This window comes from Triturus cristatus, chromosome 5_1 (assembly GCF_964204655.1).
Source record: "Triturus cristatus chromosome 5_1, aTriCri1.1, whole genome shotgun sequence".
In the NCBI taxonomy this organism is placed as follows: domain Eukaryota; kingdom Metazoa; phylum Chordata; class Amphibia; order Caudata; family Salamandridae; genus Triturus; species Triturus cristatus.
This window is the reverse complement of record NC_140587.1, coordinates 660,225,981-660,370,159: the sequence shown is the minus strand read 5'-3', so window position 1 is coordinate 660,370,159 and position 144,179 is coordinate 660,225,981.

The window sequence follows — 144,179 nt, the reverse complement described above, 5'->3', positions numbered from 1 at the left end:
ACAATGGTGCTACATTTTAAATTCTGAGTTTGTGCTTCTCCAGACCAAGCACTCTCAAACTACATTGCATACCAGTGTGGCTGACACCTTGTAGTCCTCTTGCTCATGTAACGTTTTCTATAAACTGATTTACACAGTATGATTGGTTGTGTAATAAGTGTAATAAGTGTGTGATGCAAAGTGCTCTTTGACCCTACTGAGGTATGAGTGGCGCTATACAACTCATTAAATGTATCTGAGAAAAAGTGATTGTGATTGTGAAGACTTGAGAGGTTCTGTCTCGAGCATGACGTGTAACTGACGTGTGAAAGGGTTGCTATGCAACCGGGGAGTCTGGAGTCTGAAAATGAGGCCTTCAGTGTCAGGGCGACCAGCACATCTTGTATTATCTGGTATCTAAAGTCTGGAGCAGGGACTGATACGTGACATAGGTTGCCCATCACCAAGGGCCAATGTGGTATTTATTTCTTCGTTTACTGCTGAAGTCTCACATGGGGGCTATGGGTTTTTCACTGACGTGAGCTTTGTAATCGCACAAAAAGAGACAGAAAGGCTAGGCTTTCTCCTTTGCAGATGGGTCATGTTTATCCCTCCTTCTCCAGGCAGGAATGTGGTTTCGGTAGGAGTAAGCAGATAACCGTGCTCAATACTGTCTCGGCACCTCGGTCGGGGCCCCTTTGGCTGAGGCCCAAATGTGCAAGGCCAAGGAGACGCAGCTGCAGCTTTCAGAACGTTCTGAGGCCTGAAACCTCTTTTCGGCTCTGGCTGGGCCATAATAATGGGAATGCGGGAAAACATGATGCAAAACGTGTAGGCCTCAGAGCAGATTTGTCGTTTCTCTCATGGGAGACTGTATTATGGCAGGCCACGTTATAGCATAAGCATCATGATAGACAGGCCATAGAGGGGAAATACATAGATGACATGTATGTGCACATGAGTGTGGGGGAACATACGGGGACACATAGGCCTCATGATATTTTATTTTCCTCAGCATGATGATTTCATGCTCAGGACCTTGGTGACAGTTGAGTTTGGACTTTGCTGCCGGGACAGCTCGCTACAACTTGTACTAAATAAACTACGTATGTTCATACCCGAAGTATCCATTTCTCCTCATTACTACAACTTCTTATTAATTTTCTTCTAGATTCTGAGTGCCCTTTGTGCGTGTGATACACAGGCGTGCAACGCCCATTGGGCTCAAAGGGCTTCAGCCACTCCTGTCATGTGTGGCAGCCCGGGCTGAGACAGCTTCCTGGCACACACACAGCCGCACCCGAGCACTTCACAGGTCTTTAAAAGACCATTTACTTATTAATGAGCTTTGTCGTTTTTTCACCCCTTCTTAGAGCCCCTGCATCTCCACTTTGCCTACTGCTGTAAGAATTAGCTCCCCCCCCCCGAAATTTGGCTCTAGTTGCACCTTTGATGATACACAATACTAGTCTCCTAGTGCTTCACTGCAACTGTATTTGGAATTGCATTCAAGTCTAAGTAACGGCACACATTCTACTAAAAAGACCCGATTCTGTCTTTGTGGTCATTATTTGCTAAACAGTTCACGCTATTAATTGTTCAAAGTAACTTTTATATTTCGGCACTGAGTTATTTTCATCACTCGTGATTCCAAGGGGCATATTATCAACAGGCAGCGATAATAATCGCTAAGCGCGCTGAGCGCGATTTTTAATATCGGCGGCTATCGCTGGATTACATCGCCGAGTTAGGGAATTATCATCAACGCTTAACTCCAAAGCGATAAAAAATCCAGCGATAGCGGTGAAATGCCTGAATATCGCTGGAAATCCAGCGATAAAAAAGCAGCGATAGGGAAATCGTTGATAATAAGCCATGGTGGACTTATCCTGACAATCCACCTCCCATTGACGAGATGGCTAAGTCAGGTTTCAATCAGGCGTTCAAAAACTAGCGATATTCGGGGTTAACGCTACTTTTATTATCGCTATGCGGTCCGGAGCCGGATTGATAAGAGAGGGAAGTTGTGTTAGCAACAGTTTTCATGTTATTTTAGTGAGGAACGCTTACTTTGCATATCATTAGCGATAAATATTACTGACATGCAAAGCGGCAGGATAAACGGCAGCTATCTCAAGGATACTAGCGCTAACGCATGTTACCGAGTCCTTGGTGATAGTGCGATAGGAAAATCGCCGCTTTCCCGGCGATATGTGCCGTAAAAGCGGCAAAACTTTCCTTGGTAATATGCCCCTAAGTTTTGAAAAGCACTTCAAGATGGAGTATGCGCCTCGTGCAGTTTCCGTAATGGCGGCATGTACATTTTTTTACGGCAGGAAGAGTACTCATCGCATCAGATTAGACAATAGTAAATGCTGCGCGGAAATAATGTTCACTATTTAAAACGACAAGCATTTTTTGCTACTGAACAACATATGATATGTGCTTGATAAATAGCCTTCAACTGCATATTTTTAAAAGCTATTATTTCATCGCAAAGCTCGTATTACATTGATAATTTGAGAGCAGTATTTTGCTTGCTCTGCAAAACCTGAAAAGTCAAATCCGTGTATTTTGCATTTATTAACATAAAACTGATAGGGACTTTCTTTGTTAAAATATATTGCCGGCCATGCTCTGAACAATGTTTTAGCAATTTTTCTGCTGCTTTACGATTCGAATGACAGTTGCATAAATACAGGCAACTGCTGACTGGGTACATTTAGAAATTGAAAAATGCAACAGCTCACGCAGGCCTAATTGAGTTTTCGTTATGACTTTTATTCATTGTTGTCCGACCATGGCGGCTGCTGCTGTTGTAACTGCACATTAACCCGATTTTCGCAGAGAAGCTCTGATGCACCCATTTTAACTTTATCTTCTGTATAATTTTTTCAAAGATGCCTGTCAGAAGAGTTGAGGTTGATTAACGAGATTCTATTTTTCTGACATCTTTCCCAGTATCTTAGGACATTAAAAAAGGAGAAATCTATGACCTCATTTACAAGCCCATGGCACCACCAGTGCATCACCTTTTTGACCCACGGTGGCTGCACAGTGTGCCTGCCCATATTTACAAGGCCAGGTAAAGTTACTCCGCGTGACCTTTCATAACCTTGTAACCATGGGCCCCCTTCACGCAGTGCTGGGTGATGCTGTGGGTGTTCCCACACAACATCAATGGAACCAAACGCATTCTCAGATTTACAAAGTGTCCCAAACCTGGGAATGCGCAAGGAGGAGAAATACTTTTATTTTTCCTTGTTTTTTGCTCTTTTTATGGGTCTCATTTCCTATATGTGAGCAACTACAGCACAGCAAGTGTTCCTGCTCTCTGCCATGCGTCAATATAAAAGGACAGGAATGCACTGTATCTACAAGATACAAGCATTCCTGTCCTCCTCCACTGCGCCGGAGCACAAACAGCAGCTGTGCGCCAATGCTGACACCATTGTGCCATGGTGCAACGGTGCCTGTGTTGCAGGGATAATTGTTTATGTGCAGGAAGGAACACCTCCCTGCACATAAACAATCATTAAAGGGGATGATTTGCGCTTTCAACATAGAAAGAACAAAAAACGATTATATAAAAAATGTATTTCTCCATGTTGCGCCACTCATATGCCTCCCCTGGGGAGGAATAGGAATCTGATGCATTCCCAGGTTTACAACTCTTTGTAAATCTGGGAATGTGTCTGGTTCAATGGATTTTGCATGGTAACACCCACAGCAATACCCATGAAATGCCCCTTTTACACAGAGTAATGCGTAAAAGGGGCCCATATGTGTGGTGTCCGAAGGGTGTTGGGGGATATTTGCCGAATCTGCAGGATCGCAGCTGGAAGCCTAGACTGTTTCTGACCTCCTGATCAGGAGGACAACAGTGCCTGACATTGCAGCCTCTGCCCGAGGTTGCCGTTTCCCTCTCCATGGACCCAAGCCACGAGGTACCTTGTGTGCACCCAGGGCGGGCTGCCTGGAGCAGATGCAGTTCACATTTCGCCTAAAGGGAAACATTTCTCTAATTTGTAAGTGCACCAGCTTCTAGTGTCACAGTCTTTTGCCTACGGGGCAATAGTGATCCCACACTTGTAAATATGCTGGGTGCCTGAAGGCCTAATATGGAGGGACAAAACCAAGTAACTGGTTCTCTCCACATTAGGTGGTCCCGACAATCTAATCAAAGTGTCTCCAGTGGGTGCAACATGTATCATTGGTTGGTGTAGTTTGAGTGGATGAAGGGCTGGGTCACGAGGCAGAGTCAAAACCTGTAATATTGACCATTACAACTGTATGAGGTATGCAATATTGGGAATGTTGCATTTTATGCTAATGTGTTAGTGGGAAAGTGGAATGTCTCTGAACAGCCTGCACATATGCTTCTGTCACTTTTGATGTGGGAGGGACTGCTTGGATCATGAACAACTCAGGGAAGTATGCATATGGGTATATGTTGCTTATGAGGTGATAACGAGGCAGGTGAATACTTTTGACTAGTACTTATATGTTCATGCAATTCTGCTGCTAATGGGAAAGTTCAACAATTGCATATAACTGTACAGCATATAGCCAATGTGTATATTATTTTGATTTCAATGTGTGTGTAATACAAAGACCAGCGTTTTATACATACAGTGAGGTGTCTTTTTGTAGTGCACTCAGTGTGTTGCAAGGGTGGTGTTGTGTTAATACTTTACATTAACCCTGAGGATAAGCCTGACAGCTCTGTGCCAAGTAATTTTTTTTCTGTGGGCTGTCATTGTAGTTGGAAACCTATACGTAGCCCAGCTCAAGCATTTCTTCAGAGACCTGAAATGTTCTTTTGAATGCTGCCAGATAAAGAGGGAGCTGCAAAAGTAATTGAGGGCCTAGCTGGATGCCAGGAGTGCCATTGGGTATTCAGAGGAGAGTAAGGCTGTGGATAATGAGGGACAGGGTCTGCCTCTTGATGCTGTCCAAGTGACCACCTGGGCAGGAAGCAGTGTTGCCTCTAGGTGTTGATCCTCCAAGGAACTGGGGAAAGGTGGGGAGAAAGGGGGATCTAGGTGGAGCCCGGTAAATTCCAATGGGAACATAGAACGGCAAGGGCAGAGAGAAGGCATGCTATAAGGGTCAATAAATAGATGTTGCCTCCAGGATTGAGTGCAGCAAAGGCTGACTCACAAGCCAAGGGAGCTAGGTCTTGCCCAGGTGGTGGCAGCATGTCAACTTGGTCCCGTGCTGTGGCTGGGCAGGCACAAGGGAAGGAACCTAATGAGAGTGGCTCAGGTGGTCCCTTACCAAGAGTGACTGAGGTACAGATAAGCGTGGGTAATTTCCAGTGGTTTTGGGGGTTCCCTATCCATCCTCAGTGGAGAAGGGACAGTAGGGGTGGACATAGGTCCAGGATGCCTCATACTCAGCTCCAGCATATGGTGTATTCCCAGAGGGAGCACTAGGGGAAGAGTCAGCGCCTTACCAGGACATCATCAAATGAAGGGTCTTCCCTAGTGGAGAGAGAACGTGGGGAGTGGCTAACGCATGCAATCCTCCTGTTCAGGAATCGGTGGGTACCTCTCCTCAATGGAGTGTGCAGAATTTCCAAAGGGAGAGAAGGGGCAAAAGAACTTGCCCTTGTCCCTATCCAGCCTTATGGTCTGGACCCTGAGCTAAAGGTCCAGGCTCAGGATACCATCCCTGAGCTGGAGGTCCAGGCTCAAGATACCATCACTTAGCTGGTTAGAGGAGGAGCGTATAATGGGTGTGGTGCACCCAGGTTTATCAAGCCACACTCCAGGAAATGGGTGGACAGCTACCTGGTTCTGGACACTGACAGCTATCAGTGCCCTTTGCTGGGTTATATATGGGTGAAGTAGGGTTGCCCGGGGCGAGGACAGGAGTCAGACCCCCAAGGCCAACAGGGGCACTGGGTGGAGCATGAGGTGGGTTTCTAGGGGATTCTTGGTGGTCCCTAAGAGTAGGCGGAATGGATCCAATGAGGTTCTGAAGGACATAGGACTGGCACATTCCTCTGAGCGAGGTGGGCCATTGTCCAGGGTCAATCAACCGGCACAGGAAGGTTTATCTAGGCATTGATTAAACTACACTGGCTTTCGGCTGGGATGGGGTGGTGTTGGAAATGGCCCTTTTTAGGATGCTTTTTCCACTACTTTTTGCTTTTGTCTCTCCTGGTTTTTCGCTGATCTAGGTGCTAGCCTTAAGTCTTGGAAAGTGGAATACTTCACAACAGCCTGCATATAAGCTTCTGTCTCTTTTGATGTGGGAGGGATGTCATGGATCCTGAACATCTCGGGGAAGTACGCACATGCTTTTATGTGATTCACGAAGCTGAGGGGATAACAGGGCAGGTGAATACCTATAACTAGTACATATGTAATTTTGATTTCAATGTGTGTGTAATACAAAGACCACTGTTTTATACATACGGTGGAGAGTCTTTCTGTAGTGTACTAAGTGTGTTTCAAGGGTAGTGGTGTGCCAATACTTTACAATTTGAACATGAGGTAAGCATTACTGCTCTGTGCCAAGTTACCCAAGGGAGAGCATGGGTTATCGGACAAGTGTATCGCACTTATCCTTTCTAGGACAGTGGATTCTGTCTGGCTTCAATGTGTCCCAGCCAGCCAGAAACCTCTGAGTCTAACATGGTATTGATACATTGGAAAAAAAGGATTTTGCTGTCGCACACCCTGTGATTTTGCTGATCACAGAGTTTTAACCTCAAAATCCCTCAGTACATCTGGCCCAAATTCCTGCATTGCTAATTCAAATTTACCCTTTTTGACCCTTGGCAGGAAGATTAAGGCCCCAATTCTGAGGTTCAGGGGTGAAAACTGAATGGACAAGAGTGTGCACAGGAATCAAAATTCAAAATTTTGAGTTGTGAGATAATTTTCACATTTCATTGTTTCCCATGACAAACCATGCAAGGTAAAACCAGGACTAGATTATCCATAGTAAATGCCTTGCAAGAAGGACAAACAGGCATATTTTAGAAACAAAAGTATCACATCTTCATGTTGTGCCTCATTGTGAAGTGGGTAGCTCGGAAAAGGAGGTATTCACTACACCCAATAAAGGACACAACGCAGCAAATCATTGTTGACCATGTAATGAAGAGTTGGCCCATATATTCAAAAAGTGTTTCTGTCTTGATAGAAACAGGATGGAGGAATGCAGTGCTAAAGCATACTCATGTTTGGACAAACCAACTAAAGCAAAATGTTATTTTTGCATAGTGCAATTGTTGACACAAAATTACATTCGTACCACCACAATCTATGAAATATGGAAATACCACCAGTACAATCTATGTAATATAATCCAAAGTATTTATTTCTGTGCACAGCTCAATAGAAAACTGCTGGATTTGTATATGTCAGGAGAAAGAAAGGTGATATTTTAGGACAAAATACGAATCTTCATTTGTCTTGTAGGAACCATCAGTTATGTTTGAGATTCTCAGCATTTACATTATACTTGATAAACTCTTTAGAGTTGCCAAACATCTAAGGTAAAGTATAGTTCAGCTTTGATTGAAAGGGGTAGTCTTTTTAATATGTAACATATCTATATCAGTGATCTAGTGAGGTAAGTTCCATATTAGCATAATGCTCAACAATTGCATGACAAGTATGCAAACACCTTAGGCAGTTATTTAGATAAATGATTCACTATGAAGCAACACGAGAACGGATAAGGACAATCAGCACTTCAAAAACTCTGCAGGAAAACACCACCTATTCCTTAGTACCCAGATTAATGTCAGACCTGATTCTTACAACATTTAATATGCAAGCATTCCATTGAACCAATGGCATAGTGAACCCCACACTTAAACAGTTTAAGCTGGGGCTGCCACTAGGTCTGATGGGATATGACAGGGGCCCACTAAAACGTTACTCTGAGAAATTAGGTTATTGGTTGAGTAAGGTGGAAGCCCCAGTCAAGCAAAAACCACAATCCTTGTCAGGGTGAACAACAAAAGTCACTAAATTTACCTGTGTTTAGCCCTCTGGTAGCTTGGCACAAACACAGGCAGACTTAACTTAGAGAGAATGAGTAAAGTATTTTTGCAGTACACAAACAGTAATAAAGTGAAGAACAAAACACAAGAAAAATCCCAAACCAATTTAGAAAAATAAAATACGTTAAAATAAATAAAATAACACCAAAACAAATTTCATTTAAATGTAGAAGTAGAGTTGTGAATTTTTAAAGATTTTAGTGTAAAATAGTGCCTAAAAGATCATAGCACCAACCATGGTTGCATGAGACTGGGGCAAAGTTAAGGCTGACTGAGATGGAGAAGGGGTCAGATACACTCGGTGGATTGAGCCTGGTCTTGGCTTACCTTTGGACGCATAAAAGTTTCAGAAGAAAAGTCTAGGAAAAGGTAGAGTACAGTGGGCCAAGGCAGTAGACTGTGTCTGAGGAGACGTAGTCATTGTAGGGAAGTCACTAGACAAAGTCTTGGTGAAGCCGTCGATAATGGCGTTAAAAAGTTCCAAGCAGGAAAAGCTAGATTTCCAGGCCGAGGAGGTTGTTATCATTGATGGGAAGCCTGTCACTATCGAGCCTGGTTAAAATCCTTACCTTTGGACTTAGACAGCTTTTTGTGAGTTGAAAGCCTCCAGCAGGATGAAGCTTCATGCAGTAGCCAAAGGACTCTGGATACCGTCACTGAGAGATCCAACTGAACAGGATTCACTGCTGTGGAGAAAAACTTAATAGGACCTATCGCAAAGTCAAGCCACCTGCACCTTGAGCGGATCGGTTGGCAGGTAGGTCCCGGTCTTCTGTCAGATCTTATGGCACTTTTTTGGCCCAACTTTTAAGGTTAGGAAGGATCAGCACATCTAACACCACTTTCAAGGGTCCAGGACCTGGCAGGTACCACTGGGGGGCGGGGTTAGGAATTTCTCCAGCAGAGGCCAGGTGCAGGGTTTAAGGTCTCTGGATCTTGTGATGTCCCTGTAGCTCGCATAGGAGGCCAGTCAACTAGCCCTTGGAGTCACTTCTAGAGGTCCTAGGTTCAAGGATATGATCCTGTTCTCTTATCAAGCAGCAGGGCAGTCCTCTGGTAGCAGTAACAACAGACAGTCCTCTGGGGGCCAGACAGTCCTTCTGGGGTCTTCTACAGGTCCAGGAGTGTGCGGAAGTGGTGTTGCTGAGTGCACAATATTATTTTCTTGTGCCAGCCTTTCAAGTGCTGGGACATCCTAGGCAACTTCCACATCTGTTTCTGGAAAGTTATTTCCTTTTACTATCAAGGCTCAAAGATTTCTGGGGTGACACACGACTAGTGTCAGGTTCCTTTGTGTGTGTCAGAGGCAAGCCACTTTGAAAGGTAAGTGATGCAGGAAACAGCTCTGCCCCTAGCAATCCCATACTGCCAACACACAGCTATATTTCTCTCTAAAGCAGAGCCATTCACAGTCATGTGACCCAGCACACAGGCAACAGGCACCAAATGGTTAAGACAAGAAAATGACAACTTTCTAAAAGTGACCTTTTAAGAACTGTTACTTAAGATCTAATGTTACCATGAAAGAGGATTTTAAATTACAATTCATTTGAGTCTAAACATGAACCTGCTCCCAATCAAAAGTTAGCACTTATTATATGTAATGAGGTCCCTCCAATGGGAGTTTTTATCCAATTTTATTCAATCGTAGTAGTCAGTATTAGTAGTTGTGAAAACATAATTCAGGAGTTTTCACAACCAGGACATGTAAAATGTAAACCCACATGTTACTTTAACCCCGCCCAATGGGCCTTTACGGCCTACCTTAGGGGTGATTCATATGTGCTAAACAGGAAAGTTTATGCCTGGCAAAAGGTTTCTTTTGTCAGGGCGATATGTCAGTTGAAGAGCTGTGTTACAGGCGGCGATGGCAGGCCTGAGGTAAGTTTTAAAGTGCTACTTTAGAGCATGGCACAAAAAGTGCTGCAGGCCCATTACTAGGTTTTAAGTTGCAGACCCTGTTACATATAGTACCACTTTACTAGGGAATAACAAGTAAATTAAATGTGTCAATCAGGTGGAGACCAATTTTACCATGTTTTAGGGAGAGAGCACACGCACTTAATCACTGATTAGCAGTGGTAAAGTTCACAGAGTTCTAATGACAACAAAAACAGATTAAAAAAACAGGATGGTAGAAGGCAAAAGGTTTGAGGGAAAACCACCCCAAGGATACCAGGTCTAACAGTTAATTAGTTGGTTTTTAGGGCCTCTTTCATCTGCATGTCTGCAGACAAAATTATCATAATATTAGGGAATAACATGCCATTGGCTTATGGAAGGTGGGCTGACATGCACACCAAAGGAACACAGGAAAAGAAATAATGAAATGATGACAATAGGGAAAAACAGTGAGAGAGGGGCAATAGACAAAAGGTCAACATGAGAGAGGTTAGAAAGAAGATCTAATGATGACAGACAAATGATAGAGAAAAGAAAGGATGGAGGAGAAAGGAAAGGTGAAAGGAAGGAAAGAAACTTGTAAGAAAATAAGGATGAAAAGGTGAGAAGTAGAATTTAAGGGTGAAGGGAAGGATGAAAAAATGAATAAATGGAAGGGAGAAACAATAGATTGATGGAAGGGTGAAAAGATGGATAGAAGAATGCAAGGATCAATAGGTCAAAAATATATTTAAAAAAAGAAGCCAAGTAAGAAGACTTCATTTCTATCACCCAACAGCACCCTGCACTCCTCCAGCTTCCCAGGACCTACTTAACGGCAGCTTCCACATGGAAGTGTAGTGGGCGTGCCGCTGGTGTGCTAAAGGTGAGACCATCATCCCTATTCTATGTCTGGATGCTGCCCATTGCCTGGAAACCTTGTCCAATCACTGCTCAACAATACTCTGCAGACCCGAGATGCCATTCCCCAAATGGCTGTCTCGCCATGCTTCACACCACAGTAGGAGCTTTCACCTGCACCCACAGACAGTTCTCTAGCAGGCACTCACCCACACCCTCACACAAATACTCAAAATGTCTTCAACACCCTCTCCCAATATACAAGCACCAATAACACCTCTCTCCAACCCTACAACACACACCACAGCAAACCTGCACATCAGCACCCAGTTGCATGCATGCTTCTCAACACACTATCATTCAGCAAACACACAACAGAAATATGATACTTGTTGAGTAGCGTTGCCCCACAGATGCTCTTCATCACAGAGACCTGGCTCAACTCCTTACAGGCTCACGACATTGTCACGGCAATCCCAGCAGACTACAAGATTGCTATACAGGACTACCTTCATAAGCCATGAGGAAGACTCACTATCATCTTCAAGGAATCCATCAAATGCACAACATCCACAGAGAACTCCACCCCATTCATGGAACACCTGCACTTCAAGCTGCAAATGTCTGAAAACTTGACCCTATATGGAAAACTCACCTACTGACCACCCGGACCACGAGCCACGTTTACCAATCTCATTACCAACTTCACCGCTCTGCTCACCATTGTCTTCAGAGTCTACATTCTCTATGGGGACCTCAAATTTCAATTGGAAGACCAAAACAACCCCTACTCCATAGCAATCCTTAAAAGCTTGAGCAACATCGGACTCACCCAGCTTGTCCCAGAATCAGCACACACCACAGGACACACATATGTGGACTCCATATTCACCACAAGTGACAGCATCAAATATAAATCCTCCACACAACTCACATGGACTTTCATCTACATCATACACTTCCTAATCAACACACCTGAAGTCAACACCCCACCCAGGCTCAGCATTCCCAGTGTAGCTGGGGCAAAATCACAGAAGTAGACTGGCTCAGCGTACCCAGTACAGATCAACCTAGCCCCACAGACAACCTCAACAGGAAAATCAACAACCTCAACAACTGGATGAAGAATTGTGTGGACTTCCTCACTCCCATCAAACCAAACTAGAATAGTAGATCAAACAAGCAGGACAGCTGGTACACAGAAGACCTCCATGACACCAAACAACATTATAAACAGCTAAAAAGGAAATGGAGAGCCAACCATGACACCACAGACAGATCTACCAGCAAGGTTGCACTCAGACACTATCTCTATTAAAAAGAGGACACCAAGAAAAAGCACTACTGGACCACATTGAAGGAAACTCCAATAGCTGCAAGGATGATTTCACTTCACCTTAGCCACTGTAAATAACATCACTGCTTTCCAACCACTCTGTGACAACCTAATCAACCTCTTCCAACCCCAGAGAACTCGTTGCTAACCTACCCACCACTAACCAAGATGGCCACCTGATTAAATGGACAACCCCTCCAGAAACAACACAATTGCAATCATGCAGACCATCCTCTCAGGGTCCCCAATTGACCCATGCTCCCACTATATCTACTAACTGGGGAACATCAATCAGCACCACACTAAGCCACATCATCAACATCTCCATCATGTCTGCCACTTTTCTTGATGTATGGAAACTTGCAGAAATCAACGCTATCCTCAAGAGCTCACAGATGGCAAGAATCAACTGAGCAACATCTCTCTGCTCCCCTATCCAGCCAAAGCAATTGAGGAGGCCATCAACAAGCAACTCACAACCCTCCTCAAACTCTACCATCTTCTAGACAACACTCAATCAGGATTCAGAAAGAACCACAGCACAGAAACAATACTCATCATTGCCACTCACTACATTTGAATCATCCTGGACTGAGGAGACAAAGTGGCCCTCATTCTGATCGACCTCTCTGTGGCCTTCAACACTGTCTCCCATAACACCCCCATGATACTCCATGAAATTGACATACAAGAATCCGCTCTCAAATAGATCTATTCCTTCCTCACTGGAAGATCCCAAAGGGTCAGGCTGTTGCCCTTCACATCGGAGACCAAGAGATTGATTTGCTTAGTCCCACTTGCCAACATCATCCAATTCCAAGACATCACCATCATCTCCTGACGCTGATGACACCCAAATCACCCTCTCCCTGACAGACAAGACTAACACCAGCATGACCAACATCATCAACTGCGTGACCATGGAAGCAGACTGGATGCAAACTAACTGCCTTTAACTAAATTCTGACAAAACAGAAGTACTGGTCTTTGGCAACAAGCCCTTCCCATGGAACTCACCCTGGTGGCCTTTGGAACTAGGACCAACACCCAAACCCACAGACCACACAAGAAACCTTGGGATCATCCTAGACAACAAGCTCAACATGACAGCTTCACATTGGAGACCAAGAGATTGATCATGCACATATTAATTTCTCAATACAGTCAGTAACAGATCCAGTCATAGAAATATAGACACACTTACACACCCACTCATACACCCATACAGCTACTGACACAGTAAATAATCTAACCGCACACTTACTGACATACCTGCTCACTCACCCATAGCCAATCACAGCCACTAAGTCACCTATACAATTACTCACACAGCCACATACACACTACTACATACACTCACTTACCTATACAGTGACTGAGAGAACCACATAGTCTCCCATACAACCTCTCACACTCACTTATTCAACTATAAAATCACTCAAACACCCATTTGCTCACACATACAGCCACTCATACACCCACTCACTCATCCACACACCCACACACAGACCCATTGATGCACTGAGACAGCCACTCAAGTACCCTGTCACTCACCCATGCAGACACTTATGTATCTGCTCAAACACCCATGCAATCACTGATGCACCCTCTCCTTCGCAATTTACAACCACTGATACTTCAACTCAGTCAACTATACAGATAGTGACACAGCCACTCACTTCCTCATGCTAGCACTTACACAGCCACTTGCTCACATATACAATAACTCACACAGCCACTATCTCATGTATACAGTCTCTTGTACACCGAGGCACTCTTCTATACACCACTTACACATCCACTCACTTACGGATGCAAGCACTTCCTCAGCGAGTTACCTTTGAATATATGTTTAACAATCAGTAGCTTTTAGAAAACACTCACAATCACTGGATGATGTCATCAGATGTCATCAGTGATGTCACTGACCATGTCATGAGTGATGTAATAAGAGCGGTCATACACAATGCATTGCGGGGGCGTGAGTTATAGTTAGCTCAGGTAACCATAACTACTGAATTTTTTGGGTTTTGTACGAGTGAAATGTCAGCCCAACTATAACAGCAAAAAGGCAAAATAGAGATCAGAAACGAGCAGAAAGAGGCGAAATAAAGGTCAATAATGAGCAAAAATAGAGATCAGAAATTAGCAGAAAGAGGCAAAATAAAGGTCAGAAACTAGGAGAAAGAGCCAAAAAAGAGATCAGAAACAAGCAAAAAGAGGCCCCCAACGACCCTCAGCAGCCCCTAACCAATAGTGTGCCAGGAGGTTCGTTTGCAGACTGGTTGGGCTCACTACGCCACTGGAGTCAAGCTATCCTGGCTGAAGAGGGGTGAAACCTCGAAACCGGTCCTAGGATGCTTGATTCCGGTCCAGGGAAGACATGGCTTGGCAGTTCGGGCTGGACTGTTCCCATGAGGCACAGGGTCAAGACTGATTTGCATATGGCCATGTCTGAACTGGGGTGGCGTGGTGAGCAAAATATCGATGGATTAAACCCAGATCTGGGACTGGAGGTGAATGTTTTGCCAATGTGCAACATTCCGTCCATCATCTTGTGTGTTTTGCTGTTCGCCCTATGTGGGAAGGGTATGCCCAGACGTGGGTCCCGTGCTCACTACGCCACTGGAGTCAAGCTATCCTGGCTGAAGAGGGGTGAAACCCCGAAACCGGTCCTAGAATGCTTGATTCCGGTCCAGGGAAGACATGGTTTGGCAGTTCGGGCTAGACTGTTCCCATGAGGCACAGGGTGAAGACTGATTTGCATATGACCATGTCTGAACTGGGGTGGCGTGGTGAGCAAAATAACGATGGATTAAACCCAGATCTGTGACTGGGGGTGAATGTTTTGCCAATGTGCAACATTCCGTCCATCATCTTGTGTGTTTTGCTGTTTGGGAAAGGGGGCGGGGTCTCCAATGAGGTCTCAGCAATACCGCTGTGGGGTACTTAGTGGTGGCAATAATAGGGTTTTTTGGCCCCAAGGACCCTCCGCAGTCAAGGAGACTTCATCCCCCAACCATAAGTGCACCAGGAGACGTGTTTGCAGAGTGTTTGAGAAAGGGGTCAGGGTATCCAATGAGATCTTAGCAATCTCACTGTGGGAGCCATACTGGTGGCAACAATAGGGGTTCTTGGCCCCCAAGGGCCCTCTGCAGCCAAGGGGACTTTATCCCCCAAGCAGAGTGGTTGAGAAAGGGGGAGAAGACTCCGACGAGGTTTCAGCAATCCTGCTGTGGGGGACTTACAGGTAGTAACAGAAGGGGTACTTGGCCCCTAACTACTCTCACCATCCAAGGGGACTTATGTCATAAGCCATGTAATATATGAGGTTCAGTTCATTGTAGGGGCATATTTTATAGTTTGTTGCTGTAACCATAACTGCTGAATTTCTATGTTTTTGTGTGTAAATTCTCAACCTAACTATAACATACCTGTAACCTTAGTTCTTTTCAGTGAATTTCTAAGGTTGTTTAAATTTTATTTACTAACTATAACGCCCTTGTAACCTTTATTCTTTTTAGTGAATTTCTAAGGATTAAAACATTTTCTTTCCTAACTATAATATCTGTGTAACCTTTGTTTTTAAGGGAGTTTCTAAGGTTTTGTACATTTTATTTACTAACTATAATGTCCTAGTATCCTTTGTTTTTTTCGTGAATATATATTTATTTTGTATTTTTTTGTCATCAAGCCGTTCTGCCATCAGCTTATGTGAGAAATGCTAAGAGCGAATAAGCAGATGCACGGAGCCCCCTCCTACTCTCACACACCTGCATACACAGCATGGCCTACTGGATGCTAATAGGCGTTAATCATATATCTTTTAATTTCCGGGCTTTACTTTTGCTGTCATTGAAGCATTTCTCTCCCCTAGCTCCTCCATGTAAAACCACACAAACAGCTTCAAATGTCTTCAGCAACTTCCATCCACCTCGCTGCATTCTGCATGCACTGCTGGGCCTGCTGCGGCAATGTACTGTTCTTACATATATAGTTAGGCCAGCACTTCTAGATGTGTATGCCCCATCAAGTATGAGGCTGAGCCTACTTTCACAGACCTGCATACATTCTGCAAAATTGTGCATTTACAGATGGGCAGAAGTGGCCCTTCCCCCCACCCTCAACCATCAACTCGACTATGCATGCTAGGCATGTCACTGAAGTATGATACAGAAAAAAAATGGTCCTAGACCAATACCTCAAAAAAGGAATACTTTTTAAGCATTAATCACTCAACAATTTTGGAGAAAGGGAGTCGACACAGCGCTCTCAGCTAATTAACTTTGCCGTGGGTTGAACTGATTCTTCAGTCTCCACTACCCTGTGCACAAATTGAGCCTTGGAATTGAATATTTACTAGAATTGATGCCACTACTTATTGGAACCCTGGGGTGCCACACCACACTATCACATCGGGTGGGCAATAATCAGGCTTGAATTATACCTGCTACCTTATGAGGGTTGCCCCATTCCTGAGGAAGATCCGCGTGGCTGAGTTTGAAGTTTCCCTCTTGTGCCGTTAAGTAGGATCGAAACGTCGACGCCATCCCCCACCTAACCTGGACCATTCTGTTCCCTATTACCCCCCTTCCAATTCAAGGAGATATATCCCTTCGACTTCTGACAATTATGTGAACCAAAGTGTACCTATTTATATTGTGTTTGGCCAGGTTACTAAGACTGTTTATTTGTTATCAGTCCCATATAGAGATTTGTATTTCAAATGCCCCTTGATTCCTCTTTTGGGAATTCTTTCCCCTTTTTGATTTTCCTTTACACTATCGAGCACCCTATCTGTACGTTCCCTTGGAGCAACCCTTTCTTCCTCTTTCTGACCCTACCAGGTTTCTGAACCTATTTTCAGAACAAAATAAATATATATTGCTTTGAAGTAATTGTCTGTTGCAAATCATAATTTTTCAGATGGTAAAGGTTTCATGTAACTGTGAGCTGAATATTATAAGCTCAAAATTGTTGAGTGATTAATGCTTAAAAAGTATTCCTTGTTTGAGGTATTGGTCTAGGACCATTGTTCTTCTGTATCATTCGACTCGCAGGTCCAAGGACTTTTTGTTGGGTCACCCCATTGATTATAATGGATGTCACTGAAGTTAGCACCCACCAAGGTCAGCTCTGCGTGCAGCTTCAGATATCCCAGTCCACAGCTGACCAGAACTGTTCCTGGAGGTACCACTGAGGCTACTACTGAAGACATGCACATCCAATCCCTTCAGCAATGTACAGTGCTGAGCACTCTGCTAATGGCGAAGCTACTCTCTGACCCTCGGTGTCCAGTCGGCCTGCTACAATGATTGTGCACAGGCCTCACTGCTCCTGATGGGACTGCAGCACATTTGCAGGAGAGCTCCATTAGTGACACCCCACCTCCCCCGTTTACCACTGGACCAGCAAGACACATTTTTGACACCCTCCTCCATCCCAACTCCTGCTAAGACAGATGCTCTGGGGTGGTTTGCACTGCCCCATCCAAATCTCTCCAGGAGATAATGCGTATACTGTGCACCCCCACACCACAACATCCAAAAACGTACTGCTCAAAGTTTTCATGCAGTTATTCACCCCTGACATACAAACATGTATTGATCAGAATGCTCCTGAAGTTATGCACCCTACCGCCCGAACATCTAAATATGTAATATTTGACCTGCTACATTCCACTCATACTTCCAAACATGCAAACATGTAATGTTAAACCTACTGCTGCAGGACCAAACATGTAGTGCTGGACCTGCTTCTGCAGATTTATACACGTTTGGCCTACAGCTGCAGATATGCCCCCATCCACCCTGCCCCCCGCACCAACATGTCATGTTCTGTATTTTGCTGCCAATTTAATTGTATAATGTACAATTTGCTGCTTCAGATAAGCTCAACGCACTAACCTGTAATGCTATGCACTGCACCCGTCTGCTCCAATATATATCCCTCGCCCTGTGGTGTCACCTCTTCCTACCTATTCCAATATGTCTGCTGCAGCCATATCACCATTACCTGTGCAGGACTCCACTGGGGTTTATGGGCTACATCAAGGCCATAAGAGAACATGCAATGCTGGGTCTGACAAAGTAAGCATGCGGGCAGATTCTACAGATGGGTACTGTTCTATCGCCTTCACGTACTATTTGTTCAGTGTGCAGGATACAAAAGTGCACTGACACCTCCCACCCTTTCAGCTGTAGTGTGTGCTGCTGGGCCTGCCGTCGCAGCCACCCCTGGCCCACAACCCCCACTAACTCCTGCAAGCGTTGCCACTGCTGGGCCTGCAGTAGAGCTGCCTAGCTAGGTCCGCTGCCACAGATGTGCACACTCTCCAATGCCTAGGCCAGCTACTGAACGCACTGCTTGTACTACAGCAGATATGCACCACCCCGCACATACTCTACATGCACAGCTGGGCCCTCCTGACACACTCCTGACTGCCTAGGCCAGCTACCACAAGTACTGCTGGTTGAGATATGCAACACTCTAACATCTTCTACATGCATAGCTGGGCCTGCTGCTCCAGAAGTAAACACTCTCCACTCCTATTACAGGGATTCTGTTTAGAAACATAACTATGCCTGGGATCACAGAACTTCAGTATGTAGAGACTTTGGGGCTGATTAGGATGGTGGTCGGACTTTCGTCCGACTACCACCATTTTGAAAATGAGACCGCCCGACAGGCTGTCGGCAGTCCCGCCGGAGGCATTAGTATGCGACCACCACCACGGCGATCACAATGCCTATGTTTTGCATTGCGGACAGTGTTGCTGGCTGTAGCACATCCCGCAGTGCAAAAAGGGGACACTTAACATGTCCCTGCACTACGTGGCAGGCACCATGCGGTACCTGCCACATTGTGCAGGGATATGTGCCCTCTAAAACCCACAGCTGAGGGCCAGAGGGTAAGGGGTGCCCGCTACAGGCCCCAAAAGTCCCTTTCGACCTGCGTTTTCATGGCAAGTTAACCCCCATGAAAAGGCGGGCCGAAGGGACATTGTAATTGTAGGGAATACAACCCCCTCTGCCGCACCGGCATACTCAAGGAGCCCGTCTGATGTGTGGCGGTCGGTCTTCTTGTTTACAAGGAGTTTCTAGTGGCCTCTGAGTTAGCTGGTATAAATTAATTAAGTGGGGCATACTGACCTCAGTCCTAGGCCAAATCTATAGGGTATATTATTCCAATGCGCAGAGCCTATTAGGGAAATAGAAACTGCACTACATGGCGCCCAAACATTTGGTAAGGCACTAATGAACGCTAGATACTGAGTAAATCAGTCGTGCTTTTCTCAAAGACCCCTACTCACACACTTCATAAGACGTCTGGAGTGGGTAGGGTTAAGTATCCACCAAAGCTGAATAGGACAAAAATCCTATATGTTAACTGTTTGGTTTGTTCAATGCTGAAGCATACAGTTTTTCAAAAATATTATGCAACTTATCTTTTTATCCTTGAAACTTGTTCTACATTCTTCAAAAACAATGTCCCAGAACGGGGATAATGCTGATTGAGGGAGACATACCAAGAAAAGTGAAAGCACTCTTTTGGGAGAAACTTTCAAGAGGTTATGATATACTTCTAGCAGAACAGGACTGACCACCAAAATTTGTCAGGGAGTGCCCACATGGCGAGGACATCATTATGCCAGCCTTCTCCAACCGTATTCCGATTCACCTAAAATATACTTATGACAGAAAATGGGCAGTAGCCCAGGCCCCAGCTTTATACAAAAATCATGTAGGATGGGATGAGAACTCACCTCACCACAAAATACAGCTAAAAAATCAACCTACTGCACAAAGGCAGTACCCAATAAAGCAAGAAGCTAAAACACAGATCAGGGAGATCTTAGATCAACTTGAATACCAATGGGTGATTGAAACATGCACCTCCTCAATGAAAAATCCTTTGTTTCCTGTATCCAAACCAGACAATACATATCGTCTAGTTTTGGATTACAGACACTTGAACAATTGTTCCAAAACATTTGCAGTGCAAAATGCACATAGTACAGAGCTAATGAATAACATTGTGCGTAAAAAATATAAAACCACATTGGACATTTAAAATGGTTTCTTTTGTCAAAACATAGCACCTGAAAGCAGGTACTTTACAGCTTTCTCAATAATGGGAATCCAGAGTCAATTTTTTCGTCTCCCACAAGGGTTCAAGAACAGCCCAGGGTTGTTCTCAGCAAGAATAACAGTGTTACTACAAATTTATGAAGATGAGGCATTGTCATATGCCGATGACATCTATCTGACAGACAATTGTAATGATGAGAAGTACAGGATTACTTGAGTAAACTCTTTTATTAATGAGCAAGCAGATAGTACAACTCACAACTTAGACAGCTCTGCTCTTACTGTTACTGTGCTGCTATTCTAGAATCCTACTCCGTGGCATCACCCAGTAACTATGGTACTGGGTGCATGCACAGTAACTAGGATACCACATCTTCTCCCCTTACATTGAACAGTAACAATAATGAGATAATAAATAATTGCAATTATTAATCCTAATAAAAAGAGAACATGATAATCACTAATTACAATTAGAATGAAGAAAAACGAATTAAGAAGATTCAGACAATGTTTTGCTAACCCTACCTCCTATTTAACAAACTTATGATACTTAGGGCCTCATGTACGTAGCCGAATACCGGTCGGTAACGGCCGATTTTCGGTAATTATACCGTTACCGACCGGTATTTAGGCTTGTGACATGTAGGGGGCTCATTTCTGTATTCGGGAATTTACTGAATCGGTAAAATTACCGAATTGGTAATTTTACCGATTCGGTAAATTCCGAATACAGAAATGAGATGTAGGGGGAGTGTGTGTGTGTTGTTTGGAGTCGGTATTTACCACCAACTAATAGTTGGTGGCAAATAAAGTATGGATGTGTAAACGCATTTAATAGCGCTTAGAAGTGTGCAATGTGGCAGACATACATGCCCTTAGGGCATGTATGTGTGCCACATGTGCACACATGGCCGAATCAGGGGTGCAACAGGGTGTCAATGTGACACCCTGCCACCCTTGCATGTGCTCCCCCATTACCGAATCGGTATTTACCGATTCGGTAATGAGGCATACCTTCCCATCAATGGGAAGGTATGCTTCATTACCGAATCGGTAAATACCGATTCGGTAATTACCGACTCACTCCGATTCGGTAACATTTACCGAATTTTTACCTACATACACTTTACCGATTCTTAAATACCGAATCGGTATGATTCGGTATTTTAGAATCGGTAAAGTGTATGCCACCTACATGAGGCCCTTAGTGCTAAAAAAAATAAAAATAAAAAATAAAATGAATTACATTGCATAACTCATATATTTTGTAGGTACCATCACTGATCTGCCAGCACGTGTTACTCTGGAATTGCTGTGCTGCAAAAAGGTTGTTCTGTACATAATGCTCCCCTTGCAGCTGCATTTGTGATGCGTGAATGAGAGGAAGATTCTTTCCCTAAATCCATAACTTCATCCCACATCCAATCCATGGGTGAAGCTTCCTTAACTTCTTTGTTTGCAATATTATAATCCCCTTTGCATTTCGCAATTCTATTATGATGCCAAACCTTATTGTCACTTAATTTCGCAGACTTAGAATAAGTCTCTAACACTTGTAACGGTGCAGAGTATTTACTCTCTCCTTTTTTTATTTTAGTGCTTAACTTTATTTTCACCCAATCACCAATCAGAAGATCAGCTCCCTTGGTAGCATTTTTTTTGTCAAAATTATCAATGTACGATTCCTGTATTTTGCGTAATTTTGAGCGAACTATAGCAGGAGACCATTTTCCACATTCTTTTTTGTTATTCCACGCTACATTATCCTTATTGAAAGGTTCTCTCCCCTCAGAATTCTAAATGGACTATAACTAGTGCAAGTAGGAGTAATTCTGTACGCCCAAAGGGTGCTAAACAATTCTTTCTCCCATTTCTTCCCTGCTCTGATAGACGCTTGCATGCTCCCCATGATAACTCTGTTAAACCTCTCAACTATTCTATCCCCACCGGGTGGTAAACTGGGGTCTTCTTTTCACTAATGCCATTCCTTTTTAAGAACTGTAAAAAAATATCAGAAATGAATTGTGGCCCATTATCACTAAGAATATATTTGGGAATTCCTTCTCGTAGAAATACTTTTTCTAAAAATGTTACAACCTCCTTAGAGTCACACTTGTTTGTAATCTCAATTTCTGGCCACTTGAAATAATTGTCTATGACAACTAAGATATATTTCTTATAATCCTGATCATTTTAAATGGGTCCAAGCCAGTCTATGCTCAAATCCTCCCATGGGTGGTCTGAAATATGTCTACTACCTAGGGAAGGTTTAAATACTCATTGAGCCTTGTCAGCATTTGCACAAGTGGAACATTGCTGAACAAATCTCTTAATATCTCTATCTAACCCCGGCCACCAATAAAACATTTTCATCCTACACTTTAATTTAATTATACCTAGATGTCCCTAATGATTAATGTCTAATATTTTGGAATGTAAATTAGTGGGTACGACTACTCTTTCGCCTCTACATAAATGGTTACAATCATCAATGCTTAACTCATCTTTAATCTCCAAGAAGCATCTTAAATCGCCCTGTAAGCTTGACTTACTGGGCCAACCCATGACAACATGTCTGGCAACTTCACGTAAGGTTTTGTCATTCTTACATTCTGTTTCCCACTCTTCTTTTGAAATGTCATGTACAATGCCTTTTCCAAGTTCTTGAACACAAGCAACATTGAAATCATTACAATCAGTATAAAAATCATCCTGTATTGGTAAAGGGGATCTACTGAGATAGTCCGCAACCTGATTTCTCTTCCCCGGCAAGTATTCGACATCATATGTAAATTCTAAAAGTTTGAGACTCATCCTGGCTAACCTGGGGATGGCTTTGAGTATGCCTTCAGGTGTTAATTTTTTGAGAAGGGGCTTATGATCAGTGCGTAAGGTAAATCTAGTACCCCAAATGAACTGCCTAAATGTTTCCGTGGCCCAGACAGTGGCCAACATCTCCCTCTCTATTACAGACAACTTCTCTTCAGAAGAGGTTAGAGAATGAGATGCGAAACCAATTGTCCTTTCAGTCCCATCACCAAGTCCTTTCCCACTGGCATCAGTGGTGATGACACTGTGGGCCATATTGTCAAACACTGGCAATGGAAAGGCTGACACCAAATCGTGTCTTATTTTATCAAAGTCCCTTTGAAGTTTCTCATTCCAATGAAAATCTTGTTTGACTTTGAGGAGTTGCCTCAAATTGTAAGTTTTACTTGCAAAGTTTTGTACATATTTGGAGTAAAAGTCCCCCAGGCCAAGGAAAGACCTTAAGTCATCCTTTGATTTGGGAATGGGGGCGTTCTCAATTGCATTTATCAATTTCTACTTGGGAGGAATTCCATCAGCCCCAACTTCATGCCCTAAATACGTTACAGATTTCATACCAAATTTACATTTCTTAAGTTCTGCTTTCAAACCTTTCTTAGCAAGAATATTCAATACTTTAGTAAGTATATCATCGTGCTCTTCCTTGTTTCTACCCATAATCAAGATGTCGTCTTGAAAATATATAACTCCTTTTTGACCTTTAAACAACCTATGCATCAACTTTTGGAAAACTGCGGTGGCTAAAGCTAAAAAAGACATTCTGATAAAGCGATAGCAGCCAAAGTGTGTGATAAAAGCAGTTAAATTCTTGCTAGACTCATGTAGTGGTATCTGGTGGTAAGCAGACGTTAAGTCAATTGTCGAAAACCATTTAATATCTTTTGTTTTGGCCAAAAGTTTGTCTATTCTTGGTAAGGGAAATTTATCTATTATTAAAATGTTTTTATTTAGATCCCTCAAATCCACACATAGACGCAAACGGCCATCTGATTTTCATGCGACGACCAATGGGGCGAGCCACTCTGCACTCTCTATCGGTTCAATCACACCTTTTTTCTCCAATGCATCCAGTTCAGCCATGACTCCATCTCTCACACTAATAGGTATATTCCTTGCCTTATGACTAACAGGACGAGCGTTGTCTTTTAATACGATCTTGTGTGAAAAGCCAATTAATCTACCTACTTCCCCTGAAAAAAACAGTAGGAAACTGTTCAACAATGTGATCCATAAATTGCTTGTCGCCTTCATCTAAGATCATTACCTGGTCGTCATTTTTTGGATTGAGTACGATACCAAGTGCACCCTGGTCTACCCATCCTAGAACAGAGGGTCCTACTTCTGCCACATAAAGTTTCCCCAAAGCTTTCCTTCCTTTGAATTAAAATATCTCTTCTACTAATCCAACCATGGGAATCCTTTCACCAGTAAATGTAACAGGATGAATATCAGTGGGTTGTAATTCCTTATTTAAAATATTTGCAAACAATTAATTCCATATTCCCTGCTGAATAATTGTGTATGGGGATCCTGAATCTGGGACTATATGTATCTGTACACCACCAATTTGTATATCACAAGTAGGTTTCTTCTTTGATTTTTCACTAACATTAGAGACAAAATCATTTGACTGGTAGTCATCAATAATGCACAAAATATCTTCCTCACTGGAGGAATCAGAATTATTATTCCCCTCCGTGTTGTTATCATCAATACATCCAACTACTTTTTTATTCTTGTTTAATCTTATCCTACAAACTTTGGTAAAATGTCCTATTTTTCCACAATATGTGCATTTAGATGTTAATGCTGGACATTTGGTGTTGTTGGCATAATGCCCATTATACCCACATCTGTAGCAACATGAGACTTTATCCCCTTTAGGTTTGCTGACAATATTGCATTTTTTAGATGTATCAACCGAAGAACGTTTCTCATTTCTTTTTGTATGGCTAGAAACCTTACCAACAGTTAATCCCTCCTCATTACCTTTCAGGGCTACCTTAGCGCACCTCTTAGACATCTCAGCTTTTCTCACTATAGCAAAGATTTCATTTAGAGAAGCATCTCCACATGTTCACAATTTCTCTTGAATAGATGAATTGTTACAATGCATAACCAATTGATCCCTAATGACACTATCATGAAGAGTGCTAAATTCACAATTAATTGCTAATTTATTTAAAGAAGCAACGTAGTCCTCTGCAGACTCCGATTTGCCTTGCTATCTTTGAAAAAATTCATACCTGCTGATACCTACACACACAGGTGGGTGGTAATGTGAATCCAGATCTTCCAGAGCATCAAGAAACAGGTTACCATCAGAAGCTCTTACTTTCTTTTCCATCTGGTTGAAAACTCTGTTGCCTTCAGGGCCTAAACTATGAAGGAGCATTTTCTTTTTTCTAGATTGGGTGAATTCGTCATCACATTCTTCTTCAAGAGCAGCAACATAATTCAAGAAGTAGTCCTTTGAGTCTGACCATTTAATTAATGGTTCATCAGGACGTGGTAAAAATGGTACAGGAGGATTTAATCCACTTTTTGAAGCCATTGTAAGATAGTTTATTAATAACTAGAAAAAGTCTATATAATGAATTGATTAAAAATTAGTTTGTGCACACAATGTGGTCAAAAAATGAAAAAAAAAATAGATGTGGTTCAATTAAAACAAGGTGTGCACATCACCGTTGATATTTGATAGTTTTTGTAAGATATCCAAGTATCACCAATTTAAGAAACAACACTTTTTAAAACAAATAAATGAAAAGAATACCTTAAAATGCAAAAAAAAGAGTCTTGAAATTTAATGAAATGCAATGAAATTCGAAACAAGATATTATTAATCTTCTTAGAATAAGTAATCCCAAAAAACAGGTCGTTGTTGTTCCGATTCAACTTTTACTTCCACACGATCAGTTGCTTAGCAACTAACAACATTCAAGATGGCTGCCGTAAGGTCACGTAGCGTGACCTGATGACGTCTAATTGCTCCAGCGTAAGGCGTCTAACGTGTATCCTCCTCTCGAGACTGTAGGAAGAATGGGGATCACAGCGCGCTGTGCCTGAGTGCCTCGCTCCAAATAACGGGTACCGCCGCTCGAAAAATGCAGCTGCCAACTGCTATCGTAAGATGCCGTTAAGGTACAGTGCAGTGTCACTTTTCAATTCCCAACATTCACGTTCATGCAAAGTTAATACGGACGGGGCGGTTTTGCTTGCGAAGTATGTATCAATTAAACTTCAGCACGGTCCCTTCTCTCACACAATCCAAATCAAGTTACTTACAATTTGAATGTGAGACAGTTCATTGCCGTGTTTCCAATTGAAGACAAGTCCACTTCACTTTTGAAGATAAGTCCACTTCATTTGCTCAGCACGTCCACCGTATTTTGATAAAGGAATGAAGTTTCAAATAAATCCAAGTTGCAATCTACTTTTCAAGTTCACTAATTAAATGAAGATTCCTTTAAGGTAGAATCTGCATGGGTCCTTCCTCTGCTTGCAATCTACATCCCTCGTCGCCAAATTGTAATGATGAGAAGTACAGGATTACTTGAGTACACTCTTTTATTAAAGAGCAAGCAGATAGTACAACTCATAACTTGGACAGCTCTCCTCTTACTGTTACTGTCCTGCTATTCTAGAATCCTGCTCCGTGGCATCACCCAGTAACTATGGTACTGGGTGTATGCACCATAGCTAGGATACCACAACGATGACATAGATAGGCACTTGAACAGGGTGAATACCATTATACAGGGCTTCACCTATGAGGGCTATAAATTCAACTTTAAAAAATCCAGAATTGCCCATCTCAATGTCCTTTTCCTAGGATATGAGCTTTCAAGTGAAGGCAGGAGCCCGGCAGCCAACTTTTTAGAAAAGTGTGCGCTGCTCCAACCTCCAAAAACGCTGAAAAATTTGGAAGAACTTACATTCTAAATTACGCAGAAAGGGTTAAACCTCTCTACGAATTAATCAAACCTGATTTTTCAACAAAACATTGGACACAGGAACACACAGACGTCCTGTATTCACTCCAAGCTAACATGTTAGCAACAAATCACTTACAAATCCGCGTAAATAAACGCAATTTAGTGATCCGAATAAATTCGGGTCAATGCGGATTCACCTATTTAATATTTATTGAGGGTGAAAAAATACAAATAGCATACAAATCACATTTGTTTACACAAGCAGAAATGCGCTTCACTTCAACAGAAAAGATACTGACAGCTGTTCAAACCGCTGTAGCAAAAGAAAGAGCTCTAGCTCAGGGGAAACACATTATTGTCGTGACTCCAGTACCAGCCTTAGAGGTGGTTACAAAAGCGAGCATTCCAAATGCCAAAGCTTTACATCCTAGATGGATACAATGGGTTAATTCTCTTTCTGCAACAGATGTTGAATATGATTTTGATTCTGATTTAAAAACACAAGCGTTCCTGCAATATGAACAGGAATGTCCTCTGCCCACTGAAATTCTGCCTCTCGATCAGTACAAATTCATAATTTATACTGACGGATCAGCACAACCCGCTACAGGGAGTAAGCAAGCTTAAAGTGCAGCATGCGCAATCAATAAAGGTCTCATGCGCGATGGTAACTTCCGACCAATCGCCACTAAAACTCAATCTCTAGGAGATTGTACAGCTCAGCGAGCTGAACTACAAGCATTCAAACTGGCACTTGAGAATACAGATCGCGAATTCCCCACACTTATAGTGTGTGATTCCTTTTACTGTGTCCAGTCATATAATGAATATTTACAGAATTGGCTTCAAAACGGATTCAAAGATGCAAAAGGTGGCACAATAAAGCATAAACTTTGGAAACAAGTAGTTCAGTTGAGAAACGAACTACCAAAAGCTCACGTGATACACACACTGAGTCATCAACGTGATGGCATTCAAGTTGCAGGGAATTCATTGGCTGATGAAGCCGCAAAGGGGGCTGTTCAGACAGCTTCCGCAGCTGCGATCACTCGTTCAAAAACGAGAATAGACAGTGAGATATTGTTGGCTGTCAATGCTTCAAGCAAAGGCAGTGGTGCAGTGTTACCAAAGAAGTTTCCACTCAAGTAATCTTATGTAATTGATGCGAACAACGTTCCCTTTGCTCGTATCCCTGGAGTGGGGGAATAGAGTGATTCCAAACATGGAACATAGATTAAGACTGATCCTAGCAGCGCATGAAGGGATAGCCTCTGCCCATGCAGGTGTTTCTGCAACAGTATCTTTACTAAAGCAAAGATATTGGTGGCCTGGCATTAGGAAACAGACCTAAAACTATGCTTTGGAATGTGAAATATGCCAACAGATGAAAATCTCCACAGTGAAACGTCCTGTGCAGAAACCCCTGTTGATTTCAGACAAACCATTAGCTTTTATTTACCTGGACCACTGCGGTCCCTTGCAAAGGGACGGTAACTATAAATATATAATGTTCACAGTGGATTAGTGCTCAAGGTTCTAATGGATGTGGCCTCAGTGCTCGGCTGAAGCTCGAACTGTTATAAAAGATTTGCAAATCTTTATCGGCACATACGCAATTGGCACACTACATTCAGATCAGGGCCCTGCGTTTAGCTCTCGGGCTTACAAAGAATCCATAGCCAGTTTGGGCGTAACATTGCAGTACTCCTCTCCGTTTCATCCTGAGGGAAATTTTGTTTTGGAAAGGAAAAACCGGGACATAAAGCAGTCTATAACAGCTAGAGTATTAGGTTCGGGTGATGGGTGGGTCAAACTTTATGGGGTTCAACGCTCAATGAATAATTTGCCAAGAAGTTCTCAAGGGGGGGGGGGGTCACTCCATATGAGGTCCTATTTGGGACAGGAATGTGGGTTCCTGATCTCAAATGTAAAGGCACAGTGGTGGAAAATAAACCCTTTGATATCAAAGATCGTTTGGCTGTTTTACAGGATCTAAATGAACTAAGATCGAAACAAAGCAGTGAGTTCCTGAAGACAACCACCACTGGGGAAAATCCAGCCATCCCAGCAAGGCCTGTCTGGATCCCAAAAGTTGGGGATCTAGTCAGAGAGAAGATTGCAGACAAGAAGGAATGTGGTCCTTCTTACAGACAACCAGTCAGTACCTGTCCTAGCAGTCCACAGAACAAGAACAGTACTTCTGCCGTCCCTTGCTGGAAAAAAGGAGAAAAGATTGTGTTAATCGACCTCATCAAACCACACTATGTGGCCAATACTAAGCAGTAGGCCTTGTGGACTCCGACCATGTAGCTGACGCACTCCTCTCGCTACTATCCAAAAGGTTCAGACTGAAAGACTCATAACCATTGAGGATTCAATATGTAAGAAATGAAGGACTGAGCAAAAATGCTATGGAACTCATCCCTCTTGAAACTCAAGTAACAGTTCATCCTGATACACCTGTCTACACCAATGTAACACATGATCAACTGGGTCCAGCGATTTTGACGAATCCTGATGCAATTCCAACAATTGACCGAACTGCTTCTGGCTACTTCATTAACTTTGATACGTTTTCTGAGGATCCAAGTTAGCCTGAAACGACGCCAGCCCTAAAAACTTTCAAACAACAAGTGCAAGAATTTTTTCAATATCGGAAAGAGACTTATCTGGTTTCACCATGGATTGAACTATGGATTATTTCTGGAACATTTTTCTTTCTTCTTTGGCTAGCATTGATAATGACTCTTAGCGTGCTTCTGAATAGCAGATACATTTGTGTGAACTTACTTTTGAAACCACTCAAATCCTCCCATCGTGAAGCAAGGGACTTGTCAGCAGTGAACATCACAGCCGTTCCTATACAAGATGGTATAGTTTGGGACAAAACGGAGTATGATATATTGGGCCTGTCAGAACTTTTGAAGATTCAACACTTATTTCAAATTTCATTAAGTGACTTTATTACCTCCAGTATCTGTTCTGATGATTGGGACTTTGAGACTGTTAATAACATGATGTCTGATCTAGAAAGGTCTGCTGCATTCTCTAGCAATGAAAACTTGGAGAGTTCATCAGACTATGAACAGCTTTATTGTTACAACCACTATGGTCATCATTTCTTGCATAAAACTGCAACACATAGAAATGTATTTATGTATAAACAATGGGAACATTGTCCTACACCACCAAGGGGTAGTTCAAAAATGTTTGCAAATAAGTTTCCATATTTTTCAGGGTACAATACGTCCAATGCAGAATCCTTTTATTTTAAAAATATAAACACAACAGGAACGAAAAATATGCTAACTAATACAAAACAGATGTATTCTGCAGCCTTTATAGCCCAACTGTCTAGACAAGGGTTCAACTTTTGGAAAGACACGATTGACACAAAATCTGTCTGGGGTTCAAAAGATTGGCAAGTGCAGGGGATAGAAGCTTTTTTTTAGAGGCTGCATCATCCCACAACAAATAATGTTTTTGAATGACACTGTCCAACAACCAACCGTCTTGCCTTGGATTAGCCAAGATCAAAGACATGAACAAACCTTCTGTACCAAAACCTGCAAGTAATAACACTGCACAGGGAGGGGTCACAGTAGACACAATTCTACAAAACAACAGATCAGATCCTGAATGGTACAAATGGTTGCTCTGGCCCACAGACACAAACATCAGTCAAGAAAGATTCCTGAATAGAATACAGGGTTTTACTATCAATAGGCCAGACCCATGTTATGTTCAAAGACAGCATCCAGGGGTAGTAACAACAAACAGTGTAGGAAACTTATGCCTTGATTGGATACAAAAATCTACACTTGAGGATGTGAAACAACACTTATCTTTACTTAAGGAAGACCTTGGGATTTCTTGCTAGGTCCAAGAAAATCACGTCAAAAACGTTTCATATATGCCGGCATCTATGCTGCTTATAATGAGATATAGAAGCTTACACAAGCAGAGGCCGCAGAAAGAATACGTGAAATTGATCGTATTAATTTAGAGAAATCTCTCTCTGTGGTCAACAATGGGTTAACGACTATGTCATCCAGAATATATTCACTGGACAACATTGTATCCTCTGCTATAGACATACTGGAACAAGATTTGTCCATGCTGCAACAAGGCCAATTTCAATTACATTCTATTATGTTATTGGGCTGGACGCTGCAATCCTTGCATGCAGGCTATGTGCCTTGGCGTTTTATCAACACGTCGTCTCTGTTTTCAGAATACAATCTCACTGAAAAACAGATCAAACTGGCACAAAGGGAGCGAAGTATACAGTGCTGAGCATTGAAAAAACAGAAAAATTGCCATTTACGGTAGCAGAAAAACCAGCTACAGAATGGATCATTCATCGCAAAATAACTCTGCCTGTCACAACTTTCCATTTTCAAACAAACGCAAGCATTCAAATATGAAAGGTTGGGTAAAGAATACATTAAGACATCCTGGGATTTACCTTACACAGATGTTAGAGTGGGGGGCATGAAGTGTTTCTAAGCGGTACATACACTGTGAAAGTGCACTCAACGGTTCTCTCAAATTACGGGACATTTCTTTACACGGGGCTTGTAATGGTTCAGTGGAAAACTTGTCCTGCCACCTGCAAGGTTCACCAGCTGCTGTGATTAATCCAACATTTGGCCAACTTTAAAATGAGAGTTACCTCATGTTGAATGATCAGAGTTGTTGTGGCATGTTGCCAGGAATCTCATATCTGGTAACGGTTAGCTCCAGGTTTACTTCTTGTATGCAAGTATTGTTCCCCTCAAATAGATACAGTCTGGGAGTCGCCTCTATGGCCTTAATTGAATGTTTCTTTTATACGTTTTGATACTTTAAGCAGACTGAAAGCCATGCTTTTGAAACAAACCGTGCCTTTAACCTCGGCTAAAGAAACCTATGATCTACAAATTGCAAGGACTTCGGCTGAGATACAGGCTTTGTTACGTACAAACTGCCCTATACATTTCGCAGAAATTATGGGATGTATCTTAAACATGTCTAATAAGAGGGTTAACAAGTATTGAAGACCATATGTTCAGGACTGTTAACACCTTTTCAGGCAGTCCTCGGAATCATTCCAAACTTCGTGCATTCGGTGTTTGGTGGTCTGCCACTAGCACTCTTTGCAGGAATCCTGTTTTTATTCCTTTTACTACGCTTTGGCAAGCCTATCCACCGGCAGCATTCCTAGCAACTTGGAGAAAGCTCTTCTAGAACGGAAGTGCCGTGAGCGCATAGTGCAACTTTTGGGCTACCTCGTCTGCAAGAATTAAATACAACATGGTTTCTGTCATGCTGACCAATCTGGCAGGATTGCATCTTACCTGTTCTACGCTGCCTGGTTTGCGGTGAAGAATGCGTGCTAGACATCTGTCTAACACTCCCATCAGTCATGCCAACGGATATAGATACTTTGCTGGACCCGATAACGGCCCATGCTCTGTGTTGTCCCCAGAGGCTACCAATCCTTATGACGGCATTCATTGACATCTCACATGCAACAAACTACTGCTGAGGTACGAGATGGATCAACAGGCACACAGGTAACAACGGATGCAAACATTGCTGTAGCATCCAATGCTGAAGGAGATGCTTCACATCTATGTGCAGTTAATCTTCTAAACGAGGTAGTCCAACTATCACCGACATCGGTAGACGATCTTTTGTCTACAGGTATAGAGGATTCCATGTTTTCACCAGACCCATACATTGACTTTTGATTCGGCTCACAGTGTACCAGGAAAGCTATGAATTTGGCCTCCATATTTTAAAAACAAAAACAAACCTTGGAACTTTTCCTAAAATTGATGCGTTTTTTTTCTCTCTAAATTTGAATTCTCAGGGCAATTTAGTCTGCTTACAGTAGAACTATTCATATAGAACGGACGTCTTTGAATACTTCCAGGGACACCTTGTCACCTTTATTTACCACACTCTCATTTAAGTACCATGACATGAAATGGCTTTGAGTTTTGAATAATTGTGAACCATTTCATCATATGTATATATTTATGTTCATTCATTTAGCATTTACGGTCAAAATATGCTTAGAATGAAACACTGCTTTACTATGTACAGTACCTTTGCATTTCATGTCTAGCAGAAATAAAAATAAAAAAATCTTTTAGTATGCTTTTACAAATGTTTTTAGCAACATGTGGTACTCAGTTTTAAATGTTTCGCATTTTATTGTTTAGCATTTAGTACTATTGTTCATTCGTAAGTGGAGTGGGTGTTGTATTCCGCTTTAGGTGTCCATATATAGGTTTTCCTTATAAAGGCACAATTCACATTGCCCTTATATAGGCAAAAGATCCCAGTTCTTATTTAGGCATTAGCCATGCTATCCAAATACAGGCATGGTCACATACATCCGTTCACCCCAACGTCACAACGAGTTCTTAGAAAACAGACCCTTAAGCTGTTGGGAGATTTCCTAGCCCAGGATTATTGATTTCTCCAAGAACTCATTTATTATGCATGAACCGCTATTCCTTAAGGGTTCATTCATGACACCTTCCTCTGCCCCGACTTTACGTCAATGCAAACATTCCTAAGCACCTTCCAGGTAAAAATATACCTTCCCTTGCCATGGCAAGTACGGCAAGTACAGAGGAGACCTCGACTTTAGAGGAGCCCGTGTCCCGGCCTGACTCACTGACAAGAGACGCTGTCATCCCTGATCGCAGAGAATCCAGCTTCCAGTGTTCTGACTCCCTTCGCGGGGTGTTAGAGTTCGAGACCCTGAAAGAGATTCCCACCTCTCTCATTCTCAAGGTATGGAGCTGACTAGAACCTAGAGGGACTCTTGGTATACTATACTAAACTATAGAATAACATCCTATAAAATACAGCACCTACTTCTTACATAGTACTACAGTTAGGTTAGGTACACTGGGGTAAACTAGTTAGAGAAGTATCTCATGTTATCTATGTATATGAATATATGTGTCATAGCTAAAAGATAATGCTAGCGCAGTATTATTTCTTTCTACTGCTTACGCTGTACATAATATATCTCGCATACTGTCTTGTGATTGTAACAGCTCATATCTTTTACACGAGAAACAAGACTGTTCAATAAATCCTTTTATTGAAATGCCCATCTATTCTTTCTGTGTAACTCTGAAGAAACTAAGCATGCATGATTAGCTGAGTGAAACTGTTATCTGTTGTGTCCACGATTCTGAGAGTGTTCCGATTCTAAAGGGAAACAAAGTTGTCATGTTTATGCAGTTGCCAGAAACTACTCCCTTCTTGTTTACAAGGAGTTTCTAGTGGCCTCTGAGTTAGCTGGTACAAATTAATTAAGTTTAATATACTCGATAGGGGCATACTGACCTCAGTCCTATGCCAAATCTATAGGGTATATTATTCCAATGTGCAGAGCCTATTAGGGAATTAGGAACTACACTACGATCCCCCAAAGAGGAGTGCACCAGGAGTCGCGTGTGCAGAGTGGTTGTAAAAGGGGGTGGAGACTTTGGCGATTTGCTGTTTTTTTGTTTGTTTTTTATCAGGGTGGGGGGTCATGGTTTCCTTTCCCTGGGCTATTTTTGGCCCAGGGGACCCCATCCCCATTTAAAAAATGTTTTTATGACATGAAAGAGATGGGGGCTTAGCACCCCTGGGCCAATTTCGGCCCCAATCCTCGCATCCCACGGGACCCATCCTCAGTTGTTGGTGCCCTGGTCCCACCCAGGGCACCCACTCAGCAATGATTGAGACCGTGGGGCCCCGCGGTCCCTGCTAGCTCCCGGCCTCCTGCAGGACCCAGCATTGCTTTTACGAAGAGGGAGATGCTAACATGCATCTCCCTTTCTGTAAAAGCAATCGTGCTCTACTTTCAGCAAGGGAGAGCATTCTGTTAATGCTCTCCCTTGGTGAAAGTAGAGCACAGTTTGTTATGGCTTGGCGGGAGCGGTAAAGTTCTCACCAAGCCATAGCAAACATCTATGTCCCACGGGTTGGTACCCCTGGCATAGCAGGAGCCTGCCATGGGGGTGGCGGTCCTCAGTGCCATTAGTGGGTCCAGGAGCAGGCCACTTGGCCTCCTCCCTTCTTAAATTTTGCCCCAGGGAGGTGGTGGTCCCGGGGCTGCGGGAAGGCTGCGTGGCCCTGCTCATTACATTTTACAAAAGCCCTCGGAAGGTGTCGGTCCTCTGGGCAGTGGGGGATGCCATACAGGCCTCCCCCACTTTCATTTTAAAAGAAGCCCTTGGGAGGGAGGGGGGCCCGTGGGCCCCCACTCCATTATTAAAAAAATGCCCTCTGGACCTGGACCACCCAAGTGCCAATAATACACAAAGCGCGGGAGTCCGTGTTTCATTTTTAAAACATTTTTCGACAGGATCTGTGGATATAGGAGAAAATTGTAAAAAAAAAAGTTTCTGCCCCTGCGGAGTCTCTGTGGGCCCCCTCCAGAGGCTGGGTGGGCAACGTGTTTTTACTCTGCTCCATTTTCTTTTTTTAAATGTTTTTTCTGTAACTTAGTTCAAGCCGAGTCACAAGATTATTATTATTATTTGGGTGCTCAGACATGTGTGATAAAGAAACTACAGGTATTAAAAAATGCTGCGGCAAGATTTCTACTCGAAATCCCTAATTTTAACTCCATAGCTCAATCACTGCAGGATCTACATTGGCGTCCTGTGAAAAAAGAAACATTTTTAAGGTTATGTATCAGACAGGCCCTAAGTACTTTCAGGATCTGTTCTCCTCATACAGGTCAAGCAGGAATCTCAGATCCAGCTCCTCACGATGTTTCATCAGTCCCAGATCAAATAAAGCAAGATGGGGAAGTAGGGCTTCCCATAGGGGCAGGAAAATGTTGAAATTCATTACCTTTTAACCTGCGTTGTCAACCTTCTCTGATGCCATTTAGGAAGCAGCTGAGGACTTGGCTATTTACTGAAGCTGTTGATTAGTCTTGCTATTAGAGCATTGCAATAATCCGGCTTTGAGAACACAAGTGCTGTTATCACTGTTTTTTGCAGATCAATGGGAATAAACAGAAAAAAAAAATTCAGGGCCTTCAGCACAAAACAACCTGAAGAGGTGATTGAATTTGTTTGCTCAGAAAAGGATAATTTTAAGTCAAAAATAACCCCAAGATTTTTTTCTTTCTGGACCGTCACATTGAACGTGCCTAGGCTCGCTGGCCACCACGAGTCAAACTCCAGAAGTTGGTCTCTTTACCAAAAAGTATCACCTCGGTTTTATCCGAATTCAGTTTCAGACAATTGTTTTGCATCCATAGTCCAACTTGGGACATGCAGTTACAGAAATTTCTTGCTTCTTTGTTTACGTCTGTTGAAATAGCTACCACTATCTGAGTATCATCAGCATAGAAAAATACAGCCAAGCCAAAGCTACGAATAAAATTAACATGGGGGCTAACATAGATATTGAACAGTGTGGGGCTAAGGGAGGACCCCTGTGGAACACAACTGGGTATAGAGAATGGCATGGAGATGGCATTCCCCATCTCCACCCGCTGTTGTCTGTTACCCAAAAATTAGCTCAACAGGGCCAGAGCCGAGTTTCTAAAGCCTCATTATGACGAGTGAATGGTGAACTGTATCAAAAGTGGCAGATCCAATAGAATCAGTGCCGCTTCTCCCCCCTTGTCAACTGCCATTCTTACTTCTACCAAGGCCGATTCCGTGCCATGATTTGCACTGAATCCATACTGTGAGGAATCAAGCAGCAAGATAGCATCCAAAAAGGGTAGCATCTCCTCGTCCATTGCTTTCGCCAGTATTTTTGCAGGGAAAGGTAGGTGAGATATGGGTCTATAGTTTTCCACCTTTGTTGGATCCAGGGTGGGTTATTTCATCAATAGGAAGATAGATGCCTTCTACAAATCTCTGGGAAATGCCCTGTACTCAATATTTCATTTATTAGTTCCATAAGTGGATCGGCAACTACACTGGCTAACTTCTTAATAACTAGTGGTGGGAAGTGATCCAAAGGAGCCCCTAATTTGATAAGGTTGATAAAACTGATTCTTCTAGCCTTAGTAAAAGGAGAAAAACTTACGAATAGTGGATTAGTTAAGGAGCAGGAGGTTTGCTGTACATCCAGTTTCTTAGCAAAGGTTAAGACTTCACCTGTAATTAGTATGTTTAAAGGTGGTGAAAATGTTTGAAAAATGTAATTGACTTTCGACAGAAAAACATTGCAAACTTGTTACACAATGATTGGTCTGGATTAAAAGAGCTCTGATTATTCCATTTTGATTGGGATTGTGTAGCCTAATTCACATTAACAATCAACCATAGATGTATGGGAGACTCCCATTGCACATGGTGTTTAGGAAAGATTCTCAACGTCTGTTACAAAATGAATACCCTACTACAGACAGCTCTTATCTGTATCAAACCACTCACAGTCACTGACCCTACTTTGAAAAGTACACCCCAGACTTAAAAAAAAGTATCTACTCAGAACAGTGTACACTCTTTACAAAACATGTCCAAAGAGAGATTTTCCATTTAATATAAGGCTTGAAGCTTCTAATGATCATACTACATGCAGTCTTCATTCTGCGGTGAACACTGTACAGACAGCCCATCGTCTCAAGCAAAAGAAATAGCAAGTTGGACAGGATAGTCAACAAGGTGAACACTAAAGCACCTTTCCTGGGCACAATGGATGACATCAGGAACAGGTACTATGATGTGCAAAGGAGGGTCAAGACACTTCTGGCCAGGGATCACGCCCAAAGGCAGCAGACTGGCGGTGGCCCTCCGGCACAACCTGTGCACTTCACTGCCTGGGGGGAGAAGGTGCATGCCATCAATCCGCCAGGGAGCGCCCATGGACTCACAGAAGCACCAGAGTCTGGTAAGTACCTTATCCACATTGCAATAAAGCTACCAATTACACCCCTAGAGACATCACTGTAAAGGATACAGTTAAACAAATGACTGTTTATCATATGAAAAATACTAGAGTCAATGAGCATGTGATGTGTGTGTCATATTGATGACAAATATAGCGGCAATGAAAATGCACCAAACTATTACCATGTACATACTTCTCACAAGGCTTTGTGCTCCAAACACCAGACACCAGTGTCAGCAATCTTGCCAGTTCATTTCCACTCACTCACAGGAAAGCTGGGACACAGGTAGGCTGTCTGGGATGGCTGGGAAGGTGGGCGTGGACACAGGCCTGATGGAAGTTGTAGTCACAGCAAATACTCTTCCTCACACATAGCCCAACAAGCACACCTGGAACTAAGATTCCCTCAAAATGAGTGGAAATGTACTAGCAAGATGTCTGACACTGCTGCATCATGTCTGGAGAACAAGGCCTTCATGAGAGTTGTACTCAAGTCAAACAACCAAATTCACCAGTGTCAGGCATCATGATAGTACACTTCCCCTCATTCTCTGAATACCACTCACCCTGATGGGGCTGGGTGGGAGAAGGAGTGTTTGCATTGACTATATCTTCTATCAGACTCTCCTACACACACCTTCCCACCCAGCCCAACCAGGCAACCAGGAAGAGTGGTGTCCTGACAATGAGGGGAAATGTACTGGCAAGATGTGTGACACTTGTGCCTGGTGTAAGAGTTGACCACAACTCCCATCATGGCCTGGTGCTCCCCACACCACTCTACAGTGTCAGGATCCTCAGGAGCATTCAACAGCAGCATGCAGCCCACTATGAAAAAATAGACATGTACATGAGCAAAATTGAAGACATGACTGAGGTGCATAGGGACATGGTCACCTGCCTCTGCCAGATTGCCACCAACACGTCCACACCTCCCTGTGTGCCCACAACGTCTGTTGCATCAACATCTGCACCAGCCTCAGAGTGGGATGTGAATTCCGGTGGAGAAATACCTGCACCTTCGCTGCCTGCACCTGAGGGCCCCCCTGCAAAACGTGGGAAGGGTCGCCCAAAGAAGATTCCTTGAGAGACAGATGGCTACGCATCACCCCCAGGAAGAGACAACCTGCTCCTGATAGCCTCCATTGTGAGCCAAGCTTTAACTTTGTTGACTGTCATTGAACTGTCCCACATTGGCTGGAGGGTCTAAGTTGGACTATAGACTCAAATAACTGTGAATCTACTTTGGAATACCTCATCTACAAACACTATCAACTCCTATCTGCACTTTGTTTTGTAGTTTTTAGTTGAACACTCCACCATGGTGTGTAATGATTTCATCACGTCATGCACAAAAATAAATCATTTCGCACAAAATACTAGCTCATGTTGTGACTTTGAATCCCAAATGTACAATTTGAATTGACGAAATCACAAAGAAGAAAGTGTAAACAACATTGGTAACAAATCACTTCATAAATGTTAATTACTGGCTTGTGATTAAATGTACCTTGTCGCAGCATGATAGATAGACACAGCCAGGTTATCATGCAACCCGTAGGACATGGTGCTGATGCAATTGAAGTCTATTGCCTAAAAACTAGCACCATTTGCAAGCACAATTAACAATCATTGTCAGCAAACCAGATAAGGCATTTTTTGCTTGCTCGCTACCCTCAACGTCAAGTTGGCGACCGCGAATGAGCAAAATAACATCCCGGTGTGACTTATTCCTCGCTCGCGATCAGCACCATCAAGTTGCCGATCATGAGCGTGGAAAATAAACCTCCCGGCGAGATTCTCAACGCGGGGAGGTCAGGTTTCTCATTGCGAGTGGTCGCGTATGCTCGCGACCGCTCGCGATGAGAAACTACCAGTCCGCGTTGAGAAAGCTACCGCTCGAGTACAAATCTACTCGAGCGGCAGAAAACGACCGCTTGCACTGTGCAAGATGCCGTTTGCAATGATTGCCCAGTGCGGACACTGTGCAATCAGTGCAAACAGCATTTTGCACAGTGCACTACACAGTTCATGTAGCTACGCGTAGCTTGCGGAGTGCATTTTGCATAGCTACGCGTAGCTAAGTGTAGCGCTACTATGTGAACTTCGCCCAGGGTCAGACTGAATATGGTTTGTGACATTCCACCAGATGTTGCCACTGTGTATTGGAAAGAACTGGTATCAAAGAAATGTAATGCTGCCATAACCTTCACTTTGGGTGTCAGTGCAGTTGGATATGTGCGACCAGGCTGCAGATGAGGTGCCAACTGCTCAGACAACTGTTCAATTATTGGCATGGTGAATTGGTACTTCCTGATCGTATCACGTTCTTCCATGGTCTGTAGGTCTGGAAAGAATCTGTTGACTGGAGGTCATTTGTGATACCTAATTTTAGAGTTCAAACACAGTTGGTGCCAGGTCACAATGTACAAAGCAACATGCATTGAGACAAACAGAACATTAAATGTGAACACAACTGAAGCTACAGAACATTTTAAATATATATATTTCAATTTAAAAAGATGACCTTTGATACCTATCACAGCATCAATACCCTTCCCAGACATGTTACCAAGGTATGGTGAAACAGCAATTAGAGTGTTGTAGTGTAAAAATCTCTAGTGTCTGTGATTACTTATGTGATAAAGCATCACATAATCCACAATTCCACATAAAATAATCAAACATTTATGTTTTTGTGAACAATTACATGGATAAAAGGTACACAGAATCAGATAATGTAATGCCAGAGACACCTGATACGCACAGCCTCTCACAAAGATAATCATGCCCACCAATGTCACAGGGTGGACATTGTCATGTTGTCATGTCTACATTATACATACAGGCACATACACAAACTATGTACAGTGTTGAAGTTGCAAACATATGCAACGACACCATCCACTGAAGTCTGGGACACTCAGATAGAGTAGTAATTCACATTACAAAAACAAGCTGATGAGGCTGAATAATGTCACTGTCTACTCAATCAATGGTAAAAGCTTTATCCATAACTTACACATCAACCATCTACAGTCTGAAATTACAATTGCACAATGGGTCACACAGTCACAAAATGCAGTGAATATGTAAAAAATGCACTTGTACATCCCCAAAAATTCATTGGCACTGTGATCAAGCCTAGGCGGGTAAATGAATTACTCCTGCATCATGCTGGTATTAGCCTCTGAATCAGTGTGTCATGTGCCCCTCAAGGTTAGCTCCTCATGGGGTGTGTCTTATTCATTTGAAGGTCCATTTCATTTTGAAAATAATGCATCCACACATGGAATGCATAGAAATACAATAATCACAGAAGTGTCTGTCCTGCCGACCAATTATTCAAAGGACGCATTAGCTGCATCCGAAACGATTAGAAAACAGCCATTGGCTTCTAGTTTTTATGACGAGAGACGTGGGTGAGTATTCAAAGGATGTGTTGGCCGCATCCGAACCGATTGGGACACAGCCATTGGCTTCTAGCTGTTATGGAGGCAGACGTGGGTGAGTATTCAAAGGACAATTTAGCTGCATCCGAACCAATTCGGCACAGTTATTGGTTGTGAGTTGTTATGGTAAGAGACATGCGTTTCAGATCGGAGTCTCATCGTGTGGAAACCGACTTGGTACTCCCCCATCACCAATGTATCAAAGTCACTTGCAGTCCGATGATGAGTATTTAAATGACACGGTAGGCGTGTAATTTTTAAGCTACGTAATGCATTGGACAGATTCTGAAAATGCGCAGATGCAGACTTATCACTTTGGCTGCATGGATTTAAGACTGCCTCTGCTGTTTGGATATAAGCCTGTCTGTTTCCTAGAGACTTCACTTGCCTGCCCTACCTGCATCATTCGTGCCCCTCCCCATCTCTCTGCTGCTGTTACCACATCCTCTGGGAGCTACAATGGCTTGTACAGTGCCCAGGGCCACAGCTTTTACTGGAGGAGAGGAGAACCAGCCGCTGCTGGATACACTCCTGTCACTGTACAGCCAGCAATATGGCAAACGAGAGGAGCAGGTTAGTGATAATTACACAGCATTTTCATTGGACATGTGCAATTTCCATGCACAACTAACATTAGGAATCTGATTGGCAGGCATATAAATTGTGTTTCTGTAAGTTTAATAGTGTGTAGGGAACTGTTCTGGGCAGGTACACTGCTGTAGAAGTGTGTGTACTCGGTAAACATATCATCTCTCTTCTCATGGGATGGAGTCGTCTTTCAACACAGGACAACTGCACATCATGCCATATGCCTACCCCTTAGACATTGTTGCCAATCTGACCATGATCGATGTGTAGAAGTGTCTGACTCAGAAACATGCTGCATGTGAACTAAGGTTCTGTCACCAAGTCATCCTTACAGGCCAACCCCCATGAAAAGGCCTAGATGTGGAGGACCATCGCCTGGAAGGTACGCAACGTGGGGTTGTACACTCAGTGTGTCCATCATTGCCGCAAGAGATGGCAGGATCTTCGTTGCTGGACCAAGAAGATCGCTGAAGTCTAGCTGGGCCTGTCACTTCCAGGCAAGAGAGGTGGGTAACAAACCCTGACCCCCCACATGCTCTGCATCCTAGCGGTGGTCTTCCTTTTACAGGTCGTAAGCCAGTCAAACCCACTGTAAATTTTTAAAAGATGCATATGCAGCAGGATCATTAGATGCCTTGTTATACCCCTTTCCTCAGGGACATGTGAGTAAGTTATGTTCAAAGCAGTGACAGTAGTGCCATGCTCATGTGATCAGCACAGATTACAACAACATGGAGCATGGAGATAACCTTCAGCAGTAATGCGATAACTCGACATGTGTCTGCACATTGACTGAGGGGTGAGCCTGTTCTCAGTGTGGGTTTCACAAATCTGTGAAGTGTGTTGTTATTGGAGCACTCAAGTATGGAAAGCCCATGCTATACTTTCACGCAGAGTGTGTTGTCTATGTTGAGGCCTAGGTGAGCTTTGCTTTGTCAGTGTGCCAATGTTTGGTCCAAGCCGTGGTGCTCAGTGTAATCAAATGTATCCTATGGGACAATCACAGCTATGCTAACTCTGGCCACATGTCACACTGGCCTTACACATGATTATGTGGAATAATCAATTCTCCCCACACCCAACCATCCCTCCTGATGCCATCCCTCCCAAAACCCAACCCAGTCCTCCCTAGCTTTGTCCCTTTGGTGCCTGGCATGCCCCCTAGATGACCCTCCCAGGGGAGATGACCCCTTGCAATTTTAGTACAGGCAAGATTCGATGGGCAAGTTGTTTTTGCCCATTGGCCTTCTGTTATTTTACGTTTCTGCCTTTTCATGCAGAATAAAGCCTGTTCCAAGTTTTTTATTTCTGATTTTTGTGTCTCACAAATTGTTTTTTAGTTAACTGTAAATCATGTACAATTAGTAGTGTGAGTATATGATTATGTCAATATTGCAGGGATTGCATATGGTCCATGGAGTATGTTCCCTTTGACAGTATATTGTCAAGATTGTTGTGTCTACATTTTATATATGTCATCATCCACATCAGTTTGGGCTATGAGTGTGACAAGAAGTCACAAACCTTTGCTTTTTACATCACAATTGCACATATGTCATGCTTTCATATGTCAACAAAGTGTAAGTGTCTCTAAGAGCAACAGTTTAGAGAAGCATGCTGCATATGTTTGTGGTGTGCAGAAAGACACCTGACTTACAATACACCTGGATACATATTGAGTTTGACTACATGGCAGTGATTTTGGACACAACCATGTACACAAAGTGATGTTACAATACTTGTATGTGACTTGGTAGTGGTGGGGCCATGTCTATGTCTTCTTTTGATCTGGTAGACTAGTGGCAATGACAACCTTGCCACAGGTTGTTTACTCATCTGATGCATTTCCTGAGCCCAAGGTGAGTGTAAGGTGAGCAGTCTTCCGAACCTTTTGCCTCAAAAGGACTCCACTTTCTGCAGGGATTCTTGTTAGGCAAGGTGTGTGTTTTGTCTTGATAGTCCCTTGCTTTCTTATGTACATATATCAGTCATGCATCCTGCTTTTCTTTGGTGACATCATGTGCATGTTGTTTTTTGTCTGTCCAAGCTTGGATTTCATATTTACAACCACACACCAGTCGCAGTTGAACATATGAATTGTGTGTAGTTTGTCCTTTGTCGATGACTGCAACGGGGTCCTTTACAGCTATGATTGATGCTGTTCCAGGTCACAGAGAGCTGAACTATGAGTGCTGTGAAGTCTGTTGGATTTCCCAGTGCTACATGTGGTAAGCCAAGTGGACAGTGGGTGCACAGAAAAGATGTGTGTCCGTCTACTGTGCATATACTACAGGATCGAGTGTCACATCAATGCGCTTAGTTGCAACACGGGGAAGGATGTATTTTTGGGAATATGAAGGCTAGCTGCAGATGTATTATTAAAGGTTCATGTTGCATGTGCTGAGCTTGCTTAAACAAGGGTAAAGGTGAGAATGATTAGTCTTTCAAATTTTGTGATTGAGTGGAGATTCATACGTCATGGTGGCAGAATAAATTTAGTGATTGTCAGAGAGTGTAAGGTATGATTTGAGTTCATAGGCAGTTCTTGTGCAGAAGACATGAGGTATCCACATTCACCCAATGTGAATGTTCAAACATACCAGGCTGTGATTCAGAGTACGCAACTGGTTAAATCCTGTTCAAGGTATGGTATGAATAGGTACTTGTGATAGGGGTATAACCACTTTGACAAGGTTTGATTCTGGCAAGAGATGAGAGCTGTAGTCTGTGCCTCTACGGTGAGAGATGACTGTAACAGAGAAGTTTCAATGAGTTAGGATAGTTGTTAATATGTATACGTCAATGGTGGCATGGAGCATTGAAGTCATATGTGGGTGTGACAAGGCCACAATGAGACAAGGTAAAACTTGCCATTTAGGGTGGTGAACGGTGAAATGTGATGTGTTGTCCATTTGATGTATGTTGTGTTTGAAGCACTTGAGTATGGTGGGTGAGTGGTGATATGCGAATGACTGAAGATATATTCATTGAGCAATGTAAGTGTCTTGTTGAGAGATGTGGTGATATATTAAGTGAGCATGTTAGAGTGGGTTATGATACTGCATGTTGTGAAATGAGTGCAGTCCAAAACACTACTAAGGGTATAACTGGTTATGAGAGTGGTCCATTTGACATGTTACATTTGATGTTTGCGGATGAGGTGATGAGTACATTGCATTGTGTACATGTCATGTATGTGAGAGGTGTTGTGTATATAGTGATGAAGAGTGGTTTTGTGAATGTAGGTGTTGCTATAAGAAGAGCAGTGCAAGTGTGAAATTGGAAGAATCAGTTTTGAATAAGTCCAGGCGGTGAACTCTGCTCAGCTCGAGGAGTTTGCGGAGTTTTCCGCACTCAGCGTTACGCAGAGCTCGCCAGAGTTCCGAATAACTCAGCTCTGCTCACGCTTATCAACATCAAGTTGGCAAGCACGAGTGAGAAAAATAGACCTACCAGCGAGATTTGTCCTCATTCGTGCTTGTTAACGTCAAGTTGGCGAGTGTGAGCACGGGAAATCAACTGCCAGGCGAGATTTCTTAAGCGGCTGGTAGGACTTCTCAATGCGAGTGGCCCTGTATGCTTGCGACCACTCGCATTGAGAAAACATCTGTTCACGTTGAGAAAGCTGCCACAGAAAGGAATCAGTGGCCGCTTGCACTGTGCATGGTGCCGTTCGCAATAATTTCACAGCACGGACAAACACCCGGCAGTGAAAATTATCGTGAACTGCATTTTTACTAAACCACTCCGCCCCTTGCATAGCTCTGGGTAGCGCAGCAGAGGTTTTTTTTCACTTTGCGGAGTTCCGCTACTCTGCCCAGGTTTAGTTTTGAAGTATTTGAGTATAATGATAGAGCTTGTGGGGCAGACATACTTTTCTTTCTAGATGCACCGGTGTGTGCTTATGACAAGCTTATATGTGTATGATAGTTTTGAGAGATGAGCATGTACTTTGAGGTGGATGTGAGAGAGGCCATAGTCACATAAGTGGAGATCATGCAGGCCATCAGGTAATGTTAAAATTCACATATGTGTAGAGACTGTGTATGTAAGTAGGCATAACCAGTAACCAGATTAAATATGTCAATGTGTAATGTGTTTGCTGCAGCTTGTTGTCTGCCACTGGATGTTCATGACTGATTGTTGTACAGGCCACTCTGAGTACACTGGCATATGCAAAACTTATTGTCCTCACAGGACAATTTGCCCTCACCTAGCCTTGCCTTGTCTGATTTGTGTGTGGGAAGCTGTGTGGAGTTACCCTTTGTAGGTAGTTGTAGTCACTGATTGTTCATTCCTGCCCTTGCTTACTACCTTTTGATGGAGGTGGTGATTGCTTATATTCTAATGTCATGATGCTGGAACATTGGATGACTGTCCATTGCTTAGAGGGCTATAGCCCCCTCAAGTGAGAAGTCAATGATGTATGTTGTTTTTCCACTTGGTGTCAGACTACTCCAGACACGCATCCCCACACTTCACAGTAGACCACACACACATGGTTTTAATTGGCATTCTGACATTGAAAGTTCAGGGTATGGGGACACCAAGGGAGATGGACTCATTGTGATGATATATCTGCTTGTGCTTTGGAAAACAAATTGCACTGTATGCAAACACTCATGTGACACTGGCACATTACACTCAGTTCCAATGAGTGTTTGCCTTGTCAATGTCTTGGAAACTCTAGTCTGGTTTGGAAAGGGTAGCCCTTGGGTGTGTCCATGGGTGACCCATTTTGCACATTAAACACTACCTTAGAGCATGATAGCAATATGTCTTTGTGGAAGGTCTCCTTGACATGTTCATAGATTAGGAGACAGTGTTTCGGTGCCAAATGGGGACATAGCAAACTTAATTCTGCACATATCCCTCATCCTCACAAGATGTACCTATATCCCTGGCTTGAGGATGGCTATGTCGATTGTTATTGGGACCCACAGATTGAGCCAACCCCCCTGGCATCCTCACCAGTGCTGGCAGCTTATCTTGTACAATAGGCTGTGCACAAGTCCCTCCAACACTGTTGGTGGATCCTACTTCCTGAGACTGATGCGTACTGATACTACTCTTCAGGACACAATCTGAACATTAAACATGTGATTTGTTCTTGCGGAACACACTACAGCCTGAGTAGCTTGATACAGAATTGTTGTGAGTGACATTCTCCAAAGATGACCGTGTACACATACAGATTGGGAGTTGTGTGCAGCGCCCACATTCGACACCTGGTGACTGTATCCCACATTGTTGTTGTCCCATGCTTCTTCCAAAACCAAGATGGATTTTGTCTAAAAATAATTCAGGGACGAATGTGACACAACCACTTCTAGGTTGTTGTATGGGAGACACTGAAATCAGTACAGAATGGCTGTGTCTGTGGAGTTGTGTGTTGTTTGGGCCAATATCCTCTGGGCTTTAATGTACACAGAGGCATCACAATGTCATACTTTTGTGAGTACATTGGAGTTCAGTCACCCTGAAATGTTTCAGCATCTGTTGTGGTGGACTCTTGCATTAACTATGTGATACATTCATATGTGTGAATGTGGCAATTCCTGTTCCAACCTCAAAAGTGTGTTTCTAATATTATTTGGTGGGCTAAGTGTACCTACCTGATGATGGCATTCCTTCATTGGAGATGAACAACATGCTAGGGACCCAAAGTTGGATTGGATCAGAATCATGCTCTGGCACTCGTAAAGTAATTGGCACAAATTCTGTGATCATCTCTTTCATTGTAGCCTCTGTGCTTTTACCTGTCAAGGAAGGTTTCACAAAGGCACACTGCTGCTGATCAAGAGGGTGGTGTGTAGTTTAGACTGTCCAAATGGGGCTTGCCTTCCTTGAAGGCCCCTACTTACAACACAACCTCCCTGCACCTGCCATGACCTGAAAGTGATGGGTGTGTGGGGGAGATGACACTGCTTCTGTCTGCTTCTGTTCTTTTGCGTGCCACAAGGCAGTGTGCAAAGGGGAGAATCCTCCAAATGCTTCCCCCCAGCCTCACTTTACAGAACGGCTGGTGAGCGGACAAAATACTTGCAACACATTGCAGTGGCCTGGTGAGGACTGGTGAAGTAAAGTCAGTCTCTTGATGTGCTTTATAGAGGTGTAAAACCCGTGGCCCACAAGTGACCCTGGTGCACAGCCCACAGAACAATGTCAAATTTCAGCCATAGCCAATCCAAGACTATGCAAACCACTTTATGATGGATGTCAACACCCATGGGCTCTATGGGCTTCAGGCCCCTCCATCATGTGTGTCAGCCCAGGCTGAGACAGCTTCCCCACACACACTTACAGTCCTTGAGCTGCAGTGTGTGGCTGGTCTGTCATGTTTGTGCATCAGCACCTGAGTATTTCATAGGTTTTTTAGGGACCATTTACTAGATGATGATGCTTTATTTGTTTTTCAACAGTCCCTAGAGCACCAGCATCTCCCCTCTGCCCATTCCTCAAAGTTGCCAGTTACTTTTGCTGCCACAGTGTGGGAATGCAGTTCTTGCAAAATGACCATTGGGTTTGTTTTTAAAAAAATGCATGCAGCATTTACTTCACCTGTAGGTATTGAGGCCCTTTGCATGAGCACCAGTTACATTGTTCATGTACACATTGCTGGGGGTAGTAGTCCCCAACCCCATATTTACCTCTACATTGCTGGGGGTATTTCCCACCCCAACCCCCAAATTGGCACTACATTGCTAGGGGTATATTCCCCCAACCCACAATTGACCTCTACATTGTTGGGGGTATTTACCCCCAGCCCACAAATTGGCACTACATTGCTAGAAGTATTTGCCCCCAACCCACAATTGGCCTCTACATTTCTGGGGGTATTTTCCCCAAACCCCCAAATTGGCACTACATTGCTAGGGGTATTTGCCCCAACCCACAATTGGCCTCTACATTGCTAGGGGTATTTACCACCAAACCCTAAATTGGCACTACAATGCTAGGGGTGTTTGCTCCCCCACCGACACATTGGTTAAACACTGCTGGGGGTATTAGCTCCCCAACTCCAGATTTGCCTATACATTGCTGGGGGTTTATAAGCCCCAACCCCAGTATTCCTCTACATTGCTGGGAGTGTTAGAACGCCACCTCCCAATTTTACCTGGACATTGCTGGGAGTATTAGCCCCCCAGTCCCCCTTTGGGTGTGAATTACTGAAACTAATAGCCCCCCTGAATATTGCCTCTACATTGCTGCAAGTATTCCCCCCACCCCAAATGTAACTGTAGTTGCGCCCCTGCATTCTAGTATGTTGACTTTCTCGGGGTAGTAGTGTTATTGTGTAGTGGTAGGTGCCTGGCTTACCATCTGTGATGACTGCGTCAGTGAGTGTTGTAGTATTGCTCATAGATGTAGAGTATAGAGATGACATGGGATACATGGCTGCACAGTCTCAGTTGCAGGAATCGTGTAATGGCGCGATTTGGAATGGAAATACTCCCCTTCCGGATGCTCTGATGTGTTGGTTGTGGCAACCAATTTGGTTCATAAGAAGTACGAATTATACTTTGGCATTCGAATCGGACTGGGAAATGCCTCCGGACAACTCCTTTCTGGGATCCCAGAGGCTTCTCGTTAGGTAAATAAAGACTGAATCAGAGTGACCAAGTCGTTCGGTAAGTAAAGGGTTTTGGGCATCATACTGCGTCATTTGGTAGAACTGAATCGCAGTACGAGTAGTTTGGAAGGTCCGACCCAGGACGGCTCTGAGAAGGTCTTCCTGATGACATCGTAATTGGGCCCTATGTATTAGTAGGTATAGGCAGGAGTAAAGTTTTTATAAAGTGTATCATTCGCCCAAGAGGGTATCTTGGTACTGTAGTGCAAACCTAAACACTCACAAACCCTAGTGAATAGCCGGAGAGAACTCAACAGTAAGACCTAGGAAAAAGTCATGTCTTTAGAGCCCTTTTAAACATTTGCAAATTAGATTCCTGAGACAACAAAAGGGGCAAAGAACTACATTTAGTGTCAGCTATCATTGTAACGATCCATCCACCAAAAGACTTGGTGCAACCTAAGCACCTCCAAGAGATATTGATTCAGACATCTAAAATTGTGTGTAGGTGCTACCAATTAAATACCTGGCACAAAAGAAGTGGGTGAGATGCAAAAACAGCCTTGAGGAAAAGACGGAAAGATGTAAAATGGGTTTTCCTTTTGTCCGGGAACCAGTGCAAAGCAGCTGTGGTGATGGAGAGATGCTCACTAGCTTCCAGGCCCAAAAACAACCTAGCAGGAAAATATTGCACTTACTGTAGTTGTGTATAGTGCATTACAGTGGATAAAGGCACACTGAGTTGCAACAATTCAAATATGCTGAAATTAAACATTAAGAATCTGTACTTTATGCCGAAAGGAGAAGAACTGTAATAGTCACTTCAATATGCAAAGTGGGAAAAATCAGCAGCTGACCATAGAGCTTTCTTGATTTGCCAAGGAGAGCTCCAAGTCAATTGTGATACCAAGATTCTTCACCCAGAAAACTGGAGATAGTTCGGACCCAAATGACTTGTGTCAGACAGGTAACCCCAGAAAGGAAAGGGCCTTGCAAGGCATAGGGTCACTGCCTTAACTCCATTTAGCTTTAGATGGTTAAAACACATTAAAACATTGCCCTTGGACAAACAGTCATGCAGATGCAAGACAGAACTAAGATTAGCAAAATGATTTGGGTGTTGTCTGCATGCATGGAAAGGAAAGGTTGAAAAACTGGATTAATTGTGCTGAAGGAAAAATGTAAATAAGGGGAGATAACACTAAGCCTTGAGGCATTCCAAAGGTTACCACTCTGACCAATAAGGAAATAACTTATTGTGGACTTCGACTTGTTAAAAATACTGAAAAGCAAGAATTAGTAGCACCCTCTACTCATGCTCCACAAGTCTAGCAAGTAAGATTTGGTGGTCCATGGTATTAAAAGGTGCTGAGAGGTCTAGCAGAAGTAGATCAACAGGAATGTCATTAACTACACAGCGAAATGAATCCTTAATAGCAAACCCTGTAGATAAGGGTGTGTCCCCCGGGCACTGGTTTATGGGTGTGAACACCTTTTGAGTTTCAACAAAGTTGCACTGATTTCAATGAGGTAAAACGTTCGTTTTATTTCATCACGACGTTACATATTCGTCTTTTTACGAAGATGCAGTGATCAATAAGTTCCACGTTCATTACATATCCCAATGCATTTCGGGTTTAGTATGCAGATAAAACCCCTGACGAAGGCTATACTAAAGCTGAAATGCATTGGGATATGTAATGAACGTGGAACTTATTGATTACTGCATCTTCATAAAAAGACGAATATGTAACGTCGTGATGAAATACAACAAACGTTTTACCTCATTGACATCAGTGCAACTTTATTGAAACTCAAAAGGTGTTCACACCCATCAACCAGTGCCCGGGGGACACACCCTTATCTACAGGGTTTGCTATTAAGGATTCATTTCGATGCACTTTCATTCAGAGAAGTGACACCCAGGAGCACGGAATAAACTTCATAGATCATATAACTACGTTTCAACACATTCATAAAAGCTGTGCACGCGCTTAAATATTTGATTAACTACACAGCATCATAGTTCCTCCAAGATGTCAGCAGTTATCACTGTACAAAGGAAAAGATGGAATCAAATTTGCAAGGAGTGAAGAAAATGATCAGATTCTATAAACTAGGTGAACTATGCTGCTTTCTCCATGAATTGGGCAAGTATGAAATATGGGATATAGTGTGGTAATTGGGCAAAGTGTCAGGTTCCAAAATAGGCTTCTTCAAGAGAGGGGTCACAGAAGCAGACATCAAGTTTTGAGGAACACAGGCGGATAAAAGGGAGACAGTGAGAATGGCCAAGGAATGTGATTGGTTTAGTAATATGAGCTCTTTATGACTCTTGGGTGGCAGGACATCAGTCACAAACCCTACATGTTTACTGCCATGCACCAACTTAACAAAGTTAGCACTGACTGAAGAAAGTTAAGAGAGGTATTTGCTGGAACATAGCAATGGAATGATTGAGGGTGCAGAATGAAATAGGGTTTTGCTGTGCCTTAAAGTAGAGACAATAGCACCAAATCTGTTTTAAAAACAAATCTGCAATGAAATTGCATTTGAGCCCATAAAGAAAAGGGTCTGGCTTCCCAGGTGGATCCCTACATACCTGAACAAGACAAAAACCATATTCTTAATAGCTCTTTTGTAAATATAATTAAAAATTTGCTACTCCAACTAAGAGTAATAACATCACCAGCTTCATTCTAGACAATACAGAGAATGTTTAAGATTCGCGAGATCAGTTGAGTACGGAGCATGATTGACAAGCCTGTTTGAGAATTTCCTTTCTCACAGGAGCAAATTACTTCTGGGCCCTGACGATTTTAGCAGTATTGACATCAAAGTGCATCTGGAGCCATTAATCTGATGTGACCTCCTGACAGAGGCAAATTGCAACAGCAAGGTTTCTAAGTCTACCATGTGAACTGCTGCAGTGCCAGGAATTAGAAACACAAAAATGGTCTGACCAAGGGACCAGAAAAAATTATAAGACTGACAAAATGTTGTGTTTGAGAAAATCATTTCTAGCATGCATCCCTTAGATTGTGTAGTGATGGGGATATTCTGTTCCAAGCTGAACACAGATAGAAAATTAATACATTTTATGGAACCAGTAGGATTATCAAAGGGAACGTTAAGGTCCCCAAGAACAAGGAAGTGGAATGCATCTGAGTTGTTCTGCAATTAGTGGAGACATCTGGTTGCCGACAAATCAAATGTGAGATTACCTGATGGCCCCTGTGTGGGGTAATTCAAAGTTGAAATCAGAAGGGAATGAACTGAAATATAGGTAATGGATTAATGTGTTTTTTGGCTACTGAATGGGTGTACAAATCTATGAATGTGTGCTCTACCCACAGATTCAAAAGTGTACATGACCGTAGTCCTCCGGACATTTGACTCAATATGAAACTTAAGAATATTGCTGTTTCTTGTGGTAAAGAGATACATGAGGTAACTAAAACACAGAAAGATTAGGAAATAGAGCCTGCTAAGTTTTGTAAAAGATGATAGTTGGTTTTAAATGTTAGATTGGGGTGGGATGGGATTTTCGGTTGTCTTGATCAACAAATAAGGAAATTGCATTGCTCTACTAGCCAGTTGTTAAATTGATTATCTTTTGGTGGGGATTCTCTTTGGAGATGTGGAAAGGAATATATGGACCTTGTTTATCTAATAATGCAGTCTAATGCAGTTGGTATTAAAACCTAGAAGAGAAATCTGAAACTAAGCTATTATAAAAAAAAATATTAGAAACAATGATGGAAGAATTTGGCCAATATAGATGTATCTGTTTTTTTGAAAACCATAAAGTTTTGAAGAGGATACAGTTTTGAATGCTTGGTACATATTGCAGAATCTTTCAAAAGTTAATGAGTGCACTTAGGAAGTACATGAAAAAGAGGTTTATTCTACCTTGGCATAATACCCCTTACACAAAATATGACTTATGGGATTGCTGAATGGGAGCGGAAAGGAATCTATCAATTGGCTCATTTAGCATGTAAGCCACAGCTGTTTTTGTTAAAATAAAACATAGAGAATATATAGTTGAGAGGTTTATTTCAATATGTTCAGGTTAGGGGTTGATGTGGAACCTAAGTAGTCAAAGATGATAGTGTGGTACTTTTGCATTGAGTTTAAGATATTTTATTTATATATAAAGAGAAATAGAGAGACATACTCCTGTAGTTCTTCATAGTTAAATACATTTTATATATGCATACATTAATACAACTTTATTATACAAAACTGAGATAAAAAAGAAACATTCAAGAAAATGTGTAATACAAATAACAATAACCAATTTGAATAGGCAGAGAAGAACTAAAAAAATTCAAGAATTAAAACCAGATAATAAGAAAGAAGAAAGAGAAAAGAAAAACATGTAACAAAACAGAGGTGAGGAAGAAGAAGGACATTTAATAATAGTTCATAAGCAAAAGTGTACTCATTATAAAATCAAATTTGCAAATATAAAAACAAAAACCAAGGCCACTGTAATGAATAATAATAATAATATTAATAACTGAACAGTAATGCAAAACTGTAAAGACTTGAAGCCAAATTAAATTTGGAAACAAGGAACAAATTATCGAACCACAGCAAATTATGGACGTTTATGAACTGCAGCATATTTGACAACAAAATGAAAGATTTAGATAAGTAATTTGTCATGGGAAACCATTGCTAATGCCACAGAATTCAAATTATACCCAGCCAATCTGTGATTTTGAAATCCCAAATTCCCCAGCTTTTACCTGAAATATTATCAAATGACATCCAATTCAAGGTTAATATTTATCTTGCCACAGATAATAGAATGCCCATACTTTTATTCATCAAACAATGAAGAGGCCAAATATCATGAGCACAACTAGAAAGATGCTGGCAATTGTGGAGTGTTGAAACATTACATTTCTCATTGATTTGTCACCAAACATTTTCCAAAATTAATTCATGACAAAAGAAAATGTGCTCAAAAGTACCCATAGCTAGGCCACATAACCAACATATATCCAATTGTATGACTGTAATTTTATAAAGAGATTCTAGACCTTATAGTTTGGTGGACAGGATGCTCCATCACAAACCCTGCATATGTCCTGTCCACTGTATTACAAGTGGATTATGACTCATTGCATTTGTACTACAATAGGCAGGATATCTGCCAGCCTGTGATAGAGTATCCTGTCTGCTAAACTCCAAATAAAAGCCCTCTATCATAAAATAACAACAATATTTGCAAATTATTAACAGAGCAGGAGGTGGAGTGAATCTAAGGCCATACTTTATCTCAAATATATTTAAATCAAACACACTCCATGATAACATCCTACTTAAGGTAATTAGTTGCTTTTACTGTACTCCCCCCAAGGAAAAGTAAGATTTATATCTGCTTCCATTATTGCAATTGACCATATTATGAGATATTTATCCCCTCAGAAGTCTTCTGAGTAGTGAGTTCAACTTCACCAGAACACCCTTTGTATTACATTAAATAGGATTTTTTTAAACAGCTCTACAGGTGGTAAAACCTCTACAAAAAGGGGTTAGGTCAAGCAGACATAATGTATATCTATAGGAGGCAACCAGCATTTAGGGATTTGTGTCATGAAGAGGATTTCCCAATAACAAAATGGAGCAAAAATAGGTTGTTCCATCTTACTGCCAAATTGTATCACAATTAATAGAATAATTAGAGATAAGATCCCAAATCTGCCCAGACCAAAAAGAAAATGGTATTTGAAGAAACTAGGAAAATGCACACCCCCATTGGATTTAGGTTTTTACGTTTTTCCAGGAGAGCCTTCTCCCTGCTTTCACTGTACTCCCTCCTAGGAAAACTCAGATTTATATATGCAGGAGGCTTTGCTTCCATCAATGCAATTTACCACATTAGGAGATGTTATCCCCTCAGAAGTCTTCAGAGTCATAAGTCTGACTATGCCAGAACACAAAGAGCATTAAGTTAATCATATTGTCCTAAACAGTTCTTAGGAAGAGCATAATTTAGCATTAAGAAAGGAATAATATCTATATCTCGCACAAACTGTGACACAGGACAAATCCCTCTGCACTTACACTGCTTCCAAAAGAGAACTTCACCATCCAGTTAAACAGAAGACATGTTTAACCATCAGGGTTAGGTCAAGCAGAAGGAATGTTTAACCATCAATTTGGGTTTTATTATCATGAAGAGACGAAATGGAGCAAACATTGGTTGTTCCATACTCAAAATACATTACAATTAATAGAATTATTAGAGATAAGATTCCACATCTGCTTAACACCAAAAGCAGAATGGCATTTGATAAAACTAAGAAAATTCACCTCCCCATTGGATTTATGTTTTTAAGCTTCTCCAGGAGGTCCTCACCTTCTTTTTATTCCTCCAAAAACTAGAAACTAAACTATGTATTCCTGAGGAAAACACATGAATCATTTCAAAGGGTAACAAATTATTAATAAGAAAGACCATTATTTTAAATATATTTATTTAACCCTGCTAGGAGAGAAAAAGATGGGATCAACCTGCCTGCAATTGAACTTTAATATCACATTTACACACATTGAGTTCCAAAACCAAATCAAATTTTCGAAAAGTCTCATTGTAACAAAATGTATTTATGGCAAAATCCTCTGATTTCTATGCACTGAATTTGTAACTATAAACTCTCAGAACTTTGACAATTCGTAAAAAACAACTGGTTTGGACCTCCCTGGCTTGGACACAGAGAACAAAATAAAATTATCATAGGCTGTGAATTTAATCTCACATTCAAAAGAAATAAAGCCCGGAAAAGCTTCAGACCATCTTAATTATTCCAAAAATGGTTCATGTACCAAGACAAAAAGCAAATGAGAAAGAGGAGATCCTTGTATGGCACCCCTGCTGTGTTGAAAGGAATAGAAATGAGCACCATTAACAGAACTAATGTTTTGAGGAGGAATATAGTAAAGAGATATATTTTAAAATATTTGGAACAAATCCATGGCCCTCATGAGAATTCATAAAAAATTCCAAACCAACCCAATCAAAAGCTTTCTCAGCATCTACGTAATAGCTCCAATAGATTAGGGTGTGCCGGAGATGCAGTGTATGATGTTAAGGAAAGTTTTAGACATATAAAAAATTACTCAGCCGTTAAATAAATCAGGTTGTTCCAAAACTATCAGGTCAGGTAAAAATCAATTATTTCTCATTTGCATAATCTTAACAAAAATGTAATTATTTATTACATAAATGGGTCTATAGTTTTCACAAAAGGTATGAGCCTGCACATTTTCCGGAATAAGGCAAAGGATGGTTTCCGTGATTCTCAAATGGATTTGAAGAAAAATGTAAAGAACAGGAGGTTTAGGGATTAAAACATGGAAAATGAATGATTAATTTGACTGTGAAAGTTTCAGATCACAGAGCTTCCCTTTAGATAACTTGTCAAGAGCTGCATAAATCTCCTCCAACTCCAGATCTTTTTGTATAAGGTCATGCTGCTACTAATAAGCATGCAAATTAATAAAATACTCTTTCAGAATCCCTTCAGATGTTGAGATTCCAGGAGTATAATATACAGCAAATCAATTAGTAATATCATAAGCTCTAAAAACGTTTCTTATTTGTCATTGTTGATACAATCAACATTCTTTTTTAATCTTAAGATAATTGGCCAACAGAGATCTGGCTGCATTTTTGCTACCATAAAATCTGGTATTCACGTTTAACAGAAAACCAAAAGCATTCTCTGAAGATTTTTTACTAAACTCAATTTTTGCTGAAACTAAATTATCGAAGCACTTACTTTCGGAGGCATAAAAATATGCTTTAAGTATTTCATTCTGTTTAGTATGACCAAGTCTTACTTTTTGGTTGCTTTCTTCGTGAAAGAAAAATAACAGATAATAAAACCCAAAGAGGCAGCATTGGAAGAGTCCCAAATAGAAGAGGGCACTTATTAGTATTAACTCTAAAGAATTCCTCCATAGATTTCTCATAACACTAAAGTAGAAGCAATGAGTTATTCACTCATGGATCTGTCATCTGCATTTGATCGCATGAATAGAGCCAAACTTTGGCAGACCATGTTAGCCATCGAGTTAGATGGCAATATTGGGTTTTTTCTGGAGGATCTCCACAAAGCAACAAGGGCTCAGGTCAGATTTTCTCAAGACTTTAGGGTTTCTAGCCATTTTTAAATAAAAAGAGGAGTACTCCAAGGGTGTATTTTAGCACCTTTCTTGTTTAATTTGCATATTAATAATCTGGAAAAAGTTTTTGTGGCGTTCAAGGTAGATTACCCACATGTGGGTTGGTGTGGCCTGCCAGTTTTATTATATAAGGAAAGATGCGGCCCTTATGTAAAACAAGAAAAAAAAAGAAACAACAGTAAAAACAAAAAAAGAGTTATACAACTGTCTCTTTAGAGGCACTAAATGGTAACATATTTAAATCTATCGGAACAGAAATGGGATCTGAAGTCAAGATGGTATCAATCTCAGCATTATTTAGCATTATTTAATACTGAGTGAGGTATTGAAAAAAAATATATATAATTAATCCTGGATTGCGAATTGTGTGCCAGAGACTTGCATTCATCAGTGTTCTTTGAGTAAAATTCTCTTAAATGTTTTCTGTGAAGCAGTCAGTCCAAATCTAACTTTATAGTTCATGTATATACACTAATCAAGAAATCATTTGCAATCCTCATTACCTATATATTGTCATTTGGATACATTAACATCTTGAAATACATTCCCAAATGGAGGTATTCAGGTGATTTGGGCCATACACTTTCAATATACAAAAAGGAATATAATCAGCTGTAAAATCAGCTAAATCCTATCAACCCTCAGTATAATGATCCTGAGAAATAACATTCAGTTTCAGATTCTTATGGCACAAGACAGCATCTATACTGTTATGTAAAGCAGGAGAGCTCCAAGTTTCATGGTCTCAATACTTTTTCAATTTAATAGTCAAATGAGTCTCCTGCAAAAAAATACCCTTTTTTCACTGAATAAGTCAGAAATGTTTCTCGTTTATATGGATTATTCCATCCCATCTCCATCTAAGTAATAATACATAAATTAGACGTGAATTAAAATAAAAGAATAAAACACGTCTCATCACAGATAAATCGTAAGACAACATCATAAGCTAAAACCCGAAAGAGAAATAAAATAAGACTCAAATTAACAAATAAGAGCACAGAAAGAAAGAAACACAGAAAAAAGCTAAACTCATTCATAGACTGTAGGAAATCCATATTTTCAGTGCAGTCACTCCAGATTTTTCACCTTTTGCTGGACCGTTTATTTTTGCTAGCTGTAGAAGTGTGTGAACATTACCCCTGCTAATCAGTGATAAAGTGCTTATTCGCCGCCTTTCAACATGGTAACATATGGCTACTGCTTATTGGGGTTTTCAATTTGCCTATAGCTATACATCCCTAGTATATGGTACCACAGTGTGCCAGAGGCCTGTAAGTTAAATGTCACAAGTGAACTGCATCATCCATTGTACCAGCCACTATAGTAACTATTTAAAAATGACTGCATGCCTACACTCTGTACCTGGCTGTGCAGTTTGAAATTGCAAATTCAACCTGTCAAAATAATCAATTTTGACAGGTCCACACCTTCATTTTAAATAGCAGTGTCATTCCTAAATAGACCATGTAGGACATAAGGCAGTGTGCATGGTATTTAAAAGCAAGACATGTATACGTTTAATTTTATACATGTTTTTACAGTGAAAATGACCTAAACCGGGAAGTCCTGGCTGGGCAGTTCGGGCCCGGTCCCAGGATGCATGTTTCCGGTTCAGGAACGACCTGGCTTGGCAGTTTGGGCTGGACTGTTCCCGTGAGGCACAGGGTCAAGACTGATTTGTATATAGCTGGGTAAAGAACGATGATGGATTCAACCCAGATTTGTGATTGGGGGTGAGTGTCTGAGAAGTTTCAGCACTCCTTCCATCATCTCCTTGTGTTTGCAAATGTTAACTGATACCTGGGCAGGGAACATCTTTGTTCTTCAAGTATAGCAATGTCTAATCCTAGTGGGCCTCTTTTTGACATTACAGTATCAAAGCCTGTTTCACAGATCTGCTGGGTTTACATATGACACTTGGGGTGCACTTCAAAGGATGGTAACAGGATGCCAAAATATTTCTTGTTTATCCACAGCCTGGTTGATAAAAACCCCACGGTTTGTTCTGCCACACTTCTGTCATTGGGTTGATTGGGATTACCCCCAGCCCTCAGATCCCATGTTTAGTGTGACTGAAGACATTCACCATCTTGAAAACAATCAACATGGGTAGCACTGTAGGCTTTTAGAAATATAATCCTGTGGCGATCTATGTCAGAAGGTAAAATCTTTTTGCCAGGAGGAACCTTGTTTGCGTATCCAACCTGCTCTCCATCCTGGTCAACATCAAATTGCACCTAGGTCCTGGTCTACCGCGACCATTGACAATCAAGGGCAATTTATACTTCTTGGTGCTAATCCCACTTAAAACTTTAAAAATCCATATCTTTGTTTTCTTTATTGTATTTTTGTCATTTTGATGTCATTATGTTTATCACATTGTCCTCTATTTTTCTAATTCATTTGGGGATTTTTTGTTTTGAATTTTGACTCTTTTAGTACTGAAAAAATAGTTGACACACTGCTTCAATGTGTCTGTCTGCTACCTCTGTAGCATAGGTACCAGGGGTTTGAGTTCAGGTTTATTTGATCATTCTTTACAAGGACCAAAAACATAACAAATGAGCGTAAGACCACATTTGCGGAAGAACAAATAGATAAAATAAAACTCCTAGTTTAATAGAGGTTAGTAAATTTACTTAGTATGAAAATGAGCCTGCGGTGCTCCAACCTAAAAACTAAAAGATGGAAGCAGGACGAGAAACCTTGTGTTAAATTAGAGTATTGTAATAATACATCTCAAGACATAATATTATGTTAAAAGTGGGGAAGAAGCAAAGAAACTAACTTAGGAAGACATTTGGCAAAAGTGAACAAGGGCTGTAGCAAAGGTAATAACTCCATCAGACAAGAGAAGAACTCAAATGTCGGGTCACTATGAAATTCAATATATGGAAACCCCCCATGGAGATTAAAAAGAAGAGCCACTTTGGAAACCATATATTAGCAACGGTATAGATTATGCTACACAGTAAAAGCCAGGATAAAGAATAGGTGTGTGAAACACAGTAGAGGAATGTCAAGAACCACCACTCCTTCCTATCTTCATCTCCTAAACAATATTACAATGAATGATTCTTGACAGAATCTTCTAATATTGATTTTCATCTATCTACCAACTTAAAAATCCATGGGTGAAACAGTATCTATTATTAGAATCCATAACATTGGACTAAGATCTAGGAATTCCTTTCCCTTCTTAATGGAGACTCTCAAAACATCCTTAGAAAAAATATTTTATGCCTTGACCAAGCTAACCGTTTTTTCAGCTTATCAGCATAATGAAACAACATTCAATAAGTGAACTGCAGGAAAAAGATCACTGCACACTTTTTGGAGCCTAAAGTAGTATTGGAGGTTTTATTTCCAAGAAGATGAGTTTTTAAATGTTAACGGATCAAAACGGCTATCATGCCATCCCCTTCAGAACCACCCAGAATACCACTCAATCTCAAGTTGTTTCATCTGATTCTATTTTCCAAATGCTTTTGTTCTATTAACAAATCAATCTGCCTAAACATGGTCTTGACTTTTACCATAGCATCTTCAGTGTTACTTAGTTTCTGTTCATTTTCAATATGAGCAGGAAACCAGGACCTCGGTTTATTTCTGTGTACCAAAAAGGCTACCTCAGTACCCAGAACCCCAATCCGACTAGCATTAGTGTCTCATTCATTCTCCATACTACAGCGAAGCTACCAATGATTAGACAACCTAGAACATGCAACTTAGTAAACTCTCAGCAATAGTGAGAAACAAGAACACTCTTTCGTTCACACTCACACTTGTCCACAACGTGAGTAATCAGAGACACTGTATAGTTTAAAATGTTTATTTTTAACTAACATGCTCTAAGGTGCAGTACTCTAGCCAATACGAGCAGCATAATGCATAAAAACAATATAATTAGCATTGTTACAATTCCATAAATCACAAAAGAGGAAATCATATTATAATGACAGTGGAAACAGGACTATAGCTCCTTTTACCACCCTCCCCGTGCTCATGAGCTAGTTTAGAATAATTATAGAAGACATCTGGGCTTTGTCAGTGAGACCCCATACCTACGAGATCAGATGCAGTGATTTACATCCCAGGATCAGCACAGCTCTTCTATGTTGGAAAGGTTTTCTCCAAGTGCCTTCTCATGCATGTAATGCCTTATTAAAAGCACCCGAGTTTCAGTTGGACCGCTGTACTTCATGTTATGTCTATGTGCATGGTACTGACCAAAGTGAATCAACAACATACATTGTTATTCGACCTTGAACAGGCTGCAGAGACAGAGATCATGTTGCCCCGCTGGATATGTGAAAGGTAGACAGTTCTCATGTGAAGCAGCGCCAGCAAAGTATTTCACGGGAACAGAGCCATGTAGTGTCGTGTGCAAAAACGGCAGAATGGCAGCCAAGCATAAACTACTTATGCAAACTTAGCAATGTCTGTAGTTAACCCCATTTCCTCACTACAGTGTGACTACAAGAACCACTTTTTCTGATCCTCTGAAAGGTCTTATTTCTGGCTGTCATAAATGTTTTTCAAATATTAGTCTCCTCTAAAAATGTCCTCCAATGACAAGAGTGTAGACTGTGAAGGAGCAGTTGCACATTTTTAACTCTCTTGATCAGACCTACACCTTTTAGGTATTACTCCAGAAGCATCAGTGCAAACAGACCTCCAACGACTTTGCACTTTAGCCATCCATTTTGACAGACTTAGGGATATCAGTAGAAATGTCACAAATCCCCTGAGGGTCTTTCTTCAAAGGCACACTGCCTGAAGATTCTAAGCAAAAAGTTGATGTGATATTGATCAATTTTTCTTTTTTTGTTCTGCCCATCAATACACAATTAATTGGTTACTTGAGATACAGGGAAAGGAGACAAGTAGGTTGACGTTACTTCCATACAGCAGTGGCTTCAATTGAGGTAAAATGACTATAGAGTTGGTATATAGTACAATAAATCCACAACAACTTTTATTGACCATAAGTGCTCAAAATTATCAACTGTATCTTCACATATCAACAATATGTTTGCTGTAATGAACAAGTTACTGAATTAAAATGTAGAAAATAAATGTAGAGAATTCTCATGGTAATGGTGAGCAGACATTTTAGCAACCGGGTACTCTTGAAAAGAGAGTTGGGGTTAGCTGCAATATACCCTGCATGTAATTCAGACCAAGATTTGCACCACTGGAAAACCTAGCAACAAAACAACATAGAGAAAGGTGAATTAATTCTTGCTCACTCTAGATGTGTAGCTTCTTACTTCTTTGTAGATATTATTACCACAAAGAATATTATTTGCGGTAATGGAGGCTTCATGCCATGGAAGCCATTTGGGGGTAGTCAGTAGCCACAGCTGTGATCTTTAGCTCGCTCCCTGCTGCTCCTGTCACGTCCTTTGTGACAATAGACTTCAGAGGAGGCAAACATTTTGCCCCCTATGATGCCAGGGGTCACAAAGGAAGTGCCAGGATTAGCAGGTAGCAAGCTAGAAGTCACAGCTGTGGCTACTGACTACCCCCAAAAGGCTTCCATGGCATAAAGCCTCCATTACCGCAAATAATATTCTTTGTGGTAATAATATCTACAAAGAAGTAAGAAAATTATATTTTGTTAGCTTTTACAATAACTTCAACTAAGGTGATATTGCAATTCTAACCACCCTTAATCACATTTTTAAACAATTTGACTATTTCAGTTGAACCTAGATTTGCCTTGATAATGTATAATTGGTCATTTTACGCAAGAAAATTAGAATATAATTTGAGAACTTGCACCAAGTGGACAGAGTGTAACAGATTTCTAGGTCAATCAAGCACCTAACCAAAAGCTTCCAGCTCCACATCAGAAATAGGTATCAAACACAGACATTGAAGATTGAATAGTCACACCTATCCTGATTCATCACTTCTGACCTCGTTAGGAGTAAATGATCAAGATCAAGTAAGAACTGAGCAATGCCATTGTTTGTTCTAATAGTTATATGAAATATTAACCATGACAAAATAAGTGTTAATATTGCCTAGAACACATCACCTGAACTTGAGATTGCCATAAGTGAGGTTGTATGATCTAAATAATAAATTAATAGAAATAATGGTCCCTTCCTGACTAAACCTGGTAACAAACAACAAATACCAAGGAAGCTAAGGTTACTGCAGGTCGGGGTGGGGGGTTATACTAATAAATAACATATATAGAGTACATTTCTGCCTGATGTAGATTTTGGCTGGAGAAAATTCTGTTTATTTATAGCAATAGCAAAACTAGTGATAACATTAGTTATTTCAATAAGCTAAACGTATTTCATATTCAGCTAAGGACAGCTAAATGGTGTGCCTTTGGCGTGAATCACACACCTGTGAGTGACAGTGTCAAAGTTAACCTAATCATGTACAAAAGATACCAATTTTTACTGTCAGATAATAAATCAAATATTCATAATAGAGACCTTAGAAATTCAAAAGCTCTGTCTCCACAGCATGCTTTTTTAAATCATTACATTCACAACATCAGAACAGCGTACGAGCAGAATCTTGTTGTAACCTAGACAGTGAATAGATGAGAGAGAGGAAGGGAATCATTTGGTGAAAGCTCTCACTAATTGTTAAACAATCTCTAGGCTGATTAGTTGAGTTAGTGGGCTTGTGTTCAAATATAAAAAAATATCGGTGTTTTCAGCATATGAAAAGGACTCAGAACAGCTTTCCCCAAAGCGGAACTTAAATATCAAAATATTATGAATCTTGGGGATGAGGCCAGGGACATCACATCTCAATGCCATTTCAGATAACCAAAGGTGAGAGCGAAATAAATTCTGCATTATAAGCAAAGTGTTACACACTCTAAGCCTGCCTAGGAAAAGGGTGAATCAGGCTAGATTGATCAATCTGTGCAATTGTTATGGACAAGCAAAAGAATGGCAGACCAACCTTTCTCCTTGATCTCTTAGGATCTGCAGCTCGTCATCAAGGACAGCAACCAGAGCCAATTCTGCTAGGTGTTGATCCTCAAAACCTACTTAATATTCATCTCAAAGCATGCTGGACTCCAAGCAGTCAGCAAATGACTTGCAATATGCTTTTCACCATTTTGGAAAAGGCAGGGTGAAAGGGAATTGGATAGATGGTCATATGATGAGTATGATCAAGTCAAGATATTTCGATTAGCAGAGTAATCACACTACTCTTAAACTCTTCAGGGGCCATATTTGGGACAAAAGAGGTGTCGATGCTACTACATATCCTGCTGTCAAAAAATGTCACCAGGCTTTACAAAATGCAGATAGGCCATGAATGTTTAGAAGAACCCAATTTAAGATCCATTAGCCTTGATGAAGTTTCAATTACTGAATCACCAGAAAGATGGTTACTGTCTCAGAGTCTGTGGGGGGGGGCAGGGCAGTCTGGATAGAGACTACTGAATATGTAGGTTGAATTTCATTATAAATCGTGACGATCTTGGAAAATAAATTCAGCAGATAACCACAAATAGATTGATAGGGCATGATATGTGTAAAGGAGCTGTCAGGTTGCAGAACAAATTTACAAAAAGAAAGAGTTTGTGGAAGAAGTTAGAGGTAGATTAAGTCGGGAGACAATATATGGGAACCTAGCTGTGAAAGGAGTGGCTTTGCAGAATGTATGCTACTTTCTTAGTAGCACAAATATTTCCCTCAATGCAAAATGCCAAAGGTGCTCAACCTGTTGAACCTTTTTTGCTCTGAGATCTCCAATTGGCACAAGTTGTTCCATTATTTGCTTACAGTAGAGACAGAGTCAGAGTACCTAAAAGGAGCATAACAATTAATCAAAATCTGGGGTAAACTCTAGGGCTTCAATGTATTAAGGATAGCTCGATAAGCATCTCATTTCTGGGTGCAGCGTGAGAAAATAATTGAAAGTTGCTCCAATCTAAATTGTGCCATTTTCTGTAGAAATCAATAACAGGAATAGGTTGTGGAAGAGAACTAACATAAGGTAGTAAAATTATCTGAGAAGATGATCTGTCTGATTTAGAGTCTGGCAGATGGATTACCCATCACAAATGTGCCAAAAGTCAGCCCACCTTATGACAAGTGCTACTGAATGTAATGCACTTGTAATAAGGTAGATGGGATATTCATTAGACTTTTGTTGGTGTATCCATCCGTCAAAATCTAAATCAGGTCCTAAAGGTTGAACAGTTAGTTTGAATATGGTGGTGGAGAGGTAAAAAAATTATCAGATCAAGAATATGACCTTCCATCATGAGTAGGTTTATCAATTAATTGATTTATCAATAATCTTTCATTATAGCACTGCTAGATTAAAAAAATACTTAAAATTCATGTTTAATGTGCAATGTGGTCTAACACCTTAACAACTGTTTTAAAATGCTAGCATTGACTTTGGACCTAGATATCATATGATTTTGTTGAAAAACATATCCATGTACTACAATCTGTAGTGTACTATTGAGCAGTGTCCTGGCTGCATGTTCTCATCCACTTCTTCCTATCCCCATCACAAGCTGGTACGTGTTATGCTAACTAGCCTGGATTGCACTTCTTCTACAGAAAGAAAGTGGGCCACAAAACAAGTGCAATTTCTGTTTCTGCCCTACAAAAATATGCTCTTTAGACTCTGAGAAGGGAAATACAATAGTCTAATAGAATATAATTAATTTATTTATTAGCGTTTACTTATCTTGCAACAAATCATAGATATTCCAACACTTTTTGCAAATTACTTCAAATAGAATTCTTAAGGACCTAATTATGACTATGGCAGTCTGATGGTCTGTCGTAGCCATGGTGGCGATGCAGGCACTGCCACACCGGTGGTCCACCGGCCCTTTTACAAGTTGGGTGGTCGGACCGCTATGGGACCGCCACTACCACCATTGATCATAGATTCCTGGAGGAGTTGTGGCGGTCTAGCGGCTGTAATATGCTTAGAAGTGCTACTGTGGCACCGGCAAACATATTACACGTTTCCTTGTGCAGAAACTGCGTTTGGTGCTCCTATTTCCAGGCACCACCGTTGGACCGTCAAAGAAACGCCCACCAGACACAAGAAAGCTCATAATATGGTGGGTGGTGCTCACACAGCTTTGGTGTTGTGGGAGCTTGGCAGCGGCATGGTGGCCCCACTCCCACACCACCAAAGTCATATTCAAGCCCTAAGTCAGAGCCAGCAAATTATTTAATGTTCAACACAGAGCTGTAACCAAAAGGCAGCTCACACTTTTGAGTGATTTACACTTTTGAGGAAGTTTATGACTTTTGGCTTTTTACAAAATCTGAATGTAATTTAGTACTAAAAAAAATCAGTAGTAAGTTCAGCACAACTCATGGGCGATCATTGAAGCTAAAACAGAAAATAGTGTGCTTCCGGAGGAAATAATGTTAAAATACATTATTCTAAATAGTTAAAAGTATAAATAAATATTAATGTAAAAAAAATTGTTATAAGAATATTGCTGTATTAATTTTAACTAAATCTATACATCACTTTTAATAATTATCAATTCATAATAAAAGATCATTTGAAAATCAATTTACAAGAAAGGTCCGTAGACCTGTGTGATGCCTCCTGCATAGTGGTGCTTCCCACCGCAACCACCACGGCTCTGCCAGACCAAGCGTGGAGAAGTCACTTCATGCTATTTTAAAGATAACAAAAAAAAAGCAGAGGAAGAGAAAGAAGCTCACCCAAGAAGCAAAAGAAAAGAAAATTAAACTGTAGTATTTCTAGGCCGACTTCATAATCTTTGCTAGGGTCTTTCTATTTTCCTGTCTCCAAAATTTATCGTAGGAAATCTGTGCCTGTATTTCCAAGGAAAACACCCTTGTAGTTTCCTTGTGAATAACCTTGAGCCATGCCGGGCCCAGTAAAAACACCTCACACCCTAACTTTTGAAAAGGCATGATCAATTGCTGAAGCCTCCACCTTCTTTCCACAGTGGTGTGGCAGAAATCTGGCCTAACAAAGAAAGTGTGCCCTTCGGCAGATCGTCTTGCTTCGGGCCTCGCTTTATCAAATACCTCTTATCTCAGGAGGAAGTTCCCAAAAAATATTAAAATGGCTCTAGGCTTCTCATTGAAATCATTCTGCCCCTTCCTCTTTATAAGAATGAGTGGACAGCGGTGCACTCTCTGCACCTCTGTGTCCCAGTCCCAGTGTGCCATTTTGGGTAGAACCTCTTTCAGTAGACATAGCAGGAACCCTCTGATGTCCCCTCCTTCTGCATTTTCTGGTATACCGAAGAGTCTCAAGCTATTTCGCCGTTGGCAATTTTTGAAGTTCTCCAACTTCCACATTATGCCTGTCATCCTGGTCTTGTTTGCTGTGACTTGGTGTACAGAAGCCTCAGCTCCAGCCTCCAATGCTACCACTCGCTCTTCCAATGCCATTGTCTGCTCTGCATTTTCCGTGCATGTCTTGCTAACTTTCCAAATGGCTCCTTGTAACTTCTTTGTTGCCAAGTGGGCCCTCTTTTGTTCCTTTCTTGCTTCCACTTGCGTCTGTTTTAGTGCGGAGTATATGAGCCCCATTGAGGGAGGTGATTCTGCAGCTGTCTTTGATTCGGGAAATATCGTTATTGTCTCTTGCGGGGTATCTTCTCCTCCTGGCCCCCATCCTCAACCAAGAAATGAGTAGTTGAATAGTCCCATTTTAGTTGGCTATACCGGCTAGATCTGATTCTGATTGCCTAATCTCTGCTTCCTTTCCACCTTTGTTCCTCCTCCTCCTTGTTTGGGAGGAAAAACGCTTTTGGGCACTTGGGTTGGAGAACAAACTGTCAGAATCAATCTCTGAGTTATGTAGGTCTGAAACGTCATTATCACTGGTGTTGGACAGGTTGGAATCAACATTAAGAGAGAAAAAATGCCTCCCTCCCTCTGGGGTCCTCCCAGCCTTACATTGTGTCTGATTATGGTTATTTGCCGAGGCTCCCTTGGATCCCTCTCCTTGTTACTTTGCTTACCAGGCGTTCTAGCAATGTCAAACCCACTTGCTCCCCCTGAGCTAGTTCCCCTTGAACTGATATTGACAGTCCCATCCTCACAGTGTCCATTGAAGGGAGATTGCTACTGCCAGTAGCTATTCCAGGCATGGTCTTGCCAGCCGTAGCCTCCTTTCTTTCTTCAACCTTACCTTGTCCGGCAAAAATCCCAGGGATCACCCACTGTTTGGTGGTTTCCGCCTCCTCGCTGGGATTCTGATCTATTGGTTTCGATTTGCCCACCTTCTTACATCCAACCGAGGGAGTATCGTCTCCTGCCTTCCTTCTGATAGGCATCTTCCGGACTGTAAGGGTGTCACGCAGGTTTCCAACAGCTCCGGCAGCTCAACTTTCGACGTGGTCCCTGAGGTACTTGAGCTGCTTTGGCGGCATAATACTCCTTCGAAGCTGGCATCCACCTTCGCACCAGCCAGTTAGAATTCTGCACACGGCGCAGATCAGCAGGTAGGCAAGTTTACTAGGTCTCAATTGTATTCTTCCCTGCTTCGATCTCCAAGCACAGCTCTTTGACAAGGGATCATATAGTTTGCGTAGGCAACAGTCCCCATTAAACCAGACTATTCATATCATAATTTCCACAGAGCGGTAGATGAGGGGCTCTTGCAGCAGCTACACAGCCGCCATCTTGTCATACATATTGGGTGGCAGGGAGGAGGGGAGAAGGTGGGGTGGAAGGGAGCTACGTGGGCGTCTTGGTGAAGGGTTGGTCCATTTGGCTGAATTTGATGAGATGGCATTGTTAGTTATAAGAAATAGACATAAATTGTTAATGACCACAAAAGGCAATGGGTAAATTAAGAATTGCATCTATTAATATTTGTGGACTAAATAACCCCCTTAAAAACAAAAGATTAATTTGAAGGCAAACAGGAGACACATGTAGAAGCAGGTAGACAGAAGGTGGCAGAACTTGCAGGATGTCAGTTGGTTTCCATCACATCTCAGGGAACACGTACATGAGGGGTCGCTATTATGGCTCAAAAAGGCACAATTAGCTTCCCGCCTCCAAAGTCAGATCAAATGGGCAGGTGGGTCATTACTAAATGCTGTATTGACAGTAATTATTTTACGCTGTGCTCAGTGTACGGCTCTGTTTTGGATGACCCTGCCTTGTTTACTTGGTTAAACACAGAGCTAGTCAGCTGGCCACTTCCCTTAATAGTATGTGGGGATTTTAACATCAATATTAATTCCAGTAATATTAAGCTAAAGGAAAGTTCATATCAAGGCCGTAAACCCAAAGTCTTCAAATCCCTAGCTAACTTAAGTATGACACATGGGTTAACAGATGTACGGGCCACGCAAGAACCCCAGGATTCTGGATATAATTTATTTTCCGCCCCAAACCAGACGCACGCCAGGCTAGACATTTTTGGTTGTGTCCAGGGGGTAATGTCAACATGTCGTTTTTTCAAATTCCCTCGGTATATGTCTGAGCACAACCCACTAGTTTTGGAAATCTCAACACAAAAACCAAAGTACCCAATATCACACTGGACATTTGATAGAGCACTCCTTTATGACGAAGAATATGTTGAACATAAGAGGAACTGGATCCCAAGGTTTATAGCTGAGAATAGGGGAAGCGCGAGGTGGCTGGGCATCTCAGAGAAAGGAAAGCAACATATGCAGGCGCTGTATAGGAAGTTACTGGAAGCAGAAACACAATTGGTGGGGTAAATCACTAATAGGGGAGATATTGGTCAGGCACAAACAAAAGTGGCTCTAATAAAGTCAACAATATTGGATATCTCAGCGTAAAAATCGGCAGGAAAATATATGGCCTGGCAAACTAAGATGTACAAATGTAATGAGAGAGTTGGACACCTTCTTGTGCTGTGCACAAGACAGCGGGTAATTCAGGGGGGAAATGAGGAAATTGAGGATCCCTTGGTTGGCTTAGTTTATGAACCCTGATTTACGGGATGCATTTCAACGATTTTATCAGCATCTATATACTGAAGAAACCAACTATGGAGAAAGAGAAAGAGAGGATTACTTGGCGGGGTTACCAGGGGAGAACCTATCGCTAGAGAAAAGGGAAGTGCTAGAAGTACCTATCACGAAGGAAGAAGTAAGGGGCACGATCCAGTCCCTCATTACAGGGAAACTGGTAGGAACAGACTCAATTCCTGGGGAATTTTATAAGAAGCTTGCTCCCTCCCTACAGGAATTGATGAAGGAAGTTTTTTTAGAGACTCAAGCGGGTGAGGGGGCACAAGACTCTTGGAGATCGGCTAATATAGTCGTATTTCCCAAAAAGGACAAGCCGTTTAAGGAGCTGGGGTCCTATCGCCCAATCACGCTAATAAATAGCGATGTAAAGGTGTATGCTAAAATCTTAGCTAAGCGAATTGCAGTGGTAATAAAGAAACTGGTTTCCCCAGTTCAACACAGGTTTGGTCCCGGCCGCAGCACCATCAATCATGTTCAATGGGCTATTACGTGCTTTGATGCCTCAGGGATTGCCGGAGACCCTATGGCACTAATTCTGCTGGATGCAGAAAAAGCTTTTGATAGGGTCTCCTAGCTTTTTCTTTTCGCAATTTTAGAGAGCAGAGGGCTAGAAAAAGGATTTATTAATGCCATTGCAGGGATATATAATAATCCAGTGGCCAGACTAGCAATAAGGGTGGAGATGTCTGATCCAGTTTTGATTAGTCAGGGGACTTGCCATGGCTGTCCTTGTTCCCCCCTACTATTTGCTTTATACATTGACCTACTAATCAGAAAGATTGAGGTAATAATGATATTTTAGCAATGCACAGCAGCGGGGGGGATACAAAGATCTTGGCTTATGCCGACGATCTAGCGATTGTCACTCCTAGCCCTGAGGGCGCATTAGTAGATATTGAAAAGGAAGCTGACTTCTTTGGGCATATCTAGGCTACTGGCTTAAGCAAAGTAGGACCCAAATTGGGATCAGTAATGGGCTGATTGATTTGCGTGTGGTCCAGAAGGCGATGTATCTTGGGGTTGCACTCATGGCAGACACGACAAAAATTGTCGAAACAAATCTGGGCCTGCTACTCCCAAAATTTAAAACTGATTTTGCTTGGTTGGACAACCTGAAACCTACCCTGGTTGGGAAGACGAATATTTAAAAAGAAAACAATTTACATTATTATTTTGAAAAAAACATGTTAGTGAAAAAAACTTTTGATTGTATTTTTCTACATTCTTTATTATGCAGAGATCTCTGCTCTGACTGTGGAACCTCCCTATGATATAGCATGAAAATAATAAAAGCAAATATTTAACTAAAAAATATATATTTCTTTAATATTAAATAATCATCTATATTCAGTTTTATACTTAATTTAAAAGGTGAAACATATCTAAAATAAAATGCTACAGAACTTTATGCATAATTTGTAAATAAATATTGGCATCTTTAACTAATAGAACATTTTCAAATTGAACTAAAATTATGTTTGTAAAGTTTAAATAAAAATAATACATTCCAAAATAAAGAAATAAAATAGTTTTTTATTATACATTAATAATTATTAAAAGAGGTTGTTAAAGTAAATAAACTAAATAACAAATATATACCTATTTTATACATATATTTTTTAACATTAGATTTCATTATTTTATATTTCTAACTGTTTAAAATAATTAAATTTTATGTAACATTATTTCCTATTGGTTTTTATTTAAAGTACCTATCTACATTATTTTCAATGGGATGGTGTTCCAGTTCCTGTGGTTGACAAATAAGTGGTGTTAATCTTACCACTGTGTTTTAGATCCAGTAGATTTAGAAGTGTAGTTTGTGTATAGCAATAGACCTACTCTTTCAAGGGTGGGAGACGTCCCTACCTAACCTTCACTTTTATAGCACTTGGATAATTCATACTCAAACCCAAACCAAATGTGCATTCCAACCATCCAAAGACTCATTTCTGTCCTTCACTCTGATCATCCGAAACACACCCAGTATCATCCAGCTTATAAACATGTTAACCTTTAAACTCCCACAATAATAAAACTTACCTCTACCACTATCCACTCTCACATTAATTTACCCATATCTTTCACCTGCATTGCATAATGTCAAAACTGCAAATATTGTTGGCACATACCCATCTTTGACTTACTAAGCACCTAAGAGCCTTGGCTCAATACCCACTTTCCATGAATTATGGGCTCTTTAGTGGTGTGGGCATTGGTAATTCTCAGTCCACAAAGGCAGGTTAAACAAGGGGCCAGTATCACAATTTTAAATAGTTGCTTACTGCAAAATGATCCTGCCAATCTCAACTTACACATTCAAATGCCTCAAAGGAGACATATCATAATTACATTTTATAACTAACCATGTCCACATTGTCAACCCCCAACCCAAGCTCAATGTCAAGTCCACAGAACGTAAGTATTGCCTAAATGCTCTACTCAAACAAAATATACATTTTTGGGGCAGTTTTATATAGCATGAACTAGACCCAAAGGTATCAGAGCACTTTACGTGAGCACCAGTTGTGTTACAGATTTATACATTCATTTTGTGAGGACATTAAGGGCCCGATTACGATGTCAGGCAGACAGCAACCACCGACCGTAGGTTGTGTTCAAATCGATATCTGCACTTGCAGTCCTCCCGCTGCATTATGATGCAGCAGGTGGAGGCATCGGGCAGAGGGACCATCCGCTGCTGTTCTGAAGGGCTCAAGGAGCCGATTGGCCCAGCAGGCTGAATGTAATCCCTACAATAAGGGTGGGTACAGATCAGGCAAAGCCATAGGCATTACGATGGCCATTTTCCTCTACCTTTCTATGGCAGCCTCCACTATGAGGTCTGGGGGCCACCTGTGGTGCCCCCACAAACATCTATGCCCCGTGTGGTGCCTACCATATGGTGCAGTATAATTAACAAGGGGACCCGCTCAGGTAGCTTTGGACCTCGGGTGATTACTTATTTTAAAGAACAAAGGTCCTTAGCTTAAAGATAGATAATGAAAACATTTCAACATAGACTTCAATAAGAACTATGGATAGTCTTCCAATGTCCAGCCGGACAGAGGAACATTTATTTAGAGCAGATGCAAAAGGAATTAAACAAAGTGAAAGCAACAAAGAGGGTGAAACACGGGCACAATCCTGTACCGAGCTTACAAGAAGAAAAAATGAAAAATGAGAAGAAAACAAAGTAGCAGGCAAAAACTTTGGAGCAAGTGGTAGATTACAATACAGTACAATCTTAAGTAAGCTCTAACCAGCAGTTACCACAATACAATTTACACAGTGGATAAATTGCGGTACTGTTTGAAAAGTCGACGTTTCGATCCCTAGCTCCTAATGCAATGGGATCATCCTCAGGACTAAACAATAAACAATTGCCTGATTTGATTTAGACGCCTTATGAGTTGGCTTGTGGTGTGACAAGCCCAGGAAACATGGCACGTAGTGAGGTATTGGATCACCTTGGATTAGGGTATGTTGATCGTGGTCTGGGATGATACGATCACGTTCTGTGTGCCCAGCCGGGCACGGCGTTTACGGGAGCGACGTAGGATTCGAGGCAGCAAGCAATGGCTGCTGATATGAGAGGAGCTCAATGGAGTCTCTTAAAGACGGCGTCCGGTCTTCCGTTCCTTACAGCATGGTAGCTGGTTAGAGCTTACTTAAGATTGTACTTTCATAAATGAGGCCCCCAGTGTCTTCCGAGGTGAGCCACGGCTGATGGAAGTCCAGACAGGGTGGCAGAAGAAATAACCTCTGTTAGTCAGATGGATGTCAGCTGCTCACCGAATACTAAATCTTGCCATAAGCCTAAAAATGTGTTATCGATCAAGTAAAGGGATGTGTGTGGTTATTAGTTGATTTTTATGGGCAGTGTTTCTTGGATCTGTTGCCCTGTCTTTGCCATGATTTCTGTTCATAAGAGGCAGCTTAGTTAGCTCCAATTAGGTACCTCGTGTTGAGGGTGGGTAAAGGGGTTTTGACTCCATTTATTATATCAATCAATCAAACATCTTTATTTCAGCAAAACAGCCTAAAAGAACAGATGGATGAACTAAAGCAAAACAAATACTATAAAAAAATTGCATAAGTGCATCTTTAATACATGACAAAAATAACCTATTCGAATAATCAAGATTCAGAATCAGAATCAGAATCAGAAAATAGCTTTATTCGATTTAGTCAGAGAAATCACAAAAGCACAATTAAATATCATATCAACTGTTATAAAAAACTATTAAAAAAACAATCCATTAAAAACTTTAAAAAGGTTTCCGAATGGTCAACCAGATAAAATTTTCAGTTCATTGATAGTCTGCATCTAATTACACTTTTTAAAAACATGGCAACCAAATATGTTGACGTTTCATCTTCCAACATGCGTAATTTTAGCAGTGCCAATCTACATTGTCTCATTCCCCAACGTTTCAATAAAAATTTTAGATACTTGTTTCGTGGCAGTGTATAAAATTTACAAAACAAAGTGCAGTGTATCAATGATTGTTGGGAAATATCGTCACAGGGGCAGAGTATCATCTCTTTCGACCAATTATTCGGTTCCGGAAATGTAATCCATCTGAAAAAAGTGCGCCCCCTAAAACAGGTCAATAACATCCTAGAATAACAACTCTGGGTATTTACTAGATAATCCTGTAGCCCAGGTCTCTGTAAAATTAAATGATTTTCCATTACCGATACCTTCTTTCCTTCTACTTGCCACCGTTTTGTCTCTAAGGTAATGAGACAAATCTCTTTTAGTTTTTTTCGTGATATTGTTGTTAAGAGATCCGGGGAGTCAAAGAATTCAGGGTACCCAATCTCCTTAAAAAAATCTTTAACATAAGTGAGCCTCTTAATGTTTAATGCACCCTGTAACTTTAAACAATCTTGAAATATATTCCTATTTAATTCTGTCTCCTTAGTCGTCCACACCTTATGCCACAGTAAAATAGGACTCATTTTAATAAGATCTGTAACATAGGTCAGACCTAACTCCTTGTGGCAAACATACGTAGAGGTTGACTTTGGTACTGCTAACAGGTATCTGAGAAAAGTGTTCTCACAGAGTTGAATCTCTCGAGTGTCTGCTATCCCCCACATTACTGCCCCATAAGTTACTGTTGAAATACATTTTAATTTGTAGATTTCAAGTAAGATATGTACTGGCCTGCCTCCCACTTTATTGGCAAATTGTTGTATTGCCCCAATAGCACGAGAAAACGCTAGTTTTCTTGTGAGCGCGGCAGCGGACCAAGACCCATTTTGTTCAAACACTATTCCCAGATAAGAAAAGGTTTTGGTTTGTTCTATCCTTGATTTCCCTAAAAAGATCTTACATTGGGTATTCCTTTTATGTGAACAACACATAGTAAAGGTTTTCCCTATGTTAATTTTTAAGCCCCTATCACTCATGTAGTCAGAGAAAGAACAAAGTGTTTGCTGTAATCCCCTCTGGGTCCTTGCCATGATTACCGCGTCATCCGCATAAAGTAAGATGGGGGCTGAATTTCCTCCTATTTGAGGATAATCTTGACTTTCATTAACTAAATGGGTTGCCACGTTAATAATATAAAGGTTGAACAGAAATGGGGCTAAAATGCAACCCTGTCGTACTCCTTTTTTTATGGGGAATTTCCTTGAGCAATGGCCCTCTTTACCAAATTTTACTCTTGCTCCCGCCCCTCTATATAATTCCTTGACAAAAAGTAATATGTGGTGATCAATGCCTAATTCCATTAAGGTATCCCACATGATTTCGTGACTAAGGCAATCAAACGCCGAACTAAGATTGACGAAAGTTAAAAAGAGGTTGCCTTTTTTCGCCTCCACATATTTTCCTCTAATGATGGCTAAGTTCAACCCTTGTTCCTCAGTGCCCAATCCGGCTTTGAAGCTATATTGGAACCTTGAAAGGATCCCTGAGTCTTCTGCCCATGTTTGCAGCCTATTTAGTATTACTCTCCCTGCTATTTTCATAAAAGAGTCTAGCAACGAGATGGGCCTGTAGCATTTAGGGTCGTTTCGGTCCCCCTTCTTAAAAATTGGAACCACTATTGCCTCTTGCCATGTTTGTAGAAAACCTTGTTTATTGCAACTATTTAGGACATTAGTTAACAGGGGCGCCCATAAGTACATATTCATCTTATATATGTCCACAGGTACTCCGTCTGGACCGGGGGCCTTTCCTGCTGCACTGTCTATGATGGCTATTTCCACCTCAGCTACTGTAAAATAAATTTCCAAGGGAAACAGGCCATCTAAGCTCTCGCAATAATGGGCTGGTTCTTCCTCCTCTGCCTCTTGCGGAGCGTCTTTTTTATAAAGTTCTGTGAAATGGGCTACCCAGGTGTCTTCATCTATCGCCATTTCAATGGTATCTGTGTTTCTAGCTGCAAAAAAGGTGCATTTACCGCTTTCCAAAACCCTGTAGTATCTTTCGAGATACAGGCTTGATGTAGAGTATCCCACGCTTCTTTTTTAATTATCTTCTTCCGATTTTTCCTTGCAGCGTGGTAGGACACTCTCGCCTTTCTAATTTCAAAGGGATCTTTTGGTACTCTTTTGAGTGTTTGGATCAGGGCTGCATGTGTCTTCCTGCAATCTAAATCAAACCATCCCTTGTCCTTTTGTCTAGGATGCTTTTTAAGAGTGCCCGTGAGGGCCTTTTTTATTTCTGCAGAAATACCGCAGAAAGCAGAAATAATTTCACTACAGTCCCCATCTGCTGATAAACACAACATGAAGTCTTTGTAGTTATTTTTTATCAGGACTTCCAAGAAATCGACAGGGTCTACTTTGTTCCATTTTATTGAATAACCATTTAATTTGGCTAGAGTTAGTCTGTGTCTATAAAGATTTTCTGTGACATCATGATTTTTTCTGTTAGTAGTCAAAAGTTCTAAACGCAGGCTAATGGGGAAGTGATCACTAAGTGCAATATCGCCTATAGCAAGCTGTAAAATGTAACAGTGATAACTATTTGATACCAGTATAAAGTCAATCACTGAATTACAGCCCCTGCCATTAAAGGTAGGGTAAAAAGGCGTCTGTTGGTTGCAGACTTCATTCGCAAAACCCAGATCTAACTCAAAAAGTAAAGTATTAAAAAATGTCCCTTCAGTAGTGTGGGTAAAATGAGTACAAGGGTCTCCCACGAGGTTATTCAAACCACACACCCCTGTCTGACTATTAGTGCACAAATAACAATTAAAATCCCCTGCCCAAATCACACAAGACCCCTTTGTGTCGACATCACTGATATTTTTCACACAGTTTGTAAGGTCATCCATTTCTTTAACAAATTCATTTCCAGGGATGTTGTTATAAAAGTTAATCAAATTAATGTCATAATTTCCTCCTATACTAAGGAGGAAGAACTGGTAGTAACATGAATCCCTTATATCATTTTTGATCGTAATGTTTATCATATTTGATATATATGTACAGAGTCCCCCAGAATTTCTGCCCCTTGTTGTATGTTTCGCAGGTGTATGGAAAGTGCGATAGCCATTTATATGGATAGCTTCCCTTTCCCAGCACTCTTGTAAGCAAATGATAGAGAATTTATTTATGAAGGAGACAAACAAGGGGTCATTTATTTTACTAGCTATACCCGCCACATTCCAATAGAGAAGTGTTAGGGAGTCGCCCTTATCCCTACACTTAGTAGTAGTTCCCTCCCTCTCAGAGACATTGGTTTTCTGGATCAATCTTGATGGAACTTCATGCTCATTTCATATGGTGACTGTGACTTGGCCAACTATCTGATCTAGATCAACTAAATTACAGGAGGTGTCAGTCCTAAGCTTATCGTCTTCACAGATTTGTCCTTGGTCCGCTAAGTGTGCTGTAATGTGCTTATTTATTAAACCCTCCTGGGTGTCAAACTTCCTCTTACTTTTGGCATTCAAATGATTACCATTTGAGGAATTTCTTTGATCATACCCATAACTGGTTGTTCTGATTTCTCTACTTGAGGGTAGTCAGTCCACCAGGTCCAAGCAGCTAAATCTATTTTGGGTGGGTATCTCCTTCCAGTTAGTTATTGGTAGTTGACCTCTATTTTCCCATCCCTCATGCATTGATTTCTTCGCCCATATCCACTTGCCATCAGGCTCAATTAGATTAGTTTTGGGGTAGAAGTAAGAAAGCAGTCTAGTTTCTATAGATGAACCCGTGTGTTCATTTCCCCGTGAGCAGATATATTCAACTGTGCGGGGATCTTTAAAGTTTACCACCACACAGTCGCCCCGTATTGTTTTTGGGCTGTGCCCCACCCACGAAATTCTCCGCACCATCAATATTTCACTTGTGTTATATCGGGGGAGTGTTCGATTTATATTGAGCCAGTGTGTTACCTTATTTTTCAGGGACATATATGATTCATGGCTGGAGCTATCTAATTCTGGAACACCGGTCAATACGACCACATATGGGCCCGTTTCTGGTGGTAAGTTTAAACAGAGACCCGCCTGAGGCACCCCTACAATAGATGGTTCACTTAGTTCATTTTGGGGGGCACTAGCTGAGATGGGCTTTTCTAGGAGTTGTGAACAAGTTCTTATGGGAGTTACCGGGATTGTTGGTATAGGTGCAAGTGAGGTGTCAACAATCGGTATTAGGGCAGGTGGGATGATAATTTTTTTTCTTTTTGTAATGTTTTCCCCTGGGCATTGGCTGTGCGTTGATGATTTTCTTTAATTTCGTCTATTAGGCCCCTATTTGACTGTTCTAACTGCGAGAGCTGATTCTCAATCCGTGCCAGTCTTGATTCTAGGGGTTCTAAGGAAGCTTTTAGCAGAGCTCTCAGGTTTTGTAATAGGGGATTTTCTTCCGCCTCTGCCTCAATCCTATCCATATCTATTATGACATCGACACCCCCACTATTTAGGTCTTGGGGTGGATTTTCCAGGAGATGGATACTATGCCTGGTCAATGACTTCTTACTAATTTCATCTTTTGATTTGGATGTGGTATCACGCTTTCCTATGCCTTTGGCAGCCTTTGATTGCCTATTACTATTTTTTGCCCTAGTTATATTCTTTGTTTTTGGGATTGCACCCTCGCGCCTATCCCTTAGTTTTCTAGTATTACATATCTCCGGGGAGTTTTTTCCTGCTGACATTTGCACAACCTCCGTTGTTGTTATCAATTGTGTACTAATTGTAGGTACATTTACTCCAGTGTGTGGGTGGTAAATAGGGGCTTGAACATCTAAGGGATTACCATTCGAAATGCGTTCAGGTGTTCGTACGGTCGCAAAATGGCCCATTGAGGATCTTCTCGCCATGGCCAAATCTTGCGACACCCGTCGCTCCATGAGTATTATGCCTTGATCAATTACCGAGTTCGCTCTGACTATGAAATTGTCCAGGGTGCCAGTTAGCATTTTCGCCCTTATTGTGGTATTACTCGTATTTCCAAGGTCCGACATACTGTTTGGCTCAAAACGGTTAGATGGGACACAAGGTTCTTAAATATTCCACAAAAGTACCTTTATTTCACGGTAGATGACAGAGGGTGATACCGGTCCGGTCTCTCTCGTGCTCGAACGGGCTCAAACGGACCCGCCCTTGGTCCGGGCTTCATCCCTTTTCTGCGCCTCCGGGCGCGAGGAGAACGGGAGTTGACCGCTAGGCAACCTGGGAGCTGTAGTCTCCCCCTGCTCAGGCCGCGCGATGGTGTGGAGCGGCGGCAGGGGAGGCACACAGCGTCAGGACCCCAGGTGCGGCAAAATGGAGAGCGATATCAGGAGCAGGCAGCAGGTCCGATATATTTTCTGCAGGGTTGAGCTGAATCAAATGAATTCTCTTCAGATATAACAAAAACTAAACACAATAAAGGAGCTCTTAGTGGAAGAGCTGAAGATGCTCAAACAGCGCCGTCTTGTAATGTCAGAGGCACTTGTTTCCCCTTTTTAAGGCGGTCAGGTGCTTCATAAAACAAAAAGAAGGAATGTTAGCCTTCTGTGGATGGTAGCGCACTTACTGCGATTGTTGCTGAATCCAAGATTAATTAGAACAAACAGTTCCAGACAGTGGGAATTCCCCAGAGGCTTTTAGTGATGAACAAAAGTCTTTTCCAGGCTGTGCAGCTCTGAAGCGAAACAGTGTATCAAGGAAATGCTGTCCTTGAGCTGCTACGTGGACCGGCGCTGAAGAAAGCCCTCAACTCGAGCGGGAGTACAGCTGAAGGAGCAGCGAGGCAGCTAGCGTCAATCGTAGGGGCGTTGTAGCAGCAACTCCGGACGACCGCACTCACCCGAAGCTGGTTGTAAACCCAGGTTAGTGACAGTCGTTTTGCGCATACGTGCAGCACTCCGCTGTGGTGGCCAAGATTCAATAAAAGAAATTAAAACAGATGAAGTAAAAAATTAGCTGAGTTTATACCAAAACTTTAGTACCACTTACGTCAGTTAAAATTGTGCAAGCTTAGCCATGGTGTTGAATTATCCCCACCTCCAATGAGAGCAGTTTTTACTCCAACATGCATAAAGTGCAATATTTGTACCACGCTCTTAATGTGCAAAATTTGCTAAGTGGGGCGATTTAGAAAAAGAAGAAAAAGGGGGAAGTGTTGTCAGCATGGTGTCTAGTAATTGCTGATGAGTTAGCAGTTTGTTACCTCCATGACTGCCTCTTCCTCACCTAAGTTAGCTGGCCAGGAATCATGTTTACGCCTGATTCACCACATGCAATACAGAAACATTAGAGACTGCGATCACTACATGTTGACTTATGTCAATTTAGAAGATCCTATAAGCATCCAGATACTGCCTAACTCCTATATTGCAGTAAACTGGAATTAAACATTTAAGCCTAGCCTTCTTGTATGCTGGTAAAAGAAAAGAATGTGCGTCACAGAGTTAGTCGACACTCCACAGGGCAGACAAGCCCTCTCGGCAGTACGTGTGGCGCCAGCCCAACTGCTAGTGAAAGAGTGCAGCAGGAGTGTCCTGAGCCTAAATTGAATAAATAACTTCCTTGCCAGTGTGGGTTGTATATCATCAAGAAACTGCTCTGCTTTTATAATCATCCTTCAGCTGAAGGAAGGAGACAGTCAGGGAGCCCAACTTGTTCATAGATAGTAGATAGTAGAGTACTCAGTTTTAACTATGCATCATTTCACTTTAAGACTGCTTTTGAGGTGAGGGTGGATGCCCCCCTTGGGTCCTCCCACAGTCTTTCATTCCCCATTTTCCTTAATGTTTGTCCAACATACCTAATCCAGAGAAGCTTTTTAGACCCTGATCTACTGAGTATTTCTTCCAAACCTGGTTGGTAAGAATGCAATTCAGGGGTGGCCCAGATCCTTCTCCAGTATAAGATTGGTCTGATGCCAGCCCCATCAGAGATGGGTCTGAGCCCCACGTCCAACATAAGGGGGAGAAGAAAGGTACTAACCGGAAGGTGCAACAATTCTCTCAAAAATTGATTCTCTACAATCACAAGGGCGTTCACATCCTTGTGCCCCCACAACTCAGCTCCATAAAAATCAGCCCCCCCAGCATGATGTTTATAAACCTTGGATCACCAGGAGATACGTCTTGAGAGAGAAACCTGTTGCGCTTTTGACAGCCCCTCAATAAAATGTTCCAGTTTAAGTCTATACCTGGAAATATGGGTGGCCCACTCCACCTGTGCAGTGAGAGAGAACCCAAGGTATTCAATTGTTTACACCCGTTCAAGAGGAATGCCCTTCAGAGAAGGGCTGGATCTACTTGTCGAGCAAGGATTGAACACACGGCATTTGGTCTTTGCTACATTAATATCCAGACCCCTATGCCTGCAGAAGCTAATACATCTATCTAAAGTGAGCTGTAGTCCCATCAGTGATTTGGATAGAAGGAGCATATCATCTGCAAACATTAGGACTGGAGCCTTCATGATAGCTAACCTTGGGGCACCACTCTCATTTGTTTAAGTGGGTTACTAGATCATTTACATACATGGTTAAGAGGGTTGGGGCAAGGACGCAGCCCAGTCTCACTCCCCCCTGGATAGAAAATGGCTCTGTTACATTGCCCAACCTACCACATCTGACCTGGGCAAAGCTGCGCTCATGCAGCCTGATGATCATCATGAGGAGGTAATTAGGAATCCCCATGTTGGTTAACACTCATCACAACGTGTTCCTGGGCACCAGGTCAAGGGCAGATTGAAAGTCCACAAACAACATATAAAACCGTCCACCCTCGAGGGCCACCGTCTTCCAGAATAACAGTTGTAACCTGAACATCTGATCAATAGTGGAAGTACTATTGTGAAAGTCAGCTTGGAATGGGGTGAGTATCCACTCTAGTGATCTATCTAGAAAAATTCTACAAGGGCTGTGTGTTATTCTGTTTTTTGGGCAGGGTTTCTAGGATCTGTTGCCTTTTGCTTGCCAGGATTTCTGTTCATAGGAGGCAGCTTAGATCACTCCAATTAAGGTACATAATGTTGAGGACGGGTGAAGTGGTTCGGACTCAATTTATTATAGCAGTTACTTCATGTTTTATAAATTTCAGCCTGGAAACCTCTACACAAAGGTTATGAAGAAGGGTTTGTAATAACTCACATTGTGTGAGCAATTTCTTCTAACACTTTCACTATCTGCTCTCCTGCACAGGCTTTCATGTCTGTCATGGCTAAGCCAGATAAAATATCACAAGCAATCTATGATAATTTAATCCTATCATTAATGCTATTGTGGACACTACTGCAACTAAAAATCAGCACTTTAGAACAAACCAACATTTGTATGGCTAAGTAATTGTAAAACACAGACAACACATTTTCAACACAGAGAAAATGTGGCTAAATTCCAAACAACCGTTGTTGGTCGACTGCACTAGTAACACCTCCAACACCCACCGACCACGCACGCAACCTAGGGGTCATCCTCGACTCTACCCTTTCCATGACGAAGCAGGTCAACGCCATCTCTCCTCCTGCTTCAGCACCCTCCACAAGCTTCGCAGGATCTTCAAGTGGATCCCCACCGAAACTAGAAGGACGGTCACTCAGGCCCTCGTCAGACTGGACTACGGAAACGCACTCTACGCAGGAGCCCCGGCCAAACTCCTGAAACGGCTTTAATGCATCCAGAATGCCTTCGCACGCCTGATCCTCGACATCCCTCGCCGCAGCCACATCACACCCCACCTGAGAGACCCACACGGGCTCCCGGTCAACAAGAGGATAACTTTCAAACTTCTCACTCACGCCCACAAGGCAGTCCACAACACCGGACCAACGTACCTCAACAGCCGACTCAGCCTCTACACCCCCACCCACCAGCTCCGCTCTGCAGACAGTGCCCTCACCACCGTCCCCCACACCCGAAGAGTGACCGCCACCGGCAGATCATTCTCCCACCTCGCCGCCAAGACATGGCATGTGGCAGACCGAAGACCTTCTGACCTTCAGAAGACTTCTCAAGACCTGCCTCTTCGAACAGTAGCCGCTTCCCCTCTCCCCTCCTCCCCTAGCGCCATGAGACCCTCGCGGGTATGTAGTGCGCTTTACAAATGCCATGACTGATTGATTGATTGATTGATACAAGGATAGACTACAAATAAGCCATCTTCTCAGTAAAATAGGCTATTAACTAAGGGAAATAAAAAACGTCTACAATCCTCTGCAGTTGATGGAGCGGGTAGTACAACATTTTGTATACCCCCCCATTCTGCATGAATATACTAATTAGGAATAATCTATTAATTATAATATTATTGATGTGTTTGCATGAGATTTAATCAACATTACTAATATACGAAATACACGTGGGATTTCCTATTTGCATGGCTAAATAATTTTTTTAATTAAATATGCACGCATACTAACAGTAGACAATAGAATATTGCATGATATATGTTGCTTTTTTGATGTTTTCGTAATGTTGCACCAGATGACATCAATGGGTGAATATGAACGCTTTAAATGGCGCTATCTGCTAGATAAATACAAGCACATAGAGGGATTAGTAAGGGGTTAACATTTTATTCATTATATTATATGTATTAATTACTCTTTTGTGTTTATTTCACTTAAGTTGTCCTTTGGGCCTAGAGTAAAGATGGCCACCAAAGTAACACGATGTGATGGCCACCATTCCACGAGGTTTCGGGAGAAGTGCACCTGCACTATTGCATGTTCGTGTAGCCTCGACATGACCCTTGTCTCTCTCTGTACCCAAGCAAGGCCACGGTGGGATGCCTGCCAAGTATAATAACAAAGAACATTTACAAGAAACCGGAAACATCATGAACAGTGACATAACCTCTTGAACTGTGTGAAACCTCACCGGACGATCCCAACTGACCAATAGAAGAAGCCCAAAGTTTGCAAAATGTATCATCTTGACTTTACTTTTATTATAAAAATGACGGTAGAATAGAGAGGGTGTTGCGTGCTTTCATTTTGCTGAAAAAGACGACGGTGACGCTACGCGACGAGACTGCTGTGTTCCTGAATCTTTGACTGACTGAACGCTGCCCAATTTCTTGATGAACTAAGGACTTCATAAAATTTATGGGCACTGATCTATGCTTGCACATCTCTGGTCCTTGACCCAATCATTGGGACTGTAGCGTGCTGCATGAAGAACTTTTGAATTCCGATTGATTGACGGCTAAATTTGATGACTTAGAGGACGGCCAATAGCCAGATTAGGTAAATATGGTGTTCTGTGATTTATGTAAGGTTCAACAAACTTACTAGATGAATCTAAATTCTTGCATTAATTAGATACATTTATATTGATAAACAAGTAAATGCGTTTGTCGTTCATTGAGGGTGGATAGATCAAATCTTGTAAGTGTTTTAGCTGGTCTAAATCACCTTAACGATCCAACTAAATGATCCATCGATTACGTGGAAGGAGTATCTAGAAGTTGGAGAACCAAGATGTGTAGGTGTAAGGATTTGATGTATAATTATGTAATATAATAGTTTTTCTTATAGGTTATAAGATATTTCTTTCATGTCAGCGCTCAAACCGCTCACCCCTCCTGTATGTGCAGACCAGTGTAGACGAGATGTGTGAATGTTGGTGTTATGGGCCCCACCAATGACTGATGTGTGAATGTGTTGATATGATATCAGGTCTGTGACGAAGGGAGGATCTTTGGTACGGGGTTTTGTCCTGATCCCCGCTTCCCAGGTTTCTGCGCTGCAACAGTTTTTCTGATAGCAGGATGATGGTTTTTACTGTTTTGGTTTGGTGATTATTGCTTGTACATTGATTATTGATTGGTATTGGTTTATGTATTAACACTCTATGTTGAGTCGCGTTGAGTTCTATATTGTTTGCAAGGCTTCTGGGATGTAGGAAGTCGGAAGTTTGTAACGGTTCCGTAGTAGAGCACAGGTAAGCGCTGTTCTCAGGAAAGACGGGATTGTTGTTGCCCTGTAGGTACACGGGGAAAAACGTGTGTGACGATTGGAGTTGCACGACGCCTTGTCTGGGTTCGAATCGGTGACATCGTCGTGTGTTGCCATTAGAAATAGTTCTGTATGAAAGAAGCATATGGTAGCGAAGGTCACCTGTGAAATTTTGGTCTTAGGTACCAGGAGTCCAGAAGGTACTCTGATAACGCTTATCACTGGAAAGGTAATAGGTGTTCCCTTAGCTTGCCAGAAGGATAAAGTAGAGGGAAGTGCTACTTTGTTAACGAGTGTCATAATTCTGTAGTAGGACAGACTGTTCGCTGTTCTCGAGAAAGATAGAATTCTGTGTGAATGAACTACATTTTCCGTATGAAAGTGTGTGAATGAAAAGGCATTCACGTTAATTGCGAAACTCCGGTTTTATTTCTCAGGAGCATTGGGTCTCCAACTAGGTGTCTTAATTCTGGAGAAACAGGTAGCTAATGCTTGTTAGAAGGGTAACGTAGAGGGATGTGCTACTTTATCAATGGAAGTAACGATTCCGTAGTAGGGCAGAGGTAAGCGCTGCTATTGAGAAAGACGGAATTCTTGTGAGAAAGGTCATTAACTATCCTTGGTTAGCGAAACAGATAATGGTGGCATTTCTATGTCGTTACTAACAGATTTGTGAATTTGAGGAACGTAAAAAGCTTACCGAGAAAAGTTTTGTAAAGGAGGGGTCAACAGGAGCAGGAGTAAGAGCAGCAGCTGTTGAGGTCAGAAAGACCGCGCTGGGATTGGCCAGTCAGCTAGAAACGTAGACGCTCCTGATTGGTGTGTTAGTGTACGCCACGCTAGGAGTGGAGAATTACAGGGTGACGTAGACGCTCCGGATTGGTGCGTTAGTTTGAGTCGCGCTGGTATTCGAGAATTGCATGGGTGACATAGACGCTCCGGATTGGTGCGTTAGTGTGAGTCGCGCTACGATTGGTTAGAACAACAGAGTAGTCGTAGGAAAAATCTGGCAATAAACGGAAGACAAAATGATGTATTACGATCAACCAGAAAAAGAGAAAAAGTCCTGGTTTGGGAAAATCAAGAAGTGATTTAAAAAGGACAAACCGATTATGACTAGGGAAGGACAGTTACTTCCCCCACCAAAAACTCCTGCATCCTTTATGGTTGCGAAATATGGATATCATACTTGTATTTGGTTAGACAATTGGGTAAATTACACAAAGAATGACGGAGTTTAGGCATTTCCAGAGCATGGTTCGTTTAATTTAGCGGTTTTGAGAAATTTGAGAGAAAAAATGATGAATCTAGAACCAAGACCTAGACCAACACAGTTCGAAGCACTGACAGAATGGGAAGATGAAATGCATGACAGAGAAGATATAGATACATGTTTGGTAGATACGGGCATGAAAATCATGATGACAGAATGTGGAGGTGGCGGAATGCAAGTATGACTGAAGGTTTATTCCCTGTGAGAAATGCTGAAGAAGTCAGAGGTAGAAAATGTACGGAAAAAAGACATAATATAGAATCAGGAGGGAATTTGCTACCCACGGTGTGCGACCCACTTCGCATTTTGTATTTAAAGCTCCCTGAGCTATGGGTTGACGAGCCCGGATCCCGCACCTGCGCGCCGTGAGAGGTACTATACCTGATAATTTTTGGCAGTCTACAGCACCCCGCATACGTACCTGCTCCCTGCTGACGAGAGGCAATTACCTCGAAACACGTGTCCAGGGATGGCATTTTAAACTTTTTACTCGTGGCATAGGTGTACCCGCCGCTGTCACTACATCCTCCAGAATCCTATGGGGCTATTTGCTAGTATGACGAGCGGTGTGCGACCCACTTCGCATTTAGAATCAGGAGGGTATGGAGTGCATGAATCGGAGGATGATGTTCTTGATGACATGTTTTATAAAAATCCACCCCCGTTTCAGCCAGAATCTGAAATATTGACACCAAGTGCCCCAATGAGAGAAACTTTGCGAATCATTAAAACTGAACTGGTACCCCAAGAAATAGGGAAGAATAATTCTTCCAGAGAGATAGAGAGAAAATCAGATGATAAAGTAAGTGGTGAAAATTCGGCAGAATTAGCAAATACAACTTTAGAATTAACTGAAAAAATAAGAGAATTGACAAAAAATCTAGAAGCTGTGACTGTTCAAGTGACTATAGGCCCTGTTATGCCTATTTTCGATGAACAGAAAAATAGTGAAGACTGAGAGACCAAAACCAAGTATAGATGAAAATTCATGGAGACAAACAATGAGTATGATTGAGCCAAATGTCTCAAATAACCTGATTCTAGGTCCAAATATAGCAGAAAGACATACAATGACAGTGGAATCAATGTTAGAAACTCAAAGAGACTTAGAACGAAGTAATGTAGAGAAACCAGTAGGTCCTACTTCGGAAGAATTAAGTGAATGGTTGAGAACCCTGCAGGGAAAAGACAAAAAGTCCCAATCAATAGACGTGGCCAAGCTACGAATGGTACTGGAAGAATTAATAGTAGAAACTATTCCTACAGAGAAATTAAAAACTTATAAGGACGAGGAGTTACTATTTCTGTGTAAAAGTGTAACATAGAGAGCAAAAAATCTGCATGAAAGATTAGAAGAAGTAGCAAATGAAATGGGTATAGATATTGAAAAGGTGAAGGCTCTACAAAAACCATATCGAATAGATTTTACTGAAAAAGATATTGAAAATTTGAATACCACAGGACGAATATGTCAGATTAAGGAGATAATTATCTTGTTGAGGAAATGGGGAGATGTGGATAAATGGAGAAGCAGGTGGTACCGAAAAAAAGATGATGCCTCAGATAAAACATTTGCAGCGTTCCCTGTAAGAGAAAAAGAAAAGGTAGTAACAGAATGCCCCATGAGAGAAATTCCAGGAGGAGGATATGTACATGTTCCATGGACTAGACAAGATATTTTGTAATTTACTAATGATTTCCCTCGACTACGTGAAAAGCCCGTTGAATGGTATAGGCAAGTGGACAGATTTGTGAAATTATCTAAAGTATTATGGATTGATCTAAACAGTCTATTTGACATAATAGTACCAGCAGATTTATGGACAGAGTGTAAATTGATGATTAATTGGCCTACACAGGAATACCCTAGGGATCCAAAGACAGGAGACCCTGACCTCGAGGTTATGAAGAAATATGAACAGGTTATTGCCTTTCTGAAAAATAAAGTACCTCCCAAAGAGACTGATTGGGTGAAAATTGACTGAACTCATCAGGAAAGTAAGGAGACAGTACATGCATATTACGAGAGACTTATCCTGTCTTTTAAACAGTTTAGTGGTGATGAAAATTTGAGTGAAAAGGATTTAAGTCATTTTGTATACAGATTTGTATATGGTCTACGTCCAGAAATTAGTGAAATGATCAAACAACATACTGTTGATTGGCAAAACAAGAAAACAGATGAAGTATTGAGACATGCAAAATATTTCAGTGATGAGACTGAAGCCAAACAGTGTAAATTAAAAGAAAAAGCTATGCGGACACAAGTAAAGGTGGCAGAAAGACAGGAAGCTCAGTTGGCGGAACAAGCAAGTAACACAGGACCCAGATCAAAATTCACTCCTGGGAAAGGTAAAGGAAATTTTAATATAGAAGAAGCTAAAAAGAAATTCCCATGTCATAATTGTGGTAGGATAGGGCATTGGAAATCCGAGTGTAAATTTCCCCCAAGTACTAATAATGAAAATGCATCATTGAATCCACAGGTGCAGAATGAGGTGAGTGGTCAACCGCAGCGACAGCAGCAGGTTGTTACCCAACAAAATCAGGAGCCAAAACCGCCTTTTCCATAAAGCAAAAATTCACAGAATTACAGTAATGAGACAGGATTCTACAACGAAGAACAGGTAAATACTCTGCCGCGCGCTAGCGCCGTTTCGCAGTATTGGCTACAACGCGATGAGAGCGTGTCAGAAGAAGTTATTGACGGTGCCGAAGGGAGGAAGAAGAGTGCGTACTTGGCGCAACTCTAGAAGTAGACCAGACAGGCCCATTTGTGGATGGAAAAATAAATAATGACAATATCACTTTCCTAGTCGATACTGGTGCTACTCGATCAACTGTTAGGTCAGCTGATGTAAAGAATCTTCCTCTCTCGGATGAAACGATCCAAGTAGTTGGTGTATCCAACAGACAGATTAAAACTTATCTAACAGAACCAGTGAAAGTTAGCATAGGGAAATTCTCCGAAATGCACCGCTTCGTTGAGTGCGATACAAGTCCTGTGAATTTGTTAGGTAGGGATTTGTAGTGCAAAATCAATTGCACTATTTTCTGTACCCCTGATGGTAAAGCATTTGAGACCCCTGATGAAGATGTGCTGTATAAAATGACTATAGCAAACAGGGAAACTGAGGTTACTGAAGCCTATGCTGTATTTAACCCTGATGAACTACCTAAAGGATTTAAACAAACTGTAAAGGCAGAAGACTGGGATTTCACAGGAGAAGATGTGGGACTTATGAGAAATGCGGAAACAGTAAAAATAACCGTGAAGGAAGGAACAAGTTATCCAAATGTCCCTCAATATAAATTGACACCTGAGATAATTGAAGGAGTTACTCCAATAATTGAGAAAATGATAAAACAAGGTATTTTGAGAGAAATAATGAGTAGTCCATGTAATTTCCCGATTATGGGACTGAAAAAGCCTAATGGAAAGTTCAGGATAGTACAAGATTTGAGAAAGATAAACAAAATCGTTGTGTCATGTTGTCCCATTGTACCAAATCCATCTGTGATTTTGTATCAGATCCCTCATGATGCAGAATCGTACACTGTGATTGACTTATGCCATGCTTTCTTTTCTATTCCATTGCAACATGACAGCCAGCAAATTTTTTGCTTTTCGTTTTGGCAAGCGTATTTTGCCTTGGTGCCGAATCCCACAGGGGTATACAGAAAGCCCCTCGATATTTAATTAGATAGTGAAGAAATCCTTAGAAAGTCTAGAGATGCCCGAGAATTCAGTACTAGTACAATATATCGACGACCTTCTTGTGGCGTCGAAGACTCGTGAAGCTTGTGTAATGGACACTATAGCCTTGCTGAATCACCTGGCAGATGGATCAAAGTTACAATTTTGCCAAAAGGAAGTACATTACTTAGGCCATAAAATTGAAAAGGGACTGAGAAAAATAACATCAGACAGAATCAGGATCCTAAAAGGAATGAGGGCCCCTGTGACACAAAGAGAGGTGAGAATGTTTCTAGGAATGGTTGGATATTGTCGTCAGTAGATAAGCAATTTCTCCCTGATTGCAAAGCCCTTGGTACGCTTGACAAGAAGTGATGTGCGAGACCCCATTGATCTGAATAAAGAGGAATTGGCAGCTTTTAAACAATTGAGAGATGGATTGTGTGAAGCGCCAGCATTAGGAATGCCTGATTATGAGAAGGAGTTTGAGTTGTATTGCAGTGAAAGGAATGAATGTGCACTTTCTGTATTAATACAGAAACATGGAAAACTGAGAAGACCAATTGCATACTTTTTATCTATGCTAGACCCAGTAGCTGTAGCCTTACCTGGGTGCTTGAAAGCAGTGGCTGCTACCTGTAGGAGTTTGGAACAGAGTGAAGGAATTGTGATGGGATATCCTGTGAAAGTGTTTGTACCTCATGATGTGGCAATCCTTTTGACAAGGAGTCGCACTCAGTTTATGACACATAGTCGGCTGACTAAATATGAGAAAGTCATATTAGGTGCAACGAATGTGAGTCTTGTGAGATGTTTGAACGTGAATCCTTCAACATTATTGCCTAATGCTGAGAATGTGCAAGTCAGAGATTAAGCGGATCACGATTGTCTGGATGTACTCGATTTCTGTACCAAACCACGTCCTGACATAAAAGATATACCATTGCCAGAAAGTGATTTCGTGATGTTTGTAGATGCGTCATGCTTGAGAACAGATGATGGTATGTTGAGTGCAGCATATGCAGTATGCACGGTTGCAGCAGTAATGGAAGCATCCTACCTGAAAGGAGTAAGATCAGCCCAAGTAGCTGAACTTGTTGCTTTGACTAGAGCATGCAAGATTGGAAAGAATGTGGGAGTAACTGTGATAACTGACAGCCAGTATGGTTTTGGTGTGGTGCATGACTTTGGCCAAATATGGCTACAGAGAGAATTTTTGACATCAAGTGAAACTCCCATCAAGAATGCTGAAGTAGTTGGGAAATTGCTTGAGGCGATACAGCTGCCTAAGCAATTGGCCGATGTGAAGTGTGCTGCACACAGTAAGTCTGACGATTATACGACCATTGGAAACAGATACGCCAATGATATGGCTCAATACTGTGCACGTAATCAGAATTCAATAAATCCGGCGAAGGAGAGAGACATGACTTCTTGCACCTTAATGTTTACTAACCTGGTGGGTACCTGAGAGGAAGTGAGGCAATTGCAGGAAGAAGCAGGAGAGGAGGAAATGAAGCAGTGGGTAAAAGCAGGATGTGCACCAAGAGAAAAGGATCATGTGTGGGTCTATCAGGATGGAAGACCAGTTATGCCTGATAGCATGGTGTCTGCCATGGCACGGATATATCATGGACAGGGACACATGGGGATAGATACGATGATAAGGCCCTTTAGACAAACCTGGTACAATGCAAAGTTTAGACTTGTTGCAGAAAGTCTTTGTCAGAGATACCTTATATGTCAACAATACAACCCAGGAAGGAAAACAGTGGTGAGTCTAGGAACAGTAGGTCGAGAAGGAGGGCCTTTCACCAGAATGCAAGTAGATTTCATTGAGATGCCTCCCTGCAACGGGTTGAGGTATGTTTTAGTGATGATCTGCTTGTTTTCTAGATGGGTAGAAGCATACCCAACAAGAAGAAATGATGGAATGACAGTGGCAAGATTGCTTCTGAGGGAATGTATTCCTAGGTTTGGGTTCCCAGTAACAATTGAGTCCGACAGAGGAAAACATTTTCTTAATGAGATCATGAAATTGATTTGTGAAGCATTGAATGTACAACAAAAACTACATTGTGCCTATCGCCCGGAGGCTTCTGGTGTGGTAGAACAAATGAACGGTACTATCAAAAACAGAATAGGGAAAATGTGTTTAACCACGGGTATGAAAGGGCTGGATGTCTTGCCTCTAGTACTCATGACTATTAGATCAATTCCAGACAGAACTACAGGGTTGAGTCCCCATGAAATGATCATGGGTAGAGCAATGCGTCATGTGTTCATACCAGTCAACAAGTTGTTGCCTATAACAGATGACATGGTGTTGGATTACTGTAAAAGCCTGGCTGACGCAGTCCATTCTGTGTTTCATCAGGTTGGAGCGGATGCCACCACCCTTGAAAAGAAGCAAGCTCATGATCTGAGCCCAGGGGACTGGGTAAGAATAAAAGAACACACAAGAAAGAACTGCTTGGTTCTAAGGTGGGGAAAACCGCAACAAGTGATCTTGACCACAACAACAGCTGTAAAGTGTGCTGGAATCAAGAACTGGATTTATGCGAGTCATACATTGAGGATTCCAAATCCAGTGGATAATACAGAGAGGGAATATTTTGATGAATCAGAATCAAGTTCTGAATCGGATGATGAAGAAACAAGAACAAGGGAAAACCCTGAAAGGGCGGAATCAGAGTCAGATCTAACTGTTGTCCCAAGAAGTATACCATTGAGAAGAAGGTTACAGAGTTCTGATACCAGCTCAGACTCAGAGACTGAACAAGTAACTTCACATTCGAGAGAAGGAAAAGACAGCGAAAGGACAATTAAAGAAATTGTTGATAAAGAAGTTCCAGATGAAAAATTGAGAGAAATTCCACCTGAAATAACAAATTTAGATGGACAGGTGCCAGATACAGAAAGAGAGGGAAAGATTCTTGCAGAAGACCCCCGAGGAGGCGTAGGGAACTCCAACATCCAGTTAGAAGAAGGGACAGGTAGTCAGCAGGAAGATTGCGTGCCGGAGATTCGAGGAGGGACAGAAGTAGGGAAAAACAAAAGAAGTGGTGGAAAGAACAGCTGTTGAAAGTCAAAAGCAAGTTGAAACAGAATCGGAAGAAAGTGAAGACGAAGTACCAGAAGGTCGAGTCCTAAGGAAAAGAGCATAGAGAACTGAAAAGAATGATAAAGGAAAGAAACTGAAAAGATCAGCAAGAGATGAAGTTTGGCCAAATAAAATAATATCGACTGGCACGAGTCAATTCACCAAGAGCTGAACAGGTGAATGAAATAACAAGTCAAGAGAAACCAAAAGATGAAGAAATAATTGTAATAGAGGAAAGTAAAAGAACGAGGAAACCCAAGCAGAAGTATAAGTCGCCGGAATGGACGTATGTGGCCCTGCCTGAAATAAAAGAAGAGGCGGATAGCCAAGGCAATCCAGGGGTGACTGTACCGGAAGTAGTTGAGGAAGACGAGGAATCAGAAATCCTGGGAGTTATCTTGTCCGGAGAAAAAGCGGACGTTCAGGAAAGTCTGTATTCAGATCACGAAGGAAAAGTGAAAGACGATGAAATGCCAAACTGAATTAGACAAGAATGTTGCTAATGGAAAGACAATAAAATACGAGAAAAGACAAAAACTGGTAGAACCAAGTAGGTGCCTAGAGCCTTGGGTTAGAAAAAGTAGTTGTGAAGTAGAAGAGGCAAAGTCAAAAGACTCTGTTCATTTTTTTCACAAAAAAAAAATGGCAAACACAGACAGTAGAAAAGATAGATGTATATTTTTGAAACGATGGTGTAAAATGTGTTGTTGTTGTACAGGATTATTAATGTGGAGTATACTAGCTCTGATGATCCCATTTAAGGTTACCATAGATACAATAGAAGGACATAGTGAAAATAAAACTAATATAGAAAAGATTCAAAAGGTCTTTCCGACTAAAATAGATAGAAATTATTTGCATAAAGACAGGTCTATAACTGATTTTTCTAACAACGTCTTCTCAAAATTACTGTATGAATACGTAAAGACAATGGACGTAAGGGACTGCTACGTTTGTATGCAGTTACCTGCATCTGTATCGGAGGAAGTGACTTATCACCACCTTCCAGTAACTTATGGAATAACATGTAGTGTAATAGCTAGTTTATTTTACCAGACAGGAAAGTTAGAATATTATTTCTCAGATGTAGATAACATATTTTCACAAGTACCATCAATAAACAAGTTAAACAAGGTAAAACCTGTGAAGGTATTAGGTGAATTTTTCTTAGAGACTAAAGAACTAACATTGGAATCTATTTTTAGAAATAATTTGACTTGCAGTTTAAAGAAAGAAGAAAAGACGTTTTTGGATATGGTTGAAGAGAGGAGATTGAAAATGCAAAGGAAAGCATCTGAGGGAAAATTAGAAAAGATAGTTTGGGATGTCGAAATGGAAAAACACCTGAAGGGAGAAGCTAGTCCAACTATGGCTTTAGATTGGCCTCAGAAAGGAAAATTGTGTATTAGAAGGAATCAAACTGCATATGATAATTACTTTTTAGGTATCAGTGAGTGCCATGATACATACCGAATCATGGGTGGATGGGGATTAAAAGGAGGAAGAGATCCAGTTTTTCCTGGCTTATATTTTATCTGTGTGAACAAGGCATATTATCGTTTGCCAGACCATTGGTATGGCACATGTTATGTAGGTCTGGTTTTCCCAAAGACTTTTCACATGGAAAGAGGAGAAGATGGTGTACATAAGTTGGGTAGTTATTTAGCACATAGGAAAAGAGAATCTTGGTCCGAAATTGTAGGTGACATATTTGGAGCATTGATAGCAGCAGTGGGAATATCTCTGAATGCAAACAAAATTAGAAGACTGTCAACAGTAGTGGATCGCTTGTCAACAAGCACCGCTGGAGGATTTTTATTGGTAAATACTGAAATGGTTGCCATGCGTGCCATGGTAATGCAAAATCGACTTGCCCTTGATATATTATTGGCAAAAGAGGGTGGAGTCTGTGGAATGCTGAAAGTTCAACATTGTTGCACTTGCATTCCAGACAAAAGTAAAGATCTGAAAATTTATATTAAAAATATAACTGATCTGCACGATGAAATTGCACCACTGGAGGTTGAAAATGTTTGGGGAAAAATTGTGAAGAATATATCTTCTATTAAAGATTTCTTAGTGAACCTAGGTAGTACCTTTTTAGGTAAAATCTTATTTCCATTAACTGGTGTGATTTTTGTAGTAATAATTTTAAGATTAGGATGTCTATGTAGCAAAAGAAAGAAAATCCAGAAAAGGTTAAAAAGAGAAAATTTAAGGAGAAAGGATAAGAAACAAGAGAGGGAATTTGAAGAAATAGAATTAGAAGAAGTAAAAGAAAATATGTATAAGACAGCCAGAAGAGAAGAAATTGGGGAGACTGAGATGTAAATAAAAGCAAGAACTCATTTCAACTCCGTGAAAATTGATACAAAATGTTAATGGTGCGGTGATAAAATCACCAAAGGGGGGATTGATGGAGCGGGTAGTACAAAATGTTGTATACCCCCTGTATTCTGCATTAATATACTAATTAGAGTAATCTATTAATTATAATAGTATTAATGTGTTTGCATGAGATTTAATCAACATTACAAATATACGAAATACACGTGGGATTTGCTATTTGCATGGCTAATCATTTTTGTAATTAAATATGTACGCATACTGTTAGAAATGGGGGTCTCTAGTTGGCAATGGCTGGCCACTGTCCAAGTAGGGACCCTTCTTCCTAAGTCAGAGTAAGCAGACTACACCCTTTGATAACCCCTGCTCAACCCTGTGGTAACGTAGCACGAGCAGCTAGGCTTATCTCAGAGGCAGTGTGTGAAGCATGTATGACCATACACAGTAACACAGTGAAGAACACTACAAAGGGACACCAAACAGGAAGTTATAAAAAATAAGTATCTTTATATATAGACTTAACACAAGACCAATAACAGTAAAAATCCACAACACTAGAAAATAGGGTTACTCGAAAAAGGCTGCAAAAATAGTTCAAGGTGTGCAAAGAGTTGTTCAGTTCAAGGCAGTGGTCTCTGCGACCCTTTTACTCACAAGATACCTGGATTCTGTAGCAAAGCAACAAAAGGTCGCTAAGGAGTTGTAGCGATGATTTTCCTCACGCTAACCAGCGATGCGTTGAATCCTGACCGCAAGGGAGGATGATGCGCTGATTTGTGTGTAGGACAAAGCGTCAAACTTCTGCACGCTAAGCCGGCGATGCGATAAAATCCTTGCCACGAAGGGAGATGATGCGCCGAGCCTGTTGCATGTGCGATCTTGTTGCGCTGAAAGAAAATGGCGCTCCATGAGGGAGCGACAATCCTGATGCGATGAAAATGGCGAACGCTCGGCGTCCGCTCTGCGATGCCGTGAAGCGATGAACTCGATGCGATGATCTTTGGTTAGCGAGTGTTTTGAGGCCCGCTAACATGCAATACGATAATCTTTGGGTTAGCGAGCGTTTTCAGGCCCGCAGACAGGTGATGCGATGATCTCCGGTAGCGAGCACTCGGCGGCAGCAGAGCGACGATTTTCCTTACGCTCTCCAGCTGCAGCGGCTTGCTAACGGACGTTAGCGATGATTTTCAGCACTCTTTTCTCTGTAGTAGAACTAGAGGTCCTGGAACTCACAGGAGCCGAACTCACAGGAGCTTCACCTTCAGATAGAAATCCTCGCTGGGAGGAAACAGGAGGCTGGTGGTGGAGTCTGATGTGCCTGAGACTCCTGCAGGAGGCTAGCTCTCTTCTAGCCCTTGGGTGATTGCTGTAATAAAAATAAAAGTTCCTTCAAAGTCCTTTTCCTCTTCTTTCAAGTCCAGTAGTAACCACTGCAGGCCAGTCCAAGAAACAGCTCACAAGCACAAGGACAGTACTTCTCCTGTAGATTCCTTCAGTTACACGGACAGAGGTTCTTCTTGTTGTCCAGGAGCAATACGAATTGTAGGGGTTTCAGCACAGATATTTATACCCCAAAAGTCTTTGTTCTAAAGAGTCACAAGTCACTGAACCCAGCCAGAACCAGTTCTGCCCAGCCCTGGAGCACGTTGTTTACCAGGCTGCATCCTTCCTTTCAGAAAGAGGGGGTCTTCAATCAGACGCACAGTGGGAGGTGGAGCCAGCATTCACCTTGCCAGGCACAGCCCTATTCAGGTCCAGGAGCTACCCCTCCCCATACTCCAATGCAGATCTCTCTATTCAACCCAGGTCTGACTCAGCCTGCCCTGTCCCTCCAAAACCAGACAGCCAATACACATAACAGCAGAGCACACTGGAAGGCTTAGGCAAGAAAATACCTACTTTCTAAAAGTGGTATTTTCAAACACAGAATATAAAAATAAACTTCCCTAAAAGATGTATTTCAATATTCTGAGCTCAGGCAGACTAAATTCGTTTTTCTACCATGTTCTATGGGTCAGTTAGGACTATAGAATGTAATAGCCAAACCTCCCGTTCTGGTCTATGGAGAACAGGTAGCCTTACAGTAGTGAAAAACGAAATTGGGTGTAACTCACTACCAGACCATGCTACACACATCAGAGCATGTCCTACCTTACACATACAATGCACCCTACCATAGGGGTGGCTTACATGATGCCATGGGAAGGTTCAGGGGATGGGAAGTGGGTGCACTTCACAGCTAGAATGGCAGTTCTGGACTGCACACAGACACTGCAGTGGCAGGTCTGAGACACACTTTACAAGCTGCTTCTGTGGGTGGCGCAAACCAGCGCTGCAGGCCCACCAGCAGCATTTGGTTTACCAGCCCTGGGTACCCACAGGCCAGGCTACTAGGGACTAACAGGCAAACCAAATAAGCCAATCATGGATACACCAATTCACATGTCATGTTTACACAGGGAGCATTCGCGCTGTGGCACTTAATGGCAGTGGCACAGTGCCCAGAGCATCTATTACCAGCAAAAACAGAGGAGACACAGCAAAAAATGGAAGGGAGACTCACGCCAATGGTGCCAGGTTTAACACGCGTCCCCTCCAGCTAAAATGTGGGGGGAACTACCCATCCCCTTGGAAGTTCTCATCACTAAACCAGAAAAATCTGGACAGACCAGCATTGGCGTGTTCTGTACCAGGGCGATGTTACACGGTGAAGTCCATACCCAGTAGGGAAATGGGTCACCTTAACAACTTGGGACTCTCACCCCTCATCTGCATCAACCATCTGAGGGCCTGTGGTCTGTCAGAACCCGGAAGTGAGTCCCAAACAGGTATGGTCTCTGCTTCTTCAGGGCCCAGACCACAGCAAATGCCTCACGCTCAGTTGCACTCCACCTCTGTTCCCGTGGAAGTAACCTCCTACTGATGAAGGCTACAAGTTGGTCTAGTGCCTCCTCATTCATCTGTGACAGAACAGCCCCCACCCCATGCTCTGAAGCGTCTGTCTGGACAATAAATTCCTTAGCAAAGTTGGGCGCCTGGAGTACGGGTGCTGTACACATGGCAGTCTTGAGGGCATCAAAAGCTTTCTGACAGGTGTCAGTCCCGTTCACAATCTTTGGCCGCTTCTTGGAAGTCAGCTCAGTCAAGGGTGCAACAATGTTGCCATACCCCTTGACAAACCTCCTGTAGTAACCCGTGAGTCCTAAGAAGGCCCTCACCTGGGTCTGGGTCCTTGGGGGCTCCCAAGTCAGGATGGTTTCGATCTTGGGCTGCAGGGGTGCCAACTGGCCACTCCCTACTTGGAGTCCTAGGTACACCACAGAACCCTGCCCAATCTGGCACTTACTGGCCTTGATTGTGAGGCCTGCTCTGCACAGCGCCATCAACACTTCCCAGAGGTGGTGCAAGTGGTCCTCCCAGGAGGAACTATACACTGCAATGTCATCCAGGTAGGCGGCACTGAAATCCTCAAGCCCAGCCAACACCTGGTTGACCAACCTCTGAAAGGTGGCAGGGGCATTCTTCATCCCAAAGGGCATCACACGCAACTGGTAGTGCCCATCTGGTGTGGAGAGTGCTGACCTCTCCTTTGCCCCATCAGTTAAGGCGATCTGCCAGTACCCAGACGTTAGATCAAACGTGCTGAGGTCCCGGGTAGCCCCTAACCGATCTATGAGCTCATCAGCTATGGGGATGGGGTACGCGTCGGTCATCGTGACCGAATTGAGACCTCGGTAGTCCACACAGAACCTAAGTTCTGGAGTGTCACCAGGCGCTGCAGCTTTTGGTACCAAGACCACGGGCTGTACCAAGGGCTGCTAGAGGACTCAATCACCCCTAGGGCAAACATTTTGGAGACCACCCCCTTAATGTAGGCCCTTACCCTGTCAGTCACTCTGCGAGCCTTGTGCTTGACAGGAGGACTGTCCCCGGTGTCTACCTCATGGATGCACCAATCAGTGACACCAGGCACCAGGGAAAATAAATCAGAAAATTGCCCCAACAGCTGGTGGCAATCTCTCTGCGGCTCAGGGGTCAGTGTGGTGGAGAGGACCACACCCTCCACTGATCCATCCTTCTCTCCTGCACACAGGAGGTCAGGAAGAGGCTCACTCTCCTCCTCCATCCCTGTATCTGTGGCAAGAAGCATGCCCACTTCAGACCTCTCAAAGTGGGGCTTTAGGCGGTTCACATGCAGGACCCGCAGGGGGTTCCTGGGAGATTTAAAGTCCACCAAGTAGGTAACTGAACTTTTGCGCTCCACCACCTCAAATGGACCGGTCCACTTATCTTGGAGCGCACAAGGCTCCACTGGGGCCAGTACCCATACCTTCTGACCAGGTTGAAACTCGACCAGAGTGGCATTCTGGTCGTGCCAAAGTTTCATCTCCTCCTGGCTGGCTTCAAGATTTGAGTCAGCAATTTTTCTGAAACGCCGAGTCTGGTTCCTCTCCTCCTGGCTGGCTTCAAGATTTGAGTCAGCAATTTTTCTGAAACGCCGAGTCTGGTTCCTGAAGGCCAAGATGTAGCTAAATACATCTTGGGGAGGTTTCCTGGGACATTGCTCCCAGACTTCCTTGACCAGACTCAGAGGCCCTCTTACCGGATGGCCATAGAGCAGTTCAAAGGGACTGAACCCTAAGGACTTCTGTGGCACCTCACGGTATGCAAACAACAGGAATGGCAAGAGGACGTCCCACTTACGCGTCAGGGGCTCTTCTAGTCCCATGATCATGCCCTTCAAGGTCCGGTTGAACCTTTCAACCAGACCATTACCTTGGAGGTGGTAAGGAGTGGTGAACTTATAAGTTACCCCACACTCCTTCCACAGAGACTTCATATACTGGGAGATGAAGTTGGTCCCCCTGTCACTCACCACCTCTCTGGGGTACCCCACACGGAGAAGATCCCCATCAGTGCACGTCCCACCATGGGGGCCGTCACTGTCCTGAGCGAATTGGCTTCAGGGTACCGGGTGGCAGGGTCCACCAAGACCAGGATGTACCTGTTGCCCATGGCTGTCTTGGGGTCCAGAGGCCCCACAATGTCAATGCCCACTCGCTCGAATGGGGTACTCACAACTGGAAAGGGCTGGAGTGGGGCTTTGATCTTCCCCCACTCTTCCCACTTGCCTGGCAAGTCTCACAGGTTCTGCAATACGTATCTGAGCTCTTCCGCATCTGGGGCCAATAAAAATGGGCAACCAGCCTCTCAAAGGTCTTGGTCTGCCCCAGATGTCCTGCCAATGGAATGTCATGAGCCAACCCCAGTAGGAAGGCTCTGAAGCACTCAGCTACCACCAGCAGCCTTAGGCTCGCTATACAGGAGACTGTTCTCCCAATAAATCAGATGTGAACCAGACATGTCACCTGCTGCCTGGGCTGAACCTGTCACCGCATACCCTCAAGAGAAGGGCAAACTCTTTGCTGCTCACAAAACTCCTCCCTGGTGGGCCCTCCTTCCTGCTGCCAATGGGTCAGCTCAGGCAGGTCCCCCAGGTCGGCACTCTGCTCCCCGGTAGGCTCCAGGGCATCCCCCTCAGGGTCTGCTCCCTCCTGGGCCGTGGGAACCAAGGGGGCCGGCTTCCCACGCCCCCTGCCCCTTCTCTCTAAGGCAGGAACCTGGGCCATACTCTCAGGCTCCAGGTCTTTCTCAACACCCTCCTTGGCTGCCATGGACCGAGTGGTATCATGCGCCCACTCAGGCAGACCCAACATTTCCAAGTGAGATCTCCTCTCCACCGTAGCCCATGGGGAGTTCTCTAAATCATTGCTCAACAGACAGTCTACGGGCATGGCGGGCCTCACAGCCACCTGAAGAGTTCCTGAGACCCCCCCACTCAAAGGGAACCTGAGCCACCTCACATTGGCTCTCTGAGTTGTCTGCGGACACTACTGGGTAGAATGCATGGGGAACAACCTGCTCGTTGGACACCAAGCGGGAGCTGACAGCATTTACACTGGCTCCTGTGTCCCTTAGAGCCTCCACTCTAAGGCCATTGATGGTCACCCACTGCCTGTACTTTTTAGTGTTATCTGGCAGTGCAGGCTTAGGGACCATCTCAAAGTCTCCTAGTGAGACAAGGGTCAATTCTACGGGATCCCACCCACCTTGGGCACCCATCTCCTCCCCTCCCAGGGCTACACTAGCAAGCTGGCAGGGTGGTGCACCGGGTGGTGCAGGAGCATCTCTTTGGGAACACTGTGGATCAAAGTACCTGTGGCCCACTTGGCCACACTTAAAACAAGTAAGGGGCCCCCTCTGAACAGGCCTACCTGTTTGGGGCACTGGCTTCTTATCCTGGGGAGGCTGGGACGCCACTGCTTGGTTCCCGTGGGAATTACTTTGGGGCCCTTTGTGGAACTCCCTTGGTTTACCCCTGTCCCCCCACCTCTCTGCTGGGGACCCTGCCCACCTTTGGTGAAGTCTCCCACTGGACCCTTGAGAAGCCGGGTGCTCACCCAGCGGTCCGCCTCCTCAGCAAGCTTCCTAGGGTTAGTTAGCTTGCAATCTATCAGATGCTGGCATAGCTCAGGAAAACAATTACTAGATAAATGTTCCCATGCAATTAAATCATACTGTTGCTCAAAAGTTTCTACTTTGCTACCTTTTACCCAGCGCTCCATGGCCCTGCAAAAAAAGACACATATTCAACCCACGTGGTACCCTCTAGCTTCTTGCAGGTTCTAACTCTCTGCCTATACATCTCAGGGGTCAAACCATAGTGGGTAATCAAAGCTTCTTTCATGTGGGCATATACCATCCTACTTTCTGGGGGCAGGTCCAACAAGGTATCCCTCCCCTCACTCACAAAGCGTCCCCACAACCCCGCTCCCCAATCCTTCTCAGGGACCCGGTGGGACACCATAGCTAATTCATAAGCGGCAAACCATTGCCCAATATCTTCACTTTTATCGAAATCCTTAATAACCTCTTTAGGTATATACACTCTACTCTCAGTATGCACTACTGGTATGCTGCCACCAGAGGGGGAGAACTCTATACTCTTTGCTTTAATCTCCAACTCCCTCAAAATTCTCTCATGTTCAAGTTTCCCTTTCATCATCTCAAATTCTAACTTCTTATTCTCTAGGTCTCTCTGACCATCCAATTTAAGCTTAGCCATCTCCATATTATTCCGCCTATCTCTCTCCCTGTCCTCCATCTCTTATGGAGTCAGGCCCCTTGAGGACACACTAGTGCCTGGGCTGGAAACTACTTTATCCCCTACAAAATCCACCACTTCATCCTGCTGCTCTCCTGCATTCTCTCCCCCCTCCACAGGCTCTTCCACATTCCTAGGTGCATCCCTGGCTTCTAACCAGACCTTCAGCGCCTTGAAATACTCTTCCCTTCTAGTGAGACCTGTGATAGGGACTGTGAAGCGTTTGCAAAAATATTTGAGCTGCTTGGCATTATAGGTTTCTAATTTCCCTTCTTCCCAGGAGAGATCCTCAGAGGAATTGGATCTGGGCTTGCCCATTGTAGCAATAACTGGCAATAACAATCAAAAATAGAACAAAAACCTCAAAAACGTATGTGGTTATGTTATGGTCTGCACTCACTAGTAGTGTACACTATAATTACTGTATGCAATCATAAATGCAAGTCCAGATCCTCACCACTGACCACCAATGTTAGAAATGGGGGTCTCTAGTTGGCAATGGCTGGCCACTGTCCAAGTAGGGACCCTTCTTCCTAAGTCAGAGTAAGCAGACTACACCCTTTGATAACACCTGTTCAACCCTGTGGTAACGTAGCACAAGCAGCTAGGCTTATCTCAGAGGCAGTGTGTGAAGCATTTATGACCATACACAGTAACACAGTGAAAATCCACAATACTAGAAAATAGGGTTACTCGAAAAAGGATGCAAAAATAGTTCAAGGTGTGCAAAGAGTTGTTCAGTTCAAGGCAGTGGTCTCTGCGACCCTTTTACTCACAAGATACCTGGATTATGTAGCAAAGCAACAAAAAGGTCGCTAAGGAGTTGTAGCAATGATTTTCCTCACACTAACCAGCGATGCGTTGAATCCTTACCGCAAGGGAGGACGATGCGCTGATTTGTGTGCAGGACAAAGCGACAAACTTCTGCACGCTAAGCCGGCGATGCGATAAAATCCTTGCCGCGAAGGGAGGATGATGCGCCGAGCCTGTTGCGTGTGCGATCTTGTTGCGATGAAAGAAAATGCCGCTCCGCGAGGGAGCGACGATCCTGATGTGATGCGATGAAAATGGTGAACGCTTGGCATCCGCTCTGCGATGTCGTGAAGTGATGAACTCGATGCAATGATATTTGGTTAGCAAGCGTTTTGAGGCCCGCTGACATGCAATGCGATAATCTTCGGGTTAGCGAGCGTTTTCAGGCCCGCAGACAGGTGATGCGATGATCTCCGGTAGCGAGCACTCGGCGGCAGCAGAGCGACGATTTTCCTTACGCTCTCCAGCTGCAAGGGCTCGCTAACGGGCGTTAACAACGATTTTCAGCACTTTTTACTCTGTAGTAGAACTAGAGATCTTGGAACTCACAGGAGCCTCACCTTCAGATAGAAATCCTTGCTGGGAGGAAGCAGGAGGCTGGTGGTGGAGTCTGATGTGCCTGAGACTCCTGCAGGAGGCTAGCTCTCTTCTAGCCCTTGGGTGATTGCTGTAACAAAAATAAAAGTTCCTTCAAAGTCCTTTTCCTCTTCTTTCAAGTCCAGTAGTAACCACTGCAGGCCAGTCCAAGAAACAGCACACAAGCACAAGGACAGTCATTCTCCTGCAGATTCCTTCAGTTACACGGACAGAGGTTCTTCTTGTTGTCCAGGAGCAATACAAATTGTAGGGGTTTCAGCACAGATATTTACACCCCAAAAGTCTTTGTTCTAAAGAGTCACAAGTCACTGAACCCAGCCAGAACCAGTTCTGCCCAGCCCTGGAGCACTTTGTTTACCAGGCTGCATCCTTCCTTTCAGAAAGAGGGGGTCTGCCATCAGACGCACAGTGGGAGGTGGAGCCAGCATTCACCTTGCCAGGCACAGCCCTGTAAAGGTCCAGGAACTACCCCTCCCCATACTCCAATGCAGATCTCTCTATTCAACCCAGGTCTGACTCAGCCTGCCCTGTCCCTCCAAAACCAGACAGCCAATACACATAACAGCAGAGCACATTGGAAGGCTTAGGCAAGAAAATGCCTACTTTCTAAAAGTGGTATTTTCAAACACAGAATATAAAAATAAACTTCACTAAAAGATGTATTTTAATATTCTGAGCTCAGGCATACTAAATTCGTTTTTCTATCATGTTCTATGGGTCAGTTAGGACTATAGAATGTAATAGCCAAACCTCCTATTCTGGCCTATGGAGAACAGGTAGCCTTACAGTAGTGAAAAATGAAATTGGGTGTAATTCACTACCAGGACATGCTACACACATCAGAGCATGTCCTACCTTACACATACAATGCAACCTACCATAGGGGTGGCTTACATGATGCCAAGGGAAGGTTCAGAGGCTGGGAAGTGGGTGCACTTTACAGTCAAGATGGCAGTTCTGGACTGCACACAGACACTGCAGTGGCAGGTCTGAGACACACTTTACAAGTTGCTTCTGTGGGTAGTGCAAACCAGCGCTGCAGGCCCACCAGCAGCATTTGGTTTACCAGCCCTGGGCACCCACAGGCCACTCTAATAGGGACTAACAGGCAAACCAAATAAGCCAATCATGGATACACCAATTCATATGTCATCTTTACACAGGGAGCATTCGCGCTGTGGCACTGAATGGCAGTGGCACAGCGCCCAGAGCATCTATTACCAGCAAAAAGGAGGAGACACAGCGAAAAATGGAAGGGAGACTCACACCAATGGTGCCAGGTCTAACACATACTAACAGTAGAAGATAGAATATTGCATGATATATGTTGCTTTTGTGATATGTTCGTAATGTTGCACCAGATGACATCAATGGGTGAATATGAATGCTTTAAATGTCGCTATCTGCTAGATAATTACAAGCACATAGAGGGATTAGTAAGAGGTTAACATGTTATTCATTATATTCTATGTATTAATTACTCTTTTGTGTTTGTTTCACTTAAGTTGTCCTTTGGGCCTAGAGTAAAGATGGCCACCAAAGTAACACAACGTGATGGCCACCATTCCATGAGGTTTCGGGAGAAGTGCGCCTCCACTATTGCATGTTCCTGTAGCCTCGACATGACCCTTGTCTCTCTGTACCCAAGCAAGGCCATGGTGGGATGCAAGTATCATAACAAAGAACATTTACAAGAAACCGGAAACATCATGAACAGTGACATAACCTCTTGAACTGTGTGAAACCTCACCGGACGATCCCAACTGACCAATAGAAGAAGCCCAAATTTTGCAAAATGTATCATCTTGACTTTACTTTTATTATAAAAATGACGGTAGAATAGAGAGGCTATTGTGTGTTTTCATTTTGCTGACGAAGACGACGGTGACGCTACGCGACGAGACTGCTGCGTTCCTGAATCTTTGACTGACTGAACGCTGCCCAATTTCTTGATGAACTAAGGACTTCATAAAATGTATGGGCACTGATCGATGCTTGCACGTCTCTGGTCCTTGACCCAATCATTGGGACTGTAGCGTGCTGCATGAAGAACTTTTGAATCCCGATTGATTGATGGCTAAATTTGATGACTTAGAGGACGGCCAATAGTCAGATTAGGTAAATATGGTGTTCTGTGATTTATGTAAGGTTCAACAAACTTACTAGATGAATCTAAATTCTTGCAATAATTAGATACATTTATATTGATTAACAAGTAAATGCGTTTGTCGTTCATTGAGGGTGGCTAGATCAAATCTTGTAAGTGTTTTAGCTGGTCTAAATCACCTTACCGATCCAACTAAATGATCCATCCGTGGAAGGAGTATCTAGAAGTTGGAGAACCAAGATCTGTAGGTGTAAGGATTTAATGTATAAATATGTAATATAATAGTTTTTCTTATAGGTTATAAGATATTCCTTTCATGTCAGCGCTCGAACCGCTCATCCCTCCTGAATGTGCAGACCAGTGTAGACGAGATGTGTGAATTTTGGTGTTATGGGCCCCACCAATGACTGATGTGTGAATGTATTGATATGATATCAGGTCCCTACGATTAATTCTTCCAATACCATTCGTAACTTGGCCACATCAATTGATAGGGATTCTTTGTCTTTCCTCTGCAAGCTTCTTAACCATTCACTTAACTCGTCTGTTGATGGTCCTACTGGTTTTTCTACACTTCCATGTCCAAAATCATTTTGTGTTTCTGACACTGTTTCTATCATTGTCATGCGTCTCTCTGCACAATTCTGATCTACAAATGGATTATTTGCAAAATTTGGTTACATTACACTCATAGTTTGCCTCCATGGATTCTCATTCTGACTCACTCTTGGTTGTTCTACTGAGTTATTATTTCTGTAAGGGACTGTCAAACAATGCTCACTGTCCTTCTGTTTTTCGAAAATAGGCATTACCGGACCTATCGTTACAGGAACAGTTACGGCTTCTAGATTCTTGGTCAATTCTCTTATTTTCTCAGTTAATTCCAGGGTTGTTTTTGCTAATTCTACAGAATTTTCTCCATCTGTTCTTCCTTCCGATCTCTTTTCTACTTCACTGGTACCACTGTTTTACTCAAACTTAGGGATTCTGATTCCGATTTTATAATTCGCATCGATTCTCTCACTGGGGCACTTGGAGTTAACATTTCTGGTTCTGATCGATACGGTGGTGGATTTTTATAAAACATATCATCTAGAACATCATCCTCAGACTCATTCGCTCCATACCTTCTTGACTCTAAATTATGCCTCTTTTCTACACACTTTTGACCTTCATTCTCTCCTACAGTTTTTACAGGGAACACACCCTCAGTCATGCTCGCATCTCACCATCTTTTCATTCGATCGCTATGCGTTTCGTGTCCGTATGGTCTTCCAAACCAGTACCTATATACTCTACCACTTCTTTGTCTTTCTCGTTCATGCATTTCGTCTTCCCATTCTGTCAAAGCCTCAAACTGTGTCGGTCTAGGTCTTGGTTCCAAATTCATCATTTTTTCCCTCAAGGTTCTTAAAACCGCCAGTTATCTAACCAAATACAAGTATGATACCCATATTTCGCAATCATAAAGGATGCAGGGGTTTTCGGAGGAGGAAGTAACTGTCCTTCCCTAGTCTTAACTGGTTTGTCTTTCTTAAACCACTTCTTAATTCTCCCTAACCAGGTTTTCTTCTCCTTCACTGGTGGGTCGTAATACATTTTCTTGTCTTTCGCGCAACGCTGGTCCCTCTTTACAACTGTACCGCTAATCTATCCAATCACAGCGCGACTTCACACTAACGCACCTATTCAGAGTGTCCACGTCACTGTCACAGTTCTCGAATCCTAGCGCAACTCACACTAACGCACCAATAAGGAGCATCTACGTCACCCTGTTTCCTCTCCAATCCTAGCGCGGCGTACACTAACGCACCAATCCGGGGCGTTTCACAGTTCTGACCGACTGTCCAATCCCAGCGCGGTTGTTCTGACGTCAGCAACTGCTGCGCCAGCTCCTGCTCCTTCTTCTGTCTACCCCTCCTTTACAAATCCGCTCAGTAAGTTTTTGTTTCAATTTCTACACTTCTGTTAGTAACAACATAGAAACATCTCCATCGTCCGCTTCGCTAACCAAAGAACATCAAAAAGACCTTTCTCACGAGAATTCCGTCTTTCCCGAGAGCAGCGCTTACCTCTGCCCTACTACGGAATCATTACTTCCGTGTACAAAGTAGCACATCCCTCTACTTCACCCTTCTATCAAGCATTAGCTAATTGTTTCTCTAGTATTTAAGATACATAGTTGGAGACCCAATGCTCCTGAGAAATAAACCCAGAGTTTCGCAATCAACCCAATTGCCTTTACATTCACACTCATTCACACCAGAAAATGTAGTACATTCACACAGAATCCTGTTTTTCCCGAGAACAGCGAAGTCTGTTCTACTACAGAATTATGACATACGTTAACAAAGCAGCGCTTACCTCTCCTTTGTCCTTCTAACAAGCTCAGAGAGTACCTATTACCTTTCCAGTGATAAGCGTTATCGGAATGCCAGTTGGATCCCTGCTACCTAAGACCAGAACTTCACAGGTAACCTTCGCTATCATTCACACTTCTCTCACACAGAAAATGTCTCTAATGGCAACACACGACGATGTCACCGAATCGATCCCAGACAATGCGCCGTGCAACTTCAATTGTCACACGTTTGCCCTGTGTACCTACTGGGCAACAACAATTCCGTCTTTCCCGAGAGCAGCGCTTACCTCTGCTCTACTACGGAACCGTTACAACCTTCCGACCTCCTACATCCCAGAAGCCGTACCAACAACATTAAACTCAACGCAACTCAACATAGAGTGTTAGTACATAAACCAATACCAATCAATAACCGAAATCAATAAGCAATGTACAAACAATAATCACTAAACCAATCAATAACAAACCATCATACTGCTACCAGAAAAACTGATCCAGCGCGGAGTGCAAAATCCCTCCCTACTGCCACGGACTAAAAGATCTCACACACGCACACTATCCATACATTCGCTGGTGCGGCCCATAACACCAACACACACTTACCATTAGTCCGTGCAAGAGGCGATTATCCTTCCAAGCGCTGAATAATGAGGGAGGAAGATACCACTTTACCCTAATGAGCAGCAAACCTACAAACCTTTCTTATACTCATTAGGCCCTAGATTTCACATTTGGTATTTCCCTCATAACCGGGACGGATCTGTTAGTTGTAGTTTTAAGTGAAATTCTAATACTCTAAATAACCTTTTCATTAACACATTTCAATGAATAAACAACCCAACTCATTTCTGTAGATGTTCAAATCCAAATTTATATTAATATTGCATATTAAATCATTAATTTGATCAAGTTGCCATTCATATTTACCTATTCTGGCTAAAGTCGTCTTCTATGTCGAATGTGGCAATCTCGCAAATCTATGCCCATCAATTTTAGCAGATGCAGTTCATCAGGAGTTTGGGCATTAATTCTGTCCGTCAAAGATTCAGGCTAACAGCTGTCCTGCAGTGTCACCGTCCTCTCCGTCAGCATAACGTCAGGAATCGAAGAAGCGACATCGAATCGAACGATCTCATTACCTCTCTATTCTACCATAATTTATAGTAAAATCAATATCAAAATGTATCAAAGTTTGGGCATCTGAATTCGCTGATTGGACGATCAGGGATCATCCTTTTGGTTTCTCACGAAAGTGTCATTTGGGTTATGAACCTTGTCAGTTCCGGTTCACACAACAGTCTTTGTTCGGAATACTTGGACTACGTCCCAGACTGTCCTTGAAAGGTACATGTTCATCTGGGGTCAGGTCCAGGCCACTGTGTATCTGTTGTCAGCGCAGGCGCACTTCACCCAAGACTTGTTCAGCGTTGGCAGTCGGGTTAGGCACCAAAGTCAGCAATCTTTCGGCAGGCCAAAATGGTCAACTTAAGCAAAGGAACACAAAGACGTAATGAATACATAGAAATGACTAATTAAATGATATTCCCTTGCTAATACCCATATGTGTGTGTATTTATCTAGCCAAAAGCAACACTCAATGCGGTTTATACTTACTAAATAAAGCACGAATCACAATTACATCACCAAAGCAACATATATCATGCAATGTTCTAATTATCTATCATTAGTATGGGTACAAATTTAGTTTACGAAATTAATTAGGCCATGCAGATGCAAATCCCACGTATATTTCGGTCATTAATAAGGTTGATTAGTTATTTCCACATCACTCCAAACCATTAGTACGATTATAATCAATTAATTAATCTAATTAATAAAACGACATCCAAAATGGGGTGGGTATACACAATTTTGCATAACCCGCTCCAGCAACTACACAATAGAGGGATTAGGAGTGCCTGGATGGGCCATCACTGACAGGATGGGGATGAACTAGGTAGAGCCCTACTTGTATGTCAATAGGCTGTGCCCTGACTTCACAGGCCAGCTTGAAACCAGAGCAGAAGAGGCAGGAAACTGCAAGCACTTCAAAGGGAATTCTCTGGAAACTTCTCCTACTTCGGAGAGGGCACTGGATATAAAAATAGGACTCTCAGATGCACTCTCCAGTTCAATTTCTGGACCTCTGGAAGGGCCCTGAGAGGACTGCCTTCTGCTGTGGCCTACTGTGTACTTTAGAAGTTGGCTTAATTAAACACAGCGGCCGGGAGAGTCTCGACAGAATGCATCTGAGGAAAGTCTCTCGGTGTACAAAGTTTTTGCTGATATTGTATGCATCTTGTGAGGTACAATAAAACAATTTCGGCATTCTTGATAAAGCATCTCAGTTGTAAATTAACAAGTTTGTGCATCTGATAAAGGCACATGTGACTCTCAACCTCTGAGAGTACTAGTGTAGGCCAGTGTGTATGTGTCCAGATGACCGGCATAAGGAGCACGTGAACACTACATGTGGTGTGAATGTCGTGTCCTGATTGACTGAGTGTTTCTGTCCACATGTGGTATCTAGCTTTGAGGTATTTCTGGGGAACACAAGCCTTAGGCCAAACATGTTTTATTGGGGCCAGTTGCCTCGGACCTGTTTGTGGTACAGCTATCTATCAGTGGGATCGATCAGGGTTTTCCCTGGGCGCTTGTTTGAGTTCAGAGAGGCCCCACCTGTGACCTGTTATTCGATAGCTGTGAGTGTGGGTTCCAGGACCCTTCTGGCCATGTATCTCTGACTTGGGGTTGAGGGGGAGGTCACCTTGGGTAAATCGGGCAGCAATAATTCGACTTCACTAGAACTCCTAAAAATAATATGGCAATCACTAGTATCATTTCTATCAACATTCTCAACACTGCATGTACAGTTGTCATGGCGTACATTGATATTGTCTGTACTGAAATTGACATAGTTATGCATTCCTAAGTCATGTTGTACATTTATAAGGCTTTCACTGGCAGCAAGATTGTCATTCAGAAACAGATTATGGCATACATTGACATTGCTACTGCCGGGTTTGTCGCTGTTATGCAGGCATAGATTATGGCATACATTGACTTTGCATTTATTGGCATTGACATTGTCATACGGGCACAGGTTGTGGCATACGTTGACATTACATTCATTGTTATTGCCATTGTTGGACCTGCTCATTTCATGGTACTCATTGACATCGTATTTACCCATTCCGATAGCAGGCTGTATTGCTACACATGGAAGGACTGCTTTGCTGCCTGGCCCCTAACATGTACCCTGAGAGGTTTGTCCTGCTGCTTGAGTTCCCTTCCATTTCTTGAACACAAGACTACCAGAGTGACTCCAAGGGCTAGTTGGCTGGTCTTCTGATCAGAGTCTCTGGAACAGAAAAGGCTCCAACCATCTTGAGCCCGCACCTGGGCAGAGCCTGAGTGAGTCCTAACCCCTCAAGTCATGCCCCTCCAGTCTGAACCCTTGGCAGTGGTGTGTTAAAGGTGGGTTACTGATAGTAAAATTCTGCTGTGCCACAACTTCCTCAGTTACGTGGTCTCCTTCATCCATGTATTTATATATTATACACAGTCTCCGTCCCTACTCCAAAATACGTACAGTGTTGTAGATCCAACAATAAAATGAATCAATAGTCCTTACTTTTTACATAAGATCTCCAGTTCCTTATATGTTTTTATGTATTATTATTCTTTCTTTCTTTTTTTTTTTTTTAATAAAAAAAACAAAAATATTTCGACCCCCGACTCTCTCACCTGTTTCTATGCCATCCCTTACTGTCCGATGAGATTAATATCCTTTCCGATTTAGTGCTTGTTACGATCCTGCCGTTTGTTTCCTCCGATTCCCAGCGCTTCCGTGTGAAGTAAACAACAAAAAAAAAAAATGGACGCCACGCAAAGGTCACGTACGTGACCCTGCGCTGTGACGTGTCTCACCCAAAGCGCATGTGCGGAACTCTGTGTGCGTTCTCCTTTCGCAGTGGCGTGTCAGTCTCTCAGTGCGCCTGCACCGAACCTCGCCTGCGTTCCAGCCTCGCACCCGGCAGGTCGAAAAATGCCGCTGTTGGTCTCCAAGGTAACCGGTAACTTGCTTACTTTGCTCCTTGATCTTGATTCCTTTCGAAATTCACTCTGCATACATCACCGGCATCACCAAAGATCCCGCGACAACGCGATCCTCGCTTCCTGTGTGTAATTCAGTTACACAAAGTGCTTCGCACAAATAATTCCGGCAACTAAATTTGTGCCTCTTCAATCGTTCCACGCTGTCCACGATCACAGCCTTTTCTTTATCCCAGCTCGTCGCCAATTGTAATGATGAGGAATGCCGGAATAGTCTTATAGAATAAGGTTTATTGGCAGAAACAGGTGAGCGCCAGGCAGTACAACCTTCAGCTCAGGACTCCAGTAGCAACTGACGCCCTGGCTGGAATGTGAGATATAAACAATGCACATTCCACCCCACGCTCCAGGTCAAAGACATAAAGGAAGTACACATACATACCAGCGAACACCACACCCAGCGAGCCAAAAGCCAAAAACCTTGGGCATAGAAAATATTTGGATAAAATCTGCTCTGAGAACTGAGAGGAGACCGGGACCAACCTGCTTGTCTAACTGCCCAAGGTACATCATCGGTCAGCCTTACTTTGCGACAGCTCTCGCTGTGTTCTCCTCCTCCACAGCAAATCCTGTTCAGTGATCCCCAGCCACAGGGGTATCTGGCCTCATAGAACTTTCATTGGCTATAGCCTCAAGCTTTGTCCCGCCAGAGATTTTCGGCTTTCAAAAAAGAATCTAAGCCCAACTGTAGAAATCTTCACTGTGACTTCGTCCAGCAGCTGACTGACAATGATGCCTCCTTATTGATATACTCATATAGAGCGTGCAAGATCTTAAATAATTGTATTTCCAAATATTAAAGGACTGAGACATTGTCAACAAAATGGTGTTGCCAAGTCAAGATTATTTAGAAAATGTGCTGCAGATTTCCATTGTGCAGGTGTCAACAGGGTTTGGCTTTCTTCAAAGTGTGAAGGTGTAGAATTGTAGCTTCAGCTAACCTATTAATTCAGGTAATGGGGGAAAGAAAGTCTTCAGGTGTAAAAACCGGGTACGTTACTGTTGAGAGATGCTTAAGAAAAAGTTCTTCTACTATGAGTTCATCTAGGAAAGGAAGATCAAACTTATTTTTGTGTTTGGGTTGAGAAAGAGTAAGTTACAGTTTTAGGGTTCAACCTTAGAAGCTTAATTAGGATGTCAGGTGGACTTACATCCACCCGACACAGTTGCAGTCTCGGGACCGACACTTTGATTACAAAGTGACGGCACATGGTGCGGTCGCATACTCCCATTTGTCTATTGAAGCTTGTGCTACGGCGATAGCACAAGCTCCCATAGACAAATGGGAGAATCTGTTCATCCATGCACCGAGTGACAGGCACTTCAAAGTGCCTACCACTCTGTGCAGGAATTAATAGTTGGCCCCTATGGCCCCCAATCGGAGGCCCCAAGATGAAGGGGCCCTGCTAGGGACCCCCAAAGTAGCTTTCCGACAGGCTTTCCATGGCGTAAAGCCCGACATGGAAAGCCTGTCAGAAACTGACATTGCAATCCTTACGTTAGAAACTTTGGGGCAGATTTATGTTGCACTTGCGCCACTTTTGCGCCGCCGTTGCGTCACTTTTGTGACGCAGCAGCGGTGCAAATCCTGCGCCATGGTGCGGGGTATTTACAACGTGACGCATCTGGGAGATGCGTCACGTTGTAAAGCCCTGCGCCACATGTAGGCGTTCCAGGGCAGGTGGGGGCGTTCCGGCGCAGGAACGCCTCCTAAAAGTGGCTGAGTGAAATCTACAAGATTTCACTCAGTCACTTTTAGGCCCATGCTGCGTCAAAACCCTGCGCCTGCTTGAAGCAGGCGTAAGGATTGACGCAGCATTGTACAGATAGGGCCCCCCAGAGCATTGCTGGAGCTGCGTCGCGCTTGCGACGCAACTCCAGCAATGCGCCACTTTTACGGCACAGATGCGTCACGCATCTGTGCCGTTTTTGCCCCATGGTGCGCCGCATTGTAAATGCGGCGCATCCATGGTGGCGCAGCTGTGGCGCATAATAACTGGCGCATCCCTGCTGATATGCAGGGATGCGCCAGTTATCATAAATCTGCCCCTTTGTCTATAGGAATTACGTGCCGGTCTCCGACTGGCCGACGGGCTCCTTGAGCCTGTCAGAATCCAGCCGGAATGACAATGCGGTTTCAGTTAACCCCCCTGCATTTTTACCACATATTAATGATTATCTGCTTGTATTCATGACTTGACTTTCTGACTACTACATGTGGCTCAACATGTAAACTGTGTGTTTTAACTTGATTTAAAACGTTTAACCAAAGTTAGCTTAGTTTTCTATGTGCACATTAAGATATATAATGAAAACCTTACCACTGGTCTACAGCCCTTAATAAGCTCTAATGAGGTAGAATTTTTCCACAACTTACAGCTTTTAGCAGGAAAAGGTTAACTGGCATGACCAGGTACCCAAATTGGATTGTTGCAATCTAAGATCAAGAACAGCCTGCAGTGGCAGAGCAATCGCTCCTCACTGTGTCAGCACTTTGTGGTTGCCATTATTGGCTTTCCATTGCCGGATGCTTTTAAAATGCATTACGAAGCTGAAAGCAACATCCGACCATCTTGAAAGTATGTCTGTAATGATTTCAGGATAGCCACTACTTTGCATGACGCAATGTGGCTTGATGCACTGTATCACAACGTTTCTGTCATAAAACACAATAGAAATGTTTTCATACTTTCAAGATAACTACCATGTTGCGTGACACAATGTGATGTGACACAATGCAACCTCCATCGTGAAACTGTAGAAAAGGATGTATTCATTCTATTTTCAATATGGCGTCACATTACCTTTTGTCATGTTGCATCTTTCAATGTGGCGACCATATTAAAAGTGTAAACATTATTGTCAATGCTTTTAAAATAGTCAATAGTGACGGCCAGCATGGAGTAGGAGGGGAGTAGTGGGGGATAGGCAGGAATGGTAGAAAGAGTGAGAAAAGACAGAGGGGAGTTCAAAAGGCACAGGAGAGAGCTGTGGGACGACATCCAGAGCATCCCTCGGCCCACCAACCCGTCCCTGGCATGCCTAGGAGAAGTCAAATGCATTTCCGGTGTCATCACGGGAAGGGAAGCAGAGTGCTCTAGGCTCTCCTCATGTCAGGGAAGGTGGAAGTGAAGACGGAGGAGGGGGGAGAGTGCAGAGAGAGAGAGCGCTGTGCTAGGAGAGTGGGTGGAATGACAACCAAAGGGTGGGAGAGAGTGGCAAAGCAAGGGAAAGAGCAGAAGCACACTCGATATGCCAAAGGGTTACATGGAAAAGCAGGCTCCCATGGAGCACTAAATTCGAAAAAACCTATCAAAACATTTTGTATTGTGCCATCCGCAGTGGAAGTCCACTACAAGGTCAATGCAAAGTGAGGGCAAAGAAGAAGTGCTTCTCTGGCACGAAAACATTAAGAATATTGAGGAAAGCCATCCAATAGATAAGAGGGAACTGAGATGTAGACAAGAAAGCCATCGAAGCTCGCTTCCTGTAGTATTGTGTGCAGTGCTGTTTGCAAGAGACAGCTAAAGATGTTTGCATCAACACCGCTAAGATATAGGCAAGAGATGTTCGGACCCTGTCATTGAAAGGATTATCTAAGGTAAGAGGATGCCAGGATGCTAGGCTCTATTTTAATTCTGTATGAGCATTGAAAATACCACAACACAATTGAATCGAGGATTTCAAAAGATATGGTTGTATATATATCTTTGGTATGATCTGTGCTTTCAGAAACGTGAACTTTCATTACAAATATAAAAAAAGAATAAAGTTCTTTGTGGAATTTTTGGAATCAGAATTCTTCAAATTGGAACATTGGATGTTCCAAAAAACAAGCTTTTACTCGGAAATTTAACGTTTAATCATTTACTTGAGGATTATTTATATCTCATTGAAAGATGGCCCCCTCTGAAGAAAACTATTATGCAGATTATACAGACTATACAACATTTTGCCAATACATGGACATCCATAGACATAATAACTAGCGTTGCCTGTAGCACTACCTTGTTCTATCCTTACAGTATTTTCATTCAATCAATGATCTTCATTTTGCATTAAAAGGAATTTGGTGGGGATTGCTGGATTATAAAGATAACTGTACACAATAAACAAATCAATCTTCAATCTATGAGACTTCCTCTCTACAAATATTGCTTAAAAACTGAATTTACGCCCTGCAACTGTTTTGCCAATAGCTGATGTTAGACCATTTACAATTTAGATTTTTGAAATGTTTCCTTGTCAAATAAAATTTTTAAGCTCATTTTACCTTCGAAGGAATTATAATTGACTTGGCTGTCAACGGTTAATATCACTCACCTGTTTCACATGACAGTAAACATTAATACATAAGCAGTTGCATGAACACAGGCAATCAGAGTTCTGAAGACCTGCATAGTAAGATCAGCACATCTTGTATACCGAGTCGCACAATTTCACGTCTACAACTTTGTGGGAAGTTGTGTCTGAATCCTAATTAAAAGAAGATAATGGCAGTTATGGAGGTATGAGTCTTTTACACACACTTGGCATACTGCAGATGTTTACTGCTTTGCCGCATTTGCGACCAGGTGTGCTCGTGCCAGCGCTTGTGCCCCTCTGCCTGGAGTCCTGTGTTATGCAGACTGACACACATATACAGAAAGGACTTCACCCTCCTCTTTTACCAATTGCTATTGTTCCAAAAGTGCTCAAACATGCCCTCGCTGAACTTCCTAAACCCAAAATATAAGCAGGAGACTTCCTGTACTCACTCCACAATAGCAAGACAACTTGTGCCAAGTGCAGCAAAAAGACTAATTGTTTTCAGCTCTCCAAGTTTTCCTTATTCTCTTGAAGCTTTCTTAGCCCCTTCTCAGACACAAGTTCAGCAAATAGCAACCCCTTTTCAAGCAAATGTGCTTATTGAAGTCACAATGGGGGTGGCAGACATTAAGAGGATCCTTCCATGAAAGAGCAAGCATAAGAAGAGTTTATGAAACACAGACGACAATATATTCTCTCTTTAGTGATTATTTTGAGAATCGGAGGTGGTTCCTTCCAGTTCTCTTCACACTAACATCAAGAAGCCAGACTTAGGGTCACTTTATCCCATGTTTGACTCGATCAAGCTTATTAAGCATGCTCAGACCATAACAGAAAACACATTTGAGACAAGGAAAGACTCTTATGAAGAAAACTAGATGTATCACAAAAAATAGAGGGCCGAAACTGAGAATCAAGGAAATTGTAACACAAATGTTGGAGCCATCAGAAGAATGGAAAATCCAGTAATACTCAAAGTCTTGTGCTCGAATTCTTGGGATGGAAAATTATAGAAAAATCTCAAAGACCTTCCAGACCTATTCATTTGAAATCTTATTTCTAATACTCTAAATATTAATGATACGGGCACTACTGTGAAGCATGTTAAAACAATTTCCAGTTTACAATAGAGAGTGAAAAAATTATACATTACCTTGTCATGAGTTGAATTCACTTTTGTGTTACAAATGAAATGTCCCAACAGAGAGGAGATCCACCAGAGAATAGTAAACAAAGATGATACCTTGCAGTGGTTACAGGCAATATTGGGTGGTTTGTGCTTACTTAAAGATAATTTTACCTCTGTTAAGGAAGCAGCTTATAGTTGGAAGATAGAACTTTGCAAGCCTGGCTCTAGATAACATTAAGTTAACCTTTTGCAAGATCAAAAAGCAGACCAATTAATTCTTTGCAATAGGCATGTTTAATTGATGATTTTGTCTTTGATTTTAATTGCATAATGACATGCTATAGGAGGTATATCTGTACTGTTAACGATAGATATGCCCGAAAAATATGATATTCCAGACATTTTAGTCAGTATTTAATAACATAAGATTATACAGATGATTCTGTGATTCCCCCTTGTACCAAACCAAGTTTTCGAAAAGGCAGCTCAACCATTGACACTGTTGTTGTCTTATCCTATATTGCACAACAAGCTAATAATAAGAACAACTTGCCAGTGCCTGCTTGCTTCGTAGACTACTAAGCTGCATTTGACGGGGTAGTACGGACCTGTTGGAAACGGCCCTTTTTGCAGGGTTATCCCCAAACGTTTTGCTTCTTCCTCCTTTATTTTTTCGGACCCGTGGTTGTTGGCAATAGGACTCTGGGCACTTTACCACTGCTGATCAGTGCTAAAGTGCATATGCTCTCCGTATAAATTGTTATATTGATTGGTTATCCATGATTGGGATATTTGTTTCACCTGTTAGCCCCTAGTAAAGTGCACTGCGTGTGCCAGGGCTGGTGATTCAAATGCTACTAGTGGGCTGCAGCACTGATTGTGCCACCCACAGGAGTAGCGCTAAAATGATGTCTTAGGCCTGCTTGCAGTGCCTATGTGCAGTCCAGGACTGCCATGTCGACCTGGCCAGTGCACCCACTGACCAGGCCTTATCCTTCCCTTTCTGTACATGTCAGGCATCCCTATGGTGGCCCTAGGTACCCCCCTGGGCTGGGTGCAGTGTATCTCAAAGGTAGGGCATGTACTGAGGTGTGTAACATGCCCTGGTAGTGAATCACAGCCATTTTCGTTTTTCACTGCTGAGAGGCTATCTTGCCCATAGGATAGAATGGGGAAGGCTGTTTACATGCCTATCTTCCCATAAGGGCAAGATAGAAAATCCAAGTTTGGTATCTTTGTGTTCAGAATTTAATTATACATCTTTTTAGCAAGATGGTTTTTAAATTCACTGTGTGAGAATAGCACTTTTTAGAAAGTAGCTATTCTCCTGTTTAACCTTCCTGTGTGCCTGTGTGCTGGTTGGCTGACTGGTGTCAGGTGATGTGCTAGGTGGCTCCAGGAGCCTGGATGAGTCAGCAGCAGGGTGAATAGGGAGATCTGCTTTAGATGGGTGGGAGGAGTAGTCCCTGGGTCTGAATAGGGCTGCCCCTGACAAACACAAAGCTGGCTCCACCCCCTGCTGGCCAGGCTGAGGACTCTGCCTCTGCTGGCACAAAGAAGGCTCCACCTCCTGCTGAGCGTCTAACGACCCTGCCCCTCACTCTGAAAGGAACCAGGTGCTCCAGAGCAGAGCACACCCAGGAACCGGTTTGAGCAGGGGAATCCCCCCACTGGAACAAAGAGAGACAAAGGCTTGGAGGGGTATAAGAAGAGGACCCCAGACACCTAAAACTTTAGATCACTTTGGAACTAAGAAGAAACCTCTGCCAAGGAGAAAGCTGGAAGAAACTGAAGAGGAGAAGACTGCCTGCTTGCTGTTTTGCTTTGCTGCCAAGGAGAGGGGAAGGACTTTGCTGTGTCCCCTTCTTTTGATTCTGATCTCCAAGGGCCTGAGTAGAGCTGGCTCCCTGTTAAGAAGTCCCAGGAACAAAAGGACTTCACCACCAGCTCCCCTGGAACTCTGCTGAGAGAGTTCTGACCTGCCTTGGAGTGCTTGCCCAGTCTTGGGGCTTCAGGAGGTCGTTTTGCTGTGTTGAGGGAGCTGGGAAGCAGAAGCGTGAACAAGAGTGACTGGTACCCAACGCATCATCCGATTGCGTGTCGCAAGACGAGAGTGCGTGGAAAATTTCATCGCGGCACCATCGCAACACGCAGGGTCTCCGCATCGCCGAGTGCGTCGAGCATCGTCCCGAAGTGTGAAGCTTCCTGCCATTGCGAGGGTTGTCGCAGAACCAGTTTGCGGGCCGCACCACTGCCGGTGCGTGAAAAGTCTCCAATCGCTGCGTGCGTCGACGCAGAGTCCCGTTCCGTGGCGCATCGAGAGTTGCGGCGCCGGAAGGCAACGCTGAGCCACGCATCGCACCACATCGAAGAGTGTCGCATCGAACCTGTGCGTGAAGCTTCCCCCCTAAGAAACCTACGCAACGAAAGCCAAAGGTATCGCATCCTCCCCCTACAGATCGGAGCCGGCGCATCCACCTCTGCTGCGTAAAGCAGGGCTGCTGCAAAGCCTCCCCAGGATCTCAGGAGCATCGCATCGCCTTTGCCATCTTCCTTGTTATAGCTTTTGGGAACCTTATCGCAACTACAGGTACTGTTGGGCACGAAAGTGTCGCATTTTTGTGCATTGAGAGTCGCATTGTGCAGGACACTGACTTTGACATCCTGGAGTACTTTCTGCAAACTCTTGAACTATCCTTAAAGTAACCTTTTTGAATTATATGTTGGTTTGTCTGTAGTATTTGGTCTTGTGAAGTTTTTAGTAAAGATACATTATTTTTCTAAAACTGGTGTGGAGTAAATCTGTGGTGTTTTCACTGTGTTACTGTGAGTGTTGGTACAAATACTTTACACATTGCCTTTGATAGCCTAGACTGCTCAGGCCAAGCTACCTAGAGGGTGAGCAGGGGTTATCTTAACAGTGTATCCCCCTTTCCCTGACTAGAAGCAAGGGTCCCTACTTGGACAGTGGTACCTACCCTGCCAACTAGAGACCCCCAGATCTAACATTGGTGGTCAGCGGTGAGGATTGAACTTGTATTTGTACTTGACCCACAGTAATTGGTGTACATCACTAGGAGTGCAGACCAATAGACAACCACATACTGTATTATTTTTGATTCTATTTTTGAGTAACTCTTCAACAGCATCATGTCTCAGATGGCAACAAGTGAGAGGGCAGAATTGGAGTTTTCCATTGAGGATTTGTATTCGTACAAAGTCGAGGAGCTCAAGCAATTCTGCAAAGACCTTGGTTGCCCTGTGAAAAGCGGATCTAGAAAGGATGTGCTACAAAGATTCTTGAAGGCCTGTTGGGAGGCCCAAGAGGAAGATGATGCAGATGAAGAGAATGGTTTTATTCCCCAAGATCTGCCCGTGGGCAGAGCAGTCTCAAGGGCTGGCAGCTCCCATTCCAGTAGGGGGCTCACTCCAGAGGAGTTGGAGGAGAATCAAAGGGTGAGAAACCATGAATTGGAAATAATGAAAATGAAAATGAAGCAATCGGAAGTAGACAAGGCGGCGGAGGAGAGCAGGAATGCCCGTGCCTTGGAGGAGAAGAAATTGCTTCTGGCTCATGAGTTGAGGATGAGGGAGCTTGATTTGGAGCTCGAGAGGCTTGAGGCCATGAGTGTCTCAGCTGAAGAAGAATGGTTAGCTCAAGAAGTGAGCTTTGTTGAGTTGGAGGTGGAGTCCAGCTCAGATGGTGGCAGCAAGATTGTAATATCCAGTGCTGAGAGAAAGGTACAAACACCCAGAGATGTGGCGCCTAACTTGAGGGAGGGGGTTGACATACACCAGGGGGTTCAGGTTTATGATGTAGTTCCAGTGGAGTGCAGTGTCCCTGAAGTGGATTGGGGAACTGGCACAGGGGACCATATTCCTAGTGGTGGGAGGGACACTCTACTGAACCTAGATGAGAGGTACAGGGAGAGGGGTTCCCCCATGGTAGAAACCTTGGTGTGTGAGTGTGAAGACCGCCCAGAAGAGTGTGAGTTGTGTGACAGAGACAGTCAGGTACTGTCTTGCCAATCTCAGGAGAGTGGTGTGGGGTACTTGTGTGAGGCACTGGAGGGTGAGGCAAACGGTAGCTTGGTTAACAACTGTGGGGGGCTGTGTGATTCATTTGTTGGAGAGCATATTTTAAGTCCCTGTTTTCCAGAGCTGTGCCAACACCCGGTGGAGTGTGAGTTCTCTGGTTCAAGAGAGCTTGCGTTGGAGGCAGACCTTTGGTTGGATGCCAAAAGGTCTGGAGAGGCATTGGGGAGTGATCCCAAAAGGAGTGGCCCAGATATCTTCCAGACCTGTGAGGTGGAAGAGGTTCAGTGTAGTCCGGTTAGGTCCCAGTGTAGTGGGAGGGGTGTAGGGGCTCACGTCCTGTCTCAGTGGAGAAGGGGTGAGTGTGGGACTGTGGGTCCCAAGGTGCCCGAAACCCAGTCTCAGGGCCTGGAGGGTTTCTTAAGGGAACACCAGGTTGGGGGCCTAGACGGTGCTAGTAGGCCATTTGAGGAGGATCTCCTAGTGTCAGGAGAACCTGGAGCCTCTGTAAACAGAGCTCCAGTGGTTCTGGTGTCTGGCGGTACCGCTCCAGTTGGGAGGGTGCAGAAGTCCAGACTGAGGGGTGAGAGGGGGATGTGTTCCCCAGTGGGAGAACCAGTGTGTCAGGGACAAGCCAGAAGGGCTGAGTCCCCTAGGAGTGACCATGGTGACACCACTTCTGTCCTGGGGGATCTTCGCGCACTGTCAGGTGGACAGGGGCCGGGAGATCTGCGCCAGGCAGACTGTCACGAGACACATGAGTCATGTGTCACCCTCGGGGAGATACTGTGTGAGTCCCCAGAAGTCCTGGCATGCCAGGCAGGTGTGCAACCGCAGGGTTTAGTCCCTGGGTTGGGAGGCCAGGTTCAGGATCTGCCTGACCTGGAGGGAAGGACATCTGTAAGCTGTGTCCTGACCGGTTTGGCTTCCAGGGGTACCACTCCAGTGGGGAGGGTGCAGCTCTCTGGAATGGGGTGCAGAGGGAGAGAGTCCTCGCCTCTGACCCCGGTGCAACCTGAGGGTTTAGACCCTAGGTTGGGAGACCAGTTGGTGGAGAGAGGTCCTGAACTGGAGGGAGGGACATCTGTAAGCAGTGTCTCTACCAGTTTGTCTTTGAGGTGTACCGCTCCGAGTAGGAGGGTGCAGAATTCTGGAAGGGGGTGCAGAGGGAGGGAGCCTCTGACCCCGGTTCGCCTGAAGGGTTTAGACCCTAGGTTGGAGGGCCAGGTCCGGGGTGTCCCCCCTGACCTGGGATCCCAATTGCAGGATAGAACCCCTGAACTGGTGGGCGAATGGTGCAGGGCACCTGCCACAGGTGCCCTGACTATTCTAGAAGGGGGTACCGCTCCAGGTGGGAGGGTACAGAGCCCCAAGGAAGAGGAGGACCGGGTGTGGAACAGTCCACCCCAGCCTCCTGTCCAGCCACCGGATACAGGCCCGGGGCTGGTGGGTCAGTGCCAGGTTGTCAGACCCGACCTGACAGGGAAGGGAGTGGACAAAGGGTGCCAAGCACCTGGGGCTACCGCCCCCCACCCTCTGACGCCACAGGGGTTTGAGGGCACTGAGAGGAATAAGTCCTGGGTCTCATCCCTGACCACTGTCAGTGGTCACTGTGGCTTGCTGTCTGTCTGTTGGGACACATCTGTGAGCAAGTTAAGGCTAGGTGCTGCACAGGTGGGGTCCACAGGTGAGGAGAAGGGTTCCACATGGGTTGGCGTGGTGGACCCTGAGAGTATGGATGGAGAGATCCAACCGGGTTCAGGAAGACATAGAACAGGAATAGTGCCCTGCTGTTTGGGCCAGTTTCCGTGTTCTATCGCCCTAAGCAGGGAATCCCATCGAGGTATCGTTTGGTCTACCCTGGCTTTAGGCTGGAAGGGGGTTGTGTTGGAAACGGCCCTTTTTGCAGGGTTATCCCCAAACTTTTTGCTTCTTCCTCCTTTATTTTTTCGGACCCGTGGTTGTTGGCAATAGGACTCTGGGCACTTTACCACTGCTGATCAGTGCTAAAGTGCATATGCTCTCCGTATAAATTGTTATATTGATTGGTTATCCATGATTGGGATATTTGTTTCACCTGTTAGCCCCTAGTAAAGTGCACTGCGTGTGCCAGGGCTGGTGATTCAAATGCTACTAGTGGGCTGCAGCACTGATTGTGCCACCCACAGGAGTAGCGCTAAAATGATGTCTTAGGCCTGCTTGCAGTGCCTATGTGCAGTCCAGGACTGCCATGTCGACCTGGCCAGTGCACCCACTGACCAGGCCTTATCCTTCCCTTTCTGTACATGTCAGGCATCCCTATGGTGGCCCTAGGTACCCCCCTGGGCTGGGTGCAGTGTATCTCAAAGGTAGGGCATGTACTGAGGTGTGTAACATGCCCTGGTAGTGAATCACAGCCATTTTCGTTTTTCACTGCTGAGAGGCTATCTTGCCCATAGGATAGAATGGGGAAGGCTGTTTACATGCCTATCTTCCCATAAGGGCAAGATAGAAAATCCAAGTTTGGTATCTTTGTGTTCAGAATTTAATTATACATCTTTTTAGCAAGATGGTTTTTAAATTCACTGTGTGAGAATAGCACTTTTTAGAAAGTAGCTATTCTCCTGTTTAACCTTCCTGTGTGCCTGTGTGCTGGTTGGCTGACTGGTGTCAGGTGATGTGCTAGGTGGCTCCAGGAGCCTGGATGAGTCAGCAGCAGGGTGAATAGGGAGATCTGCTTTAGATGGGTGGGAGGAGTAGTCCCTGGGTCTGAATAGGGCTGCCCCTGACAAACACAAAGCTGGCTCCACCCCCTGCTGGCCAGGCTGAGGACTCTGCCTCTGCTGGCACAAAGAAGGCTCCACCTCCTGCTGAGCGTCTAACGACCCTGCCCCTCACTCTGAAAGGAACCAGGTGCTCCAGAGCAGAGCACACCCAGGAACCGGTTTGAGCAGGGGAATCCCCCCACTGGAACAAAGAGAGACAAAGGCTTGGAGGGGTATAAGAAGAGGACCCCAGACACCTAAAACTTTAGATCACTTTGGAACTAAGAAGAAACCTCTGCCAAGGAGAAAGCTGGAAGAAACTGAAGAGGAGAAGACTGCCTGCTTGCTGTTTTGCTTTGCTGCCAAGGAGAGGGGAAGGACTTTGCTGTGTCCCCTTCTTTTGATTCTGATCTCCAAGGGCCTGAGTAGAGCTGGCTCCCTGTTAAGAAGTCCCAGGAACAAAAGGACTTCACCACCAGCTCCCCTGGAACTCTGCTGAGAGAGTTCTGACCTGCCTTGGAGTGCTTGCCCAGTCTTGGGGCTTCAGGAGGTCGTTTTGCTGTGTTGAGGGAGCTGGGAAGCAGAAGCGTGAACAAGAGTGACTGGTACCCAACGCATCATCCGATTGCGTGTCGCAAGACGAGAGTGCGTGGAAAATTTCATCGCGGCACCATCGCAACACGCAGGGTCTCCGCATCGCCGAGTGCGTCGAGCATCGTCCCGAAGTGTGAAGCTTCCTGCCATTGCGAGGGTTGTCGCAGAACCAGTTTGCGGGCCGCACCACTGCCGGTGCGTGAAAAGTCTCCAATCGCTGCGTGCGTCGACGCAGAGTCCCGTTCCGTGGCGCATCGAGAGTTGCGGCGCCGGAAGGCAACGCTGCGCCACGCATCGCACCACATCGAAGAGTGTCGCATCGAACCTGTGCGTGAAGCTTCCCCCCTAAGAAACCTACGCAACGAAAGCCAAAGGTATCGCATCCTCCCCCTACAGATCGGAGCCGGCGCATCCACCTCTGCTGCGTAAAGCAGGGCTGCTGCAAAGCCTCCCCAGGATCTCAGGAGCATCGCATCGCCTTTGCCATCTTCCTTGTTATAGCTTTTGGGAACCTTATCGCAACTACAGGTACTGTTGGGCACGAAAGTGTCGCATTTTTGTGCATTGAGAGTCGCATTGTGCAGGACACTGACTTTGACATCCTGGAGTACTTTCTGCAAACTCTTGAACTATCCTTAAAGTAACCTTTTTGAATTATATGTTGGTTTGGCTGTAGTATTTGGTCTTGTGAAGTTTTTAGTAAAGATACATTATTTTTCTAAAACTGGTGTGGAGTAAATCTGTGGTGTTTTCACTGTGTTACTGTGAGTGTTGGTACAAATACTTTACACATTGCCTTTGATAGCCTAGACTGCTCAGGCCAAGCTACCTAGAGGGTGAGCAGGGGTTATCTTAACAGTGTATCCCCCTTTCCCTGACTAGAAGCAAGGGTCCCTACTTGGACAGTGGTACCTACCCTGCCAACTAGAGACCCCCAGATCTAACAGGACCAAACTATGGGAAAAACTTAGAAATTGGAATATCCCGGACAATCTCTTAAATGCCATCATCTCACTATACAGCAAATCCTGAGTAAGAGTGAAACTGGCAGGAGATACTGTAGCCCTGAAATTTTATACATATCTATGTCTGAAGCAAGGATGCGTATTTGCACCAACACTGTTTAACCTATATACAGAACGCCTAGGTAAAGAGCGACAAAACGCTAATCTAGCCACTCCAAAGATAGGTCAAAAGAAAGTCCACCTACGACAGTACGCAGATGACTTGTTAATCTTTGACCGCACAAAGATAGGGCTCCAGAAGGCATTAGACACCGTATTTATATTCAACAAGTGTAACGACCTGGTGGCTAATTAAAGTAAAACAAAAGTGGTGATATTTGGCCACTATGCAAGGAAAACATTGCAAAAATAGAGTCTGGACCCTCTGACGATAACATCTTCAAAAAGTTGCAACTATCTAGTAGCCTGATTCAGTGATACAGGGAATGGGACCATACATCAAAACAGAATGAAGTCAAAAGGACAAGCAACCATATACGCCCTATGTAAATGGCGTGGTAAATTATTTTGTTCAATGACAGCAGCAATCAGGAAGGTGATCACTGCAAAACTGATACACATCGCAGGCTATGCATAACAAGATTTCCTTGGAAAGTGATGTATTATTATAGAAACTCCAATGCCAGAAATACGAATGCTTGGGTACAACCGCAAAATATCTCTATCGAATTTCAAAGGCTCCAGCAGGCTCTTTGAAGAAGGTATTAAAAACTATCTATAGTGACCAGTAGTCACCCTGGAGGACACACTTAAATAGAGCAGTGGAGACTTTGAAGTTGGCAACAGAGACTTGGTCTATGGAAGCAATCAGCTACACGATAGTGAGGAGCTCCATAAATAAATACATTTGTAAGCTATCGCGAGAATCGGATATTGCTAGCATTCAGAATAATGCAATGGCAGACAGCCTTATTTGCATCCTAGGAGGCCCACAATACACAGCCTTATCTAAGCCAGAAACCAGGGAGAAAATGATGGAAAAAAATTCTTATGGTAAGACTGGTACCCCTGCAAAAGAAAAAATTAATCCCACCTAGAAATCATTATCAAGCATCATTAGATGCAGATTATGCAATTACAAAAAAGAATCCTTATTGCTTCTGACATGCATTTGTCTGGCATTATTAAGCCTTGACAGAAATGATTAAAAACTATTTTCCAGACAAAGGGGACACACACGTGTAGAAGCAGTGGAAGCACTATTTCTATGGACTGTTTCATTGGAACTGGCAAGATTCTGCAAATTCATTCAGGTGGTAAGAACGGCCATAAAAGAAGCAAGGTCTCACTGTGTCAACAAAAACTCTGCCTCCTAACTCGGGCAAAACTGTCGTCCAACTCTAACGCGAGTACACATGCTGAGGAAATAAAATGGCAACATTTAAGCTAGCCACACACAGCTTTAATGATTCCCAGAGAAGCAGCCATTGATGGAACAAAACGAAATGTTCAATTAAATCTGAAACTAGTATTGCACTTTAACCTCTACCTCTCTAGTCCAGTTCCAACTTGTCATTGCACGTTAATTCCATGCGCGTTTTTGCACACATGGGCATCACTGAATTTAAGGTATTACAGAGATACAGCTCCACTCCGCTTAGATAGGTTTATTGTGCAGGGAGATATCAGGCAGGGTGGGGTCACTCATCCAGCCTAAACGTCTATCGACTTAGTAACCTACTAGTGTGCATTGTGCAATTAAAAGTTATTGAATCAAGCACTTTAGAACAGTGAACATGACGCTAAGTGGGGACAAGTTTTAAAGGTATCTTCAGACAGTCTAATTTGTATTTTTAAGTATGGTTGGTTGAATGTAGATGTAAATTACCTTTTTATTTCATTCTCCATATGCTTATAGGATTTTATCATTATGCAATTTTTAGGCTTGAATATATCGGGACCAGAGTTTGTGAGAATATACTGTTGCACATTGCTTACATAACTGTATTCTGTTCACTCTTATACTGTATTTATTGAGAACAGTATTGCAACGATGTTAATCAATCACGCAATTAAAAAAAAAAAATCATTCATTTCATACTGATGATTCTCCAACTGACCAGAAAACAGCTAATTACTTTTATTTAATTTCCATGTTCCACGATGGTGTTTGGGATTTATTTGAGATTATGCTGTTTATCAAGGCCATTGGCTAAAGGAGGATCTAGCCCACTTTCTAATAGTAGACAATGTTGAAACTAAATTTAAATCAGAGCCCCTTTCAATATTAGAAGTGTGAACCAATATGAGTTTTGAAATATTCTGGAGCCCCACCCAATAACCAGAAATTAAAACTCGGGGAAGAAACTAGTGACCACTCCTAAAGATTGGTCATCCTTAATGGTGGAGTAGGTATTTCTTACATTATATGATTTGCTAGATATCAAACTATAGGGACTAATAATAGTACTACCTACCAATTTAAGTGATCATGCACATTTACAGTGCAGTTTTAATCTGTTTGAGGAGAGGTTTTGCTACAATGTAATCACTCAGACAATGAGCTTCTTTTGGATACTAACTCAATTGGTCTCATTGTGGCTTGCATATGCTGGTGTCTACCAGCTCAACTACAGACAAATAATCTGTTTGCTCAATTATCAATCCCCTACCATTTTCTGAATGACAGGTGCATATCTTAACATAATACATTCAGAAATCTAACATTGAATACATACATTCAGAAATCTGACAGTGAATTGTATATAGACTGGTAGCGAAGAGCATTTCAGATGCAGAATAATACTTAAAAAGGAGAATATGTAAATCAGTTAGACAACAGCATGTAAGTCCTGATATTTGTGAAAAGAAATGAATAAATGTGGGTCAAGTGAGATAAATAAGACGCTGATGAAAATAGGTTCTGATCAGCTAAACATGACTCTATAAAAAAATTGCTTAAAATATTCTGGCATCTAATAGCCAGCAAACGAGACACTACATTTTTTTGCCCCAGAGTAGCCATTCCCAAAATGGTCTGAACAGACAATGTACAAACAATTTAGGACTTTATTTAGAGTTCTGCGGATGAGATACTCCATAAAAATGTAACAGATATCCTTTAGGCCGTATAACATATGTCCCTGGCTATAATGCACTTTTAATATGGCAGGCACAACATCTGCCATGTTTGTGATGGGTTAAACCAGCTGCCAAATTCTAAAAATGGCCCCATTGAATTCTAGCTGAAGTTACTAGCCAGAAGGGCCAGCAGAATTACTCACATCTGAAGACAGTATACTCAATCTGAAAGGCAAGGAATGCTAATGCACTGGTCCTTATGATTTACCAAACTCTATCTTAAGAAGGCCGACGGTTGTGGATTAATCCTTCCACCCCTTGTTAGGGAGTGCTTCAATACAGGACAGCTCCCGAGACCAAGGAAGAGTAGGATATTACTACCAGTTCATAAAAATGATCTGGGAAGCAACCCAAAAAATATCAACTATTATCTCTCCTGGATGCTACTGATAATATATTTGCAAAGTAAATTCTGGAGTCAATGCAAGAATGGTTTGGAGCAATTAATATTCCCTCTGTAAAGCCTGTCTGAGACTGAGTATCATAAACCCAAGGGCAGAAAGACTGCCCTTTGGGATTACGGGCCATCCTCCGACTGGTCAGAGCCTTTCAGGGCCACATTGTAATCGGCCCCTATATATTAGCTGAAACCCCGTTTTCACACATTTCCACCCGATTTCCACACATTGTCACTTGTGTGCTGTATAATACCTTTCCCAGTACAACTCTATGCCTGTGAAAATGTTGCTGCCATTTCAGCGGAGGTGTACTGCCAGTAAGTGACATGGTGCTACCACACCATGTTTCTGACATGCATTACTGGTGGTGACAAACCTGCAAATGTGTCTCTTTGTGGATGTTTATGATCCTATGTTATGTGTTTTATATTGTAAAGGGGAGATACCAAACTGTCTTACCTGGTACTCAATCTCCTTTCGGAAGTCGCACTTCCTTGGTAAACCAGAAATTCTATGAAATATTTCCTGAGATTTCTTTTATAAATGATTATAAGGACTTTATGTTTGGCTCATTTATCAAAGGAGTAATGCTGGAAATTGCACCAATGTACACCAATTTCTACACATTTTCTCGTTGGAGAACTCCATGGAACCTTCCAGAGAAAGGTAGAGCTCGCTGAATATGTTATTTGGTCTCATGTCCCACCACTTTCAAATTGCACCACCTGCTGCTACTCTTTGCCCAGGATAAATACGACACAACAGTTCATATTACTGTATGATGAATTATCTTAATTGATATTTAAAACTAGTTTTATTACGGTAATAATGTGTTTTGAATATAATAGTAATAGAGTTTAAATCTTTTGTTGATCTCTTTGAGAGGTTTTTATCAATACTAAATAAATAGGCCAGGAGCCCTGCGGGGGCAATGGTGCATTTATATGTTTTGTCTGTTTTGTAATATCTTTTTTCTTTTGCGTTTTGTCTATTGATTTTGGAGCAGCTGTGAGTGGCATAATTAGTTCAGACCAGCGCGGCATGACGCAGACTAGTCCAGTCAATTTCCATTGGTACGAAACAATTGATTATACAAGGACCCCTAAAAGCACACAGTGTTAATTGATGTGGACAACAGAATATCTGCGTTTAAGTCTTTCTGGATTGACAAAAACTTGTCATTAAGCCGTGGAAATGTGAATAAACAAGTAATACCCTTCAGGTAAGAACACCATTGCTGGCACAAAATTAATGACACTCTATGATTAACCATAAAGGTGTCATGTCAAATGAGGTTTCACACAACAGTTTGTAAAGCAAACACAATATTACATTTTTCTTTAGAGTTTGCAAAGATGCATTTAATTATTAACAGCCTTTTTATACTTTTCTGAGAAAATCTTCACAGCATGCATAGCCCCTAGATCATTTTTAATGCTAAAAGAGTTTCCCCTCCTCATGTAGGAATTGTTATGTGATTGTTTCCTAAGCAATGTGCAATGCAACACATACCTTTAGTAGATTACTTATTTTTGTTGCAACTTATAAAAGCTGTTTTATTCTGTTTCAGGCTCTCATTAAGTTGTGTTGGCTTGATCTAACAATGCAAGCTTGTAAATGAAAAACTAATCAATCCATGGAGGTGCTTTCGAGAAACGTGTGAATGTTGGAAACAGTTAGATCTTTGTCACAGCAGTGAGTAAGCGATGATAATGCCACATGTGTAGTGTAACTGTGTTTGATTAAATGTCAGCAATAGTGACCTGACTTAATTACAGCTCAAATCTTTCATCACAACTGTGCTGTGATGGAGTGAATATCTTGGGAGTTCAATATATAAATGTCACTTAGTCATTCAATTTAATTAGTTAGCTATGGTTACAAATGCGTAATGGAAACTTTTATCTACATCAAGGGATTGGATTGATTTTGAAAGAGCTAGTCATACTCTGTGTCTGTGTATATAATTCTCTGTAAATGTCGTATTTGTCATGGGTGCAACAATATTGTCAGAAAAAGATAATTGTGAGAAAGTGGTTTATTAGATGGGGTGGATGGGTGTGCACTAGAGTAATCAAGACACTAATCTGAGATTCCAGTCAATGTTTTCAGTAATTTAAACTTGAGCTCAATCCCTGGTAGCTATGGCAGAGAGCAGCCGGGCTTAATTTCGCAAAAATGTGTAAACATTTACCAAAACAATTATAAAGTCAACAACACAATACAGTAAAAATCTCATCCTAATTCAAGCAAAATGAAGGAAAAAAAAGAACACAAAAAATAAATCCAACAAAAGGACCATAGATATGAATTTTGAACATTTTAAGGAAATAGTAAATCGACAATTGTAATCAATGTTTGCTGTAGACTGGGATTTAGGCCCGATTTGACGCTGACTATAATGTGTTTGGGCAAGATACACCAAGTAGACTGGTCCCTCTGAAACCTACGAGTAAAAAATGTCAAAAAAATGTCTAGGCCCCAAACCAGAAGGGGACATTGTCATTTTTCAGAAAAAAAACACACTTCACGCACAAGACAAAGCTGAAATTGTAGCAGCCACGGTGGAACCAAAGGTCAGATAAGCAAAGCTGGGTGGGTCCACTGGAGGTCTGGAGCTTTTGAGGTTTTTTGTTGCTAAAAATTTCTAAGTCCCAATGCAGAAAGAGACTTTGGGCCTGATGTAGATCTTGGCAAACTGGTTACTCCTTTTCCAACTGTGATGGATATCCCGTCCGTCAGAATATAAATCTCATTTTATAATTTGGGATTTATATTTCGTCGGACAGGATATCCGTCACTGTTGTGATGGAGTAACCTGATCACCAAGATCAAAATCAGGTCCTTTATATGTTTTGTTTGGAAGTGCAGAGATCTCTTTGTGGGACAAACCTGAAATTCAATCCAATGCCATGGAACTGCAGTTCAGATGTGTTTCACAGCAAGTCCCTTGAAGCTCATCACTTCAGAAGCAAACTATTTAAAAAATAATTCCAAGCTTTTTTTAGTGCCGAAACAACCAAAGAATAGCCATGGAACCCCTGGCATGCAAATTGAGACAACACCATGAGCATAGAGGGGTGGCGTTAACGCATAGATGTTTAATACTATTGATACACGTACATGATATTATGCTGTTTCTCAAACATATGGTGAGAATATGGCTCCAGCTTTCCATTAAATCACTACATTTGTGGGCTTATGTATGAGAGCCCTGTGTCACTTTTGCACCAAGTAAAGTGATATGTGATGCAGGGCATTCAATTCAATTCATGAAGCCACGCAAATCCACACTGCTTGGCTTTCAGTGATCTTCTAAATCATGAGTAAGGGGATGCAGCACAATTCACAGCGTGACCTTACTCATGCCCGGGAGGCATTCCATGGGTGTTGTAGTGGGCTTTCACATGCAACACCCATGGAATTTGATGCTGCCCCAGATTTACAAAGTCTTGTAAACCAGGGGAAGTGCCAAATCCATATGCCTCCTGAGGAGAGGCATTATGAAACACACATAGAAAGAGAAAAATGCCTCTTAGGATTGTTTTTGTGCAGGAAGGTGAGCAAAAACAATCCTGCATGCAACGTGGCACCCTTGAACCGTGGTGCAAGGGTACATATGTTGGTGCTAGGCTGCCAAGATGGGGCCAGTGCAGGGAGAAAGGACAGGAATACACTGTATTGCTTAAATACAGTGCATTCCTGCCCTTTCACTTTGGCGTAGGGCAGCACAGCAAGTTGCCGTGCTGAACTCCACAATGCCAAAAATCCATAAATGAGGCTCTAGGTGACCCCTCTGGCATATCAACTAACTGGAGAAAATATGAAAAATACCTGTTGACAGGTTGCCTTGGACTACCTGATTGAGTGGAGAGAAATCCATTCTTTGCTTGGGCATTAAAATTTACAGGGAGAAAGAGGTAATGCTGCTTGATAGCTATGGCCCAGTGATGTCAAAGCTGTATACCCAAGTGGACTGATGAGTTAAACTGCCTTTTCCATTTGCTGGTAGAGTGCTAATCATCAAAATGGTGGGGATGCCTAGTTTCCCTTCTTTATTTGTAAATATACCTATACCTCTGACACGTACCCTCTTTAACATGCTTTGCTCGAAGCTCAGCTGGCTCATTTGGGTAGTGAGACAACCAAGGCTGCACTGGGAGTTGATGATGCTGCCATTAGTGAAGGGCGGACCAGCTGTACCTGATCCTGAGACATATTACTTATCTGCCTAGGTATTTTTTGTGATTTATTGGTATCTACTCCAAAAAGGAATCTGGTGGTCTAAAAAAACAAACTATAGAGAACAAAGAAACCTTAATCATCACACCTTTGCAGACTATAATCACCAAAGACAGTCCTTAGAGAACAGTAATGTAGGTGAGAGAAGAGAAGAAAGGAAAAAACCTTCGCGGATTCATAGGATTTCCATCACTACCAAGAGAGGCCAGTGTCATCACTTGGATATCCTTTCATCTTGCTACTGCTCCTCATAGCATAGAGGGAAATCATGTAGCAAAGATTGCGACTAGGCCATAGAAATAGTGCCAAAAGGAAATGCAGTCAGAGACAAACAGCGACCGATATGGTCAAGATTTAGCAAAAAATGGTAAATCAACTCTTGTGTGGGAGAAAATCTGATGCAGTGCAATTGAGTGAGAGTTAAAAAGGGAGTTGGGAGAGAAAAAAAAGGACTTTAATACATATTTCTCTGCCAATCCTATTAAAATTGTGTTAAAGCAACTTTCAACAAATAGGCTGCTTCACAATAGGTCAACTAGTTTCAGCCTTAAGGGACATTTGCCCCAGCTTTCTTCAGGACGCAAATAATAAACAGCTACTGCGAAAATGTGAAAAATGAATGAAAGTGCTCAAAAAGTTGCCATCAAGTACAACCTTATATGTTGAAATCTCTGAACAAGCAGGGTACTCTTCACTCCTGTAAGATACAAACATATATAATCTTTTTCTGCAATCATTAAACGGTTTTCAATGTTCTTTACAAGTACATGTATTTCAACTGGATGATATACATTGGCTCTAATTGTGCCTGTTGTGTTACTGCACCGTCATATCAAATGGAAAACAGTGCACTCACCTGTCTTGTGTGAGATATAGACTTCACCTCACCCGGTAACTAACTCAGGTTGAGGAGACCCCACCATATGAAAATAATTAAGTAAATATATGAAGCGGATCATAAGATGTATTCAAAGTTCTATACATTTCTTATGTCAAGCTCTGTCATTTGTATTGTGTCAGACAGACTCTTCTTTGCAAATTAAAACAAAAGGGAAAAACATTCATAGAGAACCTCTCAGGTGACTGACATGAAATAAGGGGAATTGCCTTTCTATTGTCTTTTTCTTACTTTTAAATTAAAAATATCATTCAATTTATCCATTAACATGCTGGTAAGTTGGATAAATCCGAGATAGCAGCATTATTTAAAAACCAGTACGTTCGTGAGACCGGCTAGTTATAGATGGAGCAGTAAAAAAACGGCACCTTTAACAGATATGTGCAGTCAAACGCCAACAAAATTTATCTGGTAACACGGCTCTCTCCGTCATTTGATTTTAACATAACATGGGTAATGTTGCCCACTTACTAATAACCGGCATCTGTTATGTGCATGGCGGTAGCGTTAAGGCAAAATACCTAAAACCTAAAACCATGTCGAATGATGCGAGCGGCGTGGAACTCCGCCACTCACCTCTCCGTCGGTGTCTCGGACTCTCCTGAGTTTGTGGGAGGTGCCGTGGTTGCAACCTGACATGTTTTTTAAACCTTGCCATATATGTTACGGCACTTCTAAATGACGTTGCGTCGGACTACAACCTGACATCATAGAGCAAGGAAATAGTAGTTCTTTCAATATTCGCTTTCGTTATTTAAAACAACTTTATCGACAGCTGTCAGTTAAAATAAACCTCCATTACTGCCATTGTGAGGCATAAGGAAAGAGTCATGTCTCAAAACACTGTATTTCTATGTATGCGTGTGCACCATACGATATTGCTTATGAGTTTGTGCATTTACTTTGCCATGGTATGTTAACATATGTCTGACACTCTTCTTGTATTGTTTTAACTATAGTGGGTGTAATTGTTATTAGCAGATATATACAGCCAAACACTGCCTCAATTTATCTGGTAACACGGCTCTCTCTCTCAAATAATTTAAACATAACGAGGGTAGTGTTGCCCACTGGTTGATAACCGGCATCTGTTATGTATGTGGCGGTAGCATTAAGGCACAAATACCTAAAACAAGATAAAGTAATACGAGCGGCGTGCAACTTCGCCACTCACCTCTCCGTCGGTGCCTCGGACTCTCCTGAGTTTGTGGGAGGTACCGAGGTTGCGACCTACCATGTTTTATAAAATGTGCCGTGTATGTGCTGGCACTTCTAAATGACTTCAAGTCGGACTACAACATGACGTCATAGAACAAGGAAGTAGTAGTTCTTTCAATATTCACTTTCATTATTTGAAACAGCTTTATCAACAGCTGTCAGTTAGCATAAACCTCCATTCTTGCCACTGTAAGGCATATAGAAAAAGTCCTTTCTCAAAGCCCTGTATCTCTATGTATGCGTGTGCACCATACGATATTTCTTATGTGCTGTGTATTTGCTTTGCCATAGTATGTTAACATTAGTCTGGCACTCTTATTATATCGTGTTACATACAATAGCTGTAATTGTTATTAGGGTGTGGTCTCACTGTGTTATGTCTACTTGTGGTGACAATCTCATATCTCGTCTATTTCCTGTATTGGAGAAAAATATTCCCACAGAAACGAAAAACTAGAGGACTTTATGAGTTTCAAACAGATTCACTGAGTTCTAGTGGGTAATTATACACTGTATGGATTCAGGAGAGATCTAAGCTTTTATAAAGCCGTCCAAGGGAAAGAATCATTCAAGCCTTTACTATCACTTTGTAGTTTAAAGACCCATCGTTGTTCTTTGTTGAAAAGGAATTTCGCCTTATCACTGATATAGGATGGTATGAAAGGTTTTTCCAACACCGTCCATGTGAAATCATCTGCTTGATGGTTTGATTCAACATAGTGTCTTGTCAGCCTGGTGTTAGTCTTTCTGCATCTAAAAGTGCTTTTATGTTCTAGCATCCTCAATTTTACTTTGCGAGTTGTCATCCCCACATATTGAAGTTTGCAGGGGCATTGGAATAAGTAAATTAAGTTGTCACTATTACAATTGGAAAAATACTTTTGTATCCACAGCCTGGTTGTACCTACATCGATGGTTTTTGAACGTTTAGTTTGTGGGCAGATAGCACATGTCCCACAGGATAAATGACCTTGGACAGATGGTAAGTCCCACAGAGTACCCACTTTTCTTAATTCAAGTTCTTTTGTACGTGTATGCACCAGCTTATCACGTAGATTCTGACCTCTTTTGAAAGAAAACAGGGGCATTGGAATCTTGTGGTTACAGGTATTCAGTAGTCGCCAGTTTTTCCGAATGCATTTCTGGATGCCATTCGTACTAAAGCTATTCACAAAAGTCAAGCGCCCTAGAGATGGTTTCTCAATTTTTTCTTCTAGCAGCGCATCTCTATGATTATTAGTAGCACGTTTACAAGCATTTTTGATTAGTTTCTTTGGGTATAGTTTTTCTGTCAATTGATTGGACAGATCACAAGCATGTTGTTTGTATAGTTCAAGAGTTGAACAATTTCGTCTCAATCGTAAAAATTGGCCAAACGGCAGATTATCACGTAAGGCCTTTGGATGTTGACTATCATATCTAAGCAGGGAGTTGCGGGCCATGGGTTTACGGTAAAGTTCACTAGCTAAACCAGTTGCTGTTACAAAAATGGATATTAACATCTATAGCTACCTGGCAGTTACCTTGACACTGAAGACTGCTTAACAGCGCATAGCAGGACATAACGCAGCAGGATATAACGCGGCAGCGTTTTTTAACTATCCCGTTTTTTCCTATTTTTATTTTATTTGTGTTAGTTTTACCTTGTTTTTAGGCAGTTGGCTTCTCCCTCACTCGCATTATAATTGTTTGTTCACCGCGCTTGGCGGGTCCCTGGTTTCCCCGGTCTCGTAGAAGTTTGGGCGCCATATTGGTGGTAGCTTTCTGGACGCTTGGCGGCAATTGTTCTGCTAGCAGACCAGCTGTCGCAAGGACACGCTGGCCTGCATATAAGAGGGCATTATAGGCGGGCTCCTTTACTATTAACATCTATAGCTACCTGGCAGTTACCTTGACACTGAAGACTGCTTTAACAGCGCATAGCAGGACATAACGCAGCAGGATATAACACGGCAGCTTTTTTTAACTATCCCGTTTTTTCCTATTTTCATTTTATTTGTGTTAGTTTTACCTTGTTTTTAGGCAGTTGGCTTCTCGCTCACTCGCATTATAATTGTTTGTTCACCACGCTTGGCGGGTCCCTGGTTTCCCCGGTCTCGTAGAAGTTTGGGCGCCATATTGGTGGTAGCTTTCTGGACGCTTGGCGGCAATTGTTCTTCTAGCAGACCAGCTGTCGCAAGGACACGCTGGCCTGCATATATAGAGTTCCCTTATATGCGCAGCGTTCTCGCGCGGCGGTCTCGCCGGAGTCACACCAGAGTCCAGCCCGTCTGCGCCCGTCAGCGTCCCGGAGGCGATTAGGGCGACGGGCTGTACTGGTAGCTGGCGGCTTCTTCTACGTCGTCTATTAGTATGCTTCAATATTCGTTGGAGGAGCTCCGGTCGCTACAAAAGGAGGGGGGCTCCTGCCGCAAGGTATTTCCGGCCCGTTATAAGGGTAAGAGTCGATGCCCTGATTGTGGATGGATGTTACATAAAATTCGGGCGAACGTATTAGACAGGGAGGTAGATAGCATGAAGCATCTTTGCTTGCTATTAAATACTAGATCACTCAGCCGACATATTTTGGATATTTATGATCTTCTGGTAACAGAAAAGCCTTTGTGCCTGATGCTGACCGAGACGTGGCTAGGGGAGTCTTCTAACCCCGATATTGCTACAGCTATTCCCCCGGACTATAATATTTTCAGGCAAGATAGACTGAATGGACGAGGGGAGGGTGTGGCACTCGTGGTAAACAATCGAGCCACTTGTACGACTATTCCAACGGATGTTATTGTGGGATGTGAATCCCTTGCCTTCTCCATAGTATTATCGCCGCACCAATCTTTTAAAGGACTTTTAGTCTACAGGCCTCCGGGACCGACAGGCACCTTTTTTGAAGAGCTTCAGTCGATAATCTCGACACTGGTGCTGAGATCGGAGCACTGTATATTGGCAGGCGACTTTAATATCCATATGGATGATGGAGCGGATGCAGACACGATCAAAATGTTGGAGGTTACGGCTCCTTTAGGCCTTTCTCCATATCGTCTCGGACCGATGCATGAAAAGGGCCATACCCTGGATCTAGTCTTTTCGACTATCTCTATAGAGATGCTGGCGCCTTTGCAGGTGCTATGGTCGGATCACAGGCTGGTCAAATACTATGTGTCGGAGGCAAAAAAAACATCTAGTGTTCTTCCCCGGCAGTTTTGTCAAGGATCGAGGGCGTACCATCGGGTGACTCCAGAACTGTTGGCACAGTCATGCTTGGCTCACCCGTGCCCTATGACAGGGGACCTAGAAAGGGATTCAGAACAGCTACAATCATGGCTCACGGATAGGTTGGATGACCTCGCCCCGGTGAGGCCTCCTCGCTATACAGCTAAACGGGCCTCTGCCCCTTGGTTTACCGATGCACTGGCGGCTTTACGGCAGCAGTGCAAGGTAGCAGAGAGAGCATGGCGGTCGCAATATGACCCTGCTGCAAAGCTTGTTTATAGAGCGTCTGTCAGAGCCTACCATCGCGATATCCTCTCTGTTAAAAGAGGCTATTTTTTTAGGAGAATTGAGACTGCCTCTAATTCGTGCAAGGAGATATTTGCCATTGTGAGGGAATTTATGGCCCCTCGTGCTCCTTCGACTCAGGTACCCCCTACTGAGGCGTGGGTGAGTGCCCTTGCCAATTTCTTCACCTCCAAGATCAAATCAATTCAGGACTCCTTCCCCTTGTCAGGGGCTGAAGCATCTCAGTATTCTGAGGGCGCTTTTGATTCAATAGCTAGTGCCGACCCGGTTCTGGCAGACTTCCCGCCACTGTCAGTTTCCTCGTCCCTGGATCTGATGGCCTGCCTTAAATCGGGTTCACCCCTTGACGTATGCCCTGCCAAATTTTTGGCAAAAATGGCCGAAGTCATCAATCCCATCGTGAACCCTATTCTGAATCGCTCTTTGAGTGAGGGTGTGGTCCCTCAGGCCTGGAAGCAGGCGATGATCATCCCTCTGCTTAAAAAGCCTGGCCTAGATCCGGAGGCACTGGCTAATTACAGGCCTATTTCGCTTTTGCCCGCCTTCGCCAAGATCCTGGAGAAGCACGTGCATACTGTGCTCTCCGACTATCTGGAATCCCATGATTTGCTGCATGCTACCCAATCCGGCTTCCGTATCAACTTGAGCACCGAAACGGCGCTCCTGGAAGTTTCGGAGGCAATTAAGGAAGTGCTGGATTCAGGAGGCAAAGCGATGCTTGTGATGCTTGATCTGTCGGCGGCTTTTGACACCGTCCCCCATGAGGGTCTCCTCGCCAGGCTTTATGAGATCGGTCTGAGGGGGACAGTGTTCAGCTGGTTTTGATCTTTCTTGGCTGGCCGTCGACAAACGGTCTGGGCCTCCTCTAGTTCCGCTGAGATGCCGTCACTCGGTGTCGGAGTCCCCCAGGGCTCAGTATTGAGCCCGACTCTCTTTAACATCTTTATGACCCCTCTGGCGGCACTGGCAGAATCTTTCGGGGCCCAGATCGTGTCCTACGCCGATGATACCCAGCTCCTCTTTACCTGCGGAAAGGGAGCAGACTTTGACGGAGTGAGTATCCGGGGTTGCCTTGGGGCTGTTTTTAATTGGTTCCAGCGTAACAGCCTCAAGTGCAACTCGGATAAATCGGAGGTACTCTTCTTCGGCTGCAGATCGGACCCAGATTGGCAGGAATGGTGGCCTGCTAATATGTTTCCCCCCGCAGGCTCTTCCCAGCTTGGCCAAGAACCTGGTAATCAAGATCGATAATGGCTTGACGCTGAGATCCCAGATTCTTGGTCTTACCGGTATCTGTTTTGGCCTTCTCCGGATGCTCCGCAAGTTTCTTCCTATGCTTCCGCAGGATCACAGGAAGATAACGGTTCAGGCTATAATTGGTTCGAGATTGGATTATTCGAATATTCTTTATCTCGGTCTGTCGGAGTATTTGTTGCAATGACTGCAGGTGGTCCAGAACTCGGCAGCACAGGCCATCTTTGGACTACCAGGCCGAGCTAGAACTTCGGGCCTTCTGCAGTCACTCCATTGGCTGCCCATCCGGAAGCGAATAGTCTTTAAGGCCTTGACTTTGGCCCATAAGGCTCTACATGCCTCAGGAGCTAAATATCTCCCAAAAAGGCTCGCCTTCTACCATCCAGCAAGGTCCCTGAGGTCGGAGACTTTATTTCTTGCCGTGGTCCCTCGTATTAAAAGGGCTCATATAGGAGGTCGATCTTTCAGACTGCAGGCTCCGCAGCTCTGGAATACTTTACCATTGACACTGCGTAGTACTTCCAATCTCCTGGCGTTCAGGAAGGGCCTAAAAACCTGGCTTTTCACTCTTTAGATATCTGCCTGTTTGTTAGTTTAGGGACTTTTTTCATTCATCTGCTTCTCCTTTGTTGTGTTGCGGTACAGGTGTACAATTAAGCGCCGGGACACTCTTTGAGTAGCCGTGCGCTATACAAGACAAACATAACATAACATAACATAACATAACATAACATAGATCGAGGAAGGCTATCCTGGTTTGGTGTACCTCGAGAGTGAACCTCAAAAACGTGTTGAAGATTTATGCTAATTGACAGCTGTCGATAAAGCTGTTTCAAATAACGAAAGTGAATATTGAAAGAACTACTACTTCCTTGTTCTATGACGTCATGTTGTAGTCTGACCTGACGTCATTTAGAAGTGCCAGGACATACACGGCACGTTTTAAAAAACATGGTTTGTCGCAACCTCGGTACCTCCCACAAACTCAGGAGAGTCCGAGGCACCGACGGAGAGGTGAGTGGCAAAGTTGCACGCCACACGTATTACTTTATCTTGTTTTAGGTATTTGTGCCTTAATGCTACCGCCACGTACATAACAGATGCCGGTTATCAGCAAGCGGGCAACACTACCCTCGTTATGTTTAAATTATTTGACAGAGAGAGCCGTGTTAACAGAAAAATTGAGGCAGTGTTTGGCTGTATATATCTGCTAATAACAATTACACCCACTATAGTTAACACAATACAAGAAGAGTGTCAGACATATGTTAACATACCATGGCAAAGTAAATGCACAAACTCATAAGCAATATCGTATGGTGCACACGCATACATAGAAATACAGTGTTTTGAGAAATGACTCTTTCCTTATGCCTCACAATGGCAGTAATGGAGGTTTATTTTAACTGACAGCTGTCGATAAAGTTGTTTAAAATAACGAAAGCGGATATTGAAAGAACTACTATTTCCTTGCTCTATGACGTCAGGTTGTAGTCCGACGCGACGTGATTTAGAAGTGCCGTAACATATACGGCACGGTTTAAAAAACATGTCAGCAACCTCGGCACCTCAACCAACTCAGGAGAGTCCGTGACACCGACAGAGAGGTGAGTGGCGGAATTGCACGCCGCTCGCATTTTTCGACATGGTTTTAGGTTTTAGGTATTTTGCCTTAACGCTACCGCCATGCACATAACAGATGCCGGTTATTAGTAAGTGGGCAACATTACCCGCGTTATGTTAAAATCAAATGACGGAGAGAGCCGTGTTACCAGAACATTTTTGTTGGCGTTTGACTGCACATATCTGTTAAAGGTGCCGGTTTTTTACTGCTCCATCTATAACTAGCCGGTCTCACGAACGTACTGGTTTTTAAATAATGCTGCTATCTCGGATTTATCCAACTTACCAGCATGTTAATGGATAAATTGAATGATATTTTTAATTTCAAAGTAAGAAAAAGACAATAGAAAGGCAATTCCCCTTATTTCATGTCAGTCACCTGTTCTCTATGAATGTTTTTCCCTTTTGATTTAATTTGCAAAGAAGCGTCTGTCTGACACAATACAAATGACAGAGCTTGACATAAGAAATGTATAGAACTTTGAATACATCTTATGATCCGCTTCATATAATTACTTCATTATTTTTAAAGGGCGGGGTCTCCTCAACCTGAGTTAGTTACCGGGT